The 144,179-nt window shown below is 30.0% G+C and overlaps 2 protein-coding genes and 4 long non-coding RNA genes across 9 annotated transcripts; 4 read left to right on the top strand and 2 right to left on the bottom strand.

Annotated features, from left to right (window-relative positions):
• Positions 1–9,880: 9,880 nt before the first annotated feature.
• LOC147806640 (uncharacterized) lies at positions 9,881–27,439 on the top strand. 2 transcript variants are annotated; one of them, XR_015436064.1, is made up of 4 exons: positions 9,881–9,953; positions 21,671–21,832; positions 25,160–25,274; positions 25,393–25,570. It is a non-coding gene; the product is annotated as an uncharacterized LOC147806640 (long non-coding RNA). The 2 variants fall into 2 exon arrangements; XR_015436065.1 differs by lacking the exon at positions 9,881–9,953 and adding an exon at positions 27,345–27,439 and having other exon boundaries at positions 21,580–21,832; positions 25,393–25,739.
• On the bottom strand, positions 21,181–26,397 carry LOC147806641 (uncharacterized). 3 transcript variants are annotated; one of them, XM_087169599.1, is made up of 4 exons: positions 26,275–26,397; positions 23,101–23,260; positions 21,681–21,785; positions 21,181–21,284 (listed from the first exon to the last, which is right to left on the bottom strand). In XM_087169599.1, exons 1-4 carry the CDS (start codon positions 26,346–26,348, stop codon positions 21,264–21,266), a joined length of 360 nt encoding a protein of 119 aa, XP_087025725.1. In that variant the 5' UTR covers positions 26,349–26,397; the 3' UTR covers positions 21,181–21,263. The 3 variants fall into 3 exon arrangements, with proteins under 3 accessions (XP_087025725.1, XP_087025723.1, XP_087025724.1); XM_087169597.1 differs by lacking the exons at positions 21,181–21,284; positions 26,275–26,397 and adding exons at positions 23,893–23,986; positions 24,899–24,955 and having other exon boundaries at positions 21,580–21,785; XM_087169598.1 differs by lacking the exon at positions 21,181–21,284 and having other exon boundaries at positions 21,580–21,785.
• Positions 27,440–27,451: 12 nt separating the features above from the next.
• LOC147806639 (uncharacterized) lies at positions 27,452–39,658 on the top strand. Its single transcript, XR_015436066.1, has 2 exons — positions 27,452–27,515; positions 39,258–39,658. It is a non-coding gene; the product is annotated as an uncharacterized LOC147806639 (long non-coding RNA).
• A 42,051-nt stretch (positions 39,659–81,709) lies between these two features.
• LOC147806638 (uncharacterized) lies at positions 81,710–86,996 on the bottom strand. Its single transcript, XR_015436063.1, has 3 exons — positions 86,818–86,996; positions 84,089–84,175; positions 81,710–82,386 (listed from the first exon to the last, which is right to left on the bottom strand). It is a non-coding gene; the product is annotated as an uncharacterized LOC147806638 (long non-coding RNA).
• Positions 86,997–87,057: 61 nt separating this feature from the next.
• On the top strand, positions 87,058–109,520 carry LOC147806637 (selenoprotein K-like). The gene is made up of 6 exons (XM_087169596.1): positions 87,058–87,232; positions 91,533–91,608; positions 94,571–94,589; positions 96,072–96,130; positions 100,604–100,653; positions 109,299–109,520. Exons 1-6 carry the CDS (start codon positions 87,214–87,216, stop codon positions 109,340–109,342), a joined length of 267 nt encoding a protein of 88 aa, XP_087025722.1. The 5' UTR covers positions 87,058–87,213; the 3' UTR covers positions 109,343–109,520.
• Positions 109,521–126,658: 17,138 nt separating this feature from the next.
• LOC147806636 (uncharacterized) lies at positions 126,659–138,776 on the top strand. Its single transcript, XR_015436062.1, has 2 exons — positions 126,659–127,139; positions 129,686–138,776. It is a non-coding gene; the product is annotated as an uncharacterized LOC147806636 (long non-coding RNA).
• The last annotated feature ends 5,403 nt before the right edge of the window (positions 138,777–144,179 follow it).

Raw genomic sequence — 144,179 nt, 5'->3', positions numbered from 1 at the left:
TCATAAAAGAAAGAAATTATTTTATAAAAGAAATACTAGGTTACTATCAGTAACCTAGTATTTCTTTTATTACTGTATAATGTAATCCTTGCAACAACTAATTAATTGTGCAATTTATATAAATGTTTGTAATAAATAAGAGAAAATTATGTTTTTATTTATTTAGAAGCTACGGGTTAGTTTCAAAGGAGGACGGGTTCATTGTTGGACAAGCCGTCCTCGGGGACGGGTAAAATTTCTGAGTTTTTTCGAGCCCTGGATTTTGTTTAAATTGCATATTTTTGACTAAACGAATTTTTTAAAATTTCGCTTTTTTGAGCGCACGACTTTGCAAGTTATTTTTTAACGTATTGTCATCCAACAACAAAAATATTTAAATACACTTTCTTGAAGTGATTTTTCTCAAATTTTAAGAAAATCAACATCAAAATATAAAATTTTTGGTTTTTGACATAAAAAAATTCATTTTTTGAAAAAAACTATTTTTTTTTTTTTTTTTTTTTGCAATTTGGACATCTTTGATTTTTTTTATATTTCGACAATGTGAAGTATAATCAATAATGATAATAATTCCAAATTTTTGGAATGGTAAGACACTTTATTCGAAAGATATAAACGAAACAGCGCGCACGCCTCGCTCTAGTTTAGTAGGTAGCGGATGAGTTCGAGAATAGTCGAGCCATATTCTAAATGCATACGAATCATTTCACCTCATTTTGAGCCACCACGGCTCTAAAATAATGGCGATCCCGTGGTGGGCTCGAATAACCAAACTTTCGGTTAAAATTGCTCTATATTCAATCAACATAATATACTTCTCATGTATTTTTTGACTCTAAGTTTTATTGCACTTAAGTTGAATATTACAGAGCGCCCCACCTTCAGGTGACCCCCGGTAAGATTGGCAAATGAATGAAAAAAAAGTGCGTAGGAAGTTACGCCGTAGGATAGCCTGGTTGGTAGGGCACTGGGCCCATGTTCAAGAGGTTGTGGATTCGATCCCCGCGGGCGAAGACTCCCTGTGTAGTAAATGGTGACTGGTGCACGTTAAATATGTCGAGTCACAAAGTCCCCCCTGCTCACAAAACAAAGCATACCTTTGGGGTACTGATCCAAGAATTTCCTTGTCTTTAATATAATATCAGGTCAAGTTTGGAAATTATAGTTAAATATTGAAGGGAGATATGGGGCCATTTATATGTACAGTATATGAGCAAGAATTTATCCATTTTACTGCTATTGTATGTGATTAAAAATAATAATTTTTAAAAAAATGTTTTATTTAAGTTACAAGATTTAAAAATAAGTAAAAAAAAGCACATTTATTTTTATTAAATATAATTTTTAAATATTGAACACGACCGAAGCTCGAGTCCCGAACCCTCGGGACTACAAATTACTTGTTTCCTAACACTCAACCCATAGATGCAGACGGGGAAGATGAATCAGTTCACCTGAAGGGCGTCAGGGTAAACTTGAACATTGCAGTCCTTACTCTATATTCGCGCCATCTAATGATCATTTATATAACAATTTGTTCTCAAACATTTTTAAAGAATTATCGAAGAGCTTGGTTTTGAACATAACAATATAATGTAAATAATTTTTAAAAATTGAATCTTCAACGATATCATTGTTCAAAATGATATTTATTTATAAGGAACGACGGTGCGAAATAATCTTTTTTTTTATTGAACATTTTGTATTTTTACATTTTCCACAATTTCCAAATAAAATTATCAAATATCATGAAGTATTTTTCGTAATTTTTTTTTATTTGTTTGCAGATTTCAAAGAAAATTCTTTTCGTTCAAAAATAAAAAGGTCAAAATTAAGTCAAAGCAAATCAGTTAATTCATGAATTAAGGAATACATAAAACGTTTTTAAATTAAATAATCATCTATATGAAAAATAAAATGAAACAAAAAAATAAATATGTTTACAATAGTTTTAAAAAAATTTCTTTAGAGCTGACATTTTTGTAATTATACCTTATGATTTTATTTAAAAGAAATTAAAGGCTAATAAGAATACTAAGTTTTCTTGCAAGAAATTTACACAACTGGCATATTTGGAATTGCTTTACAATATAAGTTTGGATTGCTTTATTATTTCAGTTTTAATGGTACTTTTATTCAATTGTTAATTCCTTTACTCTAACAATGTATTTTTGATGTATTTTTATTAAAACTAAAGCGTATTTAAGTTTTTTTATTTAAAAAATTAAAGAGAAAACCTTATTTTGACTTAACATCAAGAAAAATAAATTAATGCCCAATTATTATTAATCATAATTAAGTTCCTTTAAAAAGTTGTTAAAAATCGTTTCTCACAATATATCATACCTCACAATAAAAAAAAACTTATATTTATTGCCATAGAGTATTAGTGTAACTAACACAATTTCAAACTCTACGCATACTATAAATAATAATAATAATGTATGGATACCATTACTCATTCTTAGGAAGGATAATATTTTTCCTCACATCATAAAAACTTTTCATATAATATAAATTTTCTAAACTTTTAGTCACTTGTTACATTTAAGGCCTATTTTAAAACTTTCAGGACAAATTTTTAAGGTCATACAAATTATGCTGTTATCTCTGTCTATTTGTTTAATTGACTTAATCATATGATTTTGAAAAATAGCAAAAGGTTGCATGGTCCTGCATACAAGGTTAAAAAATCAAAAATTAATAATATAAAATTTCTACTAAAAACTAACTAAAACTTAATAATTTTGTTAAATATATTATGATTATTGTATACATACCTAGATTTAAAATCAGGAAAGAAAATAATTTCTAACCTTCTATAGCAACCTTTTCCATAAAACTCTACTTATAAAACTCATTCAGCTAGGATATAGTATATACTCAGATTACAATTAAACCAGGCAATAGCTCTTGCTTCACTGTCCACCATTTGGTCAAGAAGTAATCCAACTAAATATTTAAACTATATTGGATCTTTGGCAATATCACTGAAACCCTAATATAGTTCACCATTTAGTTCACGTTTGGATATGTTGAAAATCTGAAAATATAGCTTAAATCTACTGGGATTTTATAAAATAATTTTCAAGCAGAAACTAAAAAATAAATAAAAGAGTGTAGTTTCAGATAAAAAAAATATACTATGCAAAAATATAATAACATATAGGACTATAAAAAAATATAATACTATGTGAAAATATAATAAAATGTAGGACAAAATCAATTTTAAAAAAACTAGTAGTTTTGAAAAAAAATTAATAAAAATCTTGCAATTTATTCAATCATCAAAGAATTCATTTTAAAAATAAACTATTGTAAGGACGCAAGACGATGGCAGAAAAACACCATCATAAAGAGCTCAGTATTTTTAATCATACTTTCACATCAAACATTTAACAATAAAGGGTAATAACATAACATTAACTAACATAAAAAAAAAGAACTTGAAAGTTTTACTCAAATGAGTGGGAAAAAGGGAACCATGATGGTTCGCAGAGCTCGTCTTGCGTCATCTCCAATTAAGTTAGAATGAAGATTATTGTTACTGTTTTTGCGGATAGAGGGGTAGCGCCATCTGGTGCTACGAATTAACTATCCGTTACACTATGAATATTGTTAAATACATACCAAAGTAAAACATCATACAGGAAAGTAATTTTCACCACATTCTAGAAATTATGGCAAACAATAATAATAACAACAGTTTATAATTAATAATATCAAAGTTCCAGCATAAAAATCAAAGTACAGCTTTCTCAATGCATGCTAATAAAAGCATGCATTGAGAAAGAAAATATGTATTATAAAATTCTTAAAAATAAATAAATAACAAAACTGTATTTAAACCTATAACTTTCCCAGCTTCAGCCTGATGCAAAAATCACACGCAACATAAAATTAATTATTATTATATTTATATATAATAAAATCTTGATGAAAAATTTCAAACATTAATAAAAGCATGCACTGAAAAAGAAAATATTATAAAAGTAAAAATAAAAAAAGAAAAGAGAGTAGTTATAAATCTCTGTACAAAGTTTCCAGGCTCCAGCCAGATGTAAAAATGATATGCAACATAAAATTAATTATTATTATATTTATATATAATAAAATCAATGATGAAAAATTTCAATCATTAATAAAAGCATGCACTGAAAAAGAAAATATTATAAAAGTAATTCTTAAAAGAAAAAAAAAGAAAAGAAAAGAAAAAACAGTAGGTACAAATCTCTGTACAAAGTTTCCAGGCAGTAAAAATGATATGCAACATATAATTAATTATTATTATATTTATATATAATAAAATCTTGATGAAAAATTTCAAACATTAATAAAAGCATGCATTGAAAAAGAAAATATTATAAAAGTTATTCTTAAAAGAAAAAAAAAGAAAAGAAAAAGCAGTAGGTATAAATTTCTGTAAAAAGTTTCCAGGAAAATGTTTTGTTTATAAATCACATACACAAGCAATTCCAGACATGAACACGTATATCTTATAAATTATAATTTAACATACAGAGTTAATCCCAATATACAAAGGTTAACATAAAAGTTAATACAGTGTCCGCCGCTAATAAAATCACCGGATAATAAAATCAGCCGCTTTATAAAATCAAATCGGCAAGAACCGAATCGTTACAATATTAATACAATGCTAAAAACATCCTTTAATAAAATCAATGCCGCCGCTTTTTAAAATCAAAATTTTGACTACTTAATAAATCAAAGGTGCAATATTTCAGCTTTTTTTGTTCTTATTTATAAAATTTTATTTTTTCGAAGTTTAAAGATTTTTTTAGAAGAAGCAACAGTTACTCACAAACCTGTGAAACAGGTGTGGTTAGCACTTTCCAGCGATATACATAGTGTGAGAGTTAAGGAAAAATGTGAGTGGTAAGCGGCGAGTTCTTAAACCCTCACCTTAAACATTAATTACATAATAAAAAATATGAGTTAAGAAAATAGTTTTAATTCGACAGAATAGATACAAAAAATTAAGTTTTTCTTAAAATACACAGTGAGATGGCAGATAAATGCTTTCAGAAATCTCGATTACTAAATTGTAGTTTATAAGAAAAAGTTGAATTTTGTTTATTATGATTTGTTTTTATACGCTAAAATTCAATACATAAGAACCTCAATCGATCCTTCTCGGGGAACTATTCTTCACAAACCACAGATGCAGGAAAACGACGACTGAGGGTTAACTTTTAAGAATTTGTTAGAAAAGAAAAATTTAAAGTATGGAAATAATTAGCAATTCAAAATTATCACAAAAATTAAAAACCATGTAAGCAATAAAAATTTAAAATGACAGCTTTTTCCATGTTCAAAAAAATACTAGTACATAAAAATAAGGATTGCAAGCCAAAAATAAAATAGTGCAAAATTTTTAGCAAATATATAACATCTACTATCATTTTTACTAAATTAAAGTCCTGTATAAAATAAAATTATCCAAAAATAACGAACGATGAATACCAAAATCACATAGTTTCATACAAGTCATAATTAACAAATTCAAGCAATGTTATTTTTTATTTTATTTTTAATAACGTGCTGCATTTTTTATTACTGAAAATATTTCAAATTTTTACAAAATTAGTTGGCAAGCAAAAATTTATTACATATGATTTACTTTTTACCTTTAACATTCTCAATCAATGTAACTTTTTATCTGACCAACTAATTAGAAAAATTTGTTCAAAACTTTTACTTTAAGCAATTTCTAAATTGAATGAATGATACGCAAGACTGAACAGAGGTTTTATGTGCCTCTGGTCAAGATCTACTACAGACCCATTCCTCAAAATACAAAAATCCTATTTTCATATTTGTAGAATGTTTTGCAAAATTTATAGAATATTTGTAAAATACGTAGAATATTTGCAGAATATTTGACTCTTAATACAAAATTGCAGTTTTTACTTAGATATAAAAAACTTTCTTTAAAAAAACTATAATTAATAAAAACTAAATTTTTTAAAAAATATTTTTGATAGAGACCTAAGCAGACCCAACCCCAGAACTTCCTTCTTCATCACCCCTTGAATACCGCCATAAACAAGAGGACTGAGTGAGGCAACAAGTAAAGTACTAAAGTAAAAATTAAGTAAATTTCATACAAAACAATTTATTATATGCTCGTTATTCATGTAAAAAAAATTCATAGCCAACTTTAAAGTTTTACAAAAAAAATTTGGAAACATAGATATAAATTTAATACATAAATAATCAAGTTAGTTCATTAAAAAAATATCAGTCTCCAAGTTCAAAAAGAACTATTAAAATTAGAGGACTTTAAAAAATATCAAGAAATTAAAGTTTAGAAATTATATTAAAAATATAATTTTCTAATAAATAAGTTTCAACTATTAAGCTTTTTTTTTTTAAAAAATTTATCTACCACCTAATAGTTGAAACTAAAATCTGCCAAAATCATGATAAATGTAGCTGCTTACTTTCATATTATAATAAATTTAAGTGTTAATAATTTTTATACCAGAATAATTGACTTTGATAATTGTTTCAAGCAGTTTCATTTTTCAATTCATTGTAATAATCACTTCAATTTTCCTACATTTATCTACTGACATATCCTGCTTGCAGATACGACAAAAATACAGATAAATGTTGACCTATAGAGTCGTATTTCATGTAATGGTATATGCTAGGTTATAGGTTCAATACTATGTTTTAACATGACCAGTTTAATCTTGTTATTATAATACAGATGCAGACCAGGCTCTGATAATCAAGATTCACAGATACATACTTCAGAATAATATCAAGCAAAGGACGGAAACAACTAATCTAAGTTCATTTCGATTGCGTAAGTAATTTCAGCAACTAACTTATCTATTTTTTTTTCTTTTTTAAAAATATTACTTATAAATAATAATAATTAAAAAAAACTGTCTAATTTATTTGCACTAAGTAAGTTTGCATTGATGACTTTATCGCCTACCCTGGCAAAATGGAAATATACCTAAATTTATTTAAAAACTGTTAAGAACTAATTGAAATCTAAAAACCAATAACATGAAAAATATATTCCAATACTCCATGAAATTAAGAAAGAAGTAAAAAATTAAAAACAGGAGAAGTAAATAGCTACGAGAGAAAATTACACAATACATGCTCAGCTTAAACATCTATGAGAGTTTGTCAAGCACGAGCCCTTTTGTAGGACATCTGGGGCAAAAGGCTGAATACAATACAAAATTCGAACATAATCGCTTGAATAGTTTTTGAGAAATCAAATTTTGAATATACGATCGAAGATATAATATTAAGAAGAGATTTTGAAGAGTATTTCGGTGACTAAATGTAAAACCAATATGAAAGTTTGATGATACGTTTCTACCTAAACTTTCTAGAAAAAAAATAGCGATAAAGCAGGAAATCTATTAATTTATGAATGAAGCTGATTAACAGGGCCATTGGTATATATATAATAAACACTAACTTACTTAATATATTCACAAGAAATTTCAATGCATAGAATGAAAAATTTGAAATTTCAACATTAGTTGCTGTTATCATTAAGATAATTTCAACAGCAAAATAATGAACAACGACACTATTTAATTGCATTTATTTTTGATTTACCAATGCCCATATTTAAAATTGATTTGTCATAAAGGCTTGATGGAGTGAAATTTTTGAACCTAATCCAAACATTAAAATCCCAACATGCATGGAGTAATTCCAAGGATAAATAAAAATATTTTCAGAAGAGATTGCAATTAGCATCAAATTATTTTAAAAATTATGTAATATTTTTAATTTCAAAAAATATTTATATTTGTATTATATTAAATTTTCAAACACAATTTTAATAAATATATTTTAACAAAAAATTTAAAAAAAATGTTTTCAAATCCACTAAACCAAAGGTTTTTTCAGTACGAAGTTTTTTTCATATTTTTTCAACTTAATAGTAAAAAATTAACAAAAATTATAATACTTTTAACTGAATATGGCATGCGCAATTGTAAAAAAAATTGTTTTACTGTTGTATTAATATTTTAAGAAATGTATAGTTGTAACAAATTTTAACATATCTGACGGATGTAAACAAATCGGGTAACACTCAATGCATTTATATAAATGTTTAGAAAAGATTACGTAGTCATTCTTACTTTTCAGGATAAAATAAAAATCCAAATTTTTCTTTTTTAAATTTTCAAACTGTAACGATATTAACTACATGCATCATTAAACATACATCTCACATCTGTTTTTATTTTCCAGAAAAGAATGGGGTGTATTCAATCTTAAATTGTTTGATGGCTTTAAAATAGTTGTCAAACAATAGACGTCTCCTTAGTATTCATTATAAGGATTCCTCATCTTGGCCCTCTGTGGATGTATTTTTTCTTTGTTCTCGCCAATTTACAAAGGGGAGTAGTGGTGGCTCTGGGGATAAAGTGTTGTGTTCGAACACTAGCGATGGCTGATCAATACGAATTTCGCATCCGTCTCGCACAGATCACAGTGCCGACGTAAAATATCCTCAGTGGTAGATGGATCATGGATTAGACCCTTGCCGACAGTCTAACCGTGGGAGGTTTTCGTGTTTTCCTCTCTATGAAACGAAAATGTGGGTTAGTTAAATCAAAAAATACTTCACGAAGGCAAATTTCTCCCAATACTTGATCCAGCAATTCCCTTGTCTTCTGGATTGAGTTCAAAATGACAAGGCTACGGAGTTGAACATTAGTAGTCGTAAATCCCTAAAATTGGGTCGAATGTCCAACGACGGTTGCAAAATAAAATTTACAAAGGGGTAGGAGTTAAATCAATTCTACAGATTCGGAAAAAGCTTTTTCAAAGAGATTTTCACAACTGATCAAATGGTAGTTATTTAAGCATATCCCTTGTTGTTTGATGGGCATTGGACAGGGGGACATTTAATGACCAGCGTGTAAAAATACATACTTTTTACTTTTGTTAAATGTAAGAAAATTGCCATGCATGCATAAAAGCGAAAAATTTTCTTGATGGTATTTTTCCACTAACTATTTGGATAAAAAAAAGCTCTTTTTAAATTAAGGAAAATGAAAAAGATTGTGTACATCAAAATTCAAGTTTATTGGAATCAAAGTTTAAGAAAATATTCCTCGTGTTCTGAAATCTGTTGTTTTGAGCGGAGAAAGAAAGCTAGAGCAAAAAGAACTAGCAAAGTTATTAAGGGTTTTATATAATATAAATAGTATTACTGTAACTAGAAAAAAAAAACTAAAAGTGTTTTTAAATCTTAATTGAGAAGTTAAAATTGAATTTTTTATGGAAACAGGTTTAGATCTTAAAATTTATGGAACATGAGAATAAAATTCTTACCTGAATTATGGAGTATCACATTATCAGAAAAGAAGGCCGCAACTTGTTCTGTAAAAATTGCAAATAAAATAATGTATAAATATGGTCATAGGCATTTCAAACCATAAAATTCAATAAAAAAAATCATTAAAAAATTAATGATACTTATATTTTACAAAATGTAAGTGTGCACGGTGCAAAAGATCATAAGAGCAGGGAAAAACGAGACAGTAACTTATAGTTTGTCTATGTAAAGAACTCCCCTTAGGACAAAGTCTAAAACCGTCTACTGTTATGGAAATCAGAAAACAGCAGAAATAATTAATCACAAGAGGGTACTTTTATTAACGTCAATGTTTCATTAAATTTGGTAATAAGCACTGCTGCTATTATGGTAATTGGTGTAGTTTTAATAGGTAGCAAAAATACTAATGGTACAGTGTATTTTATTAGTCTATTTGGTAAAACTGCATCAATTCTGCGCAGTTTTATAATAGATATTGTTATTATAGATTTGTATTACTAATGTGAATTATTTTTATACCCTCCAAAGACTCAATTTTAAGAACTGATTGGATGGAAATTATAAGTAAATCAATCAAGAAATTTATTTCTCATTATTATTCGTAAGTACTTTTACAATCTTTTAACTAATGTACTTTATTGTACATACATATACCTATAAATTAATTATATGTTTTGTACTCAAATAATCATCTCATTTTCAAGAAAGTTGAATCTTAGTGAAAATAAATTTTAATTTAGAAAATTTTATGTTTGATTGTCTGCATTTTTATCATTTTAAGATAGTAGTTTAAAAAAAATCTTAGTAAAATTTAATGAAAGTTGTTGAAAAATTCACTGAAAATTTGAAAAAAGTTCAGAGGGAATGTATTGTCTCCGATTCTATAACATAATTTAATAATATATATTAATTAGTCAATTGTTAGCATTAATTAGTTAGCTCTTGAGTTCACCCTTTTGAGCTGTTAAGATCGACACTTATTAGTTTTCATAAATCCGATCATTAGAACAAAAGCTATGCAGAGTTATCTCACTTTCTCTCTTTTTTTTTAAGTGGTCCATTTGAGCTGCTAAATTTGAATGAAATCAGAATGGGATGTTATTCATGCAAATTCATTGTTTCTACAGCAAAATTTATTCTTTTAGTTGCATTTGTTTTTGCTATTATTGTATGAAAGGTTAATACTTTACGAACTTGATATCAAAACAATTTAAAAAGATGGTACAATCGTGTCGATTTATTTATTTTTACAAATGATTTTTTTTAAATAATAAATTTTTTTTGTTTCTTTTTGGTAATTTAGTATATTTAATGTCACATTCATCATGATGCACTTTTTCTGGATCTTGGTCCAATCGATGCGACTTTTTATATAGTAATTTTGCCAAACGTATTTCATTTTTTTTTTGTTTTAATATTTATTTTCAGCCAGATTCATCAGAAAAAAAAAGAGCCAGAATGTTAATTTTTATCGAGATGATTTATAGAATACTTACTTCTCTTATTTACGAAGGAAACATGATATATACTTATTACTAAATTATATAAATAATTGATAGATTAAGATATTATTTAATATTAGAAATTAATATTCAATTTTATTAATCAATTAACAGAATAATTGATAAATCTATTTTATTAATATGAAGAGATTGAGTCGAAGAAAAATAGAACTATAGTCATGAATATTAAAAAATTCTTAAAATCTGAAACAAGTCTTATAGTTGGAGGTTTTAAGGCAATTGTTTCGCTTTCAAACTTCAAACTTCTCCAGACTAAACTTTCAAACTTACTCAAGTGGAAATTGGAATTTAGTTAATTTTTATATCTGAGTGACAAAACTACCCATCGAATTTTTGGGGGCTATTTCTATATCATGACGCCCGGTGGCTGAGTGGAGCCACAGGTCCTTGGTTCGATCCTTGGGCCGGGCAAGGTTGACTCAGCCTTTCATCCCTTCAGCAGGATCGATGAATGAGTACCATGGGAACTAAACACTGGGGGTTTCGCGCTCGGCTGACCCCCTAACCGGAACATCCGCTCCTGCACTCCAGAGCCCAAGGTCAAGAAAACTAAGATGGGCACAGTAGGCCTTGGCCCTCAATGGGCTGTCGCGCCGCTGAGTTCAGTTATTTCTATATCATCAGTCCAGAATCTTATTTTCAATCAAGATTAATAATAATGTTCTTTGTAGTCTTGGAAGTAAAGGAAATGTCTTTTAGCTGTCACCGACGTTTGTGATGCTGTTAGTATGTCTACCAATACATAAATACAATTCTAATTCACTAGTATATAAGATATGCTAACTCGCTTCAATGTTGGGGTACCTTTTCATAGATGAATTGTCGATATGACTCTCCCCACAATGCAATTGATATTAAACAACTTTGCAAATTTTATTTTTAAAGTTTTTCTGTTTAATAAAATTTATTTTCACTTTTGTTTTACTTTAAGTCTCATGTATTTCGTTTTAGAAGATTAAGTTATAAATAATTTTGTGCTCATCTTGTAGCTCACTCGAGAATAAAAAAAAATTTTTGTGGCATCTGAATTTTTTTTTACTACTAGTTATATTTCTATAATGAATTTTGTTAGGTCTGAAAGTGAAAAAAACTGTAAGCAAAATTTAATTATTCACGCATCTGCCTTGCAAAATTGTTTTTGTGAATGACCTAAAAAGAATGATCCTAAAATAAAATTTTCTTTCAAGCCTGCGCAATTTTAACAAGTTTTTATATTAACTATAAAAAATGTAATAATCAAACAAAGAAAAACTATTTAGTTTCAAAAGATTAATTTAGTTTCAAAGATTGATAAAGACAAAAAAAAATTCAAGTTGAGATATGTTTGGCATCTTTCTATTATAAACTACATATCGAAAATAAATGTTTTTCAAAAATGAAATTTGTTTTATCAGTTCTAGAAAAATCTATTTCAACGTTTATAGCATTAGCAATAGACAGAAAACAGTTGCGAAGCCACTTTTTATTGAAATCAGTAGCGAAGAACTTGCATTGTTTTTCATATTGCACGACAAAACTGGAGCCAAGGTAAAATTGTTGCTAGGGTATTGTTTTTGGTTATTATTTTTTATTGGCGAGGCAGCTAACCAAAGATTTTGGTGCGATAATGGTTTTTTTTATTATTATTTTTTTACACAAAAAACTGGCGCTTTCGGTAAAATTTAAATACTGCAGTTTGAGAAAAATTACATGAACTTGAAATTAATTAACTTTACATAAACTTTAGATAAATTAGATTTTGTTTGGGTGAACGGGAGGACAAAATTTTTTAATGGGCTAACAATTTGCTAAAATGGGAGATAAAGTCCTAACTGGTGTTTTTTGATCGGAATTAAGATGAAATTCGTTTTCTTTGAAAAAGAATCGCAATATTTTGTCAAGGCCATATTGTAAGAGAAGTTTAAGTTAAACGAAACGTTTTAGTGGGATAAGGATTGCCTACTATGGATTTTGTTTAAAAGCAAAATTCAAGCCTCGGGTTTTTTTAAGTTAAAAACTTGTATTGACCATTAATCACTTTAATTTACAAGTGGGTTTCCCTTATATATCTTAAATTTTAAGGCAAAAATTCAAACTTTCAGGTTGTAGATCAAAAATCGTCGCTTTGAAACTAAACCGTGGTAACTCAAAAAAGCAAGTTTTTCAGGAGAGTGATTTCAAACTTTCCGCGCTAATGCTAATCGCGGGAATGCGATGACGATTTATATGCTCTCTAAATTAACTTTATGGAACTATAAAGATAACAGGTTGTTTTTCTAAAAGGGTGACTTTTTTTACACAAAATGACCCAAAAATCTCATTTTTCGACTTTTTTGAGTTACAACGGTTTAGTTTCAAAGCGACGAAATGATCTAAAACGTTTCTTCGTAAATACTATAATAGACTAAAAATATTTTTCGGGGGGTAATGGTTTGCTTAACGATTTTCTATAATGGACTTGCTATTAGGTTAAAAAAATAACAAAACTTATTTCCTTATATACTTGATGACTTTGGAGAAGATAATGATAATTTTTTTGGTAGGATAACGATTTACAATGAGTACGCTAACGGCAAAATTACTTTAGTTTAAGCGACGAGTTAACGAAAATGTTTGGAGGGCGGACGTGAACTAAATGCTTCTTACAATGCGTTAAATTTTAAGACAAAATTCAATTTTATATTTGCCCACTTTACAATTTAGGCTGAATTTGCTTTTTACCGAAAATTGTTTGGAGGGATAACGGTTTCCTACAGTAAACTCTAATTTCAGGCAGACAATGGTGTTGGTCAAATGGCTTATGGTGTTTCAGATAATAACTTAACTATATCTTAATTTGAGCCGTGGTAGTTCAGGGGATAGAGCCTTCAAATGAGGTGAACGGGGTTTGATTCCCAGCGAAGGCTAGTCGATACGGATTCCACACCTGGCTCGCACCGACCGCAGTGCTAACATAAAATATTCTCAGTGGTAGACCGATCATGGGTTAGAGTCTCCTTGCCATCAGGCTACCGTGAAAGGTTTTCAAAAAGTCCTCTTGGAAGGCAAATTTCTCCCAATACGTTACACAGAAGTTCCCTTGTCTTCTGGATTAGGTTCAAATTTACAAGGTTATGGAGTTGAACATTAGCAGTCGTAAACCCAAAAAAGTGGATCGGCTGTTCAACGACCGTTATAAAATTATAAAATATTTCTTAATTTGATAACTGTTTTTGGATGGAAGGCTTAACATTTATCTACAAGAAATTAATGTTAAATTGCAAAATTCAAATTATTTTTTTTAACCCAGTTAGGACCTCTTTTTGCTGTAGTTTTTTAAATTTTTGATCGACGGCTTAGTGGAAATTTTGACGAAATAACGCAAAATAGTAATTTCTCCCAATAAGCTAAGAGTTATGAAGAATTTTGGTTCAAAAATTAGCTTAATCAATCATAAACTGCTTTGGCTAAAAAACACTTTTGGGTAGGTTAAAATAAAACATTCCTGCAACAATAGAACAGTGGCTCATAGATATCAAAGATCTACAATTTCATGACCAATGCAATGATGTTTAGCATTTACTTTGCTTTCTGGGCAAGTTGGCAAAAAATAATTTGGAGTTGGTGTGCTTCGAGTAAACATCTAAGCCAATCCATCCCAATATTATCGCAGTGAGACTTTTTTTAAAATCTTTTTGTTTTAAAGAGAAATTTTTTTAAGTTGGTTGGCTAATGAAAGTTTTTGATGCCAAACAGAGGCTTACGATATACTGTTAGGGTCCAACTGAGTTGTTAAATTTGAATCTTCTAAAATCGTGAATTTTTACTTAACAAGAAAGTTAACAAGAAACTGCTTTCGTCATTATTTTCAGTTGGGTTAATGTTTTTTTTTAAAACTATTTATAGGTGGAGTGGGTAACAAAGTTTTGGTTGACAAATGTCTGATAATTATTTCCTACAATGGACCAAATTTTGAACTCAAAGTCCGATTTCTTTTTATTTTTTATTTTATATCATAACCGTCGTTAAACAGCAGTTTCGCTGCAGTTGCCACAGAATTAAAGAAGCAGTAACCCCTGTAATATTAAAGAATGTTGGTGTAAAAATTTAATCTTAGTTTATAGAGAAGTTTCAATCTGCTTTAATAATATAGAAATATATTAAAAATTTTGAAGGGCAGTGTAAATGAAAATGTCTTATTTACTATTATTTATTTATTTTTTAAAAATGCTATAACTAGGCTATAGCTTTTTTAAAAATACTTTAGCTTTGGGAAAGAAAATATTAAAACAATTTCCTCAAATATATCCCAGACAGTTTTGAGTATATTTAAATTTAGTAAAACATTGAAAATAGATTGATAAACTAATTAAAATATTGTAATACATTTTTAAACTTTTTATGAGGGCATTAATCACTTTTGCTAAATTTAAAAATTATTTCTGTAGTTACACACTGGATAAAAAAAGTGCATGAACCAAAACATAATGAACTCTCAAAACTATTTACAAAGTAAAGTATTTCAAGATTAATATAAGCTATTTTTAAAAAGTCCACCAGTATCTAGAATTTGTTGACAATTACTATATTTTTAGTTGAAGTCATAGTCTTGTATGAAATTGCCTTTCTTTTATTTCCTAGAAAGTTTGAGAAACATTTCTGCAAAAAATTCTTTTCATGAAACAATCCCACTGTTTTTCCTGTCTTGAATAGAAGACTCCATGTGAAAATGAGAATTGCTCTCTAATCCCCCTAATTAATTTATTCCCACTTAAATTCAAATTAAATTCCCTTTATAATTTTAATTTATGAATTATCCCTTTATTTTAATAGCATTTTTTTTACGTTAGAGACCAAACTCTTGATTTTTCATGCATGGCATAACTTTTTTTTTATCACTCTGATACTTTTCTCTCTCTCTGGTACTCTTTCTGATACTTTCATGAATTTAAGACAATAATTTTAAAATAATTATAAATATTAAAGGTTATTTTATTGTATAGAAAATATGTACCACGATAAATTATCTTTGTTAGTGTGATGACTGTAATATTGCAACAGGTTAATTAGATATCTGCATATAAATGCATAATGCAATTGATTTTGGTTAAAGATAAATTCAATTTATTTCTGTTAAAATATATTTTTATTGTGATTTATCTATTGTTACATTTTTTATATATTTATATATTTATGTTTTATATATTTTTATATGTTTTATATGTTTTTATATATTTTATGTATTTATATATTTATACATTATTATTATACGATATGCATATATATCTCAATAAAAAGCATTCAAGGAAAAACTTACATTGCTTGTTGATTTTCCGCATGATGTCCAGGAGGACAGACGATAGCAAAACCATTCTACAAATAAATAAGATATTTTATTGAAAAAAAGTAGACTATTTGTAGATTTATGTACAAATCGTGTAAAAAAGACTAAACAAAAAATATACTTGGAAAAACATCAATTGATCTTCGAAGCTTCTTATATAAATTATTTTAAAATATCAAAATAAGTATTTCATTTAAAAAGTGCTGTTACCGTTAAATCTGCTACTCTTCTTCCCCAAACTGTTTTAACCAACGGTTTGGTGCTTTTTCCCCTTAGTTAAAATATGTAATGATGAAATTATTTGTGCTACTGCATTTTATTGCTAAAGTCTTCAACTCCACAGCCCCGTGGCAGAAACACGGCGACACAGCGACATTGTCGCAGAAAGGGACTGAGTTCTTGCAGAAAGATTTTCTTATTTGGGAAACAAAATTTTTGGGTTTGGCAAAAACAAAAGTTCTCAAAAAAGATTCTGCAGAAACAGAAACTGTTTTACAAAAAAATAATTTCGACAGAAACAGAAATTTCTGCAGAAGCAATAATGGTTCTGCAAAATTATTTTCTTACAGAATTGTTTTTAAATAATTGTTTTTCTAGCGTACCGTGGAAGGGGAAAGCACTCGTGATCCTCCGTTAATCTCCCTAGTCCGTGTCCAACACAAACAGTAACTGGATATAAAAGGGGAGAAATTTTTTCCCCTTTATTAAGCTATTTTTGGGACATTTGCCAACTTCGGCCTTTATCGCTAGCGCAGTAATTTGCTTTTTGTGTTTTCTTGCGAGAATAGAGCGTTTTATATTTTTTGCACTTATGTGGAAAATTTCATGCCTAAAAAGATTTTTTCTTTTTTAAAAAAATAATGTCTAGCGAAAAGGTTATTTGTTGCTCTTGTGAAGCAACAATAATTATAAAAAAAAAAATTTGAACTTATTTTTCAAGGCCCATTTCGAAGAAGAAATAAGATGGAAAATGACAATATCTAGCGATGTCAGAGATTTTTTTTTCTGCAAAGCGACAGGAAAAGAGGAAAGAAACTTTCCACGCTACTAATATTGAAAAAAAAAACGTTCTAGATTCAAACCAAATATTCTTACTAGTAGCGATGTTGATAGCAAGGATGAAACGGATGATAAAATGCCTATATCTTTTGAATTAAGCCGTCGATATAAAAAAAAACACTTGCAATATAACGATAAATGAAATAAAGCCTAAGATATCTCACTATCTACGATTTTTTGGCATGCGAATGAAAACCAGATTGGTGGAAAATATTTATTGGCGAAACACTTTCAAATAGGTTTCCATACGCATGTGAAAAAAATCGTATCCAATGAGTATGGCTCTAATACCGATGTTTCAGCACTGATGAAGACGATTTCGTTTCGAGATGTTGAATAGTCTTGAGCGTATTGAGTCGGAAACCGCGTCTGCGTACTTCGTGTGGAATCAATGCTATATATTTACACAATGCAGTGAGACTTCTGTTACAAATCGCAAGCACTGTGTATTTTTTTCTTTCTGAACTTAATCTGATCACGAAAAAAGTTTTATTTACCTTCTTTTTTTTTTATAAAATTTTTTCAATAAGTCAGCACAAAATTAATCGAATCTAATTGTTTTCAAGAAATAGATTGCTTTAATTTTTTTGCTTTTAGAATTCGGTTATAGTCAATATTATTTTATTATTTTGATTTTGATTACTCAACCTCAATATTAATTTTTTCATCTGATTTGTTTCTGTACCTGATACAATTACTATAATGAAACATTAAATCATACTGTTTTAAGCATATACTTCAAATTCAGTTATGTTGTTTTATAAATTTAATCTTTTTGTCCATTCTTAGCTATTTTTATAAGTTCTATCTTATTACAGGTTCTGGGTTATCTTTATTTATGCTCTAGTAAGCATTTTTGTCTGCAGATCTATACATTTACAATTTTTCTTTATTATCGAAGATTATGCACATTTAAACTTATTAAGAAATTTAAACTTATATTATGACATGAAGAAAAAAAAATCTACATAGTTTTATTCTATGCATGTAGGCTTTTTTATAAACATGAAGTGCATCTATTATTATAAATTCATTACACATATATTTATAACGATAAAAATATCTTGCAGAAAGATATTGGTTCTAGTTAGGTTTGTCGCAGAAAGCCAGAAAAAATTCTGCCACAGGGCTCCACAGTAAGCTTTGTCCTTTAGTGACTTAAAGTATCCCTAAAAACTTTAGTCTTGGAAAAAAGTAATGTTTGAAGGAAAACAAAATTAAATATGCAAAGAATCAATGTAAGAAAAGCAAAATTATTCTTATAGAAGTCATGAACAAATTAATTAGTTGATTTAAAAGATGTAGAAAAGCAAAAAAATTTCAAGGTTATTTATATAGTAACATTTTTCTGTATGATGATTGATAATAAGCTTATCATTGTATTGCATAACTATCAAGCATTAAAATATAGATATTAATAATACCTCTATTTCATCTGTTGCTAATTTCATGGCCAATTCAACAACACATTCATCAGCCATTCTTGCAGCACTTGCTGTGTGTAGATCATCCCAGGCTGTGTCAGAATCTACACCAATGCCACCACAAGGGAACATCACAAAATTCTTCATAGGAAGATCAGCTGCAATTGTTTAAATATTAAACTTTTATTTTTAATTACTATTATCATTAAATTATAAACTTATAAAAGTTATTTGAAGTTAAAGAAAAGTTTCAAATTACATTAAAATTAGATTTTAAACATTTTTTTAAAATTTCCATTTTAAATTAAAAGGGTTACAAACAATAATTTCAATTAAATAAAATAATTATATTAGTCAGTTTCTTAAATTTAAAATCTTTAATTTTATACCTATTTAAACTGAGAAATGTATTTCAATGCAGTTAGAGGTTAAGTAGTTCTTTATTAAAAAAAGAAAAGATTTATATTTCAAACTCATATAGTTTGCCGATACAGAATGTTATTAGAGAAGTAAAACAGTGCTTAAATAATTAAGCATCTTTCATTCAATTTTTTATCTTGTTAAGTTAATTAAAGTTAAATATGAACAAGAAATTGCTTGAAACAGACAAAAGAATTGGATGATTTGGTTCCTTTTTATTTTAAAATTTAAACTTAATGTATATCTCGGTGAAATTTAAAAACTGTTAAAAAAAAGTATTTACAACAATAAACTGTTTAGTTTCACCATATATTGTAATCTAGTTTTCATGTAACGTAAAAAAAAATTTCAACCTTTGTATGAAGGAATAATCATAAAACTTATCAAAACAAAAACCATTTTAATACCTAATTTGCTGGCATCAAGTTTCGGTCGATTCAAAGTATTGGCCCCAAATAAGAGAGTATATGATTCACTAAACAAGCAAATAAAAATAAAATTTAATAAATTGTATATTTAGGATTTAATATAAGTTATAAAAATGCACATTAAAAGTTTTTTCAAAGCATACCTATGACAAGACTGGATTTCTTCTAGGTGTTGCTTTCCTGGATCTGAATCTCTGGAAAGAATAAAACAAAGTTATCATTTAAAAGTTTTTAAGCATTGAGAATGAATATGAATTTATTTTATAACATAAAATATTTCCAATTAGAATATATGTCATTAAGTATTACAGAAATTTAATTACATGTAATTGCCTATATTTTGCCTACTTTCATAAATTTACAATGTGATTGAATTCTTTTAATATAAGCTTGTTAAACTTATAACCTCTGTAGTTCTAATGATCTTTCATTCCAGTCTTCTTTAAATCATAATAACATCCTTTTTTGAAATAATTAAAAATTTATATGATTACATACCTCAACAATTCCATTTCATTTAGGCAAAGGAAAATGTTATTTATAAAATGACTGGTCATTGCAGTAATTTAATAATTAGCTTATAATTAAAAGAAATTAACATTACAGTTTATGTATCATATAGCGAGATATAAGATTTTAGAGATATAAAAATAACATATTTTAAAATATAGCTATCAAATTTCGTTCAAGAATGCTTTAGTATATTTTTCATCGAAGTTGCTAAAAAAGCTCAAGCTCTTCAGCATCTTGGAAAAGTGAAACTGTTTTCGGAAGCATTAAAAATAAAATATATATATATATATATATATATATATATATATATATATATATATATATATATATATATATATATATATATATATATATATATATATATATATATATATATATATATATATATATATATTAAAAAAAATGAATAATTGCATTTCCCCCTCCCAAAAATGGCATACGTTTGTTAATATTTTTCTATTTATTAAGTTAATACTTTTCTATTTATCTCTATATACTAAGTTAAAAGGATACTTTTGAGGAATTAAAATGTGGTTAACTGTAATAATTAGAATGCAATACAAAATATCCAAATACAAAACTCTTCAATAAAGGCAATTTTTTAAATATGACCAGTATTTTGTTCATAGGAGTCTATTTTTTATGACACTCAGTCTATTTGAGTTCTATAACAGAACATTTTGTCTTTCTTAATATATTACCTCCTAATATTTGTGGATTCTCCTTAGGTAAGACTTTTCTTATATTTTTATCTACACTAGAATTTTCTCTTGAGCTAATTTGATTGATTAGATATCCAATGAGTTTACTTTTGTATTTTTGGCAATGATAAGATTTGTTTAGTATAAGCAAAGGCTATTAAAAACACCAAATGAAAATAAATGCAAATATTGTGAACATGACAAAAAATTAAGTTGAGATCTTTTGACTATTTTGAGCCTTGGGATTTGGTTATCTGTCTTTGTTGCACCATTTAATTTTACATCGAATCATTAAATAATTGCATAATTACGAAAATGTGGCATTGTAAGATTATGAAAATGTTAATGGACAAAAATAAAAATTATGTATTTATTTGTTTTATATAAATGAGATTTCTTTAATATTTGAAATTGCCTCTTACCTCGCATCTATTAAGAAGACTGGTTTCCTGTAACCTTGCCCATATACTTTGTAGGCGACCACCATGTACCAAAGCAGGATGATGAGCACTGCTACCACAAACACATTGATGTTTTAACATTAAACTGTCGTACACAACACCTGTTAAAAAGTTAAATTTGGTATTTTTAAAAAAAAAACAGAGCTCAAACTATTAAACAATAAGGCGTCGCAAATAAATACTTAAATGATTAAAAACAAATTTGTAATCAAATCATTTACAAAGTCAATCAGAATGAAGGAGGGATTAAAATCATCAAAAGCCAGTTTAAATAGAGTTACTGGAATGTACTTGCCCTTCATTAATAACCAGCTTTCAGCTTCAATCTTAAATAACCAAGGTTTTTTATAATTTTAATCCATCCTTGATCTAATTTGTTAATAATTCATCTGATTTCAATAGCTTGTTTTTCTTTCTTTTAAGTATTGCTCTGCAGTAGCCAGAATGTTTTTATTATAATTTTTATAAAGTTATTCTTTGACGAAAGAGGTTTGCACCTGATGAGGAGAAGGAGCTTGCGTTTCCTGACGACTTCCAATTGGACTAAGAGCAACAAGAGGTTCGAGACAGAGGCCTTCCCAAATGATGCCTGATGTAGATACCTATAAATGATCAACTAAAGTCAGTTTTTTTACACACATATATTGAAGTATGTATTTCTTTAATTATAATTTTTTTTTATTTGTTTTCAATTCATGAAGTTAAATAATAGAAACATTGGAGTCATCTAGTTGTGAAACCGGAAAAATTATGAATTAAACATATCAATTAGCTTCAATAGGAATATGCTCTCATTACTAAGCTTTTTACAAAATTTTTTAATACAGCAGATACATTCTTCATGCTTTGTATTAAAAGCAGCAGGTTTTGCATCTAGAGTATTTATCAATAATTTTTTGGGAAAGATTTCTGTATCGTGATTAATGGAAGAAAACTCGCTAAGTCTTGACAATTTTCAACAAGTAGTGGCCCACAAGAAACTGAAAAAAAAGCAGAAAGGGGGACCAACTCAAAGGGTATCGCTCGTAACCAATCTCTGCATGTTTTTTGAAAAAAATTTGCAAGTTTAAAATCATTTGGCCTCTTGGAAATTGTAATTGAGGTGACAGATTACATACAAAATATTCCCATTCTTTATATACCAATGTGTTCTGTAAGGAGAATAATTTTAAATCATTATAACATTTTTACCTAGATATATATTACATAAAGACAAATGTTATCGACAATGTCAACTTTCATCCATGAAAAGGTGTCCCAACATAGAATTGAGTTAACATGTCTTATATACTAGTGAACTGGAATTAAATAATTGTAGTGGTAGACACACTACATTACCCCTTCAGAATTTTATCTGTGATAGAATCGATGAACAATGCCACTAGTTGATTCATTGCTGTTTTGTGTATAGACTAAAGAGCTGTATTAAGTTAACTGGATTTTGATCGCTGGCCATGACAGTTACATTAAGATCATGCATAGCTCCTGCGTTGTCATTAGCAGTTGAGTGTATACAGAGAAATATTGTGTAATTGAGACTGAATAGCAACAGCGTGATGAGGACGGATGACTAATCTAAGTTTGGAACAGAAATAATTTAGAAGTGATTTCTTTATTTAGAGAGGGATAACGACATAAAAACTACACTCTTAAAAATTTAACTATTTTGAAGAAAAGAAAAGCATCAAAAGCATTTTTTTTCTTTCTTGATATTCCATAACCTGTTAATATTAGTATATATTTTATAAATTCAAGTTAGATCCTACTTAGAAAAAGAAGAACAATTTTAAAAAGTTCCAAAAGTATTTATTTTGGAACTAAAAATAAAAAAAACTGATAAGGAATGTACAAAAGTTTTAGACAAAAAATATTTTAACTCTTGAAGTTGCAAATTAAATCAGTCAGAAGACCTCTTACTTGTTTGAGTAGATTATGTTGCTGCTGCTCACAGAGTCTCTTTTCTCGAGCATATTGTTCATTTTGTTGAGGTGATAAAAGTATGGCTTGTGATTGTAGCATTGGATGATCAAGAGGTAGTGGAGCTGACTGTGTTCTCCCAAGAGGTCTTTGAATGGTTCTAGAATTGAAATAGAGGTAAATTGTTTAATAAACTTATGAAACTAACAGATTGAAATACATTCCAGTTCATTAAAATAACTCAACATAAAATAAGCACCTTTAAAGTACTTTTTAAGCAGTCAAAAAAAGTTTAAGCACTATTGCATTAACAAAATGCAAAATAAATTTCAAAGATGATCATGATAAAATAACTAGTTACTGACAAAGAACTCTTTCCTTGATTATATTAGCCACCATGAAAAGATAGAGAGATTTTTTGGTTCGATTTCAAAGGGTGTAAAATGAAGCCTGAAATTGAGAATATCTTGCAGCTGAGTTGCATTTGGGAGTGCAAGAATCTCATCAAACCCAACTCAGTAGTCAGTCCCAAGTATTTCATCAAACATGTTTGGCGCTATTATACGTTACGGGAAATGGATGGTGGTTGAATTAATTGTGAAAACACTGAATAGAACAACGTGAAAACCACACTTTTGCATAATACACAGCGAAACTCGACAAGGTAAAAAACATCTCATTTTCGAAAAGTGAAAATTAAGTAAGGGCTTTTAAAAAAACGAAAATAAGCACTTTTAAGGTCTTTTTAAAAACGCTATGAACCATGAACTAAGTTATATTTAATCCAGTGACCTATGTAATCTGGCTTGTGCATCAGTGATTGTGGTAGCATACTTGTGATGCCAGTCCAGTATTTTAGTAGGTTGGATATAACCTGGAGGTGTGACTGTAAAAGACATTTTTATTCATCAAAATAAATATCTTAAAAAAATTGGAAAATACATAAATTTTTCATATAAATTCATTCATTTATATGCTTGAATATATCTATTTTTATTTCTATAAACAAAAATTTTAGAATAATATATATTATAAAGTTTATACAGAGTAACTAAAAACTCAACTAACCAATTCAGAGGGATAATAAAAGACACTAATAGAATAAAAACTGATTGTAGAACATGGTGCAGCAAACGATATTCAGAGGGTTGAAATCGTGAATGGGGCAAGCGTGACCTGTTTCTCAGTCCATGCGATTTTTTCCTATGAAGTCAAATTCAATCACTAGTTTAAGCAAGACTTGTGGACGGTTTGTCATTGATTTGGCAGACTTCAAAAGCATAGGTGTCATCTCCATGTGCATTCGAGAATCGTTTTTATGTCGTTGTAGACTGTAAAATCCCATTTCCCTCTTAACGTGGTTAGTAATCCCTTGTTCTGCGTTGCGTTTTTATCCTTTTCGTATCTAATATCACCCCTATGAATTTGTGAGTCAAATTTTGTAACATGCTGTATATTAAAGCATTTATAAATAATAAATTAAATTTATTAATGTATTTTTATTTATGCAAGAATTATAAACAGATTAAATTTAACAAAAAAAAATTAAAAGAAATATAGAAATTTTCACGTGCATTAATATATTTATTATAATTTAAACATATACTATATATCGATTTCAACGAAGTATTTTTGCATTTAAGTTAACAAAGAATCAAAGTTATTGTAAAACAAAACAATAGTTTGAAGCTGATATCTTTTCAATTTGACATAAAATTAAAAATTTATTGCGTTTAAAAAAAATTGCATGATTAATTGCTACTTGGACAACTAGATTTTTAAGAATTAGAGAGTATACCCGGTAATGCTGGGTAATATGTTAAAGACTGTAAGACATTTGATGCAAGAGGCATTCAAAGTCTTATGGTGGAAATATCTCGTTCCTGTACTTCAGAACCAGCTGGTACAGCACTTTTACCAATTTCCTGTAGAGTGGATAAAAATATTCAAGATTCAGTATAGAATATAATAAAAATAGAAGTTGCTTTAAAATAAAATTGAAAGAAAGCTCATTATTTAAATTAACTTAAAATTTAATTCACCATTGTATTGCCCTTAGCAGAAGAGGCATATGCCTAAAGTGAGAGTTTTACAGAAGTGAACAAGAACTGTGTACTGTTGACCTCTTTAAGTAATGAGGGTGTTTACAACTTAGCGCCTAAGGAACTTGGAGGGTATGTTATAAGTATTGGTGTATATTATTTTTCTGTTCATTTTTCGATGCATTAAAAATGACATTTCTATATAAAAGTCAATCAAAGAAATTTAAGATTTAGATCATTTCTTTTTTAGGAGAAGTTGCTTCACTTGCTCAGAATTTCCAAGATTAAAAGAAGAATAAGGATTGCAACATAAATTCTAATAAGAATCATTTATTATTTCATTTCATTTCTAAACGCTTAAACAACAAGATATCATTTTGACATAATAAATGTAACCTGTACTAGAATGCACGTTACAGATATTTGAAGGAAGCTTTACATTAAAAATATGAGCCCCAATTTATTTAAGAGGCATAATTATTTATGCCTACAAATGAAAAGGATGTTGCAAAAATTGAAATCATCGGATCACTACTGAAGAAAGCAGGACGAAAAACTTTTTTTTCAAATCCACTGTTTCCTCTGGCAATCAAACAGGTTTCAATGCTCTCAATAGTGATTTGTTACATAGTGTTTTTATTTCTAGTTTATATATTAATTAGCACCCGGTAATGTATGCAATTTTTTGAACTTCATTTTAGGAAAGCAATTCTAAAAATGCTTATTAAGAGGATCATGGAAAACTTCGTATATTGAGAATTTTTAAATATCAAAAGCTTGAAATTCCTTCACTTAAAAGTTGTGTATTCAAGCATTCAAAAAGTAAAATTTGTGCCAAAGTAAAACTTGGTAATATATAATAATTCAATGTTAAAAAAATGTTTCATAATTTTAATTATCGATTTATTCTTCTAAAACACAAGAACTTTCAAAATTGTGACTGAAGCTAGATTTCATAAGATATTTATAAAAGCATTGAGTTTAAAATGTCAAACAAAAAGGAAAATTTTTTTTCCGGCAGCATTTTTAACATAGGAGAAATAAATAATTCACAAGCAAGAGAAAGATAAAATTCTAAGTATTTTTTTAGAACAAAATATATTTTCCTATAACAGTTCCAAAATAAACTTACAGCAGATGTAGGTACAGGAGGTGTCCCCAATGATATATTTGGCAAAGATGGTGATGAATACAATGTGAAATCATTGATACTACCTGGACTGCTGACTGAATTATATAATGATGTAGGACTCTCCTAAAAAAAGTAATGATAAGTTGAAGATTGTTTTACAATTTCAAATGCTAATTTGGTATGCTAAACAGTTTTAAGTGTTAAATGAAATTAACATTCTGTTAAAATATAATATTTAATTAATTTTAAGTAATATGCAAGGTACTTACTGAAGCAGAAGTGATATCTATGTATTGTAAAGTGACTATACATAACAAAGAGGTAATGTGCAAAGCTCTATATCTAAATGCTGAAAAAACTTGGAGTTGCCATTTCTATCTCAAAAACGATATGAGATATTGGAGATAAAATTGAATTAAAAAGTCTTAGATTGATTTAACACAAATACATACCTTGTTGAATTTAATGCTAACAAAGAACTTTTAAAACAATGAACAACATTTTCCATATTATTATTTAACAGATTTGTTACATTATAATTATTTTCAAACATAAAAATAAATGTGCCATTATTTTTAAAAGCGGAATAAGTCCATTTTTTCAAATTATTTTTTTCTCTCCATTTTCTAAGGGTTAGTCTTTGATAAAGATTAATCTATTTGGATGATGTTTTTAAAACTATAATTTGATGAAACATCAAAATGCAGCTGTGATTATTAAAATCGTAAGAGAATAAATAAACAACAGGTTCTTTAGCTTCAAATGGACCTACCACTTTCAAAAATAAACGCTCAATTTTGCGACAAACCTTTATTTTCGATGTCTAAACTTCTCTTAGCGTTATTCATTAGAAATAAATGCGTCTGTTAGTTAACTAGACATTTTCCCCTAGATCGTCTCATTACGTCCCATTGTTTAAAGTCTGAAACATAAATATGCATTTTCCTTTTTTAATGCGTTGATGTTTACAAAGCGTATATTCTTTTAAAATCAATACACTTTATAGATTATTTCCTCCGTTATTGTAACGCTTTCGTGATAGGAATGCTAACACTGCAATATTTTTCCAGGTGGTGCTGTTGTAAGCAATCGCATCTTTCAGCGCACAGCCACTTTATTATACATAGGCACCATTTGTATAACTATAGCTGCAACCGTTCGGAAGTTTGGCTGCAATGGATATGTGATACCAATATAAAATTCAATACCAAAAATACATATTCATCACATTCTTAGACAGGGTGAGTAGCCAAATTATTCAACAAAAAATAAGCACCTTTTAAGCACTTTTCGAGCTCTGAAAAAATATTTTTAAGCATTTTAAAAAAATATCATAATCAGGCAGAGCTGGAAAGTTTTTGACAATAGGCGGTTTTATCTTGTTTTAACCGTCATGTCAAAAAAAAAAAAAACTTTTGGCTTTGTTTTTGACAATTGTCCAAAATCATAAAATTTTGAATCATGTAAAACGAATAGCGTTTTCATTCGCTACGGACTGACAATACCCCAAAATAGATAGGGGTTGAATTGTGAAAACGTTGTATAGAACAATGTGAACTGTGTCTTTTTGTACAATTCGAAATGAAAATCAACATAGTAAAGGAAAAAAACTAATTTTGAAAAAGGGGAAAAATTAAGCACTTTAAAAATACCCCATGAAAAAAGTACCTTTAAGGGCTTTTAAAAAACGAAAATCGAAAAAGAGCTTTTTTTAAAAAAGCTAAGCACCCTGTTATATACATAGTTTTTACTATACTAGTTATTCTGATAAGCAGTTAAGAGCTAATTCTATTCTGCTAACTTTTAAAACAATATATATTTGCATTTTAGGCAATATATTTCATATTGAAGATCTATGTGGCAATATATTTTAAAGATCTATTTCAGCGATCTCTAAACAAAAGTCATGCATTTAGAATACAGTAAGAAAAATAATAATTAAAATAGAGGGTGATGCTAGGATTTTTCTAATGGAAGGCAGGACAAAGGGGCATCTTTAGAGCTCAATATAATTTTTTTTTAAATATTTGCAGTGACTCAACTAAATCGTAAAAAGAAATAAAATATTTTAAAAATTATTTAAAGGAGCATACACACCTAGGAAGGTCGGAAAAATCGATTCCCCCCCTCTCATCTAATTATGTTCTTGACTGTCTCAAGAATCATAATCCAAAAGATTAAAACGAAATTCGTCATAGTTATGTATTGTTCATTATGAAAAAATAAATGAGAAGACTAGTATTAAAAACCATAGTTTATTTTTTCAAAAATAATATTTTTAAAAAATAAGTCTGGGGGATCTGAGGAATCTGAGTCTATGACCCCCCTCCCAGGAAAAATTTCTGGATCCGCCCCTGTCCTGAACCCAACCAACCACCACATATTTAAATGAATTTGTTTTATTTTTCTATTAAAAAATTTAATAAATGTCCTTAATAGAAGAGGATATCTGATGCTGCCTGAGGGGATGATTAACGCAAAAAAATAACGATTTTCTCCTGTCTTGAAATTGTAATTCTATTAGAGACAATCCTTTACCCATTTCTTTTCTTCTTTATTATTCTAACCAACAGAAATTATTGGAAACGTGTTTGAAATAAGCCGGATTTTAAAAAATTTTATTGCCAATGGCACGTTATAGATTCGATGTGCGTAAATTACATCATTTTTGGCAAGGTTTCAAAATTTTTATGTTAAGAGTGGTGATTGCAGAACAATGTGTATTTTAATTGGAATGCTTGAAAAACTTGTATGCATAATTATAGATCAATATTTAGGAACTATATCTAGACTTTTAAATTAAATAAACTCTTTTCATATTTTTATTAAATTAATAGATTTCTTTACGACTTTAATGTAAGAAGGAAAAAAAATTATATTTTCTTACTATACATGTTAATTTTAATAGTAGTTTTAAATTATTACTTCAGCTTTTATTTTTATTAACTAATGCTGGTTTAAAAAAAAGCATTCCCGCAACATAGATGCTAAAGCTTCACAATTTCGTTACCAACGGCATGATTATGGCTATGTGGTTTGGATTGGGCATAGGCCACCTTTACTTCGTAGACAAACTGGTACTCATCCATCTGAAGCTGGGTATGCCACTAGGGATTGAATCCCGGTTCTTCACTTTGACAGCCTTAACCACTGAACCATTGCGGTTTTACTAGTTTTGATTAGTGCTAAATTTACACCCATTATGCATTTTTTTATTATTTGATAATAAATAAAAACATTAAATAATAAAGATTTGAAAATTATTAAGATTTAGAAATTATTTTAAAGATTTTACGAAAACTATGACATATTCGAAACATTCACATACTTGTTTACCGTTGTCACGGATTTAAATGATCAAAATAGTGTGATACTGCCCTTAATTTATACTTCTAAACTCCTTGTTAAAAACGAGGGCAATAAGCATACACATTAGCGGCCTCAAATTAGTATTTATGCATGTAAAAAACAAAATCGGAAAAATACTCTCTAATCTACTGACAAATCTAATATCGAGGAACGGAAAATTCAAAACAACAAAATTTGTTTGAAAAACAGATTAAATTTTATGGATAAGCCGCTTTTCAATTTTTTCAGCAATCAAACAAGTTTTCATGTCAATAGTCTCTATTTCCTAGTTAATGATTTTCCAGGTTTCGATACCATTTCTATTTTTTTTCTCGCTTTTCTATTTTTAATTGACGTCCCTAAATTTGTATGTTTTTTCTAACTTCATTTTTGACAAGACGTCAAAAATGTATACACCCTTTATTATTACACGAAAGTTCAACAATTTGTTAAAGATTAAAAAATAATATACGCATTAGAAATTACGTCAACAGTAATTTTATAATAAAAATAATATTTTAACTCTAAAGCAATTATTATTAAGAAAACAAATTTTTCTTAGTCATTCTCACCGAGTTCTGTTATGCTAACCTCACTAAAACGGGTTCATATGCAATTACGATGTACAGTAGAAAGTTGAGCAAGTTTATTTCAGAAAAAAACTTTTGGTTGAACGAATCATTATTGTACAATATGGATAAAAATAACATTTTAATAAGAGGGCGTATTTTTTATGAATTATATTTTGCGATACTTTAATTTGTCATGATATTAACCCTGAATATCGTAATTCATATGATATTAGTTACACATTGTTCATAAAAAGAAACATGAGTAACTAATTGCTAAACGTGTTATAGAAAGCTAACAGGTCGCTTGATTGGACCTTGATTTATCGATACGCAATTTTTATTACCCTAACAGTAAACACCAAATGTTGGCAACTAATTACCAAATGTTGACTCATACGCGATCTTGAAAATTAAAAGGTCGTTTTATTAGCCTTTGATTTAATGATTCATCTTATTACTTTTTCAAAGCAAAAACATATTAGCATGAAATTAAGCAGTTTATTATTTCTTTAAATTGCCCTAGAATATATAGGGTGTTTGGTAACGACCGATCTTAATATAAATCTTTAAGCCATCTTCATCTCACCTTCCTCCCTAGTGATTCGTCTTTGATAAGTATTTTATTAGTATGTATTTCAGGCTGTAATTATTGAACCCCAAAAAGTTATAAGCACATAAAGTACGAAAATGTGCTGTTAATTTCATGCATCGCTGCAGATTACTTAACGAGAAGAAGAGTTATTAAAGAGTTATTAACTTTTTGATGGGTTAAGGATTTTTAACAAAGGGCGTACTACTTTTAATCTATAATAATAATCTTAATTTAGGAACGACGCTTAGGTGTGAGCAGTTTATATTAGACGAATTCTGGTTGCTAGCACTCTTGAGAAAGAGCATTCCATTAACTATTATTAAAATAAAGTGTAAGAGCTTAACAATAATCAAGCGATCTGAAATGAACTGCAAAAGCATTTAATTCTGGGGTTTAGCAAGCGATAGCTAGCTGGGGTATATTTTGCCGAAAAAGAAGTCTGAAATTTGCTTAAATTTCTAATGAATTTCGGATCATCTATTTTGTAGCTGATGAATCTCCTTATTTTTGAGCAAGATTTTTTTTTGTATCTAGAGTATTAACAAAATGTCTACTTTAATATTTTCTCATAATTTAACAAAATTAATTTTTTCCACCATTGCTTACAAATAATTGAAAAATATATTAAAATACTAACTGTTTGCGGAGATAACATAATTTTGTTACCGCTACAAAGAATCTTAATCAGTAGAGAGGCAGACGTTTGGTTTTGTATTTACATCTGAATTCGAAACATTTAACTAATGTTTTACCCAGATAAAATTAGTAAGTATAAGCTGTAAAAATGATTAATTAAAAAAGGTAAAAGAATTTTGCAAAAAAAAAAAAATATATATATATATATATATATAAAAGTATATATAAATATATATATAAAAGTATATATATATATATATATATATATATATATATATATATATATATATATATATATATATATATATATATATATATATATATAAATATATATATATATATATATATATATATATATAAAAGTATATATATATAAAAGTATATATATATATATATATATATATAAAAGTATATATATATATATATATAAGTTCAAATTGAAGAATAAAACAAAGAAAAATTATAGACATATGAAAAAAAGGGGGTGGGAAATAATAAGTAAAAAAAACAACAAACAAAATTTTATTTAAAAAAAAAAAAAAAAAAAAAAGTGAAATGATAATTAAAAAACCGGAAAAAAAGCCGGAAAAAAAAAGATATAATCTTTTCTTCAGCCCACACGATTATATCCGCAAAACAGAGTGCTTACTGATATTGTATCAATAAAGCCAAAGCAAAATATATTAATACAATAGTGTGAGGAGCACTCAAAAAAATTTTTTTTATAAAATAACTACATAAAAATAGATCATAAAAAGTAAATATAACATGAAAAAACAGATAATAAAATAAAATAAAAATAAAAAATAAAATAAAAATAAAAAACATTAAAAAGGGGGGACTATAAAGCGAGTAGCAAAATCATAACAACTTACATGGACAGTTATTTTTCAAGAATGATTTAAAAATGTTTTCGCAGAAAGATTGCCAGATTACAAAATATGAAAACAAAAGCGCAAATTGAGTGTAACAAAAGGGTTCTAAAGTGTCGTTCTTACTGCACTGCTGAAGTGATTTGTTATTCTGAGTTTTGATTTGTTAGTTACCAAGGATGGGCCCGAAATGGATGTGCACAAGGTAATATTATACTGGATAATTTTAAAAATTGATCATAAATAGTTTTAGAAGATAGATGTTTATTTAAGAAAAAATATAAAATAGAGAAGAGAAACATAAATTGCCTGCTTTGCAAATAATTTTAGCCGCGGATTTGCACGATATGGATTAGTACATAGAAAAATTATTTAAATTATCAAAGAAAAAATTTTAATAGATAATTTTTAACACGGATTTGCCCGAAATGGATTTGCACATGCAAAATTAACAAAGAAAAATTTTTTTAGCAGATAATTTTAACCACGGATTTGCCCGAAATGGATTTGCACATGGAATTGTATAAATTAATAAAGAAATTTTTAGCAAACAATTTATCCACGGATTTTCCCGAAATGGATTTGCACATGGAAAAACTGTATAGATTAACAAGGGAAATTATTTAGCAAAGGAATTTTTAGTAAATAATTCTAACCACGGATTTGCCCGAAATGGATTTGCACATGGAAAGATTAACAAAGAAAAAATTTTTAGTACATAATTATAGCCACGGATTTGCCCGAAATGGATTTGCACATGGAAAAATAACATAAATTAACAAAGAAATTATTTAGTAAATAATTTTGGCAATGAATTTTGGCCTGAAATGGATTTGCACATGGGAAAATCATAAAAATTAACAAAAAAAAAAAAAATGTTTAGAAAATATATCCACCAAAATATACGATTAATTCAATGATTTTATATAAAATTTTATTACATTAGTTGGGTATCCATTGTTTTTCATCAGATTTTGAAAGAGTTTATCGATTTGTATTTTGGATAAATAAATATTACTACATATTCTTTTAATTCTGTTCATTTCATTAAAAGTGGTATTTAAATAGATGCTCCTAGAAACATTAGAATTCCAAGTAACTAGTTTATTAATATTAAAATTAAAATCATTTCTTTTATCGTATAAATCAACAAAGCAGATATTTTCAACTTTCATAATACCCAAATCCAAAAAATTGAAATTAATATTATCATCATGATTACGAAGTAAGATTAATTCCTCAGGGTATATATCACTCAATAAAACAGTAAAATCTTGGAAATTAAAGATAATTAAGTCAGCGCAATAAATGTTAAATGTTAATAATTGCAGCTTAAGCGCAATAAATGTTACTTATTGTTTTTCTTAACTTTCTTAGTGTTTTCTTGTATTTATTTATTTATATATATATATATATATATATATATATATATATATATATATATATATATATATATATATATATATATATATATATATATATATGTTTCATTACAAGACATTAATGCTATTATAACATTTAAATAAATATTTTTTCTGTAATCTTAAAATAAAAATATTCGATTTACATTAAAAAAATGCAACATTTAAAAAAAAAAATGGAGGGCAAAAAAGAGAAAAATTTGTAAAAGGATTTTTCTTTACGAGTGTTAAAATCCAAATTTTAAATGAAACAAACGATCTTGTTTTGAAAGAGCAAACTTACGGATGAGTACATTCCAGAAAATGGTAGAGTCACCGAAGTCTTAATTAGTAATCAACAACCCCTTTTACCCTTTTAAAAAAATAGACCGATATTGACCTCACCTGCTCTTTCCAACACCTGCTTTTACTACCACCCACTACATAGTACATAGAACAAAAAACCTAAATAGCTTCTGAAAGCAGACGATTATTTATGAAATCTAATTTAAAATCTTCAATAAAGCGGAAAAAGATAAATAAGAAAAAATACAATACTGGATGTAATAATATTAATTTTTGTTCACCTATTAAAAAAAAAATTTAACTAAGCAATCAACTGTTAAAAAATTTGTATTCCGACGCCAAGAAAATGGTTAATTCGATTATATATTTTAATTATTTAGGTTTGTTTTCTTAGCATTTTAGAGAAGTACAAAAGTCAAAGTCACAAACAAAACAAATATCATATTACAAATGACACATTAATTATTCTAGTGCTATTGCTAATTCAAACATCATTGAAAATTTCCTAGTAAATAAAAGAATACAAGAAATTTCTGAATTGTAAATAGATACAAGATTCGGCTCAACAATTGCTGCTACTAAATTAGAGATGCAACATACAAATATTTGGTATTTAGCTTATACTGCTTCAAAGCAGAATATTCATTTCGGACGAATAATGGAAACAGAATAACTCACATTTTTAATAATTTCAATTTGCATATTTTAAATATTACAACTTAGTTATGTATCACTTTTAATGTGTTACGCATTAAGTAAACTTAAACAATTCTTAAGTTTATAATATTTTAATTTAAAAAATTGCCAGAAATTAATTTTCATTTGCATAATATTCTATTAATTAATTTTGTGAATAAATATAAATTGATCAATTATTTATTTAAAAAAAAATATCATTTAATATGAATGTGCACACAATGTTTGTAAATATAGAATTATTTTCTTAGGATAATACATTTGGAATTTAAACTTAGGGAAACTTGGAAAACTTAGTTTGTTTCGAAGGTAAGTAGCAAAACAATAATGAAGATAAACAAATTTATGAAGGGGCCGATTAAAAGATACATTATTTTGTCCGTTTTTATGAAAAGATATTTTCTGAAAGGTCTGTTAACGGACAACAAATTTCTTCTATACAGACCCCTGTTATTAAATAAAAAAATTTCATCAAGTTTCGAAAACTTTGAGAGATTGTTCTAAGGTAGATCGCATTGCACGCAAACTACGTTTATAGTTGTCAGGTAGTTTCAATTTATTCATAAAATTGAGGTATTTTTAAAATACTACGTTAAACCGAAGCTAAGTTAGTAAATAATACTATTGAAAATTTAAGTAAGTCAAATGAAATATTAATTGGTTATAAAGTCCCCCAAATAGCATTTGTTCCCCCTTCATAGCAAAGTTATATATTAATTACTTAACATCCGCGAATAATCATCTCAGATTTCTCTTCGAAATTTTCTTTGAAATTTAATTTAAAAAAATCTAAAAATAAAAGCACGTTTTTATTTATGTAATCGCGTAATCTTTAGAACTATATTTTCTAAAATACTTCTTCTGTAGAAACTTTTTTAAACGTTTTGCATAAATGTTTTAATACCCTTCTGGGTACCCGGAACCAGCCGAGTTATAAATCCAAACTTTACCAGTTAACGCAGAACCAGCGCGAAGAAAATTCAATTTTCACCGTGTACGTAAACCAGGCAAAATTTTATTACTAGGTACATACATCTCTACCTTAAATGTCACAAAAATGTTTTAAACGTGAAAATGCTAAATATTTGCTTAAGTTTATGATGATAATTTAATTTCAGCAAGAAAAATTGGTTTAGAACTTATTTTTAAATCACGTGACTGCGAATCAAGATTTGTGGATTTTAAATATTGTCAATACAAATCGCGATATTTGATTTTAATATCGCTCGAATACGAAACAAATTGCTGGATAAATTTCTTAAGTAATTAAAAATCCGATAAATATTACTTACATAACTATTTAATTTTAATTAGCAATTTATTAAATTTTAAACAGGAGTGATACAGAAAAATCATTAAACCGTGAATCATTCAAATTCTCTCACTTAATAGTAGATAATAAGATAATTAAACAAATTTAAACAACTAACCTTCCTAAAATAACTTTAAAACGTTCACTATTTGTAAACCATTCAACACATATTCTTGTATAGTACATTTCTATTGCAATTTAATTTCTAATGATTTAATATGAATTTTAAAAATACGAAATTCATTGTTATTGAATTAAGAACTTTGTTATTGTTATAAGAACTGAAAAAAAAAATATTAATAAAAAACAATCATACTAAAATAAATGAAAAAAAATAAATAGAAATATATACATAAACATCTTTAATAAATGTATCAACAAAAACGGAAACTTACATTATAGATTGCAAGTCCTATCTAAAATGAAATACTAACTCTTGTAATTACGATTTTTTTTAAATTTACTTTCACTCTACTAGACGATAGCGAAGACTGAAAAAGTTTTCTAGGGTTGTTGTAATCTAATATTGTTTCTGTCTACTAGTTGGAATTTGCCGAACTAAACTCGCCAATTCAAAAGTCGCCAATTCGAAATTCACCAATTAAAAAAGTGTGAACTAAAATGCTACATAGAATTTTTTAACATCTTGAATTTCTGGGAGTGTATTAAAGTAAGTTGCGAAATACTTTATCATTTTAAAAGATACTAACATTAATCAGAACTAGATGCGAGAACAGGGGCCCCCATCAGGGGGGAAGGTGGGCGCACGATGCGCCCACTTAAACCTTGGGGGGGGGGATTTTTACACTAAATAAAACGAATAGTTTGGGGGGAATTTAGAATTTGTGAAAGAATGCGCCCAAGAGCTTGGGGGGGGGGGGCACTGTACGAGAACGAAATACTTTACTATGCATTTAAATCGTGTAGTTGAAAACTTCGATTCACGAAATCACGTTTGAAAAGTTTTTCCCAATTATTTGTTATTGAATAACCTTGTTATTGAATTAAATATAACGTGTTCAAATTTCTTCCGAAGTATTTCTTTTAGTTCTAGCTTTTTAATTTACTACTTTTCTCATCAGAATCACAAAAAACTCTTTCTCGTTAATGGAGTTTTTTCTTAAAAATTTTGATATTTCAATGTTAGAGGGTGTTATCTAAAGATGGCTAAACTTGAGTAAGCAAGAGAAAAACCATTTAAATCAGATTTCCATTTAAAGGATTTATTACATACAATACACCAGTAATTGGTGACCCAGGGAATAGAGCGCTTGCCTCCTAATGAGTTGACCCGGGTTCGAATCTCAGCGATGGTTGGTAGATACAAGTTCTGCAGTCGCCGCACAGTGACCACAGTGCTAACGTGAAATATCCTCAGTAGTAGACGGATAGTGGGATAGAATCTTTTCGCCATCAGACTAACCATGGGGTATTTTCATGTTTTTCCTCTCCGTGTAGCGCAAATTGGATTTAGTTCCATCAAAAAGTTAAATTTCAAGGTAAACTTCTTTCGGTAATTGATCCAGGAGTTCCTATGTCTTCTGACTAGGGTTCAAATTTACAAAGCTATGAAGTTGAACATTGGTAGTCTTAGACTCAAAAAAATTGTGCCGGCTGTTCAACGACAGTTATGTAATAAAAAATGCATCAATAAAGTGAGGCGTAATTGAGTTCTTGAAATAAAAGAGTTCTTTCTCATTATAAAATACATCAATAAGGAGCCGCAGTGATTCAGCGGATAGAGAGTTCACTTCCCAATGCGGTGTCCCAAGTTCAAATACCAGCGGCGGCTGGTTGATACGAATTCTTCTAGGAACGATCACAGTTCTGACGTAATATATCATCAGTGGTTGACGGAACGTGGATTATAATCCCCTCGCCATATCAGGTTTTCCTGTTCAGGTAACACAAATGTGGGTTACTTCCATCAAAAAATCCTCCACGAAGGCTAGTTTCTCCCTATGCATGATCCAGGAGTTTTTTCGTCTTCTGGGTTGGGATCAAAACTACAAGACTACGGAATCGAACATTGATTGCTGCTAACTTAGAATTGGGTCAGCTGTTCATCACCGTTTATAATATTCAAATATACATTTTATTTTATTTTTTAACCGTCGTGGAACAACCGATCCAATTTTTTGAGTTTACAAGTACAATGTTCAAGTTTTGTAATTTTGAACTCAATCCAGAAAACAAGGGAACTCTTGGATCAAGTTTTGGAAGAAATTGCCTTCGTGGAAGACTTTTAGATGGAACTAACTCGCGTTCGTGTTACATGAAGAGGAAAAATGCGAAAACCTCCCACGACAAGCCTCGCGACAAGGAACTCTAAGTCATGACCAGTCTACCACTGAGAATATTTAACGTCAGCACTGTATTTGGGGCAAGCCGTATGCTGAATTCGTATCGACCAGTCATCGTAGGGATTCGAACCCAGTCCACCTCATTGAAAGGCGAACTCTCTATCCCCTGAGCCATCACGGCTCTTATATTATACATTAACAAGGTTTTCCTTAGTCTGAACAAGAGAGGATTTATTAAAACTGTAGTGTATCTACCACTACAAAAATACAATTCCAATTCTCTAGTATATAAGACATGTTAACTCGATTCCATGATGGGATACCTTTTCATAGACGAAGATTGATATGGTCTGTAACTTCCCTCCATACAAAAACAAATTTATCAGTAAGAAAGTTTCTTTTTTTATACACATAACACTCATTTCTACATATTTTTTATGCATATTTCCTTTTTATATACATTTACGCTGCATGAAGAAAGTTTTTCCTAGTATGAATAGTTGTTCAGCATTTTATACTATACAAAAACCTTTTTTGCGAATGAAAGTACTGTTTTTAAATTTAGAACACCTTATTCACGCTAAATTAACGAAAATATTGAAAAAGAAGTTTAAAAAATAATATAAAATAAAATAAATAAATTATCCAGAATTTTTCCTTTTTTTACCCTTTATACGCGATTTCCCGAAGGAAAAAAGCATTTTTTATAATTAGGTCCCTTCAAATATCGAAAAACACATTAAAAATATAATATAAAATAAAATGAAAACCAAAAAAAAAAGGAAATTTAAAGGGAGTTACATGGTTTTGACATGACATGACAGTAATTAAAATATCACTTGCTTTGATCGATCCTTCTATGTTTTAAAAAATAAGGATTCAAATTTTGTTTCTTCTGTACATTTTATTTGCATAAATTATAATATTTTTAATCTTCTTTCATTAGCACAAAGGCACCAACAACTTCAATGCTTTTAATCAAGAAGGAGACTTAGGAAAAAATATTTCTATAACCAGTGTCGAACCTATTGATAAAAATATTTATTCTGCCGAAATTACCAGAATTCCAGAAGGTTATAAACAGTTTTTTCACCCTTGAAAAGTACTAGTTCCAAGAACAGCTTACAAACAAGGAATGTGTATAGTTTCAAGTTTTGAGAATGAAGAACCTGTGTTCGGAAAAAAAATTATTATTTTGTGAATAGGCTCCAAAGTTTTATTTGTGTGTAATTTTTTAAAATCTTGTTGTGTTTTTTACAATCAACTGAAAAATGTGATATAGTTAAAGTAATAGCACCAGAAAGTGTATAATAATGAATATGTAATAAAAATATTGGTTTTTCTCTACTCACTATCATTTACTAATTTGTAAAAAAAAAAATACAGTATTTTTTTCTTAACTGTATAAAATTTTAATCTTTTAATCAAGTGGTAAATTATGTTTGTAAAAAAGTAATTTAGTTAAATTGTAAATTTTAATTCAGATGAGGTAGAATATCAAGAAGTTTAGAATCTAGTATCTTGTTAAAATATTGAAAATTATATTCAGATAACCAAAATTTCAAAACTGTAAACATTGAGGCATAACATAATTTTTGTCCTAAATTACTGTAAATAAAAAATAAGTTTGAGTTCAATGCACTCTATTAGTAACAAAAACATACTATCGTTCATATTTTTGAGTGAATATTTTGAATTTTTTTAATGAATGCTGTGATATGTATAAAAATATAATATATTTAAATTTTAAAATTTTGCATAAAAATTATTACATTCTGTCTATGTATACGAACATTAAAGTGATTGTGAATGGATAAATTTTGTTTGAATATTGATCTGAATTTGTATATTTTTTGTTAATATTTCCAAGTTGCGTTATTATTTTTACACTTCTTAATTTACTTCAAATTTATTATTTTCATACGCTAATGTAATTAATATTAGACTGTTTCCTTAATTAGAGATTGGGGGTGGACCAATCCAATATTTGCATCTACTACTACTACTGTATCTACTCTTTTATATACATTTTTATTTATGAAAGTAATATTTTCATTTTTAAATAATAAAATAATTTTAAAATACAGAGTAATAAGAATTTGTTTCGGGTTAAAATGAAAATTCTTTTTTATTTTCTCTTTAAAACATTAGTGGCGCTAACTCTATAGCATCTGTTAATGCTTTAACGAATAAAATGTAAAAAGGAGTTTTAATTTTACATATATCAAATTAAAGAAAGACAAATTATTGATATGAAAGAAAATATTTTTTAAAGTTTTTATAAATTTAAATAATTAAATTATAATTTGATTTATATAAATTTGATTTATTATCCTCTCTTTTTTTATAAATATTTAATAATGATGCTAACATTCTCTGCTTTTTAGAGCTTTGAAAATGCTTAATAATGTGACAACTGTATCCTGCTTTCTAGCACTTGAAAAGTACCTGATAATGGTTCAACCTTAGTCGCTTTTAGTTTCCTTCAAAACACTTATTCTTGGTGTAACCTTTCCCTGCTTTTAGATCTTTTCAGAATACCTATTTTTGTTGCAACCTTCTCTCGTTATTTGGAACTAGAAAAAGCACCAATATCTAGTAAATCTTAGCACAATTTTATGTAGCCAGCAAATGAATACCAAAGTTTGGTGCAACATAGCTCGAAATTTTTTACAGTGGCGTGGTTTTAACGTGTGCGTGCCGACCCGCCCCATTTCTGTCCCTCTTTCGGCCATTATTCGCTCTTTAACAAAGAACGATGCTTATTTTTATATATAGAACACCTTATTTACGCTAAAATATCGAAAATATTGAAAAAGAAGTGAAAAAATAATATAAAATAAAATAAATAAATAAATGATCCGGAATTTTTGCCCTTTTAACCCATTACTCGCTATTTCCCGAAAGAAAAAAATATTTTATGCATAGAACCCTTTAAAATATCGAAAAATACATTAAAAAATAATGTAAAGCAAAATAAACAAAAAACAAATTTAAAAAACTGTCCACCTCCGGGATTTAGACACACGTCATCCAGCTCAATGAATCTTACTCGCGCACAGCCCTAACACTTGGCCACGCCATACACGGAGTTTCCCACGAACATTTTAACTTTATTTTATAATATTTTTAATGTGTTTTTCGATATTTCAAAAGATTCCATACATAAAAAATAAATTTCCTTCTGGAAATAGAGAGTAATACGTTAAAAAAAAAAAAGGAAAAACGGGATAATTTATTTATGTTCTTTTATTTTAACTTCTTTTTCAATACTTTCGATATTGGAGCGTGAATAAAATGCACAAACAAAAACAAGTATCCTCGCTAAAGATGTGAATACTATATTTTTATAGATCTATTGGGGGGATCGCTTTAACCCCTTAAATCTTTGTTCAGCTAGCCGGAAGAGGGTACTTGAATCTATGTAGAAGCAAGATCCCCGTATAAGCGTGGTCCAACGGCTAAGACCATGTGCTACTGACTTACGCCTGTAGCGAGGGGGCAAGGGTTCAAACCCCTGCTGCGGGCAATTTTTAAAATTTTAACTTTTTTTTCTTCTTTCGTTTATTTTACATTATATTATTTATTTAATGTGTTCTTCGATAAATTAAAGTATCCTATATATAAAAAAAATAATTTTCTTTCATTCGAGGAATTTCAAATAACGCTTAAAAACTGGAAAAATTCTGGAAAATTAGTTTATTTGTATTACATTATTTTTTTTGACTTGTATTACAATATTTTTACGATAGTTCAGCATACCGAAGGTGTTCTATGCATAAAATCAATTGTCATTCTTTGTGAAAGAAGGCATAATGGAATCTAAAATAAAATAAAATAAAATAGCGGGAAAAAGCCTGAGATTTAAAAACCTAATAATTCCCTTTAATATTAAGCTATAATTGTCAAACTCGGGTCGAAATTATGTCTTCATGAGCCGAGCTACCCTACTAAAGGAAATTCTTACAGATAAATTAGGGGGCCGTAGTGGCCTCTTAAGTCTTTTGTTTAGCTAACCGCTAACGGGGGTGCTTGAAACTATGTTGTAGCACGATCCCAGGTATGAGCGTGCTCCAACGGCTAAGACTATGTGCTAGTGACTTACGCCTGGAGCAAAGGGTGGCGAGTTCGAACCCCGTCTGTGGTCAATTCTTAAAATTTTTTTTCCTTTCACTTATTTTACATTATATTATTTATTTAATGTGTACTTGAAGCTATGTATTAGCACAATCGCCGTATAAGCGTAGTCCAACCGGTAAGACCATTTGCTAGTGACTTATGCCTGGAGCGAGAGGGGACGGGTTCGAACCCCAAATGTGGTCAATTTTTAAAAGTTCTTACTTTTTTTGTTTTGCTTATTTTACATTATATTTTTATTTAATGAGTTGTTTGATAAGTTAAAAGATCCTATATATAAAAAAATATTTTTTTTTCCTTTGGGAAATTTCAAATCATGCTTAAAAACTTGAAGAATACCGAAAAATTAGTTTATTTTTATTATATTATTTTTTTAAACTTGTTTTACAATTATTTTCACGATAGTTTTTGTATACCAAAATGTGATCTATGTATTAAAAAAAAATTGTCCTTTCTTTGAGAAAGAAGGCATAATGGAATAAAAAATAAAATAAAAAAAATGGCTGAAAAAGTTTCAAATTTCAAGACCACCTATCTTCCTTTAATATTAAGCTATAATTTTCAAACTTAGACCCAAGGTAGGCCTCAACGAGCTGAAACAACCCTCCAAAGTATACTTTTACAGATCTATTAGGGGGGGTCGCTATGACCCCTAAATCTTTTGTTTAGCTGGCCGGGAGAGGGTACTTGAATCTATGTAGTAGCACCGACGCCGTATAAGCGTGGTTCAACGGCTAAGACCATGTGCTTGTAAATTACGCTTGAAGGGAGAGGGTAAGGGTTCAAACCCAGGCAGTGGTCAATTTTTTAAAAATTTTCTTTTTATTCTCTTTTGTTTATTTTACATTATATTATTTATTTAATGTGCTCTTCGGTAAATTAGAGGATCCTATGTATTAAAAATAATTTTCTTTTATTCGCGAAATTTCAATTAACTCTTAAAAACTGGAAAAATCCCGGAAAATTGATTTATTTGTAATACATTATTTTTTAAACCTTTTTCACAATATTTTCAGGATACTTTAACATACCAAAGGTGTCCTATGTATAAAATCAATTGATTTTTCTTTGTGAAAGAACATATAATGGAGTAAAAAATAAAATAAAATAAAATAGCGGGAAGAAGGTTGAGATTTAAAATCCGACTAACTCCCTTTAAACATTAAGTTATAATTTTAAGACTCTTACCGAAGGTGGGTCTGTACAAGCCGAAACACCTCTCCCAAGTATATTTTTTATAGACCAGATTGGGGGTCGCTATTGCTCCTTAAATATTTTGTTTAGCTAGCCGGGAGAAGGTACTTGAAGCTATGTTGTAGCACGATCGCCGTATAAGCGTGGTCCAATGGCTAAGACCATGTCCTAGTGACTAACGCTAGCAGAGAAGGAGCCGGGCTCGATCCCCGGCTGTGGGTACCTTTTAAAAGTTTTTTTTTCTTTTGCCTATTTTATATTATATTATTTATTTAATGTGTTTTTCGATAAATTAAAGGATCATATATAAAAAAAAATAAATTTTTTTTGTTCGGTAAATTTCAAATAATCCTTAAAAATTTGAAAAATCCCGGAAAATTAGTTTATTTATAATATATTATTTTTAAAACTTGTTTTACAATATTTTCACGATAGTTTAGCATACGAAAGGGGTTTGCATGCATGATATCAATTGTCTTTTTTGTGAAAGAACGGATAGTGGAATAAAAAATAAAATAATATAAAATAGCGGGATACAGTTAGAAATTTTCAAGACCGAGTAACTTCCTTCAATATTAAGTTATAAATTTAAAACTCGGACCGAAGGGTGAGGTCTCTACAAGATAAAACACCCCTTCAAAGTATATTTTTATAGACCAGATGGGGGGTGTTCGCTATAGCTCCTTAATACTTTTGTTTAGCTAGCCGGGAGACGGTACTTGAAGCTATGTATTAGCACAATCGCCGTATAAGCGTAGTCCAACCGGTAAGACCATTTGCTAGTGATTTATGCCTGGAGCGAGAGGGGACGGGTTCGAACCCCCAAATGTGGTCAATTTTTAAAAGTTCTTCCTTTTTTTGTTTTGCTTATTTTACATTATATTTTTATTTAATGAGTTGTTTGATAAGTTAAGAGATCCCTATATATAAAAAATAATTTTTTTTCGTTCGGGAAATTTCAAATAATGCTTAAAAATTTGAAAAATACCGGAAAACTAGTTTATTTTTATTATATTATTTTTAAAACATGTTTTTACAATATTTTCATGATAGTTTTGCATACGAAAGGTGTCCCTATGTATAAAATAAATTGTCTTTCTTTATGAAAGAAGGCATAATGGAATAAAAAATAAAATGGCTGGAAAAAGTTTCACATTTCAAGACCGCCTATCTCCCTTTAACATTAAGCTATAATTTGCAAACTTTGACCGAAGGTATGCCTCAACGAGCTGAAACAACCCTCCAAAGTATATTTTCATAGATCTATTAGGGGGGGTCCGCTATGGCCCCTAAATCTTTTGTTTTAGCTAGCCGGGAGAGGGTACTTGAATCTATGTAGTAGCACGATCGCGGTATAAGCGTGGTCCAACGGCTAAGACCATGTGCTTGTGAGTTACGCCTGAAGCGAGAGGGGAAGGGCTCGAACCCCGGCTGTGGTTAATTTTTAAAAATTTTTCTTTTTATTCTCTTTTGTTTATTTTACATTATATTATTTATTTAATGTGTTCTTCGATAAATTAAAGGATCCTATGTATTAAAAAATTTTATTTTATTCGGAAAATTTCAAATAACGCTTAAAAACTGGTAAAATTTCGGAAAATTGATTTATTTGCATTATATTATTTTTAAACCTTTTTTTACAATACTTTCAGGATAGTTTAGCATACCAAAGGTGTCCTATGTATAAAATCAATTGATTTTCTTCTTAATCGATGATGAGGAGTTAGTGAGGTGAATGGAGATGGGGGGAAGAGGGGGTGCTTAGCACCAAAAATCGAGAGTGTATTTCGTGTGCTAGGGCAACATCATGTTCCTAAGGAAAAAGGTGGCATTGTTTTCAAAGCATAGTCCAGTATTTATACTAAAGGGTTACCACACTAAATATGACAAAAGGTCGCCATATGTTGGCGCTATTGGCATAAAAAATATATATATAATATTACTGCATGCGACATAAAATATCAAAGAAAGCATCCGATGTGATGTCTCAGTGGCTTGGCAAAGATTGGCGCCTGCTGTGATTGTGGTCGCATGATTGTGGACCAGCTGCAGGCTTTTTCCACTGGAGAATCATTACGTAATAAGTTTCTCGATGATTTTCGTTATTTTATTTATTTACGATTATTTCTTTCAATTTTAAAATAAAACTTTCAGTGCACTTAAATTGCACATTCTAAATCCAATAAATTTATTACATCATAAATGCTATCACTAACAGCTTGATTTGAATTTGTAAATATACATGTATTGTCCTTAGAAAATTTAAAAAGTGGTGTTAATGAAATAATCAAAAACTTAGAAATTTTAATTTTATTATCTGTCATTCTAAAATTGAAATTTAAAAAGTGCAGATTTTCACAGTTATGTATGTTTCTATTTTAATCTTTATTGTGGTGTAAATGCATCTTATTTAATTACTTTCGTTACTTCTATTCAAAATATTATAGGACAGTGCAAAGCCTGAAATATTTCTTCACCAGAAAAATGTTGTCCCCTAGTGTTTACTTATCACTCTCAACAAAATAAAGATGCCCACAAAAAAAAGTGATACAGTATTTGATCTCAATCATTTGCATTCATCCCTTCATTTTTCATACAACGGATAAAAATTATATTTCATTTTCATGCAACAATTGAATCATTGAGTACGAAACCCCGTCATAACTAACTTTAAAGGAAAGACAAAAAACTTCAATATAATCCTGATATTTGAATTTGTTTTATATCCTAGCTATGTATTTAAGTTAGCTAAACTTAATGCGTGAATGAGAATGTCAATTTTGAAAAAAAAATTGAGATAACTGGTTTTTGGACTCAATAGCTCAATTAATGATTTTTGCAACAAAATCAGATAAACCAGAATAATATTTCCTGAGTTATCACTACTGTTTCCATTCCTATATATCATATTATCAATAAAATAATAGAAAAAAAATCGATAAAATTCTTTATGTATTGCATAATTCTATGGTTCGATTGTTAGGCACATTGAACCCTATTTTCAGGCCGAGATTGAAAATTATAGCTTAATATCAAAGGAAGTTACGTGGTTTTGACGTGAGCGTGTCGACCGTCTCTGTCATTATTCACTTTTTAACATAGAAAGATATTTGTTTTTATTAATAAAACACCTCTTTCACGCAAAACATTTTTGAAAAGAAGTTGGTTAAAAGAAGAAAGGTATTGAAAAAGAAGTAAAAACAAAATAAATTATCATGGTTTTTTCCCCTTTTCATTTTTTATTCTTTTTTATTATTATTCCATTACGCTTTCTTTGCTGGATTTTACACATAGAACACCCCATGCATGCTAGAATAGCCAAAATGTTGGAAAAGGAGTCAAAAAAGATTTAATGAACTGATTTTCCTGGATTTATCCAGTTTTTTTCCTATTTTCTCTATTAAAAAAACTTATTTTCTACATGCAGGACCCTCCAGAATATCGAAAAACACATTAAAAAAATAATATAATGTAAAGTAAACAAAAAAAAAATTTTTTTTTAAAAAGTGTCCGTCCCTGGGATTTAAATTCAGGACCCCTTCCTCCAGCAGTGAACTTGCTTGTCCGGTGTCCTACCATCCCGTCCACGGTTATACGTGAAGCCTGCCACAGTTTTGCTTCAAAAGCTCAGCTTCGCAATATACCGTTAGGAGCCCACTGAGTTGCACTAATTGGCCTATAAATATTTCCCCCTTCAGCCATAATTGGACCATAGACCCCTACTGTAATATTTTAAAAATAATTTAAAACAATGTAAATAAACCAATTTTCCTGGATTTCTCGAGTTTCTACCCATTATTCGCCATTTTTCCATTTAAAAAAATTATTTTCTATACGTAGGATCCTCTAAATACAGAAAAACACTTGGAAAAAATAATATAATGCAAAATAAATGGAAGAAAAAAAAAGAAATATTTTGGAAAAGTTGCGGAAGCAGGGATTCGAACCTGGGCCCCCTCAGAACAGCCGTGAGCTACTAGTCCGGTGTCTTGACCAACATGCCACTAGAACACGAGATGCCCGCCACAATTTCGCTTCAAGAGTCCTCTCACGGACAGCTATGCAATAGAACTTTGAGGGCCCCCCTGCACCCCCTAATTCACCTATAAAAATTTCCTTCAGCCAACATGTTAGGACCATTGATCCCTACTTAGGGTCCGCGTTTGAAAATTATAACTTGATATGAAAGGGAGTTAGACGGCATCGAAATTCGAATCCCACCCCGCCCTTTTATACCATTTTTAATTTTTATTTTTTCATTATTATTCCATTATGCGTTCTTTAACAAAAAAAATGCACGATTCTACTTGTAGGAGATCTTATGCATGATAAACTGTCGAATATATAGTGAAAATAATGTAAAGCAATGGAAATAAATCAATTTCCGGGATTTTTCCAGTTTTTACCCATTATTCGATATTTTCAAGATTTAAAAAAATTATTTTCTATATTTAAGACCCTCAAAAATATAGAAACGCTCAATAAAAAAATAATATAAAGCAATATAAACGGAAGAAAAAAAGGAATCTTTTTGAAAAGTTCCTGAAGCTGGGATTCGAACCTGGGCCCCTCGCCCCAGCCGTCAGTTTCTAGTCCGGTATCTTGACCACCATGCCACTAGAACACGAGAAGCCCGCCACAATTTCGCTTCAAAGTCCTCTCACGGACAGCTATACAATAGACCTTTCAGTGCCCCCCTGCACCCTTATTCACCTATAAAAATTTCCTTCAGCTAACATGTAAGGACCATTGACCCCTACTTAGGGTCCGAGTTTGAAAATTATGACTTGATATTAAAGGGAGTTAGAAGACTTCGAAATTCGAACCCCTCCCCGCCATTTTTTTTTCTTATTTTTTTTTCATTACTATTCCATTATGCGTTCTTTAACAAAGAAAGATGCACGATTCTACTTGTAGGAGAGCTTATGCATGATAAACTGTCGAATATATTGTAAAATAATTTAAAACAATAGAAATAAATCAATTTTCAGGGATTTTCCAGTTTTTACCCATTATTCGATATTTTCCCTATTTAAAAAAAAATTATTTTCTATATTTAAGACCCTCTAAAATAAAGAAAAGCTCGTTTAAAAAATAATATAAAGCAAAATAAGCAAAAGAAGAAAAAAAAGAAATATTTTTGAAAAGTTGCGGAAGCTGGGTTTCGAACCTGGACCCCGTCGCCCCAGCCGTCAGTTACTAGTCCGTTATCTTGAGCACCATGCCACTCGAATACGAGTAGCCTGCCACAATTTAGCTTCAAAAGTCCTCCCTATGCAATAGATCTTTGAGGGCCCACCTGCACCCCCTAATTCACCTATAAAAATTTCCTTCAGCTAACATGTTAAAACCATTGATCCTTACTTAGGGTCCGAGTTTGAAAATTATAACTTGTTATTAAAGGGAGTTAGACGGCTTCGAAATTCGAATCCCACCCCGCCATTTTATATTATTTTTAATTTTTCTTTTTTCATTATTATTCCATTATGCGTTCTTTAACAAAAAAAAAATGCACGATTCTACTTGTAGGAGAGCTTATGCATGATAAACTGTCGAATTTATTGTAAAAATAATTTAAAACAATAGAAATAAATCAATTTTCAGGGATTTTTCCAGTTTTTACCCATTATTCGATATTTTCCCAATTTAAAAAAATTATTCTCTATATTTAAGACACTCTAAAATATAGAAAAGCTCAATAAAAAAGTAATATAAAGCAAAATAAGCGGAAGAAAAAAAAAAGAAATCCTTTCGAAAAGTTGCTGAAGCTGGGATTCGAACCTGGGCCCCCTCGCCTCAGCCGTCAGCTACTAGTCCGGTATCTTGACCACCATGCCACTCGAACACGAGAAGCCTGCCACAATTTTGCTTCAAAAGTACTCCCACGGACAGCTATGAAATAGAATTTTGAGGGCCCCCCTGCATCCCCTAATTCACCTATAAAAATTTCCTTCACTAACATGTTAGGACCATTGACCCCACTTAGGGTCCGAGTTTGAAAATTATAACTTGATATTAAAGGGAGTTAGACGACTTCGAAATATGAACCCCTCCCGCCGTTTTTTTTTATTTATTTTTTTTTCATTATTATTCCATTATGCGTTCTTGAACAAAAAAAATGCACGATTCTACTTGTAGGAGACCTTATGCATGATAAACTGTCGAATTTATTGTAAAAATAATTTAAAACAATAGAAGTAAATCAATTTTCAGGGATTTTTATCAATTTTTGCCCATTGTTCGATATTTTACCAATTCAAAAAAATTATTTTCTATATTTAAGACCCTCTAAAATATAGAAAAGATCATTTAAAAAATAATATAAAGCAAAATAAGCGGAAGAAAAGAAAAGAAATTTTTTTGAACAGTTGGTGAAGCTGGGATTCGAACCTGGGGCCCCTCGCTCCAGCCGTCAGCTACTAGTCGGTATCTTGAACACCATGCCAGTCGAACACAAGAAGCCTGCCACAATTTCGCTTCAAAAGTACTCCACGGACAGCTATGCAATGGACCTTTAAGGGCCCCCCTGCACCCCCTAATTCACCTATAAAAAATTCCTTCAGCTAACATGTTAAAACCATTGATCCCTACTTAGGGTCCGAGTTTGAAAATTATAACTTGATATTAAAGGGAGTTAGACGGCTTCGAAATTCGAATCCACCCCGCCATTTTTATACTATTTTTTATTTTTATTTTTTCAATATTATTCCATTATGCGTTCTTTAACCAAAAAAAAATGCACGATTCTACTTGAGATCTTATGCATGATAACTGTCGAATATATTGTAAAAATAATTTAAAGCAATGGAAATTAAATCACATTACCGGGATTTTTCCAGTTTTTACCCATTACGGGATATTTTCCCGATTAAAAATAATTATTTTCTATATTTAAGAACCTCAAAAATATAGAAAAGCTCATTTAAAAAATAATATAAAGCAAATTAGCGGAAGAAAAAAAAAGAAATTTTTTTGAAAAGTTGCTGAAGCTGGGATTCGAACCTGGGCCCCCTCGCTCAGCCGCCAGCTACTAGTCCGGTATCTTGACCACCATGCCAGTCGAGCACGAGAAGCCTACCACAATTTCACTTCGAAAGTACTCCCACGGACAGCTATGCAATAGACCTTTGAGGGCCCCCCTGCACTTCCTAATTCACCTATAAAAATTTCCTTCAACTAACATGTTAAGACCATTGACCCCTACTTCAGGTCCGAGTTTGAAAATTATAACTTGATATTAAAGGGAGTTAGACAACTTCGAAACTCAAACCCCTCCCCGTCATTTTTTTTTTTTTTTTTTTATTTTTTTTTTTTCATTATTAATCCATTATGCGTTCTTTAACAAAAAAAGATGAACGATTCTACTTGTAGGAGATCTTATGCATGATAAACTGTCGAATATATTGTAAAAATAATTTAAAGCAATGGAAATAAATAAATTTTCCGGGATTTTTCCAGTTTTTACCCATTATTCGATATTTTCCCGATTTAAGAAAAATTATTCTCTATATTTAAGACCTCAAAAACATAGAAAAGCTCATTTAAAAATAATATAAAGCAAAATAAGCGAAGAAAAAAATTTTTTTGAAAAGTTGCTGTAGCTGGGATTCGAACCTGGGTCCCTTGCGCCAGTTTTCAGCAACTAGTCCGGTGTCTTGACCACCATGCCACTCGAACACGAGAAGCCTGACACAATTTAGCTTCAAAAGTCCTCCCACGGACAACTATGCAATAGACCTTTGAGGGCCCCCCTGCACCCCTAATTCACCTATAAAAATTTCCTGCAGCTAGCATGTTAAAACCATTGATCCCTACTTAAGGTCCGAGTTTGAAAATTATAACTTGATATTAAAGGGAGTTAGACGGCTTCGAAATTCGAATCCCACCCCGCCATTTTATACTATTTTTTATTTTTATTTTTTCAATATTATTCCATTATGCGTTCTTTAACCAAAAAAAAATGCACGATTCTACTTGTAGGAGATCTTATGCATGATAAACTGTCGAATATATTGTAAAAATAATTTAAAGCAATGGAAATAAATCACATTACCGGGATTTTTCCAGTTTTTACCCATTACGCGATATTTTCCCGATTAAAAATATTTATTTTCTATATTTAAGAACCTCAAAAATATAGAAAAGCTCATTTAAAAAATAATATAAAACAAATTAGCGGAAGAAAAAAAAAAGAAATTTTTTTGAAAAGTTGCTGAAGCTGGGTTTCGAACCTGGGCCCCCTCGCCTCAGCTGCCAGCTACTAGTCCGGTATCTTGACCACCATGCCAGTCGAACACGAGAAGCCTACCACAATTTCGCTTCGAAAGTACTCCCACGGACAGCTATGCAATAGACCTTTGAGGGCCCCCCTGCACCCCCTAATTCACCTATAAAAATTTCCTTCAACTAACATGTTAAGACCATTGACCCCTACTTAAGGTCCGAGTTTGAAAATTATAACTTGATATTAAAGGGAGTTAGACAACTTCGAATCTCAAACCCCTCCCCGTCATTTTTTTTTTTTTTTTATTTTTTTTTTTTTTCATTATTAATCCATTATGCGTTCTTTAACAAAAAAGGATGCACGATTCTACTTGTAGGAGACCTTATGCATGATAAACTATCGAATATATTGTAAAAATAATTTAAAACAATAGAAATAAATCAATTTTCAGGGATTTTTCCAGTTTTTACCCATTATTCGATATTTTCCCAATTTAAAAAAAATTATTTTCTATATTTAAGACCCTCTAAAATATAGAAAAGCTCATTTAAAAAATAATATAAGGCAAAATAAGCGGAAGAAAAAAAAGAAATATTTTAAAAAAGTTGCTGAAGCTGGGATTCGAAACTGGGGCCCCACGCCCCAGCCCTCAGTTACTAGTCCGGTATCTTGACCACCATGCCACTCGAACACGAGAAGCCTGACACAATTTAGCTTCAAAAGTCCTCCCACGGACAACTATGCAATAGACCTTTGAGGGCCCCCCTGCACCCCCTAATTCACCTATAAAAATTTCCTGCAGCTAGCATGTTAAAACCATTGATCCCTACTTAAGGTCCGAGTTTGAAAATTATAACTTGATATTAAAGGGAGTTAGACGGCTTCGAAATTCGAATCCCACCCCGCCATTTTATACTATTTTTTATTTTTATTTTTTCAATATTATTCCATTATGCGTTCTTTAACCAAAAAAAAATGCACGATTCTACTTGCAGGAGATCTTATGCATGATAAACTGTCGAATATATTGTAAAAATAATTTAAAGCAATGGAAATAAATCAATTTTCCGGGATTTTTAAAGTTTTCACCCATTATTCGATATTTTCCCGATTTAAAAAAATTATTCTCTATATTTAAGACCCTCAAAAACATAGAAAAGCTCATTTAAAAAATAATATAAAGCAAAATAAGCGGAAGAAAAAAATTTTTTTTGAAAAGTTGCTTTAGCTGGGATTCGAACCTGGGTCCCTTGACCCAGTATTCAGCAACTAGTCCGGTGTCTTGACCACCATGCCACTCGAACACGAGAAGCCTGACACAATTTAGCTTCAAAAGTCCTCCCACGGACAGCTATGCAATAGACCTTTGAGGGCCCCACTGCACCCCCTAATTCACCTATAAAAATTTCCTTCAACTGACATGTTAAGACCATTGACCCCTACTTAAGGTCCGAGTTTGAAAATTATAACTTGATATTAAAGGGAGTTAGACAACTTCGAAACTCAAACCCCTCCCCGTCATTTTATTTATTTATTTATTTATTTTTTTTTTTTTCATTATTAATCCATTATGCGTTCTTTAACAAAAAAAGATGCACGATTCTACTTGTAGGAGACCTTATGCATGATAAACTATCGAATATATTGTAAAAATAATTTAAAACAATAGAAATAAATCAATTTTCAGGGATTTTTCCAGTTTTTACCCATTATTCGATATTTTCCCAATTTAAAAAAAATTATTTTCTATATTTAAGACCCTCTAAAATATAGAAAAGCTCATTTAAAAAATAATATAAAGCAAAATAAGCGGAAGAAAAAAAAGAAATATTTTTGAAAAGTTGCTGAAGCTGGGATTCGAAACTGGGGCCCCTCGCCCCAGCCGTCAGTTACTAGTCTGGTATCTTGACCACCATGCCACTCGAACACGAGAAGCCTGACACAATTTAGCTTCAAAAGTCCTCCCACGGACAACTATGCAATAGACCTTTGAGGGCCCCCCTGCACCCCCTAATTCACCTATAAAAATTTCCTGCAGCTAGCATGTTAAAACCATTGATCCCTACTTAAGGTCCGAGTTTGAAAATTATAACTTGATATTAAAGGGAGTTAGACGGCTTCGAAATTCGAATCCCACCCCGCCATTTTATACTATTTTTTATTTTTATTTTTTCAATATTATTCCATTATGCGTTCTTTAACCAAAAAAAAATGCACGATTCTACTTGCAGGAGATCTTATGCATGATAAACTGTCGAATATATTGTAAAAATAATTTAAAGCAATGGAAATAAATCACATTACCGGGATTTTTCCAGTTTTTACCCATTACGCGATATTTTCCCGATTTAAAATAATTATTTTCTATATTTAAGAACCTCAAAAATATAGAAAAGCTCATTTAAAAAATAATATAAAGCAAATTAGCGGAAGAAAAAAAAAAGAAATTTTTTTGAAAAGTTGCTGAAGCTGGGATTCGAACCTGGGTCCCCTCGCCTCAGCCGCCAGCTACTAGTCCGGTATCTTGACCACCATGCCAGTCGAACAGGAGAAGCCTACCACAATTTCGCTTCGAAAGTACTCCCAGGGACAGCTATGCAATAGACCTTTGAGGGCCCCACTGCACCCCCTAATTCACCTATAAAAATTTCCTTCAACTGACATGTTAAGACCATTGACCCCTACTTAAGGTCCGAGTTTGAAAATTATAACTTGATATTAAAGGGAGTTAGACAACTTCGAAACACGAACCCCTCCCCGTCATTTTATTTTTTTTTTTTTATTTTTTTTTTTCATTATTAATCCATTATGCGTTCTTTAACAAAAAAGATGCACGATTCTACTTGTAGGAGACCTTATGCATGATAAACTATCGAATATATTGTAAAAATAATTTAAAACAATAGAAATAAATCAATTTTCAGGGATTTTTCCAGTTTTTACCCATTATTCGATATTTTCCCAATTAAAAAAAAATTATTTTCTATATTTAAGACCCTCTAAAATATAGAAAAGCTCATTTAAAAAATAATATAAAGCAAAATAAGCGGAAGAAAAAAAAAGAAATATTTTTGAAAAGTTGCTGAAGCTGGGATTCGAACCTGGGGCCCCTCGCCCCAGCCGTCAGTTACTAGTCCGGTATCTTGACCACCATGCCACTCGAACACGAGAAGCCTGACACAATTTAGCTTCAAAAGTCCTCCCACGGACAACTATGCAATAGACCTTTGAGGGCCCCCCTGCACCCCCTAATTCACCTATAAAAATTTCCTGCAGCTAACATGTTAAAACCATTGATCCCTACTTAGGGTCCGAGTTTGAAAATTATAACTTGATATTAAAGGGAGTTAGACGGCTTCGAAATTCGAATCCCATCCCGCCATTTTATACTATTTTTTATTTTTATTTTTTCAATATTATTCCATTATGCGTTCTTTAACCAAAAAAAAAATGCACGATTCTACTTGTAGGAGATCTTATGCATGATAAACTGTCGAATATATTGTAAAAATAATTTAGAGCAATGGAAATAAATCACATTACCGGGATTTTTCCAGTTTTTACCCATTACGCGATATTTTCCCGATTTAAAATAATTATTTTCTATATTTGAGAACCTCAAAAATATAGAAAAGCTCATTTAAAAAATAATATAAAGCAAATTAGCGGAAGAAAAAAAAAAGAAATTTTTTTGAAAAGTTGCTGAAGCTGGGATTCGAACCTGGGCCCCCTCGCCTCAGCCGCCAGCTACTAGTCCGGTATCTTGACCACCATGCCAGTCGAACACGAGAAGCCTACCACAATTTCGCTTCGAAAGTACTCCCACGGACAGCTATGCAATAGACCTTTGAGGGCCCCACTGCACCCCCTAATTCACCTATAAAAATTTCCTTCAACTAACATGTTAAGACCATTGACCCCTACTTAAGGTCCGAGTTTGAAAATTATAACTTGATATTAAAGGGAGTTAGACAACTTCGAAACTCGAACCCCTGCCACAATTTAGCTTCAAAAGTCCTCCCTATGCAATAGACCTTTGTGGGCCCCCCTGCTCCCCCTAATTCACCTATAAAAATTTCCTTCAGCTAACATGTTAAAACCATTGATCCCTACTTAGGGTCAGAGTTTGAAAATTATAACTTGATATTAAAGGGAGTTAGACGGCATCGAAATTCGAATCCCTCCCCGCCATTTTAAACTATTTTTAATTTTTCTTTTTTCATTATTATTCCATTATGCGTTCTTTAACAAAACAAATGCACGATTCTACTTGTAGGAGAGCTTATGCATGATAAACTGTCGAATTTATTGTAAAAATAATTTAAAACAATAGAAATAAATCAATTTTCCGGGATTTTTCCAGTTTTTACCCATTATTCGATATTTTCCCGATTTAAAAAAATTATTTTCTATATTTAAGACCCTCAAAAACATAGAAAAGCTCATTTAAAAAATAATATAAAGCAAAATAAGCGGAAGAAAAAAATTTTTTTTGAAAAGTTGCTGTAGCTGGGATTCGAACCTGGGTCCCTTGCCCCAGTTTTCAGCAACTAGTCCGGTGTCTTGTCCACCATGCCACTCGAACACGAGAAGCCTGACACAATTTAGCTTCAAAAGTCCTCCCACGGACAACTATGCAATAGACCTTTGACGGCCCCCCTGCACCCCCTAATTCACCTATAAAAATTTCCTGCAGCTAGCATGTTAAAACCATTGATCCCTACTTAAGGTCCGAGTTTGAAAATTATAACTTGATATTAAAGGGAGTTAGACGGCTTCGAAATTCGAATCCCACCCCGCCATTTTATACTATTTTTTATTTTTATTTTTTCAATATTATTCCATTATGCGTTCTTTAACCAAAAAAAAATGCACGATTCTACTTGTAGGAGATCTTATGCATGATAAACTGTCGAATATATTGTAAAAATAATTTAAAGCAATGGAAATAAATCACATTACCGGGATTTTTCCAGTTTTTACCCACTACGCGATATTTTCCCGATTAAAAATAATTATTTTCTATATTTAAGAACCTCAAAAATATAGAAAAGCTCATTTAAAAAATAATATAAAGCAAATTAGCGGAAGAAAAAAAAAAGAAATTTTTTTGAAAAGTTGCTGAAGCTGGGATTCGAACCTGGGCCCCCTCGCCTAAGCTGCCAGCTACTAGTCCGGTATCTTGACCACCATGCCAGTCGAACACGAGAAGCCTACCACAATTTCGCTTCGAAAGTACTCCCACGGACAGCTATGCAATAGACCTTTGAGAGCCCCCCTGCACCCCCTAATTCACCTATAAAAATTTCCTTCAACTAACATGTTAAGACCATTGACCCCTACTTAAGGTCCGAGTTTGAAAATTATAACTTGATATTAAAGGGAGTTAGACAACTTCGAATCTCAAACCCCTCCCCGTCATTTTTTTTTTTTTTATTTTTTTTTTTCATTATTAATCCATTATGCGTTCTTTAACAAAAAAAGATGCACGATTCTACTTGTAGGAGATCTTATGCATGATAAACTGTCGACTATATTGCAAAAATAATTTAAAACAATAGAAATAAATCAATTTTCAGGGATTTTTCCAGTTTTTACCCATTATTCGATATTTTCCCAATTTAAAAAAAATTATTTTCTATATTTAAGACCCTCTAAAATATAGAAAAGCTCATTTAAAAAATAATATAAAGCAAAATAAGCGGAAGAAAAAAAAAAAATATTTTTGAAAAGTTGCTGAAGCTGGGATTCGAACCTGGGGCCCCTCGCCCGAGCCGTCAGTTACTAGTCCGGTATCTTGACCACCATGCCACTCGAACACGAGAAGCCTGACACAATTTCGCTTCGAAAGTCCTCCCACGGACAACTATGCAATAGACCTTTGAGGGCCCCCCTGCACCCCCTAATTCACCTATAAAAATTTCCTGCAGCTAACATGTTAAAACCATTGATCCCTACTTAGGGTCCGAGTTTGAAAATTATAACTTGATATTAAAGGGAGTTAGACGGCTTCGAAATTCGAATCCCATCCCGCCATTTTATACTATTTTTTATTTTTATTTTTTCAATATAATTCCATTATGCGTTCTTTAACCAAAAAAAAAATGCACGATTCTACTTGTAGGAGATCTTATGCATGATAAACTGTCGAATATATTGTAAAAATAATTTAGAGCAATGGAAATAAATCACATTACCGGGATTTTTCCAGTTTTTACCCATTACGCGATATTTTCCCGATTTAAAATAATTATTTTCTATATTTAAGAACCTCAAAAATATAGAAAAGCTCATTTAAAAAATAATATAAAGCAAATTAGCGGAAGAAAAAAAAAAGAAATTTTTTTGAAAAGTAGCTGAAGCTGGGATTCGAACCTGGGCCCCCTCGCCTCAGCCGCCAGCTACTGGTCCGGTATCTTGACCACCATGCCAGTCGAACACGAGAAGCCTACCACAATTTCGCTTCGAAAGTACTCCCACGGACAGCTATGCAATAGACCTTTGAGGGCCCCACTGCACCCCCTAATTCACCTATAAAAATTTCCTTCAACTAACATGTTAAGACCATTGACCCCTACTTAAGGTCCGAGTTTGAAAATTATAACTTGATATTAAAGGGAGTTAGACAACTTCGAAACTCGAACCCCTCCCCGTCATTTTATTTTATTTTTTTATTTTTTATTTTTTCATTATTAATCCATTATGCGTTCTTTAACAAAAAAAGATGCACGATTCTACTTGTAGGAGACCTTATACATGATAAACTATCGAATATATTGTAAAAATAATTTAAAACAATAGAAATAAATCAATTTTCAGGGATTTTTCCAGTTTTTACCCATTATTCGATATTTTCCCAATTTAAAAAAAATTATTTTCTATATTTAAGACCCTCTAAAATATAGAAAAGCTCATTTAAAAAATAATATAAAGCAAAATAAGCGGAAGAAAAAAAAAGAAATATTTTTGAAAAGTTGCTGAAGCTGGGATTCGAACCTGGGGCCCCTCGCCCCAGCCGTCAGTTACTAGTCCGGTATCTTGACCACCATGCCACTCGAACACGAGAAGCCTGACACAATTTAGCATCAAAAGTCCTCCCACGGACAACTATGCAATAGACCTTTGAGGGCCCCCCTGCACCCCCTAATTCACCTATAAAAATTTCCTGCAGCTAACATGTTAAAACCATTGATCCCTACTTAGGGTCCGAGTTTGAAAATTATAACTTGATATTAAAGGGAGTTAGACGGCTTCGAAATTCGAATCCCATCCCGCCATTTTATACTATTTTTTATTTTTTTTTTTTTCAATATTATTCCATTATGCGTTCTTTAACCAAAAAAAAAATGCACGATTCTACTTGTAGGAGATCTTATGCATGATAAACTGTCGAATATATTGTAAAAATAATTTAGAGCAATGGAAATAAATCACATTACCGGGATTTTTCCAGTTTTTACCCATTACACGATATTTTCCCGATTTAAAATAATTATTTTCTATATTTAAGAACCTCAAAAATATAGAAAAGCTCATTTAAAAAATAATATAAAGCAAATTAGCGGAAGAAAAAAAAAAGAAATTTTTTTGAAAAGTTGCTGAAGCTGGGATTCGAACCTGGGCCCCCTCGCCTCAGCTGCCAGCTACTAGTCCGGTATCTTGACCACCATGCCAGTCGAACACGAGAAGCCTACCACAATTTCGCGTCGAAAGTACTCCCACGGACAGCTATGCAATAGACCTTTGAGGGCCCCCCTGCACCCCCTAATTCACCTATAAAAAATTCCTTCAGTTAACATGTTAGGACCATTGACCTCTACTTAGGGTCGGAGTTTGAAAATTTTAACTTGAGATTAAAGGGAGTTAGAAGACTTCGAAATTCGAACCCCTCCCCGCCATTTTATATTATTTTTTTTTTCATTATTATTCCATTATGCGTTCTTTAACAAAAAAAGATGAACGATTCTACTTGTAGGAGATCTTATGCATGATAAACTGTCGAATATATTGTAAAAATAATTTAAAACAATGGAAATAAATAAATTTTCCGGGATTTTTCCAGTTTTTACCCATTATTCGATAATTTCCCGATTTAAAAAAATTATTTTCTATATTTATGACCCTCAAAAATATAGAAAAGCACATTTAAAAAATAAAATAAAACAAAATAAGCGGAAGAAAAATAAAAGAAATCTTTTTGAAAAGTTGCTGAAGCAGGGATTCAAACCTGGGCCACCTCGCCTTAGCCGTCAGCTACTAGTCCGGTATCTTGACCACCATGCCAATCGAACACGAAAAGCCTGCCACAATTTCGCTTCAAAAGTCCTCCCACGGACAGCCATGCAATAGATCTTTGAGGGCCCCCCAGCACCCCCTAATTCACCTATAAAAATTTCCTTCAGCTAACATGTTAGGACCATTGACCAGTACTTAGGGTCCGAGTTTGAAAATTATAACTTGATATTAAAGGGAGTTAGACGGCTTCGAAATTCGAATCCCACCCCGCCATTTTATACTATTTTTTATTTTTATTTTTTCATTATTATTCCATTATGCGTTCTTTAACAAAAAAAAATGCACGATTCTACTTGTAGGAGATCTTATGCATGATAAACTGTCGACTATATTGCAAAAATAATTTAAAACAATAGAAATAAATCAATTTTCAGGGATTTTTCAAGTTTTTACCCATTATTCGATATTTTCCAAATTGAAAAAAAATTATTTTCTATATTTAAGACCCTCTAAAATATAGAAAAACTAATTTAAAAATTAATATAAAACAAAATAAGCGGAAGAAGAAAAAAAAGAAATCTTTTTGAAAAGTTGCTGAAGCTGGAATTCGAACCTGGGGCACCTCGCCTCAGCCGTCAATTACTAGTCCGGTATCTTGACCACCATGCCACTCGAACACGAGAAGCCTGCCACAATTTCGCTTCAAAAGTCCTCCCACGGACAGCTATGCAATAGACCTTTAAGGGCCCCCCCCTGCACCCCCTAATTCACCTATAAAAAATTCCTTCAGCTAACATGTTAGGACCATTGACCCCTACTTAGGGTCAGAGTTTGAAAATTATAACTTGATATTAAAGAGAGTTAGACGACTTTGAAATTCGAACCCCTCCCCGCCATTTTATATTATTTTTTTTTTCTTTATTATTCCATTATGCGTTCTTTAACAAAAAAAGATGCACGATTCAACTTTTAGGAGACCTTATGCATGATAAACTGTCGAATATATTGTAAAAATAATTAAAAACAATAGAAATAAATCAATTTTCAGGGATTTTTCCAGTTTTTACCCATTATTCGATATTTTCAAAATTTAAAAAAAATTATTTTCTACATTTAAGTCCCTCTAAAATATAGAAAAGCTCATTTAGAAAATAATATAAAGCAAAATAAGCGGAAGAAAAAAAAGAAATATTTTTGAAGAGTTGCTGAAGCTGGGATTCGAACCTGAGTCCCCTCGCCCCAGCCGTCAGTTACTAGTCCGGTATCTTGACCGCAATGCCACTCGAACACGAGAAGCCTGCCACAATTTAGCTTTAAAAGTCCTCCCACGGACAGCTATGTAATAGATCTTTCAGGGCCCCCCTGCACCCCCTAATTCACCTATAAAAATTTCCTTCAGCTTACATGTTAGGACCATTGACCCCTACTTAGGGTCCGAGATTGAAAATTATAACATGATATTAAAGGGAGTTAGAAGACTTCGAAATTCGATCCCCTCCCCGAAATTTTATTTTATTTTTTTTTTTTTTTTTTTCATTATTATTCCATAATGCGTTCTTTAAAAAAAAAGATGCACGATTCTACTTGTAGGAGATCTTATGCATGATAAACTGTCGAATATATTGTAAAAATAATTTAAAGCAATGGAAATAAATCAATTTTGCGGGATTTTTCCAGTTTTTACAAATTATTCGATATTTTCCAGATATAAAAAACTATTTTCTATATTTAAGACCCTCAAATATATAGAAAAGCTCATTTAAAAAATAATATAAAGCAAAATAAGCGGAAGAAAAAAAAGAAATATTTTTGAAAAGTTGCTGAAGCTGGGATTCGACCCTGGGACCCTCGCCCTAGCCGTCAACTACACGTCCGGTATCTTGACCACCATGCCACTCGAACACGAAAAGCCTGCCACAATTTCGCTTCAAAAGTCCTCTCACGGACAGCTTCGCAATAGACCTTTGAGGGCCCCCCTGCACCGCCTAATTCACCTATAAAAATTTCCTTCGGCTAACATGTAAGGACCATTGACCCCTACTTAGGGTCCGAGTTTGAAAATTATAACTTGATATTAATGTGAGTTAGACGACTTCTAAATTCGATCTCCAACCCGCCATTTTATTTTTTTTATTTATTATTATTCCATTATGCGTTCTTTAACAAAGAAAGATGCACGATTCTACTTGTAGGAGATCTTATGCATGATAAACTGTCGAATATATTGTAAAAATAGTTTAAAACAATGGAAATAAATCAATTTTCAGGGATTTTTCCAGTTTTTTCCAATTATTCGATATTTTCCCAATTTAAAAAAATTATTTTCTATATTTAAGACACTCTAAAATATAGAAAAGCTCATTTAAAAAATAATCTAAAGCAAAATAAGCGGAAGAAAAAAAAAAGAAATTTTTTTGAAAAGTTGCTGAAGCTGGGATTCGTACCTGGGCCCCTCGCCCCTGCCGTCAGTTACTAGTCCGGTATCTTGACCACCATGCCACTCGAACACGAGAAGCCTGACACAATTTAGCTTCAAAAGTCCTCCCACGGACAACTATGCAATAGACCTTTGAGGGCCCCACTGCACCCCCTAATTCACCTATAAAAATTTCCTTCAACTAACATGTTAAGACCATTGACCCCTACTTAAGGTCCGAGTTTGAAAATTATAACTTGATATTAAAGGGAGTTAGACAACTTCGAAACTCGAACCCCTCCCCGTCATTTTATTTTATTTTTTTATTTTTTATTTTTTCATTATTAATCCATTATGCGTTCTTTAACAAAAAAAGATGCACGATTCTACTTGTAGGAGACCTTATGCATGATAAACTATCGAATATATTGTAAAAATAATTTAAAACAATAGAAATAAATCAATTTTCAGGGATTTTTCCAGTTTTTACCCATTAATCGATATTTTCACAATTAAAAAAAAATTATTTTCTATATTTAAGCCCCTCTAAAATAAAGAAAAGCTCATTTAAAAAATAATATAAAGCAAAATAAGCGGAAGAAAAAAAAAAGAAATATTTTTGAAAAGTTGCTGAAGCTGGAATTCGAACCTGGGGCACCTCGCCTCAGCCGTCAATTACTAGTCCGGTATCTTGACCACCATGCCACTCGAACACGAGAAGCCTGCCACAATTTCGCTTCAAAAGTCCTCCCACGGACAGCTATGCAGTAGACCTTTGAGGGCCCCCCTGCACCCCCTAATTCACCTATAAAAAATTCCTTCAGTTAACATGTTAGGACCATTGACCTCTACTTAGGGTCGGAGTTTGAAAATTTTAACTTGATATTAAAGGGAGTTAGAAGACTTCGAAATTCGAACCCCTCCCCGCCATTTTATATTATTTTTTTTTCATTATTATTCCATTATGCGTTCTTTAACAAAAAAAGATGAACGATTCTACTTGTAGGAGATCTTATGCATGATAAACTGTCGAATATATTGTAAAAATAATTTAAAACAATGGAAATAAATAAATTTTCCGGGATTTTTCCAGGTTTTACCCATTATTCGATATTTTCCCGATTTAAAAAAATTATTTTCTATATTTAAGACCCTCAAAAATATAGAAAAGCGCATTAAAAAAATAATATAAAACAAAATAAGCGGAGAAAAAAAAAGAAATCTTTTTGAAAAGATGCTGTAGCTGGGATTCGAACCTAAGCCACCTCGCCGCAGCCGTCAGCTTCTAGTCCGGTATTTTCACCACCATGCCACTCGAACACGAGAAGCCTGCCACAATTTCGCTTCAAAAGTCCTCCCACGGACAGCTATGCAATGGACCTTTAAGGGCCCCCCCTGCACCCCCTAATTCACCTATAAAAAATTCCTTCAGCTAACATGTTAGGACCATTGACCCCTACTTAGGGTCAGAGTTTGAAAATTATAACTTGATATTAAAGGGAGTTAGACGACTTTGAAATTCGAACACCTCCCCGCCATTTTATATTATTTTTTTTTTTCATTATTATTCCATTATGCGTTCTTTAACAAAAAAAGATGCACGATTCAACTTTTAGGAGACCTTATACATGATAAACTGTCGAATATATTGTAAAAATAATTAAAAACAATAGAAATAAATCAATTTTCAGGGATTTTTCCAGTTTTTACCCATTATTCGATATTTTCAAAATTTAAAAAAAGTTATTTTCTACATTTAAGTCCCTCTAAAATATAGAAAAGCTCATTTAGAAAATAATATAAAGCAAAATAAGCAGAAGAAAAAAAAAGAAATATTTTTGAAAAGTTGCTGAAGCTGGGATTCGAACCTGCGCTCCCTCGCCCCAGCCTTCAGTTACTAGTCCGGTATCTTGACCACCATGCCACTCAAACACGAGAAGCCTGCCAAAATTTAGCTTCAAAAGTCCTCCGCGGACAGCTATGTAATAGACCTCTGAGGGCCCCCCTGAACCCCCTAATTCACCTTTAAAAATTTCCTTCAGCTAACATGTTAAAACCATTAATCCCAACTTAGGGTCCGAGTTTGAAAATTGTAACTTGATATTAAAGGGTGTTAGAAGACTTCGAAATTCGAACCCCTCCCTGCCATTTTATTTTTTTTTTTTTCATTATTATTCCATTATGCGTTCTTTAAAAAAAAAGATGAACGATTCTACTTGTAGGAGATCTTATGCATGATAAACAGTCGGATATATTGTAAAAATAATTTATAACAATGGAAATAAATAAATTTTCCGGGATTTTTCCAGTTTTGACCCATTAGTCGATATTTTCCCGATTTAAAAAAATTATTTTCTATATTTAAGACCCTCAAAAATATAGAAAAGCATATTTAAAAAATAATATAAAGCAAAATAAGCGGAAGAAAAAAAAGAAATATTTTTGAAGAGTTGCTGAAGCTGGGATTCGAACCTGAGCCCCCTCACCCCAGCCGTCAGCTACTAGTCCGGTATCTTGACCTCCATGCCACTCGAACACGAGAAGCCTGTCACAATTTCGCTTCAAAAGTCCTCTCACGGACAGCTATGCAATAGATCTTTCAGGGCCCCCCTGCACCCCCTAATTCACCTATAAAAATTTCCTTCAGCTTACATGTTAGGACCATTGACCCCTACTTAGGGTCCGAGTTTGAAAATTATAACATGATATTAAAGGGAGTTAGAAGACTTCGAAATTCGATCCCCTCCCCGCCATTTTATTTTATTTTTTATTTTATTTTTCATTATTATTCCATAATGCGTTCTTTAAAAAAAAAGATGCACGATTCTACTTGTAGGAGATCTTAAGCATGATAAACTGTCGAATATATTGTAAAAATAATTTAAAGCAATGGAAATAAATCAATTTTGCGGGATTTTTCCAGTTTTTACCCATTATTCGATATTTTCGAGATATAAAAAACTATTTTCTATATTTAAGACCCTCAAATATATAGAAAAGCTCATTTAAAAAATAATATAAAGCAAAATAAGCGGAAGAAAAAAAAGAAATATTTTTGAAAAGTTGCTGAAGCTGGGATTCGACCCTGGGACCCTCGCCCTAGCCGTCAACTACACGTCCGGTATCTTGACCACCATGCCACTCGAACACGAAAAGCCTGCCACAATTTCGCTTCAAAAGTCCTCTCACGGACAGCTTCGCAATAGACCTTTGAGGGCCCCCCTGCACCGCCTAATTCACCTATAAAAATTTCCTTCTGCTAACATGTTAGGACCATTGACCCCTTCTTAGGGTCCGAGTTTGAAAATTATAACTTGATATTAAAGTGAGTTAGACGACTTCTAAATTCGATCTCCACCCCGCCATTTTATTTTTTTTATTTATTATTATTCCATTATGCGTTCTTTAACAAAGAAAGATGCACGATTCTACTTGTAGGAGATCTTATGCATGATAAACTGTCGAATATATTGTAAAAATAGTTTAAAACAATGGAAATAAATCAATTTTCAGGGATTTTTCCAGTTTTTTCCAATTATTCGATATTTTCCCAATTTAAAAAAAATTATTTTCTATATTTAAGACACTCTAAAATATAGAAAAGCTCATTTAAAAAATAATCTAAAGCAAAATAAGCGGAAGAAAAAATAAAAAAATTTTTTTTAAAGTTGCTGAATCTGGGATTCGAACCTGGTTCCCCTCGCCCCTGCCGTCAGCTACTAGTCCGGTATCTTGACCACCATGCCACTCGAACCCGAAACGGCCGCCACAATTTTGCTTTAAAAGTCCTCTAACGGTCAGCTATGCAATAGATCTTTGAGGGCCCCTCTGCACCCCCTAATTCACCGATTAAAATTTCCTTCAGCTTACATGTTAGGACTATTGATCCCTACGTAGAGTCCGAGTTTGAAAATTATAACTTGATATTAATGGCAGTTAGACGACATCGAAATTCGAACCCCACTCCGTCATTTTATTTATTTTTTTTTTCATTATTATTCTTTATGCGTTCTTCAACAAAGAAAGATGCGCGATTTTACTTGTAGGAGATCTTTTGCATGATAAACTGTCGAATATATTGTAAAAATAATTTAAAACAATGAAAATAAATTAGTTTTCCGGGATTTTTCCAGTTTTTTCCAATTATTCGATATTTTCCCAATTTAAAAAAATTATTTTCTATATTTAAGACACTCTAAAATATAGAAAAGCTCATTTAAAAAATAATATAAATCAAAATAAGCGGAAGAAGAAAAAAAAGAAATTTTTTTGAAAAGTTGCTGAAGCTGGGATTCGTACCTGGGCCCCCTCTCCCCAGCCGTCAGCTACTAGTCCGGTATCTTGACCATCATGCCACTCGAACCCGAAACGGCCGCCACAATTTTGCTTTAAAAGTCCTCTCACGGTCAGCTTTGCAATAGACCTTTGAGGGCCCCCCTGCTCCTTCTAATTCACCTATAAAAATTTTCTTCGGCAAACATGTTTGGACCATAAGCCCCTACTTAGGGGCCGAGTGCGGAAATTATTACTTGATATTAAAGGGAGTTAGACGACTTTGAAATTCGAACCCCACCCTGCCATTTTATTTTATTTTTTATTTTTTTATTATTATTCCATTATGCGTTCTTTAACAAAAAAAGATGGTCCCGCTGTGGACTGATAGTTAAGACACGGTTCCCAGCAGATCACCGAAGTCAAGCATCACTGGCTACGGTCAGCGTGCGGGTGGGTGACCACGTGGATCAGTCTGCGTAGGGACCGAGGGTGTGCGGTATAGGTCCTCGTTAAACTGTGCTACCGTAAAGTGCTCGACTTCGCGTGCAGGTCGTCGGGCTACCGAAGCGGGGATGCCATCCCCTCTGCAGAGGATCAAAATTGTGATGGCATGTCTTCGGATCATCCTCAGAGATGTCTCCCAGACCGTCGCCAATAGCCCATTGTGCAGCTCTAGTGCGACTTACATGGACAACAACAACAACAACTAACTCTACTCCTAGAATTATATTATTTATTTTAATTTTTGCTCTTTCTTTAAGGCTGTTGCTTGGCTGACCGCCTTTTTAATAAATAGAGGCATTTAATTGGTCGTTTACATCATCGTTTTCATCGTTATCGCTTAATCGTTTTGTCAGGTTTACTAGAATGGCGTGTTTAGCATTTTTGTTTGGCGCAATCTTAATAACGCGCATGCTCAGTTTGATAATTTATTCAAACTAATCGAAGTACTTCGTAGACAATGAATATAGAAGCTTGTATCCCCTCCTTAGCTTGTGTATACTCAAACAAAGACATAAAGATGGAAAGATCAATCACTGTACCAAACAGATGTCAGGGTGAACTTTGACACTGGACACATCACCGGTCTCTATTTTTTTTATTTGATTTTCATAAATTGTTATGATAAATAATAACATTCTGTCTCTGTACCAGAAAAATCTGAACACATTTTTTTTAAAGATTTATAATTTGTAAATTTTAAATGAAAAAATTAATGTATTTTAAAAAATTGATTTTTATATTGTTCTGAAATTCAAATACTTGAAATAAATATTAAAAAAACAATTTAAGTGCTTATTAAAATTATTTAAAAAATATAAAAATAACTAAAAAATAAATAAAATAATTAAAATAAAATGAAGAACAGTTCTATAAGCAATCTAAGCTGCCCAAAGCATTTAATTTCATGAAGAACAATAAATTGGAAAATGTTAATAATTGCTGAGATAGAGTCTCATAATTGCCTGTTAGCGTTCAGTTAGTTAGTTATTAAAACTTTTTCATGGTTTTCATTTGTGCGTAATGTAAATTCTAATTATTTTCATTCAAAAAGTCTTTCAAAATATAATTTCATTCCTGTATTTAAATTACAAGTAACTTTGATATCTGGGTTGCCTACAAAAATTCAAAAAAGTACAAAAAAAAATTTAGAGCATTTCACAGCATTTACTATTTATCAAAGATGATAAAAAATAATTATTGATTATTAAAAAATAATTTTATTGCGATAATCAACATTAAGCTTGAAACCTATTACTATTAAGCAATTTAAAAGACTTTTTCGTGGTTTTCCTTCGCATGTAACACAAATTTGATTACTTTAATTTAATCTTCATTAAAATAAATTATTCTTATAACTTTCATGAATATGATTGTATTCTGATACTTAAATTGTTAATTACTTTGATCTCTGAATTGAATTAAGCATAATAAGGGTGTTTCATTATATTCACAAAATAAAAAAGCTCACACTTTGATTTCTGGGTTGAGTTAATACGAAGAGCTTTTCGTTCTGTTCAGAAGGATGGTACCCTATCTATTAAGGATAATAATAATGAAAAAATGTCTATTTATAATTTTACTCCGATACTTAAATTGCAAATTATTTTATTTTATATACCAATAACAGCAATCTGAAAAACATTTTTGTCTGTTTTTCATAGCGTGTAACGCGAAATTTGATAACTTTAATTTCAATTTAATCTTGATTATAATTAATTATTTTTATAACTTTCGTAAATATGGTTTTATTCCGATACTAAAATAGCGAGTTACTTTGATTTTCGGTTAAAAACTACAAAAAATTGAAGAACATCTCGTTATAGTCACAAAGAAGTCTCTCAAAGATGCTGAAAAATGATTCATTATAAAAAAAAAAATTCATTGCGATTACTGAACTTTTAAATGGAATCAAGCCATCTGAAAGATATTTTCGTGGTTTCCCTTCACGTATAATGCAAAATATGATTGTTTTCTCAAATTTTTATTCAAGCAAGGAAGAAAAATATTTATACCATTATTAACCACTCCAAAAATCAGAGTAAATGCTTTATTATAAAGCTGATACGCCAAGAATTTGGAATTATGATGAACTTGCCTGTATATTTTGATTCAATAGACTGATTTATTTTCTGCTTCCCTTCTTACCATTATTTTTTTTTAAGTGAGAAATGACTCTTCTACATTACTGTTAGAAAATTTGACGGTTCATCAGGTTGTCATCTAAATAAAATTCGAGCAAATAGTATTGTATTTGTAATGGCGAAAATATCCAAATGATAAAATAAACATGAACTTTTTTTACAGTGTTAAAATTAAAAAGCTTAAGTACTCGGGTTCCTATGATTTTATTATTTTACTAATAACTTATTCTAGTATGTTATACTGAAATATCTGATATATGTTATCTTGAAATATCTGATATATGTATTTTGAAATATCTGATATATGTATATTGAAATATCTGATATATCTGGAGAAAAAAAAATTTCTAACCAAATGTTCTTTGAGTCAGGAAGAGACAAAAAATACCTGTTGATTTTTTTGAAATATACTTTCTATCACAAACGCTTTAAAACTTTGTTCTCGATAAAAATAATTTCAGATGATTTTAATCCTTCATCTCTTATTAACCTCGTTATATCATGCTTTTGATCAAAGTTCAGCAGCGTGTGCGTTCTTTCTCTCCTAAATATTAATTTGATCCCTACACACGTTTTTTATTCCATTACTTATAAGGATTCGTAAAATATATATTAACGGCCCGGATTAGAGAACAACTGAATTATCTTCTTCAAAAATGGCAGTTATTTAATTTAAATTTGATACTTTTGTGTGTGATCATATCTCAGAGTCAACCATATCGGTGTCACGTATCAATGACATCCAATAAAAATCTAACTGTCAATGAACTTATTAACTGAGGTGAAGGGATTAATTGAATGCTTAATAAAATAAGAGCTTTCTTTGATGATATGTTTTTTAAATTAGTGGTGAAATCGTCTAATAATTATTTTTAAAAACCGTTGCAAGAAAGGTTTGCAAGGGTATTTTTTTTTCAGACTCATGCGAGTTAATTCAAATCAAATAAATATACTATATGTACTCTCTTTTTCTTTCTTCCGGATTCTAACGAATTAAAGAGTTATGTAATTCTGTTGCGATCGTAATTTTTCTTAGAAAATTATTATTTAGATGATTAGTTGAATATTCATAAAGTACGTTAAGAAGAGGTTTGAAAAAAAAAGTAATCAATATCACGCGTAAATGCTTTGGTTTTTTTCCTTCTTTTTTTAATAATGTGTTACGTTTTCTTTTTTTAAATCATTCATTGCCACTTATTTAATTTAATTACATATAATTTCAAGATAAAAACATATCTCAGTTTTTACATAAGCATGTGAAAATCTAATATTTCATGCAGTCTTTCTGGTGGTTTGTGTTAGAGTGATAAATATTTGTTTCAAAACTATAATGTATGTTTCCGCAACTCTATCTCAGTACTATGACCCTTAGCAGTGAGTTCATTAACTAACATTATATTCAAATGTTCTGTAAATGAAATGAATATAATAATTTTAAAATCTAATATTTCATGCAGTCTTTCTGGTGGTTTGTGTCAGAGTGATAAATATTTGTTTCAAAACTATAATGTATGTTTCCGCAACTTTATCTCAGTACTATGACACTTAACAGTGAGTTCATTAACTAATATTATATTCAAATGATCTGTAAATGAAATGAATATACGTATATTGATTATCACTAAATGTCAAGTTTACTACTATGGATTGCAAATTCATTCAATTTCTTCTATTCTTTATGTAAGTCAATTTCATGAAATTTTGAGAAATTTTTTGTACTATTTAGAGATAAAAGAATTCTTTGCATGCATTCTGAGATGTATAAAGCAAGATTTTAGAAATGTTTAATTAATTTTTTTTAAGTACTTTGAAAACTCTGGTATTTGATAACTCCTTTAATATTTACGCGATTTCGTTATAAATTTGTTATATAGATAACTATTAATCTAACTAAGTAATAACTATTGTTATTTTAATTAAGTAAAGTTAATAAACTGTATACGATTGGAACAATCATTTGAGCAAAGCACAAAACGGGAATAAATTTAACTATTATAGGTTATATTCTCTAAAGAATAACTACCTCGTTTTTTTCCCACAAAAAATTTACTAAATTTTAAAAAAAAAATTTTTTTTTAAGAAAATAAGATCAATGCAGAAAAGATTATATAGACAATATATAATTGATTTTATTTTGAACTAATATTTATCTAACAGATAAATTTTATTTAGATATAAAAAAAAAGTTATAAGGATAGAATATCTCTTTCTAAAATTAGATATTCATGTAAATAAACTATTTCAGCTTAAAAATTGGCGTTTAACTTCTAAATTGAGTTAATATAAATGAACACATTAAGTTATATTTTTTAATCAAAGTAAAATAATATGTTTCTTAAAATTCAAGCAAATCTTTTTCGTGTATTATATGACCAAGTTTAATCATAATGCAAAACTGAAAATGTGTTTCTCTCATTATAAATATGTAAAGTCACACTTTAGGGCCAAATTAAATACTAAATAAAGAAATTAAAATCATTTTTTCTTTTTTAATTGTGTTGTTACGTCTTTCTGTTTTGTGCATATTCCATATAAATAAGAAAAGTTTGGTTGCAGATAAGACATTAATGTATAATTTATTCAAAATAATTCATAAAGTAATCAAGAAGGATAAAATAAAATTATCAAGATCTCTGGAGAAGTTTAATTTTTATTACAGCATTGATTGTTATACCATGTGTTCATTTATTAGTTCAATAATGGATCAGTAAAAACTTATTGCAACATTTCACATATTTCAATAACGGTTTTGCCAACTGTAGAGATTTCTTTCCTCAACTATGTTAAACATAAGTTTAATCTGTAATTTAATCTACACAAATAATCAAATGAAGGATATTAAATCAATTAACCAGTATCTTTTGAAAAGCTAATTATATTGTTTTAAATTCTGATGTTAATTATAAAATCAGAATGTGAGAGATATAACTTGCAACATTTTAATATTTCAACAGATTTTTTCTGACAAAATTGTTATAAGTCGGAACAAATTAGATTTGACCTGTATTATCTTCTTTCATATCATATTTTGCTGGCATTTCACTATTTCTTTTTCTCTTTAAAACATTGAAAAAGTTTAAGTTACATTAGAAATAAGATAATTTTAAATTTTTTATAGGCTCAAAGTATATTAAAAACAAAAAATAGGTAATGGTTGTAAACAAGTTTTTGTTAATTTGGTAGGCTATAATAATGGAGATAAACTATCCTGTTCAGTTCTTGCTAAATAGCCATCTATATCCATTCATTACAACCAACAGCTAAAATAAAAATATATTCTATTATTCTACTTTTAAAAAGTGAGTCTACAATATCAGTACATTTATTAACATCAAGAGTGTCTATATATAAAGAGAGAAAAAGTTTAAAAAATTTTCTATTTGGAATTTGACAATTTATTTTAGAAAATTACTCGCATTAAAGCTAAACCTATTGTTTTTCCTGCACACAAATAATATTAGTTATGATGTGATGATGTGCTGCAAAATGATACTCAAGTGTATAAACAATTTAAATTATCTTATTTTTTATTTATGAGTTAATTTTCAGTTTTTCCAACTTAATTACTAATGGTTAAAAAAAAATAGAACTTAATCATTTTCAAGAGTGTAAAAAATATATGTCAGCTTAAAACTTTCAACAATTTAGCATTTTTAGTTGAAACAGTGGCTAATTTCTACCATTGTGGAGAAAACTGCCCTTGAAAAAATTAACTAAGTCACCTTTTTTTTAAATTTAAAACTGCATGTGTTTATTTCTATTTGTGATCATTTCTTTTTTTTTATATAAATCTAACCAAAGAATTATATTTTAATTAAGATTATTACATGTCGTATCCTCTATATTCTATACTTGATTTATTAATAATATTTATTAATTCGTACAAAAATGTTGCATTGAAATTTTCTGCAAGTAATATAAAGAGGTTGCTAATGATTCAAATGCAGTCAATAAAATATGACTAAAAATAAACTTTATCTCCCTTATTTTTTTATGCATATAAACATTAATGAATAATATTTTATTTAATAATAATGTAAATATAGCACAAATACATTACATAATAACATAAATATAGCACAATAAAGATAAAAATGATAAAAAGAAAAGAGAGGAAACGTGTTAAATAATATAATAAAGATTAGCGAAAAGAGTCAAAGAAAAATTATTAAAATAAAATATTTTTAGAAATATTAAAAAGCCGGAAAACAAAATAATAAAAAGTTGATGATAATATTTTTTCATTATTTTGTTTTCCAGCTCTAAATTTTTTTAATATTTAATATTATTTTCCATGTTTTCTCTCTCTCTCTCTCTCTCTCTCTCTCTCTCTCTCTCTCTCTATAATTATTAAATATATTAATTATATATATTTTATATTAATATTATATATTATTTTTATATTAATTATATATTAATATTATTTTATTTTTATATTAATATTATTTTATATTATTTTATATTTTTTTTATTAATATTATATATTATTTTTATATTAATATTATATAATATTTATATTATTTTATATTATATATATTTTATTTAATTAATTATATTTTATATTAAATTTAATGCTTAAATGGCTTTTCATTATTAAAAGTAAAATTAAAAATGCCGAATATAACCTTAATAAACATTTTTCGGGCGAACATGTTGTCCCCTTTTTTTTGGAAGATCAGACAACCCTTCAGATTTTCTTCAAATTCAGTGTTTACCCATATCTAAAGAAAAAAGATACGGAGTGATGGTAGTTTTTCTCTGTTTGTGGAAAAAATCACAAATAGATAAAATTTTTATAAATAAGATAAGTATTTATTTGAAAGTAGGATCTTACAGGAAAGTAGGAAAGTACAGCCCCTTATAAAGCAAAAATGCCTTCAATACTGAAGTCTTAAACTTCAAAATAACAACCACTGTGTCGCTTTTTTCTTTTTTTTTCTTTCAATTAAAGTATACAATACTGAAGTCAAGTTTCAGATTGAAATTTTTTTTAACAAGAAGTGTCAACTTGTCTTTTCATATCTCATATCACTTGTATTTTCATATTTTTACAGTTCATGATTTTGAATGTTTGCATTTTTAAAATGTTTATAAAATTTTCTCATCTTGATTGAAGAGTTTATTTAAATTGTGTGATTATGAGGACTAATACTTCTTGGTGAATAACTTTTGTTGTGATCTTCGAACAAAATATTTTGAGTTGAATTATCTGTAAGTCATAAAACCTGTTGAAAATGAAAATCAAAATCTGCTGGTTACGCTACTGCAGATTTTTAATTGTGTTAAAATTTTTACCATGTGTACAAATGTGTATTTTTTATAATTCCTTTTTCTTTTATATATTGTTAAAATTACAAATTTTATTCTTTACAGTTTAATTGTGCTTCGATCAAAGGGAAGTTTTTGCAAATATTAAGTATTTTAAATATTAAAATTATAAAAATTTAATTACGCATTGCAAATAAACTTTTAAAAAGAGAAAATATTGTTGCTTATTTTACATATTAATACATTATATTATAAATGTCACATTATATATTAAAATAACCAATTTTGTTCCTAGACCTCCCACTTTCTTATAACAGATCCTAATACTTGTATCGCTACCCCCTACCCCTACCCGGACAATTTGAATTTTCTGAGGAATGAACCGTTTCTCTAAAAAAAAGAAGGAAGGGGGAATGATTCGCCTAGGATGCTTATAGATATCTGAGATGAAAGGATGTTCTCTGTAGTCAAGAAAATTTAGCTTTCTATTTCAACCCAGATGTTGGTGACAATCACGGCGGTCCTTTTCCAGAGCCTTTCCAGGCAATATATACAGCTTTTGTTGTTTCTCAGCGGGATTTTTTGCTGCACACCGAAACCAAAATCAGGTTAAATTGAACAACGTTCTCGGGTAATCTTGTGCTTATAATAAAATAACACCATCAACAACATTTTTCCACTCGTTTATGAAGAATGACCAATTTTTATTAAAAAAAGAAAAATATAAATGGACGATGGAAATACCTTATTTAATTATTTATTCATTTCAATCTCATGTATACACAAGCTACTAGTAAATAAAGCACAACTATCAAATTGATTTTTAGTGACAGAACTAAAATTACTATTTTTAAAATTTTTACATGTTCAAACTATCATTTTAATAAAAATTGATGAAATTTCAGAAATTATAGGCAAAATATTCATAATATACTTATCAAGTATCTAATCCTAAAAATATTTAAAAATGCTTATATATATAATGTCAATAATAATTTTGATTGGCTCAAACTTTAATCATTATCATTAGGTTATTAAGGATTAGTTATTAAAAATATTCTTGTATTCATTTAGTAAAAATATCTTTCCTAAATTCACTATTAATTTTTAATTTGAAATTTTCAATGCTTTTCTTATTTCCTAATTATAATTTTAACAAAGTTCGTTATCAGATGTACAAAATATACTCAATTCTATGATTGAAAATTTGATTTTATCGCTACTTATTTCTTGCATTTGATTTTAAAATTAAATTAATTTTAATGGGTGCTCTTTTTAACGTATTTTTCACCGTCGACGAACATCCGGTTCATAGTGTGAATTTATACATCTTTTGTGCTCAACTTTTATAACATTTGTATTTTTACATTTTTGCAAGACTCTAAGGACTATGGGACTTGTTATTCTTTTCTTCATTAAAAAACTAGCTTGCATTCATACTACAAAGTATACATTTTAAATCTTAAAATCCAATTTCAATATTTGATATATATAGATAAAAAAAAATCGTATTTGTGTGGTCATATTGTGCAAATTATAATTCACAAAAAAATTTCGAAAAATGATTCTTAAACACAGCTCCCTTTTATTCCTTTAGTTAATGAAAAAAAAATTTAACGTAAAATTTTGAAATCAATGGGCGCCAACACAACCTTTACGTAATTTACCGATTACTTTTTCCAGTTGCAATGAGAATATTAATTAAAAATACAGTATAAGCAAATATTTTTATAAAAATGTCCAACACATAAAAACATAAAAAAAAGTGTAAAAACTGCAAAAAAGTATAAAAACTGCAAACATGCATAACACAGTTTTTTTTTTTTTCGTTTCACATCAAAAATCATATTTTTTACATCATCAAATTATTGCATTGAAATTTTTTAAACATTTTTTTCAAATCAAATTTTTTTACCAAAAAAAATCAAATTGCTGAAGTATTGACTTTGCTACAACTGCGGAAAATATTCTGTAAACATAAATCGTAGCAGTATGCTATAAAATCACTATAATCGATAAGTAGATAGAGATATTATCGCATAGGAATTCACTACCTAATTTCATTATAAGAACAAGAATTTTTTATATATAACATCCTTCGTTTTTTTTTCTTTTGTTGTGAAAAAATTCGCACTTAGAAATGCTTGTTAACTAGAAAAATGATTGAAACCCTACTCTTAAAATGGAAGCTCAAAATAATAAATTTATAAGCAATGTTTCGAAAAAAAATTGTGTATTGCGAACATTTAGTTAAGCTTTGTGGTGCCCTACGCACATGCTTAGTTTGTATAATGGTTAATCCGGCCTTGGACTGATCGTAAAGACACGGTTCCCAGTAGAACTCAGAAGTCAAGCATCATTGGCTGTGGTCAGTAAGCGGGTGGGTGACCACCTGACTTCCTCAGGGATGTTTTCCAGACCGTTGCCAATAGTCCATTGTGCAGCTCTAGTGCGACGTAAATAAAGTACCTACCACTAAGCTCTTTGATTGCGATCAGTTACTTATTTATTACCAAATATCGCAGCTAAAGTTTCTTTGTTTTATTCTTTTATTTACAAACTTATTATTTACAAGCTTACCATCACCACCGACATCCGATACGATAACCTCATTTTAAGTAGAGTTCATAAGGTCCTTAAGAAGTTAAAAATATGGCAGCAAAACTAAGAAGATGTATTTTATTATGTTTATATTCACCACAGCATTCAATATTTAATTTCAAACGCTTGTAAATTCGTGGTAACGAAATGTGTGGTTTTTCAAAATTTTAAATTTAATGATAACTTTATAATTACGACACAAATGCCACAGTTTTCTGACTTTATTAAGGACATTATAAGTCCTGTCAAAATATTAAAATACAGATGTTTGCTGCAAGCATAAAAACTTAATTTTTCTAAATGAAAGTTCAGATTTTAAAAAAACAAAAGAGTTTCACATCTTTGAAGAAATTAAAATTCGCCAAAAATTGACGTCTACGCTCTGAGGGCTCTAGTAAATTGCAGAGTAAATTTTACTTGGAGTTTTTCTTTGAATTTTGCAGTTGTAGATTGATTAAAGATTTGCTAATTTTAATTAGAGTTTAACTAATTTTAATTGTTACAGTAGAGAAAATAATGTTCCACTGCTCCGACATTCTAAAAGGAAAATTAGTGGCACTTTATGAAAATGGAAAAATCTATCAGAAATTAGTTAGGTGTTGAATGTATCTTATTATACAGCAAGAAAATGGTATATGAGGTTAATAAATTGTGTTTTTAAGTTGAAAGTTCATGATTGAGAGGCGTATAATTCAATATAAATTCCTTATTACATAAGTGTATAAAGTTGTAATCAGCATCTGATTTTATTTTTAAATTTTTTTATACATTGTTGTAAAAAAAAAATTAGTTTCTCAAAACTATTTGCATTATTAACTGTTTAAAAGATCCTTCTTTTTTCAGTAATTTTATGTTAAACTATATTTGAGATTTACTTGTAAAATAAAAGTTCATGGAGCCTAAATCTAATTTGATTTTTAAAACCTTTGATGGATTGTAAAATTTTACTTGTAGTAAAGAATTGATTATTCTGCGCTTATAAATAACCGGATTTATAAATTCTGTTTGTAACTAGAGAATAAACTTAATTAAAAGTAATGAATTGAAGGAGCACTTTACGCACTAGACAAAATATTTCCCCGGATTTGGCCTCCATTCTTGCCAGCCTACCACTACCCTTAACTACTTCCAGCATTTATGTAAACAAATCCCTTTGGTTTTTTTTCTTTTCTGAAATTATTAGAAGATAGCCCCAGAAATAATCAGTGAATAAATAGCTTATCAAAAATATTTAAAAATTAATGCTGTTGGTAGGAAATATTCTTCCTACCGACTTATATAAGATAAAAATGCTTAATAAAATAAATTATCTGAAACTAAATGCGTATGTGGTAGATAACTCTTTTAAGTTTTACTGAGTTGAATTAATAATTTAACTTTTCGATCAATTAGTCAGTGATCCCTCTTAAGCATTTTGAACTAAACAAATATTGTATAACATAAATGAGCTAAATACCACAAAACTTCACATTTTCAAAATTAAAAATTAAAAAAAAAATTCTGCGAAACACGCGTGGACAGTAACTAATTTATTCTGAGATTAAGACGATATATGAGATGTTGAGAAATTTTAAGATATTTAAAAATGTTGACTACATATTAGCATTAATAATTATAAAATATATAGTGAAGAAATCGATACACATATTATTCCAAATCTATGCCTACCTTTGTATATTATTAAAATTGTATCAATTATTGAAAGAACAAACTAAAAAATAAAATTAAAAAGAGCTGATGTATAATTACATTCTATCAGAAACATGCTTTTATAAAACTCAACATTTGTTGAAAAAAATGCTTTTTTTCAATAAAATGTTTTATTCAAATCTCTTTATTAAATTACGAATAAATTTTTAGACGACTGAAAAGGAAACACCCTATTTTATAATTAAAAAAGAAAAGGAATAGCAATCGGTTATTCGCGAAAAAAATGTGAATGAAATTTTGCTCTTTGCGCGCGTAAGTCAAGTTTCTAAGTTAACCACTTTTAAATATTAATCGTCCCATTTAAATACGTCTTCATTGTCACCAAATTATTTTTTTAAAAATAATTAATTAAAATTTTTCTGGGCTGCTACCATATAAAAACTCTTGGAACTTTACATTTTGAAATAGAAAAATAAGTAGATTAATATGGTATTAAAAAAGTTATACCTCATAATTTAAGATTTTTTAACCCGCAATTAAATAAAATAATAAATATTCATTAAAAATTATTTTTTGCATTAAATAATCTTTGGGTAACTGGGTATAAGTGAGAGCAATTAGTTTTAAAAATATGACTAAAACTCAAAAAGTGAAATTCTGTCCAAACTATGGGGACCGTATTTTCCAGATTGCGGCTACCTCCTATGTTTTTAAACTATTACCTTAACGCTAGTTTCGTGTACAAAATGAATAAATTATGAAAATATGACCAAGATTACACTTAATCGTTCTCATTTATCTGCGAACTCGTTTTTCTGCTATATAACCAAAGTTTTTCTGGAAAGTTGGTATATCGCCAACGAAAGACGAAGCACAGCAGTAAGTTGTAATTCTGGGATGCAATAACCCAATACCTAGTTTTGTTAGGAGAGCAGTCCAAAGTTTTGAGCAATTAATGTTAATTCTACTTTTTGATTACTTCACCATATCCCTAAAACCTTTATAGGAATTTGAAATATTTTTGCGCTCAGTTATAAAATTCGTTTATCTAAAAAGAATTCTATGCAAAACATAACTTATAATAAATGGTAATTATTTTATTTAATAAGAGTCAAAAAATTGAATAGCAAGGTAGAACTTTCACTAATTGACCGATTTCACTGATTTTTTATTTAAAATTGTTATTTAAAATTGCATTCTCTTAAATGATTGTCATTGTATACAATGCAAAATTTTTCCGACTAATATTAAATAAAAAAACTAATGATTATTTATTAAACGATATATTTTGTGTGGATTTATATTTGAATAACCGAATTTGACAATTGTGAACAAAATTTTTTTTCAATTCGATTAAAAAGTATTCCAGGCTTAGTAAAATACACAAAAAGTAAAATTAATATTAAGGGATTCAAGTTTTGGAACTCTCTTCTGTTCAAACTATTAGAACCATATTTCCTTCGTTCCGGCTATCCATAATATCTTGGGGGTCAGAAATCCACACGCGTAAAAAAGTAGATTCACTCAGAGAAAGTGAATTTTTGTGTCTGATTTCGTAAAATATTATTACTGTAAGACTATGTCTTTTTTGTGTTAAAAGGGCATTTATATTCTATTTCTTTACGTTTTGATTAAAAGCATTTAGAGGCCAAATACTGTTTTAGGGGATTCTGGACCTCATTTTAAATCAACTTAAATAGAGTTAAACCGTTTAATTCTCATTATATGAATTATTTGTATTTGCTTAATATTACATGGTTACTGCTACTTTATAACCTGAATTAATAGTGCTTTGTTTTTTTAATCAAGTGGAAAACTGTATTCTTTCTTCTAAGATGTAATTTATCTGCGCTTTTAGCATGACGCTGATCCACCTTAATAGGACCAACAGAACAGAAATTAACAATAATGCCTGCTACGTGCCATGAGGACATATGTTGCCCGAAGTGGTGGGCATTGAAAAAATATTTCCGAGAAGTATTAATCTTCGGAATGTCTCGCACATCATTAAAAGTCATCTTAAGAACTAACAGTTAAAATTAAGTCAGTCACTTTCAAAAAAAAATCTTATTATTTTTTTTCTTGTTTGTGTTTGAAATTTTATAAATTAGAATGTTTTTAAAGAATAACAGAATATTATATTTCAAGTTTATACGACTGTATAATATTTTTATGACTGAATTAAATAATAAATTTTATATTATGCCTTTTGAGCTAACAGTTTTAATAACTTTTTAAATCTGTTCTGGCTCTTTCTTATAGTATATTTTGCTTTTTTTGATGTCTCATGTTAATGCATTCTTTTATATATATTTAACGTCGTTGCCGTGAGGAAGGATAAATACTAATACAGGTCTTAGACAGGGAAAGAGGGCACAATATTTAATTTTTAGAGACAGAACAATCATCAAAGTTATACAAAATCCTTGAGCTCCTTAATTAAAATTTTCCCGTAACTCCGGCTTTTCTTCAAGTCAAGTGCTAGCTTCTATTGGTCAATGCTTTCTACTAACATACTTTAGGACGTATTTTCTAAATTTAAGAAGTTTTTAATTAAATGTAGTAGCATTAAATTCTAACTTGAGAATCATTTAAACTGAAACAGTTGTAGTGATATAGTAGAAATGATAAATAAATGAATAGCTTGTATATAAAGTTAATTAAATACCTAGAATAGATATTCTATAAAATAGTGTATTTCTCTTAATATGTATCTTCAAGAAATGATAAATAAATGAGTTACTTTTTCTTTTGATAATCTTTATTTTAACCTTTTTATTTATTTATTTTCTAAGCATAGCTGCCAACACTGATAGGAAAAAATCCAGTAGATGTTTACTCAGAATTTTGAATAGTAATAGGCATTTAATTCATCAAAGATAGTTAAAATATTTTTTTAATTAAATTAAAAAGAGAGTTCTGAATAAAAATAACCTGAACATTTTTGAACAAAAAAGAAGTGTTGAACTATTTTTTATAAATGAGGCTTGCATCATTATGAATTATTAATACTTATTTAAATATTCAAGCAATAATCTGCACAAAAATTCTATTTCAATAAGGATTTTTTTTAGGAAATTTCCTCAATATTAAGGAATTTTCTAAAATGTACAAAAACCAGGAGAAATTTTAATGAAACCAGTAAACCAGGAGAAACTGGCCTAATCCAGTAGAGTTGGCAGCTATGTTTAAGTGGTAATTAAGAGATAAGCATATGTATAAAGTACAAAATAGGAAGAAAAAAAATTTATAAATTTGGATCTGAGTATTGGTAGCCAGAGTATTTGGACAAGAGTATTGGTAGCCAGCTTGACTCTATGAAGGTGCTTGCTGGTGCCATCATATAAGGTCTATGCCCACTACTAGTGGCAACATCCTGAGGAAAGGAGCAGCTAAAAGTCTTCTTTATAACTATCGTCTGGTTAACCAGCTGTAAAATAGAAGCATTTTTCTTGATAAAAAAAAAATAGAAATCATGTTACCTTAAAATTCTGCAGTGGGTCAGAATTTAATCTAAGACTTCAATTATATTAATATCTGAAAACCATGCCAAACAATAAAGAGCATAATTATTTTTTATGAATTTAAAAAATATACAATTATATTTATTACATATTGCAAAATCAATGACTGAAATGTTATCATGTTATGGCACAAAGATATTCTTCAAAGTAAATGAAAATCTGCATAAACCATTGTAGAAACATGGTCCTGGTAAACATATCTCACAGAAAAGCTTTAAGCAGACAATGCTGTGAGACTATTCCCCGGGACAAATATGGATCATCAGTAGAAGAACAAGCTGCAATCTGAATACTAATTAAATTTTTAGATTAAAAACAAACTATATTAAATAAGTAAAGAATAATTCCATATATAATCCAGGCAAAAGCTAGAAGAGAACAAGTTGCTTCTAATAAGTATTGCAATTAAGATACCTTGTAAAGATTTCAATCAATGGTTAAGTATATAACTAAAAGCACAGCTTTTTAAAATGTAAATCTATAAAGGATTGCATACATTACCTTGAATCAACTTGAGTAACAGAGTGACATTCAACACAAAAGTATACATTTTAAGATATTTTTAATTACTGGAAAAGTGTTAAGCATGCACACATGCAATTACATATATATATATAAAAAAAAAAAAAACATTCACAGGCTCACTCATGTTGACGCAGTCAACGGAACATTGGAGCACACATCTACAATTAGACAATCTCTCTAGTGCTTTGCTAGTTGACCAAGCCCCCATTATTAACAATAAAAAATTGGCCCACTTCCACCATATATGTCTAACTTGTCATGAGGTTGAACTAATTCTCTCAATTCAATCTTTTAGCATTCAGATGTATTACAGTTATTATGGGTTTTAGTCAATGAGAGTTAAATTGCTAAAATTAAATAAATTATTGTTATGACAGGTTTGTTGCTCGGTTTCAGACTTTCAATTCTTTTGCTGGTTTCCAATTTAGTCAGGTTACTTACGTCTAAAAGAGAGGGGTAGTGTCTGTTAAACCTTATTTCATATTTCTATTGCAGAACCCATCAGAGTTTAGACATAAATACTAACAGCATTAAGAAAAAGGCAACCATAGGACATAACATCACAACATTTAATAGTTACTCATAGCACAGATTTTTTAAAAAAAATTATTTTCTTTACATATGACATAAACGACCTTACAGCCAACTGCTTGGTTGGCGGGTGCACTGCCTACCAAAGAGACTAGTTGTAGAAATGTGGTGGGCAATAATTTTTTACAAAATAAGAGATTAACAGCAGAACAACAATTTTGCGCTTTGTATAAACAACTGAAGTTAATCTTTGCCTGGTCCTGTGAGTGTGCCATTTACATAGCAAATGTGAAATTGTATTGAATGAAATAGCTGTAACTTTATCATTAGTCATTATACAATTACTATGTCTGGAATTTTAGATTCAAGAGAAAGAAATAATGGTTTCTACATCTAAACTGCTAGTAATAAACTGTGCTACTGGATAACTATGCCCAAACTATGTAACTGTAGTTTATTTGAAAACATGATAAATATTTGTGTTATGAATTATGCTAATACTACTAAATCAGCAAGTAAAATTTAAATAGAATCAAATATTAAAAAACAAACCTCATATTTCTTTTAGACTGTCTCTTATACCACACAACTTGCAAACTTAATTCTGGTTTTTCCGATCAGACAGTAACAGACTGATGGCTGAAATAAGAAATTTTTAAAAAAATAACATAAACAACTAACTTTCTGATACAAGAACTATGTTAACCTTAAAGGGGAAAATACAAATCTTTAAAAAATAACCACAGCATCAAACCAATATTAACAAAAATATGGTTTAATAATAAAAGTTTATAAACTTTTCATTGCTTTTTTTTCTGTTTTCTTCTTTAGCCCATATGTCATTTAGGGAGAAAAAAGAGACCTTACATTACTTTGAAAGTTTTATAAGTAAAAATCAACCATGTTGAATACTTATGCATGATAATTCATTTATTAAGAGGTAAGATTTAAATACTTTTAAAATCTTTCACCATTTTTAGAGATTGAATGCTAAAATAATAAATTTCTAAAATTGATAAAGCAAATAGAATAAATAATTTTTAAAATAATTAAAATAAAAAATATATTAATAAATTTATTGTTTAATAATAATAGAGGAAGATAATAACCAGCAAAACATTGACTTTTTCTTAACCTACATTTGATTAAAGACAAATACTGATAAACATTAAAAGATATTTATTTTGACTTTTATTATTTTATTAAAATTTTAATTTGCAAACAGAATACTACAACAATATAGTTGAAGAAAAAAAACTAAAACACTTAAAATGCCACAGTTAATATACAATTAGTTGAATAATCAAAATAAAAAGCATTATACTAGTAGCAATAGTACTAACTACTGATACTAACTGAAATACTCGTATTGGCTCCTCTTAATCTGTCTGTCATTTAAGCTAAAAAAAGAATAAAATTAGATGAATCTCTGTGCAATAGACAAATTTTTATTACAGTAATCTCTCTACTTAGTTTTGTATAATGTTACTTTGTATATACCAAATATATTTAAAGTGAAAGAGTATTTATAATTCAGGGGCAATGTTCTTAGCGATCTTCCCTGTCCCTCAGGGGCAGAACCACAACCGTTGTGAGAATTAGTACTTAAATTAACTCATAACATTCTATTGCCTCTAAACATTTTTCTCCATTGTGTAAAGTAGTACAAAGAAGAATATCAGGGAAAAAAACACTTTCTACTGAATATTTTTCCTTACAGCATCAAAGTGCTAAGTCTGATGCAGTTCTTTGACTACTCTCTCTTGTTTGAATGGGCTGAGTTGTGGTGATCAGGCTTAAATGTCAAGACAAGAGTACAATGTTTTCATGAATCTAGTTAACATATATATAAGTAAACATAAAGTCGTGTATACATACACTTTCTTTTTAGCAACTTAGTCATGCATTCTTCACAGACTGAATATTGCCCCCTGTCAGTTTTAATGAATGCCATCTTTGCTAATACATTCATCTGCGACAACATCAATATCTCAATAAGGTTAAACATTTAAGAAAACAGTTAAATATGTCACCATGGAATCCCTTAGTAAAAAGAGTAAAGGGGACAGAAGTACAGAAGAAATAAGCAAGGTTTGGTTTACATAGTAGTTTTTGACTTAAACATTAACTGTAAAAAATCTTGGAATTTTGAGAAAATAAAAATTATAGATAGAAAAAAATATAAATAGTTTGTAGTAAATGAAAAATTTAATTTCAAATTAAAATCTAAATAAGTTAATTTAAATTGTTATTAATTTGTTAATATGAGTTATATTCTAAAGAAATATAATAATTTTAAATGCATTTGAAATAAAAATTAAATTATGTGTACAAATTGTTTTGCACATAAATGTGATACATATAGATTAAAATTTCTTGATTATAGTATGCATGCTCATAATTTATGTAATAGTTTAGACAATCTAAAAGAATAATAAGAGCAGTAATTGTGAACGAAAATGATAAATATTATCTAAAATTCAAAATAAGAATTTTTCTGTTTCTTTACAGATTCATATTTAGAATTTCTTTTTAACATAAGTTTATAATAAAATTGAAACAAAACTATTTTGAATATGATTTAAGAACTCTCCCCTGTTATGAAGAAAATTCAATACAAAAGCTTCCTATCAAAATAAAATTTAATTAATATATTTTCTAGAAAAAAAATCTCTTTGTATTATGTCTCTGAAATAAACGTAAATCAACTCATTTAAATTTAAGAAATTTCATTACTAAACTGCGTTGCTAATTTTAGACAATCTAACTAAAGATTTCTGGAAACATGGAAAAACTTTGATAAATGAAAATTTTTTCTTTTGGTTTATGATTTTCAAAAATACATAAATTTTACACATAAAGGAAAACAAACTATGTAATTTAAATTCTAAATCTTTGCATTTTCAGGAAATTTAGTATGATCTCTTAATATTAACAAAATCTCATGATTTTTTAAAATATAATGCTTTTAAAACATACACTTATATTATAAATCTTTAATTAATAAGAATTACCTGTAAATAAAATTTTCATGATGACAAAATATAAAATCCAGCTCAATCAAATCTAGAAAATGGCTTTGAAAAATAATTTTGTTTATGATATGACAGGAAACTATAGATGCAAAATAACTGATTTCAGTAGTGAGGTAGTTCAATATATGGGTAGCAAGTAAAAATATCCAAGGCATTTTGAATTAATTGAGCAAATGGTGCAGCTCTTAGCATTCGAAAGAACATTGGAGATAATATAGTAAATTTACAATTAAAAATATGACTTACCTAGCGAATTCGTTTCATTGCTTAATCATTCCGAGTACGTCCAGCTCAAACATTTTCGCCATTTTCAATCACGTTCAAAAAGCGGGCATCCAAGCAGTTGGCGATAGATTTCGTTTGGCAATCACCCATTTCAGCTGATCGCCAAAGTTTAGGGTTATAAGAGGGCGGTCAGCCAAGACAGTGCGTTATCTTCTGCATTATTTGATTGCAGCCTAGTTCACCTCACTTTAAATTTAGCAGAAATAAGCAAAATAAAGCGCTTTGCAACCCCAATTCCCAAACAAAACGTAAACTATGTAATCTGTGGTTTCGAAATTATTAATTAATTATTAGATTTCTCTTCCTTTGAGTTAATTACGCTGGTTGTTACAGCATTTGTGTTAAAATTTTACGAGAATGCCTCGAGTTTCTGACAGTGAGTTTTTCTTAAAAAGGTTCTTTACTGAACTCTTAAATTATCAAACACTTAACTTGAAGTATCTAACTTATTTCTACTCAATTTTTGTTTTAATACAGGACTTAATTAAAATTTTATTATTGGCTCTAAAATTTAAACTAAAGTTTACAAATTTAGTTGATAAAAGATTTTTCTTTAAAAGCTCAAATTTACAGTAAGGAACTAACACATTTTTTATGTTACGCAAGCAACTCTAACACTAATAGCAATGCATAAATTTCAAAAAAAAAAAAATTTCTGTATCTATAATATGTTCTGTAAACCTTAGTATTTAATTAAAATCATTGAAATGAAATAGAACTAAATATATTGTTCCTATTTTAAGCTTAAATAAAATAACAGATTCACAATTTGTCCTTAGCTTTTTGAGGAATATTTCCGGATCGTGATCTGTCTCGCCAACTACGATCGCCAAGATGCCAAATAGATTTTAAACTTGAAATATTTTTAAAAGAAACCAAGGAGATGTTTTCTCGGAGGTGGCTACCAGTTATTCCTTTCGAGTTGGTCCCTTTCTCTAATCTTTTATTAGTTTCTCGCAGGCCACTGCCCTGAAATTTCAAAGACTTTGCGATTATTCTGTCACAAATTACGATACGGAAATCTCCCCATTGGCATGGCAGATCATGATATGGAAATATCTCCAATATTTATTCAAATAAAAAATGAGGTTAAGATACTCAAAGATTAACAAATAACAGTTTAGTTTTCATTTTCAGGCGTTTGATTTTGTCTGTCAGATTACCAAAAAAAACTACTATGACGTCATTTCTAACAATCAGAGATGAAAAAGTGAAAGGGTTTTGGAAAGCTAATGAATTAAAATTCAAAAATGGATTTTTTTAAAAATTGAAATTACATATTTTTACATTGTTGGTTTCTTTAATATTTTTGTTTTTTAAGTTATCTGTTATTAATTTGTTTTGGTCTTGAGTGTTTGTCACATAATTTTTAAAACTTTTATTATTTCTTTTTTTATCTCAAGAATAAATAATTTCCATGAAAGGTTAACTTTTTTAGAGATTTGTGTATTTTGTCACCAATGTGACAAGTTTGATACTAACTAATATGATAATACGAGTTCGATATTTAATTAATATGATAATATTTGAAATTTAGTATAAAACTGAACTAAATGATGTAAAAGAAGTAAATATGAAAAATTTAACTTTTTTTTAATTTTTATTTTAAATTTAAGCTATTCTTAATTTATTTTTAAACAATTTATTTCTTAGCAATTTATTTCTTAACAATTTATTTCTTAACAATTTATTTATAACACTTATTAAACAATTTATTTATAACGCTTATTAAACAATTTATTTATAACACTTATTAAACAATTTATTTATAACGCTTATTAAACAATTTATTTATAACACTTATTAAACAATTTATTTATAACGCTTATTAAACAATTTATTTATAACGCTTATTAAACAATTTATTTATAACACTTATTTCTGAACAATGTTTTGGTTATTTTAGTTTGTTCCATTTCATCCTGATTTTTCCATTTTGGCTTGTTTCTTTCTTCTTTTTTTTCTTCTTCATTTTCTTCCAGAGTCTTGGAACAAATAGATTTATTTCAGATGAAATGCTAGCCCTGATTTAAATAACCATTTTGACATTAATGTAAAATTGATCATACAGTGATTCAGCTTCACTGAATACATATGTCTATATAAATTTATATATACTGTTGAACCTTTACATCTCAAAATTTTCAACATTTACTTTCTAGAACTCCCCATGGCGACATTGTCGCAGAAAGTTAGAGTTCTTGAAAAAAGATTTTCTTTTGGGAGGTGAAAGGTTTTTTTTTTTTTTTTTCTGTGGAAATTTTTGAAATATTTTAGCTTTTCTTCAGAATTATATTTAACCCACTGGCGGTTTAGCACATGGGTGAAATTATGAAAATGTTTCTCCCCCAATATACCACTTTTCTATCAAATAGCGTGGGAAAACCGGTTTTGATGTATGGAGAAGACTGCCGGTTAAAATATGACTTTTTAGGCGCAGAACAGTCAGTGGTCTGCACGCTGCTGAGAAAGATGCCTTTCTCCCGCAATAAGTGGGAAAATATGCTTTTTCTATTCTCATTTGAGAACAATAAAAAATAAAAATTTATGAAGTGAAAAATTTTATTTTATTTCGTTCTAATTTTTTTAATGCAATTATTACTATTGATTTCCTCAAAATTTTAAAATCCAATATTTTTAATATGAGAATATTTATTACAACGAATCTCGAAATGAAAACGCGCATTTAGTAACTCTTTTTTGAAGAGTTTGATTTACTGCTACAGATTTCGCGATGTTTTAGTTTTGTTTATTATTTTTTTCAATGAGATGATGATTCACAAAAAGGAAATAATTAGTGTGTTTTCTCCCTACAAAATACGAGAATATAGCCCATGATATTAGAATTAAAAAAGATATTACATATTTAATTAAGAAATTATTTTATTTGATCTGATAATAATTTATTAACATGTATATTTGTTATTATTAAAAGTATCTTGCAGAAAGATATTAGTATTAGAGAGGCTATATCGCAGAAAGCCCAAACTAATTTTGCAAAAGGGCTAAAATTAATGTATTTTCCATGTTTATGTCAAATTTGTTTTCTTTTCAAAACCTCAGTTTCTCGAATTTTTAATACTAGAGCACAAATGCCCAAACAACATAACTTTCTTCATCTTGCAGACAGAGCTGAATTTTGTGAACCCGTAGGAAGTAGGGATGAACAGGTTGGGGATGTTTCTTGGAACTTTGATCACTATCCCTGCACTTTCTTAACTAGAAAGTAATACAATGATTCTGGCAGTAAGTGAGGGGTTGATGAGTAGTACGGAGTGACTACCTGGGGTTATCTTCTCAACCCTAGACAGGGGTCTGTTTAGAAGAAATTTGGGTCCGTTAACGGACCCTTCACAAAGTATCTTTTCATAAAAACGGACCCTTCACAAAATTTTTTAACTTGAAAACGGACCCTTCACAAAACAAATTATCTTTTAATCGGACCCTTCACAAATTTGTTTATCTTCATTATTGTTTTGTTAATCGAATAAACCCTTCCCAGGAAGGGGGGGGGGAGCAAGACAGATGTAAACGAACTAAATTTTGTCCTCGGCAGACGCTTCTTCCTTTATTCGTCCGAAATGAATATTCTGCGTTCAGCAGTATAGGCTAAATACCAAATATTTATATGTTGAATCGCTAATTTAGTAGCTGCAATTGCTGTTTATTTTTTAAAATTTAATCTCTTTAACTATAATTTTACAGTGTTGAGCATAATCTTGTATGCCTTTTCAATTTAAAAACTCTTTGAAAAAGTTTTTTTGCAATAACAGACCCTATTTGCCCAAATTCACAAAAGCGGACCCTGGTTAAAAGAATGTGACTTAACGTTTATTTTATATTCGCAAATTACGAGCAATTTTTTCACAATTTTACAAAAACGGACCTTTCACAAAATGTCTGGACAGACCCCTGCTAGATAAGAAAGCTGGGAATAGAAATTCATTTTCATCTCAAAATTGCAACGAACGTGTCGAAGAATAATTAGGAGTTTGGTATGCCTTGAGAAATGTGTATCTAAAACCAATCCAAAATGGTTTCAAAGAATAGTTGTGAAGATGATGAACAAGAGATTGAAAGCATCAGAAAAGAAACTCTTGACGCTGGAAATGTTGTGCCAGATTTGTGAGAATTAAATGCAACAAAATTGGGATTTAATGCTGACATTAATTTTGAAGATTTTTTCAAGTGGACTGGCAACCTGCGGAACATTGACAGATGTGGAAGTCATAGTTAATGTTAAAGGAAGATCATATTGATGAACCAAAAGTGTGTGCAAAAGAGGAAGAAAAAGTTGTAGAATTTTTACAAGCTTTTCTTGAATCCCAGAAACATGCTGGCCATGAGGGATTTGTTGCTCTTTCTAATCTTTAAAGATTTATCGAAATTAAGAGGGTTAGATGTCAGAAATATTAGAAAAATTATTTTCAGTGTTAAATGTATGTTAAACATGTTTTTATGTGGTATAATTAATTTACAGAAATGCCTATATTTTTCTACTGAAAACAATTAAAGCAGTATTAGTAGAATTTCTTAGTTTAATCATTTAAAGTACCTGTATAATTTAAAACCCCTTTATGTCAAATTTCTCGTCTTTCGCGTGAGATTCGAGATAAACGGGGCCGACTGTACATTAAAATAAGAATTTATTTCTAAATTTGTGTTTTCTCTTCTAGGTGGATCATCTTTGAATAATAGCTTGGAGCGAGTTTCCAATCTGATATGGGGCTTCTTCAATCTTGTATACTTCTAGTAAGATATTCAATTCATTTTTAATCATCCAGAATCTATAGCTAAGTGAAACAACTAAAATGTTTAACCTAAATAATAAAAAAAAAGGTAATTAATATTACAAAGAATTTGTTAGTAAAGTCAATTCAGGCTAAAATAATGATTAACATTGTTAAAGTAATTAATTTATAAGGATTTTATCTTAGTTGCAAAGTTTTAACAAATTTGTAAAAAATTTTGCTCACATAGCCATTGTTTTAAGAAACATCACGTATATAACTTAAGCATAATATAAATAAAGGCACTATTAAATTTAAGGGGGGGGAAATATTTGATCTAATAAAAACACATAACTCAAGTTGACAATGTTCTCAGCTTGAAGGAAGGGGGTTGTTAAAGTTAAGGTGCTATAAAATTGGGGTTAAAGAGCCTATCAATCAAAATGAATAAATACTCTCATGAATGTAATACATATTAAATCACTGGCTATATTACACAGGAAGCGTATCGTTTTTAATAATCAAATCTCGTTTTGAGATTTGTTTTCCTTTTATATGTGTTTTAGTACACACAATATAACATAGCGCGTAGCGTTTTTAAAAAGTACTTAAAGATGCTTAATTTCGTTTTTTAAAAGCCCTTCAAGGGACTTTACTCATTGGGTGTTCTTAAAAAGTGCTCAATTTTCCCTTTTCAAATCTGAGATTTTTTTTCGTCACCATGTCAATTTTTGCCACGTATTATGCAAAAACTTGTTTTTCTCAATGTTCTATTCAAGGTTTTCACAATTCATTCAACCACAATCAATTTCAGTGTGCCCTCGGATACTGAAAGTATTGATTTGTTATGGTAGCGCATGAAAGCGCCAATAATTTTACATGTTTGATGAAATAATTGTGAGTCAGCTTGTGCGTCTACTGAGTTCAGTTCGATGAAATTATTGTACTCTCATGTGCAACTCTGCTACATTTTGCAAGATAATCTCAATCTCATGCTTCATTTTCCACCCTCTGATATCGAATCTCTTGATCATTTTGTAAAGACTAATGTAATCAAGAAAAGAGTTCTTTGTCAGAAACTATTTATTTTATGATGATCGTGTAATGTCTTTGAAAATTATTTTGCATTTTGTTAATTTTTATATTGCTCAAAAATATTTTTTTAGTGTTTAAAAAGTACTTATGATCAACAATTGACTGTATTACTTAATACATAACAGAGTGTGTACTATCCCACAAAATCTTCTAAAACTTATTAATCTTTATAGAATGGATTGTGACACATCTGAAAATCAACTTTAAAAAAATTTATAATTTAGAAGAAAACACTGATTAAAGAACTAACAATTCATGAAGGAAGTCTCGTGGCTAAAAACAGGGTGGTTTATTGTTACGTCACTCTACGCAAAATATTGCACTTCATTCGATTGTTCCACATTATTTTCATTACGGAAAAACATACATCCTTTAATGTCCTTTCAATTTTAAATCCTTATTTGTATTAAGACTTAATGAGTCAGATTTGGATAAAATAAAAAACTTTTCAAGTACAAAATCTCAATTGCAATTTATTAACTTTGGTAGTTTCAAACCTTTTGTCGGCACATAACTTTTTTTTAATTTTATATTTGTCATTAAGCAAACTACCCAATTAATGGGCTTACGACTTCTACTAATCTCCAACTCTGTAGCCTTGTAATTTTTGAACCAATCCAAAAGACAAGGAAACTACTGGATCAGTACCCCCGGAGGTATTGATTTGCAGCATGGAGGACTTTTCGACTCGACAGATTTAACATGCGTCAGTCACTATTTACTGCATAGGGAGTCTTCAGCTGGCAGAGATCGAACCCAAGAATTCTTGGACATGGGCCCAGTGCCCTACAAAACAGGCTATCCCGACCTGAACATAACTTTTCACAAAATTGTTGTGCTTTCATTCAGATGTTTTTGTTACAGATGCACTCGATAATTATTTCAAAAAGTTCTTTACTGCAAAAGCGGTATTTCTCTTTCTTAAACTCGGATAATAGTTCATCATTTAATTCGTTTTTAAGAAGCTGAACTGTGTAATGCACCACATTTTAACAAGACACACAAGGAATTAACGCTTAGAATTCTGTGCTATCACTTAACACTAAACTTACCATAACCGGTCAAATGAACGGTTATGGTAAAATGGTAAAACCCTATGGTAAATGCTAAAACTTGACCGGTCAGGTTTTGCATCCAAGAAAATATTTATTCATATACAAAAATAATTGTGTATGCTGCTCTTTTTTATTTCATTTTTTTGTATTTTGTGAATATAATTTAGCATGTGTGTATCAGAATTTTTCTCAAAGAAATTCTCCGATTTAACTTTTTGAACCGCTCATTTTGGACGAAAATATTTACACACACATTTGTAAATTTTAAATTTAAAATGTAAATATCTATTCTCTGGTGGTTGCAGCAGACAAACCTCAATTTTCTCATTGAACGTTTTGTGTGCTACTATGTAAGTTTTAATACCAACGTTATTAAAGTTTTATATCTTAACAATTAGATATCTGTTGCACATTAATTGTTTAATACATAGATGCACATTAAAGTTATTGTAGTCCGAATTTTATAGTATGCAATTAAATATTTTAGAAAAATCTACTTCTTATTTTAATTTGTAATTCAATACTTTTGTTTTGTACAACTTGGTAAAAATCTGACAGTAATATTTAATGTTCCTTCAAACATAAAAGAGTCCTACATAAAATTATGATAAAGTTGCGACCTGCCATTTGATTTGTGTTTTTAATTGTAGCCCCCAGCCTCATGTAAGTTGGAAACCCCTGCTCTAGATGTTCAGTATTATTTTCTTTTTATCATTTTTTTAATGTACAATAACAATGTATCAAGTGTCTCTGGCAAATAGCTTTGAGTTTATTTAGTGTTCAAGTGTTTTAAAAAAAATCATAATTTAATAAGTTTTTATGTTTATTTTTCAGCTTTTCAAGTTTACTTGATGTAAGTATGATTTATAGTTTACTTTGTTAATTATATCTTTACGAAGAACAACATTATTTGGTGGAAGGATTAAAAAAAAACAGTTCCCAGATTAAAAGAGAAAAGCATCATTTTTCTATACGTTCTTCCTAAAATTATATAATATATTTATGTAATATATCGTCTAATTTATCCAATTATGCCTGAGGCATCTCTAAAATGTATAAGTTTGTTATATTCCTCAATTATAGAAACAGAACTTTTCTTGCCTATATTATATAAAGCATAAACACTATTAAATAAGATGATCTCCAGGTTCAATTCATTACGAAACGCCTTCAACAGAAAATATATTTAATTTAAAAAAATTAATGATGTTTATGCTACAATGTCAGAAAGAATTCTGAACAACAATTCACTTATGCATTGCTGTTCTGGAAGCCATCTATGGGATTTTAAAAATATTATTAACAAATGTGTTTGTATAGTGTTAAATAACAGATAAAATGTCTTTTTTGTTGTTGTTGTTGTGACAGCCAACTAAAATGTCAAGTGATTAGGAAGTCATAAGCGTAAACCCTTAAGCAGTGGTTGGAAAAACTACATTATATTGTAGTTCACTTCAACTACTTTATTACAAAATGTGGTTAACTACAACTACTTTTGTTTAAATATAGTGCTCACAATCTACTATCAAAATGAAAGTAACGAGAAATAGTTATTCACGTTTACATGAGCCACTTTCTTGCATTAAACCATTTTGTTACAGATTTGTTCTTTCTTGACTTCAAACATTTAATTTAAGAAATGCAATGACAAATATTTGCAATTTTGTTAAGTATTTAATGCTGTTTTATTTCCTCTTAGAAAATAAGAAATCAAAAATTACTGAGAAAATATGTTCCTTCCATTGAAATAACGTCAGTGTTACATGAATGGCAGATACGTTGGAAGTGTGGCGGAAGTGATGAATTAGCTATTTATAATTGCTAGTTTAAATATTAGTAATACATTCTTCTTTTTAACGTTTCGCCTCAGGGGGCATTCTCAGTGTTTTCATTGAGGGACCCGGAAAGATTTGTTCCAATCAGATTCAACCAATTACTTGTCTTGAAATAGTGTTTCTTTACTAAACTGGCATTAAAAAAAAGTTCCCTAAAATCACTTCAAACAACTGTTTTTATTATTATTCTTACACTACTTACTACACTAATATTTTAAAAAATGCAGCACACTACGCTTCTAACTAGAGAAAAAGTAACAACTACAGTAGTTTTGGTCACAAAGCCGTTGTCTTTCAATATACAAGTTTACAAATGACTGGATAAAAAAAAGTGTGGATTATAAACTGGGTAAAAATGGGGGACAGAAAGCTAAAAATTCATGAAAACAAATGTGATTTGATTGATGTCTGAATCTGATTTTAATTGATCTATACTTAGTCTTGCTTATATTTTTACTTATATTACTTATTATGTATTAACATTTTTTTAAACGTTTCAGCCTTTTGTGAGTGTTGGTAGAAATTCAAATCTTAACAGCAGATCAAGAAATGACAGAGGGTATGTATGTTATGAATAATTTGTTTAAGATTCAAGTAATATAAATATTTTCACCTGAATAAATATCATTACAAATATGATGACTTAAAGCAAAATGCAAAAAAAAAAAAAAAAAAAAATGGATTCTCCCCATTTTTTTAATGCAAAAAAATAAAACGTATTTCCATATAATTAATTGAAAATGGAATCTTTTATCAAAAAATACAAAACTTTTACTCTATAAAACATTAATTAGGCCAATACTTACCTATGGCTCTGAGACCTGGAACCTAACTCAAGCTGGTGAAAATAAAATTGCCATTTTTGAGAGAAAAGTTTTGAGGGCCATCCTTGGTGGGATAAAAATAAATAATTCCTGGAGAAGACGATATAATACTGAACTGTATAAAATCTACAGGGAGCCAGATATTGTGAAATTCATTAAAATACATCGAATGAACTGGGCAGCTCACATTTTCAGAAGGAATGATGACTCAAATTTTAAAAAAATCCTGTTACACAAACCCCTAACGAACAGGAAAAGAGGTAGACCCAGGCTGAGATGGCTGGATTTAGTTGAGACTGATTTCCTTACTCTAAAGGAGAAAAACTGGCGAACAAGTGTCAAAAGTAGAGAGAAGGGGATTCAAATTCAAAGGAAGGCACTGGCCCACCCTGGGTTGTCTAGCCAGATATGATGATGATAATTGAAAGTGGAATTAAAATTTAAACTAGTTGATAATTTGAAACCTTAAATATTAACTGACATCTTTTAGCATCAAGTTTATCTAGAACATTTTTCTCTCTTTTTTATTTTTTCTATCCTTTCTAACACAAAAAAATTAACATTTCATTAGCAACTACAACTATAGAAGCCCATGGTAGAATCGCGACGACATTGTCACAGAACTTTACTGAGTTCTTGCAGAAAGATTTTTCTTTGGAAGGTAAATAATTTTGATTTGCTTTTCTGCAAAAATTTACATGAAAAATTCGAATCACGCATTTAAATAATCACTTTTTGAAGCGCTCAATTCATGCCGATATTGTAGACCCGATTTGATTGTATTTTCGGCAGTTACTTACATTGATTTTCACATGGCTTCTAAATATCCCAATCTATTTCAAACAATGTGGAAAATTCGAATGGTGCATTTGAGTATTTACTTTTTAAGGCAATGATTCTATCAATATTTTGGCTGTTATTTCTATTGATTTCACCATACTTTTTTAAATCCGATAATTTTTATACGATATTAATCTCGAGCGTAACATGCACTTGAGGAATCCGATTCCCATGATTTTATCTTTAATCTTTTTTTCGGCAATCACTACTAAGGAGTGATTGTGTTGGAGGAACCAAGAACATTTTGGAAATTTCTTTGTAAAATTCCTTCCATATAGCTAAGTAAATTTTCTATTTAACGAAGTTTTCTTTGATATCCACTTTCTCTATTTCTCAAAATATTTCAGAAAGTTTCAAACTTGTTAATGCATTTTAAGAGGGAAATGACCTTGAATTGATTTTCGAAGCCGCTTAACTTTTAGAAAAAGCAGTAAGACTAATAGTAACCGACCTACCCCCGAAGAAGTTTGCGGATAAGGGTTTCACCCGTTGTCACGTGAACTAAACACTGCAAAACTACAGAAAGGTAAAATCAAAACTAAAAAGATTGATACTCATAGAAAATATCCCAAAATCGAAAAGATGTTAAAAATAAAACGGAATAAAAATTAAAAGTGCTTAAAACATCTAAGTGAATAAAATTAACCAACAATAAAAGTGTCAAAAAATACAGGTAAAACCATATAAAAGTAAGGTCAGGTAAAACATCAAATGGTAAAAATATGAAAAATCACATTAAATACAAATAAGATAAATAGAATAATTAAAATAGTCGACTAAAAGTTAAAGTGTCCCCCTTCCACTTTAAGAGGCATTTAGCCTTTAATCTTAAAGGCTAAGTGCCTCTAAGATTAAAAATGTTCTAAGGTAAACATAAGTTTCTCTAAAAAAGTTAAACACTCAAAGATGACACCAGGTAAGACAGAGGGTACTGAAGTTCATCAAGATTTCATTTTGAATGTCCTATGTGTAATGAAGATGTCAGTTCAAGGGGAGAACAAAGTGAAGGAATTTTACTGCTATGGAGAAAGCAGTAAAATCCCTTTCCCTATTTGTTTGCAATTCAAACGAAAATGTCAGACGAAATTAAGGACTTTGTCAATAGCAGGGTTGGAGTTTTGAACGTCCTAAACTGGTTTTGGACAGGACATGTGGGTTTTACTGTCTTAAACTGGGTAAAACTGTCCTAAACTGGGTAAAACTGTCTTAAAGTGTCCAAAACCTTGAACTTTGGTAAAAGGTAAAAATTCTATAGGTGTAACCATTGTACACATAATAATTACATGTATCAATAAATATTTGATATTTTTTATGCAATTTACTATAACTTATTAAAAGAAAATAATATAATATAATTGGAAAAAGTTTATAATTTTTGAAGCTCCACAATTCATTGAACAACAAAAGTGAATACCTTAATCCTTTTAATATAAATATGCTTTTAATACTGATTAATAATATTTTTGCATAAGGATAAATATGGCAATATTAAAAAATAATAATTTTTCTTAAAAAAAATACTAAATTTGTTCAAAAATTAACCTTTTATTTTTCACAATATTTTTTTTAAAAAATGTTACAATTTCTGCATTACAGGATTATAAAAAAGACATCTATTTTTAAAAAAATTGTTTTTAAATATAAATATATTAGTTTAAATTTAAAATACAAAATAACTGAAAAATGTATTAACAGTTTTGAAGGGCATAATATCAGTTTCAGTTACTGACACTGGTGATGTATCACTACTATGCTAAAAGAATTAATTTGGACAGTTTTGGACAAAGAGGTTTTGGACAGGACGGTTTAAACCATGGATTAATCCATTCTGTTCTAAACCTTGCCAACCCTGGTAAATAGCAATTAAAAAGAATGCATGTGGTGATGTGTGTTTAAAATTACTTTAATTATAAATGTAACCATAATTTTACAGATAAATTTTTTGTGTAAAAATTTATGTGTAAACAGTTTTGCTTTTTTTTTTTTTTCATTGAAAATGTATGTAGCATGATAGTGTAACACTAAATAATGTTTTGCTCTCTTCTTGATTTCCATGCAGATTTCTCTCATGGTTATAATTTGTAAAATAAATAGTAGAAACTAGTTTACAAGATAAATGTGTATCAATTACTATTTTAATTATGTCTAGTGTTTATGAATTTAAAACCTGTTTTGTGTTAATTAGGTATTTCAAAAAGAGATTTCTATTTCGCAAACTTATTATCGGGATTTAGCGACTTCGTTAAATGGAGGTCCGACCGTATAAATATATGTTACACTTTGAAAGCATTAACATTGCAAATTCGTAACGTCACCGGTGTTTATTGAAAAATATGCAGGATATTGGTGAAATATTAGAATTTTATTAAAGTTAGGGCCGGAGGCCCAAAAATTGGAACATTAAATGCTGGTGTATGATAGAGAAGAGCACAATTGACCTTTGAAAGATAGTTTTTATATCTTTCTGGACAGTATATTTAAATATTAATGAGTCTTAGTAACGTGAGACTGATCAATTTCCCAACCTACTGAAGACATATCATCACATTTTCTGAGATAATTAGATCAATATTATTAATTTCTTTGTGGGAAAGGTTTTAAATTATTGCGCGTTAAATAAATGCTCAATTTATGGATTATATTAAATATATGTATAAACATGCATAAGAACTTTCAATAATAAAAGAAAAAATTTTCATTTGTGCGCATGAAATTTTTATTAGCATAGTTATATTTGGGGAGATTCCAGTATCATGATCTGTAGCAGAATAATTGCCAAGTCCAGGCAATTTCCGGACAGTGGCCCGCGAGAAACTAAAAAAAAAAATCATCATGAAAGGATCAACTTGAAATGTAGCTACCTTCGGGTAAACATTTACATGTTGTTTTTTTTAAATTTGCAAGCATAAAATCTATTTGGCACCTTGGCGATTGTAATTGGCACGACAGATCATGATACAGAAATATCCCCCTTTTATATATATATATAAAAAGTTTAAGAATATTTTATAATTGCTTAAGAGGTGCTTATTTTTTGTTCAAAAATAAGGCTACGCACCCTGTGACTGTTTAGGTTTTATCTTGCATTATTTTTCATTAATTATATACAAATGCTATAATTTAATATACCTTGTAGTCGATGAGAAGAAAGTTGGTGCATTATTGTTTGTTATCATGACCCAAACCTTAATCAAAAGAGCTTTAAACAAATTAAAATGCAAGCATTTTTTTTAAACCATTGATTTTGTAAAGTATTTCTAGATGGCATAAGCAAACATATTTATCTACATGTTTTAAGAAATGAATAATAAAGTTTGAAATTGTATATTTTCTTTACTCAAAATTATACTTTGTTTTAAAACTTTCAGACCTCCAAGGCCACCAGGCAGAGGAAACTTCAGATCTTTTTCAGATATAAGTAAGTTTATTTCAAGTAATTCAAATTGCATGTTTATAATTACAAAATTATTTTCTTTTATTTAAAAAAAAAAAAAAAAAAGATTTCTGAATTAAGTCACTAATCAATAGCATTGTTCTACATCATGATACTGAATTGTATATGCTTCAATTACTTTTTTAGCTTAAGAAATGTGACATCTTTGATTTTTCAGCTAAGCTCAACAAAATAATTATGGAAGAGCCCAGGGTTGGCAAGATTTTGCTGCAGGTGGAAAAATCCATCCTGGCAAAAACAGGTTTTTGCCAAGCAAATTGGCAAAAATCTATATTTTCCAAGATGAGAGGACAAAAACACATTTTTGGTACAAAATTATTCCTAAAATTGAAATATATACTATAAATATAAATAATTACAAAAAAAATTAACAAAATTATTATTCCATAATTAAATTATAATGTAATAATATATCATTTTAGTAGTTTAAAACATTTTTGATTGGAAAATTTGCGATTATTCTCTTTTTTCCAGTGAAATGAACTTATTTTAAATTAATATAACTATAATTTAAAGCATAAAATATCTATCAAGATGTGTAGTTAATTATTGTACAAATAATAATTTTTTATAATATAATAAAAATAATATTATACAAATAATAATATTTATTTATTTGTAAAAAAACATTTATTTAAGGATTCTAAAATGAAAAGAGGTCAAAAACTTTCTATGTTTTAATATTTATTGCCGTTATATTAATTATTAATGTGTAATTTTAATAGATTTAATTTTAACAAATAATTTTTTCATGTAATGTATCAAAATTATTATTCTTTATGATTGATTTAAATTTGTTTCAAGTATTTTGTAATAATATTTAATCAGCTATGTAGATAATTTGGTTTTTACCAGTTTTTGCCTGTTTTTACCAGGTTTTTGCTACTGTCCTGGCAAAAAACCCTTTTTGCCGGCAGAAACTCCAACCCTGGTGGTCACCCTTAAAATACAAATCAAAGTTAGAGATGTTACACATAGAAACCAGGGTTGCCACTCCACAGGGAAAACCTGGAAAATACAGGGAATTTAAAAATCACCTAAAATAACAGGGAAAATGCAGGGAATTCGGATTTTTTTCTTTACAAATTGGGAAAATACAGGAAGTTTTGTTTCTTATTTTCGTCTTTTGAAATATGGTGACCAACTCAAAGCGTTATCTATGGGATATTTAACCATGATATTTCAGCTATACTAAACTATTTCATTTACTATAGCATTATTTAAGTATGTTCAGCTGTTTTTCCAGCAATTAAAAACTAATGAATATAGTTAGCCCACTATAGCTCACACAAGAGCAAAGTAATTGCTGTTTTCTCTTAATATAGTGTGTATAATATGTTCAGGGAATTTTTTTTCTTCCAGATTTGGGTAGCAACCCTGAAACCTAAATTTCTAATTAGTTTCTTTAAAGAAGAATTTATTCTTTAGGGAATCTCCCATTGTCAGTCCCCCAAAACTGGGAATTGTCACTGTTCCCACTCTACTTGAAAGTCCTTGAATTTAGTTGGAAAAAAATCAGGGCCCAGGAAAGTCCTTGAATTCTGCCATAGGGTACTTGAAAAGTAATTGATTTTTTTAGGATTTAAAGTAATAGTAATCTTTCTTACAAAAAAGTAGTAAAAAAATAAATAAATTCAAATGAATATTATAGAAATTCTGTAGATGCAATTTTTAATGCTTGAAGTGAAAAGGGGTTAAAGAAGATGCAAAACTTTTCTCTCCTAGATTTTTCACATCAGATTATTGTTTATCTCTCTGATGTTTTGAAAGCAGAAATTTCTAGCAAATTGTAGGTTATGTAGTCATAGTTTTCGAATGATATATAATGTTTAATTGGTTTAGAAATATGTTCAATGTGTTAACTTCATTAATTACGTCAGGTTAATATTGTTATCCTAATTGTCCTTTTAATTTATGTACGAAGGATAATTAATTTTTTGTCATTTATAATCAAATCTTTGCATTTAGTTTTTACTGCTAATAAATAAAATTTAGTTCTACATATTTCTTTGATTATGAATAAGCGTCGTGATTCACATTAAACTGATTCTTGATTTACGGATTGGAATTCATATAAAATGTTCTACAAATTGTGATTTAGATGAAAGTGATTGATGAATCACATATCGAATATTACTTTATAGTGATTTGCAAATTACTCATCAGAATTCGATTAGGTATTTTATAAATCATACATCATGATTCATGTTAAAGTGATTAATCAATTACACATGGTGATTTCAATTTTTAAGTTATTTCTGAATCATATAATGTGATACGTATTTAAGTAATTTCGGAATCATGCTTCACAATTCCTATTCTAGTTGTTTAAAAATCAAGCATTGCCATTCACAAAAGAGAGATTTAAAAATTACCGCTCACAATTCTCATCAAAATGATTTAAGAATAACACATAGCTGTTCAGTATTAAGTGCCTTTTGAAGTGCAATTTGCGTCATAATGACCACTATTCATATGAAAACTATTAGCTAATCACACAACAGAGTTCACATTAAAGTGATTTATGTATCACACAATGTGATTTACGTCTTGTTAGTTTGTGGGTATTGCTATTCATATTGTTCTGATTTAAGAAACATACACAACAATTCAATTTTAATTTACAAATCACACATTGTGATACGTAATTTACGCAATCTTCGACGCTTACTTCACCTTTCTTAACATTTTGATTTGCATATAGTATATCTATAAATTAGATTCATATAAATGCGATTAAAAAATTATGCTTAGTGAAAATAACGCATATTCACAAAATTTTAAAAGTCATGCTTCATATTTTATGGATATATTTTAAAGAAAACAAAGCTCGGTAAGTCTTAGTTATCTGTAAAATATCGTTCTACAATAGGTTTTATAATGTTCAAAATACATTACTGATATTCTGAAGTAACAAAGTAGATAATTTGTTATTAAAATTGAAACAGATATGTTAAATGGATATATTTTGATATTTTATCTAATTACATACATTTCCTGTAACCTAAAATTTGATCTAACATATTAAAAAATAGTATTTATATTTTAATAACCGTACATTCACACAAATTTTATCAATTATTTACTATTCTTGTTTAATGTAATATGCATTATTCATTAATTCTTATTCATTTCATTAAATTTTTCATAAAGAGTTTCACTGAAGCTAGTTTTTAAATGGTGGCTAGTATTGTTCGTTTGTCAATTGGATCTTCTTTTTTTTCGTCAATAGGAACTTTTAAGTGATTTGAAACAATAATGTAACTATCAACCATTTGTATTAACTGATAAATTTAATAAATATTTTTTTTTGTGGTCAAATAAGCATTGTGCTTTAAAAATATAAAATTTCTGCTTCTACATGATTGTAAAATTTGGTTGACATGTACTTTAGCAAATAACTGTAATACTGAATAGATCCTTGAAAGTCATTGAATTTTTTTTTAAAATTGAGTGAAAATCCTGTCTTCTGTTTTCAACTAGTATCTGTGCTTGTGAAGAAAAAAAAAATAAATATGTTTTTTTAAAGATGACTTAGTTGTTGAAAATTTATTCTTTTATTTTATTGATTAAAAAATTCTGCTTTTATTTTTCATCTTCTTGCAGTTTTGTTTTATATTTTAGAAAAATTTATTTATTTTGTAACTAAAGATCAAGAAATATTACTGTTGCTTTGTCCTTAATATAAATATTTATTTGCTTGTCTGTTAATAAAATGCATTATATTTAGCTATTTGACTTAGCAGGGATTAACTAAATAATAATATTTCTTAGTTTCTTTTTTAAATGGTTTGATAATTGGTGTTAAAATTTTAATTATTTTCTTTTTAAAGTGGAAGTTTTGCAATCATATCTTTCCCCTAATTAATATTGTGTTTCAATACTTTATTTCGTTTTCAAAATGTTCTTTTGTTGGTTAAATATAACTTAACTTCAATTGACACAGATTATTAATATATTAAAGTTCTTAATTTACAAAACTCTTGTCCAAGCCAGTCTTAACATATGCTTCTGAAGCTTGGACAATGACAAAACTGGAAGAAAATTGTATCCTAATATTTGAGAGAAAGATTTTGCTTAATATAGTAGGAGATTTGACTTCAAACTGTTCAAGATTTATAAACAACCGGATTTTATTATATACATGAAAATAAACAGAATTAATTTTATGGTCCGCGTGATTCGAATGACAGGGATAAGATTTTTCCGCTTTTTTCACTTTTATCTCTTAAATTTCAGCTTTTTTATCAAAAATTCAGATTTTCTAAAAATTTAATTTTTTTTTATAAGTATTCCGCTTTTTCAGAAAATTCACCGATTTTCAAAGAGAAACAGAAAATTTAAACTACAGAGCTACCAATCCTTTCACATTTTTACTTATTTTAGCTATTTTCTCCCCTTTTACTCTCAGCAGATAAGATTTTCAGAATTTTTTACCCGCCCTCCAGATAGATCAGATTTTTGTAGTTCAAACGACGCTGCTTCTGACAAGCCTTTTAGAGGTCCCAAGCCTGGAATCTGCTATCTCGATTCTTATTCACACGATTTTAATATCAAACATAGCTTTTCATATTTACGTGTTGCGATTCTTATTCACACGATTTGAATATTGTACGTTGTGATTCTTATTTACGAGATTTAAAAATCCGATATTGTGATTCGTATTTACGCCTTTTTAAAAACCCATGTAGCGATTCGTATTCACGCAAGTTTAAAATTCAATGTCTTGATTTGCTCATGCGGTTTATAATATCAAACATTGATTTTCATATTTATACGTGATTTTAAAATAAGGCATTGGGATTCGCCTTCACGCATTCTAAAAATTATGCATCATAATTCTTATTTATGCAATCTAAAAATTATGCAACATGATTCGTATTTACGCGATCTAAAAATTATGAATCGTGATTTGTATTTACGCGTTTTAAAAATTCTATAACCCAGTTTGTATTTTCTCATTTTCAAAATCTTATATCTAGTTTAATATTCATGTGATTTCAAAATCAATAATTGTTATTCATATTCACGCAATTTTAAGATCAACTATCGCGATTCTTGTAAGAAGTAATAATTTTTTTAAATTAGTTACTATAAAGGTGACTGTTTTTCTAACAACGATTATTAATATATGTAAGTGTTACAACATCAGAGAAACCAGTAGGGAATATATTCAAAACTTACATTCTGTGCTTGCAAAGAAGAAAAAATAGGATTTGTCACAAGATGTTTGAAGATGGACTAACGACTAAATATAGCAAACATAAAAGATATGGCAAACAAAAGCAATCACTTAAAAAGGAATTTAATTAATATTTTTTTTTTTTTGGAAAAAGAGTTAATTAACTCATCATCAAAATTTTATTTATAATTGCTGTTATTTATGCTATAAAATGCAATATTCTTATCAAATAAAAAACAATTATCTAAACAGTTGCTGATTGTCATGGAATTTTTCAAACTAAAATAGCAATTTTTGTATGTTAAGGAGTTACTATATATTTCTACTTCACTGTTATTGATATGTTTCAAAGGGCTCTAGTTAGATTAGACTATAATATGAACATAATGATTTGGTCCATTGTTAAAGTTTTTTTTTCCAATATAATTTAAAAAGTAATATTACTGATATATTTGCTATAAATCACATAACAGTATTTATTAAAAGAAACGAAATATTAATGTATATTCTCAGTACTTTTAATTTGCTAAACCAGGTAGTTTTTCAAGTAATAATTGTCTCTTATGTGAACTGAGGAAAAATATAATTTTCAGCTTTTTTTTCTCCAATTGGTAATTTTTATTTTCCCTAAATGTTAAGTATCAATGTAATCATTTATATAATAATAGATTAGCACACAATTGTATTTCAACACATTATTTATTACCTTAAACTGTCTGGAATTTATTATAAAAGGGTTGCGCTTGCGTAAAATTTACTATCGTGGAAATTCAGCTTTTTTGCCTTTTGGCTAATCTCATCCCTGGAATGAGCTATGGCAATACAATCGAAAGGATATTGCTTTTCAAACCCACTGGAACAAAAAAGCGGGGAAGCCCGCGATTGAGAGGAGAAGATTCGGTGGAGTCCGAATCTTCTTAGTCCGAAAAGAATTAGAGATCAAAGGTAAATTGAAAGTCATGAAGGAGAAATCTGCAGAGAAAGGCATTGGCCAACATTGGACTGTCTGGCCAACTATGATGATGATTAATGTATGTATGTATATAAATATATATATATATATATATATATATATATATATATATATATATATATATATATATATATTTCTAAACTTTGTGCTAGTAAAAAGTTTTTTAAATACTGCCCAGTAAATTCTCTCAGTGTTATTTTATCTTTCAGTCATGTTTATAGTTCTGACAATTTATTATTTATGATCTAAGCTGACATTACATTTTTATTAAATATAAATTTTATTGAACTTTTAAAAAGAAATATTTTCGGAATTTTGTGTAAAGGGAACTAATTTCTTCTTCAGAGATGATTGTGCTCAGGAAAAAATACGGATTTCTGGATTTTTTGCTAATTGCTATCCAGAAATTTCCAGGTATTCAAGGTCCATAAGTTTCAAGAAATCATCGATCACATTTATGCATAAAAATTCTTGTATATTTTATGTAAAAATATTAGAACTAGAATTTATACTTGACATCTTTTTTATTTGTGAATATTTTTTTGGTAGACGAATAAATGTGATTAGAAATACAAGTAAACTTATACATAATTATTCATTTAAGTTATGCTGCATATAATTTATTTAGAATGTCATGTTTTGAAAATGTTAATGATTTAAATTTATAAGGATATTAGTTTTTTGAAATAGGTCATTCATGATTTTTTTCAAGAAATTTTCCAGATTTTTACATTGAGCTTACAGTCTTGAATATGAACCATGTACTAAATAATCAGGGGGAAAAAATCAACACATTTAGTTCCACAGCAACAAAATTGTATCACTTTTTCAGTAGTAAATAATTGTTATGATTATCATAAGTTGCAGTTAACTGTCAAACTTTACACTCGAGCAAGCGAATTGGGTTTCTTGAGTATTTGGTTCTCTTGCCTTCTGAGTTAGGTTCAATCAGGGTGCATAGCCTTTTTGAAAATTGCTTAAAGGCGCTTTTTTTTCGATTTTCGTTTTTTAAAAGCATTTAAAAGCAGTGCTTTTTTCATTGGGTGTTTTTAAAAGTGCTTAATTTCTCTCTTTTTCAAAATGAGATTTTTCCTTTATGTTGATTTTCGCTTCGAATCATGCAAAAAGACGCAGTTCACATTGTTCTATTCAACGTTTTCATAATTAATTCCACTCCAATCTATTTCGGCGTATTGTCAGTTCGTAGTGTATGAAAACGCCATTCGTTTTACACGATTCAAAATTTCATAATTTTTCACAATTGTGAAAAAGTTTTTTTTTTTTTTTTTTTTTTTTGACATGATGGTTAAAGCAAGATAAAAACGTCAATGGTCAAAAACTTTCCAACCCTACCTAATTATGATATTTTTTTAAAGTGCTTAAAAATATTTTTTGAGTACTTTAAAAGTGCTTAAAAGGTGCCTATTTTTTTGGTGAATGATTTGGCGGCTATGCACCCTGTCAATGTAAAGAAGGCAGTAAAAATAAACATTTAATAGTTGTTGCAAAAAACCAGTGCTTCAAATAAAAAGGTTCCTATGTTGAAGTTAATAAATCAAAGTGTCTACAAATAGCAGGGTTGCCATTGGCGACTAAAATTCAACTATTTTTGGCGTGAGGCGACTATGGCAACTTTTTTTGCCTGAAAAGGCTTAAAAAGCAACTATTTTCAGGAAACGGAGACTATTAGGAGACTTTTCTGTACTCCAAGCGGCGTTTATTTTTATTTTTTTTAAGCATAAATTGGGTGGAAAATCTGCTCCCCACAAGATAGTTTTTGAACACACTGAACTTATTTTAATAAAAAATAAAAGATTTTGAATTGCAAATTTGAGTCTTCACTTTTTAATTCGTTCAATCTGCACAGACTCCATTGCAAGTCTATTTCATTTCTCGATCACCTTTTCAATGATCATCGCTACGAAAATGATTTTAAAAAATACTATGATTTAAAAAAATTTTAATACAATATTACGATGCGTGAATTTCGAATTTGAGTAATCACTTTTCATATATATATATATATATATATATATATATATATATATATATATATATATATATATATATATATATATATATATACACGTTTATATAAAAATTATCATATTTGACACCAACTTGACTAAATGGCTCATGGTATATGACAATTGAGACATTAACAAAATTGTAGTTATTTTTTTGATGAATTTTTGTTCTTATTTAGGCAACTATTTTCCTAGTTTTTGGCTACTATTTTTATGCTTTAGGCTACTAAAAGCAACTATTTTGTTCATTTTTTTCTGTGGAAACCCTGGAATTGGAGTTCTTTACTTTGAGGGATTTCATAGCTTTCTTCAAAGTTGACTTATTGCATAAGAAAACTTGTATACTGGTTTTAATTTCAGATGTGATTGTGAGATGATGATAGTGGAAATTATTGGTTTAAAATTTTTTTTCTTTCCTTATTTTCAGGTGGGTCATCTAATTATGTTCCTCCCCCACCCCCTGGTGGATGAGGTCGATAAGGACTTCAAGCCTGGAGTCCGTGTGAAGTTCTCTCTCTGTGTATTGGAGAAAATTCTTATGAAATTGCTTTGGTAAAAGTTTACACCCCCCAAAGTGATGGATGTCATTTCTCTCCCTTTTCTTCATCTTGTGTATGTTATGACAAAATAAATAGTTATTTCTTTTTTTTTTTTTTTGAAGTTATACTTCTTATGCGACTTCCAACAAGGTCGCGTTAAACGTTTAACGCTACATTTTTATTAGCCGAGAAATCACGTGGTAGGATCCAGTTTTCCATATTGTTTTGGTTCTCACTAGCATAAAAGTCTTAAATGTATTGTTTTTCTATAAATATTTTTTTAGTTTGTTTTGATACACATATAATTTAATAGGGTAGTATTTTTGAAGTTATACTTCTTCTGTGACTTCCAACAAGGTCGCGTTAAACGTTTTTATTGGCCGGGAAATCACGTGGTAGGATCCAGTTTTCCATATTGTTTTGGTTCTCACTAGCATAAAAGTCTTAAAAGTATTGTTTTTCTATAAATATTTTTTTAGTTTGTTTTGATACACATATAATTTAATAGGGTAGTATTTTTTATTTTCAAATTTAGTGGATAACAATTGTAAAAAATGAGTGAAAACAATCCCACGGACAATGCGACGGATTTAAGGTTATGTCAAGGTACGTCTCTTGTGAATATCAATTGATTGTTAGGTTTTCTCTTCTGAAATTACATTATGACGCATTCACATACATTATTAATACAAATACATTTACAATACAGGCAACCACAAGCACTTCCACTGGCTCAAGAGGTCCACGAGGGAAAAATGCACAATATTACCGTGATTACAGAGCATGGAAGCGAGCGGAGCAGGAAAAAGAGTCGTTGAATAGAACTAGTGATCCTTCTACGACTGCTGATTCTTCTACTATTAACGTCGCAGGTTGCGAAGTTTAACTTCTGCACGGAGGGACTCCACGCACTATTTTTTTTTTTATTTGTCCTTCAAGAAGTATTATCTTCTGCACACCTGGAAAGTCATGGCTTTAGGTCTCATTTTTAAAACAGAATTCAACTCCCCAATTTTACAGTATTCCGAATGTCTGAATTTGTAACAACATGGTGCGTGGCGTTTTTAAAAAGTGCTTAAAGGTGCTTATTTTTGATTTTCGTTATTTAAAAGCCCTTAAAGCTGCTTTTTCACTAGGTGTTTTAAAAAAGTGCTTAATTTTCCCTTTTCAAAAATGAGATTTTTTTCGTTACCATGTCAATTTTCACCACGTATTATGCAAAAGCGTGCTTTTAACTGTTTTCTATTCAACGTTTTCACAATTCATTTTGGCGTACCGTCGGTCCATAGCGTATGAAAGTGCCAATCATTTTACACGTTTGATGAAATACTTGCGAGTCGGTATGTGCGTCTACTGAGCTGGGTTAGGTGAGATTATTGCCTTCTCACGTGCAACACTCTTCTGCGTTTCGCGAGATAGTTTCAATTTTTGACTTCATTTTCCACCCTCTGATATTGAAACGAAAAATCTCTCGATAATTTTATGTAATTAAGAAATATAATATAATCAAGAAAAAAGTTCCTCGGCTGAAACGAGTTATTTTCTCATGATCATTTGAAGTTTTTGAAAATTATTTTGAATTATGTTAATGCATATAGTGCTTAAAAATATTTTTTGAGTTCTTAAAAGGTGCTTATTTTTTGTTGAAATATTTGACTACTCACCCTGAACAAAATCCCTACTCACAGTCACATTTCATTAAAATATAAAATATCCTTAGGGTGTTCTTTCAAAAAATGAACGAAAGAAAAAAACATTTCTAGAGCGAATTATATTTTAAACTTCAGTGATTTCAGAATTTTTTTTATTTATTTTATTTTATCAATTTAATATTCGAGCTGAAACAAGCCCTTAATTGACGGAGTTTTTCTATTCTCAAACAAGAACAGAAAAATCAGGAGCGTTTCTTTCTTTATCAGGGTGCGTAACATTTTTAAAAAAAGGTGCTTATTTTTGTTTTTTAAAAGCCCTTAAGGGTGCTTTTTCATTGGGTGTTTTTAAAAAGTGCTTAATTTTTCCTTTTTCAAAATGAGATTTTTCCTTTACTATGTTGATTTTCTCTTCGAATTATGTAAAAAGTCACGGTTTACATTGTTCTATTCAACGTTTTCGCAATGATAATTCAACCCCAAACTGTTTCGGCGTATTGTCAATCTGTATCGTATGAAAACGCCATTCGTTTCACAGGATTTAAAATTTTATGATTTTTGACAATATGTCAAAAACATTGCCAAAGGTTGTTTGTTTTTAACATGACGATTAAAACAAGATAAAACTGGCAATTGTCAAAAACTTTCCAACCCTCCCTAATTATGATATTTTTTTTTAAATGCTTAAAAATATTTTTTTGAGTGCTTAAAAGGTGCTTATTTTTTGTTAAATAATTTGGCTTCGCACCCTGTTTACGGGTGAAAGCGAAAATTATCTTTAGAGTATAACTATGCTGAAAAAAAATTCTGCTGTAAAGAAACCCAAAACTTCCCAAAAGTGAAATCCTTTTGCCTTCAAGAACTCATTTGCGTTCTGCGACAATATCGCCATGTTACCCGCGATTTTGCCACAGGGCTTTGAGAGTGGCCATCAATGACATCCAGTGGGCTGCTTGAGCAGATGAGGGAGAATTATCAGATTTAGTGTTGAGTTTTTGTTGAAGAAAATAGTAACTTCGGTAAGTCGTGAAAAGTTCTTGGAATTAGTCGTGGATTTGAAAATCTAAAATGTAGCAGATACCCTTTCAGTGATTCTATAAGATTTCAGAAACTATGGGTCCTTAGCAGTGCCGGATTAAGCATGCGCGGGGCCCTAGGCCCTTAAGATTTTTGGGGCCCTTAGATTAAAAAATTTTTCTCGTATATTTTTTATTTATTCAAATATAAAAGTATTTATATATCTTTTCATTTAAGAAAGCATTTTTAAAATAAAAATAAATTACATTTTACTTTATTTTATTAAATTAGGACTAAAAAATAATCATAGCATTTTATAATCATAACATATATTTTTGAAATTGATTTTTTTTATTTAAAAAATTTTTGTTTTTCTTAATTTTTTAAAATTTATTTTCAAAAAATCCATTTTAAGGAGGCCATAGCCTAATGGGTAACCCCGCTCTTGTCCTTAGAATCCAGAACATCTGAATTTCGCGGTTCTTTTTATACTGAAAACAAAAAAATCGTCCCTATTTAAAATGATAAGACTCTTTTTTTTCTTAAGAACATATATAAAAAATAAATAATTTCATTATTAGTAAAAAATTGCAATTAAGAATTGATTTATGATTCAACTGAAAATTATTTTCATTTTCTTCTGGTCCCAGTAGAACACTGAAGTCAAGTATCACTGACTGCGATCAGTAAGCGGCTGGGTGACCACTTGGATCAGCCTGCTTAAGAACCGAGAATGCATTTAACTGTTATTCCGTTAGGTGCTCGACTTCGCTCACAGGTCGTCCACAGCAGGGGAGCCATCCCCTCTGCAGAGAATCAAAATGGCGATGGCATGTCCTCAAAGATGCTTCCCAGATAGTCGTCAGCAGCTCTAGTATGACCTAAATAAAATACCTACCTCAGTTTCTTCTGTCTTTAATTCAGATGTCAGAAGATTTTCTTTAAGTGTGTTTTAATTTTGCCTTTATAAATCTGCTTGCTCGTTTCCTGTTTCTCTTGAGGGAGAAGGGTAAGGACACGTTCGTAATTTATTTATTCATTGATTTCCACCCTATTTGTTGTTGTTTCTAATGCCACTTGCCGCACGGGCAATCCTGCTTGGTGAAACCGAGCAAATTTAAGGCAGAGTGTGCGTTTCTTGTTTTTTCAGAGGCGCCATCCTATGGCCAAGAATTCGTCTTCAGCCACACACACGTCGCAGCCCGTTTTATAGGGCGGACCCATTCATCCACAGATCGTACTTTTGACCTGAATCAGAGAACGATCTATATCCAATCCAGTAACCCCAAAGGTAATGATTTGTTATGGGATCATGGAGGACTTTGCGACTCGACAGATTTAACGTGCGTCAGTCACCATTTATTACACCGGCCGGCGGGGTTCGAACCTCCCTATTTGATATGCGCCTAATCACTTTCCTCAGGGCCTGATTATCGCCTAGGACCAATAGGCATGGGCCTAGGGCCCATAATTTCTGTAGGCCTCAAAAATTAATAAAAAGTCTAGGGGAAGGTGGGATAGCTTTGTGTTAGTTTACGTACTAAATAAAAAATAATGCAGTTAATCAGTGACTCTTAGCAAAAATCACTGATGATTTCAATTGCTTGTGGTCACCAAACTATTTTTATTTTGACATAACATTGTTTTGTTGTTTTAGATTTTGATTTATAGATACGTAAACTTCATCTTAGAAAAATAATCTTCAATTGTCTGCTTTCAAAATTTCTTGGAATGTTTCTCTTGCGGTTCAATAGATTCTTTTCTATTGTTAAGATTAATTACTCAAAATATTATGTAAACTTCAGTAATTTAATTTCAAAATATTTTGTATGGGTGGGCCTGAATTTGTCTTCATCGGTACCTGGCTGTATTCTTATTCAAGAAAAGCTTTTTTACTTTGGAAAAACTATAAATACCTTATATCTCAAGGCATATGTCGACTTCTCCAATATTTTATGACAGTCTAGGTGTCGACAAATGCGCGGGTAATAAAATTAAAGCATTCGTTGATTGTTATCAATTCAGCCCTATCAAAAACTATTTTTACTATCTAAATAATTTCACATTTTTTCTAATTTTTACATAAATGGTAATTTTCTTCACATAATAATTTTTTTTTTTTTTGTAGCGATACTTTAAATTACGTTCAGAAAAAATTTATTAAAAAAGTTAATTTATTCATGAGTACTTTCAGAAATTATAACACAATGAAAACTTTTAAAACTACAAATTAAAATATTCAAGACTATCATCCGAATCAGGGTGCATAGCCAGAATTTTTTAACAAAAAATAATCACTTTTTAATGACTCGAAAAATATTTTTAATCACTCCCCCCCCCCCAAATGTCATAATTACGATATGTGCAGTAATAAAAAGAAATTCTATCGTGTAAAGTTCTTAATTTATAAACATAAAATCAACTGAATGCAAGAACTTTTCATAATCGTGATAAAATAACTTGTTTCGGATAAATATTGCAGTGAAAATCATGCTTTTTTTTTTGTAGTTTATGATGACAATCGACACGCCAAAGTAAAAAGTGTCAGTTCAGGCTACTGCTTAGCGGTACCTTCGCAAATTCAACTTAAGAAAAAACTAGTTTCACAAAATACCTTTTCTTAAAACTTTTATTTTTGTATCCCAAGAAACGATAAATTCATATTTTTGTGTTGATTTTTAATATAATTTTTGATTTTCACCAACTATGTCAAACAATTTTTACAAAATGGGTACCTCTCAGCAAGGGCGCCGGCAGCGGGGTGCAAGGGGGTGCACTTGCACCCCCCTGGCTTTCTTTTAAACAATTAAAGAGATACAGAAAAAAATTTGGTTATAAAAATTTTTTATTAAAAATATTTTTATTCAAGAACAAATAATTAAGTAATTATTGATACATAACAATTAGAAAATTGCATAATCAAGCAAGAATTGCAATCGTCTTGTTAGCTGTCCAAATCTGCTTATTCAATGAATTCTGAGTCATCTTTTCTTATATGCACTGAGCATGCACAAACTACTTAATCTCTCGTGAGACATTGTAAACCGATTCCATGTTTTGATGCGTCGCATTGTACGAAAAGTGCGTTCAATAGTGCACGTAGAATCTGGAAGAGTTAGGTCGATTTTGACCGCCTCCGCTACAGCTGAATAAAACGGTGTGACCTGAATAACTGAATCGATGTATTCGAGGGATTCATAAGAATTTTCTCGATTAAAATAGATGAAAAAAATTAACAGATGAAAGTATATGTAATAACAAAACAAAATGTACCGGAATATTTTTACTTTTTTTAGGGGGGAGGGTAGTTTGTTAGAGGGTTGCACCCCCTTTTATATTATTCTGCCGGTGCCCTTGTTTCTACGAAAAATAAAACGTGATGCCTGAGCTTGGTAAGTTTTGTTTTCCAAATTGATTGGCTTAATCGTAATATTTTCGATTTGTGTTATCGTGCATTGCCCTAAATTTGTTTCGAAACATTTTTTTCTTTAAATAAAATTATTTTTATGTATCTTCTAGTGCAGGGATGGCGAACCAATGGCACGCGTGCCATTGATGGCACGTGACACAATATCTTGGGCACGCCACCAATCAAAAAGTTCACTATGAAGCATATTAACAGTTAAATTAAAATTCACAAAAACAAAAATAAAGAACAATTATTCATAAAAAATTAACAATTCATGCAAAAAAACAATTAATAACCATAAAAAACAAGCTAACAATAAATAACTAGCAAATAAAATTAACAGTAAATAACTAATAAAATACAAAACAAAAGAACAATTAAACTATGCGAGTAAAAGAAAGTGAAACAAAAACTTCACAAGAGATAATATGACACCTAAGCAAAGGCAAGGAGACTCGACTAGGAGCTGGTGACCAAATAAAACATAGCCAGGCGCTAATTTTTCGTCCTTGGAAACTAATTAATCGCCAAAGTAACATTCGCTTTCCTGAGAAGGTATTTATAAGTTAAGTACATTTAAACATGATAAAACTTGTAATACATGTTTGAAGATAAACTTTTGTTATTATACAACATTTATTTAAATTTAAAGGCATTTTTAAACTAATTAATTCCAAAATAGCGAAGAACTACTTTTCAAAGGTATAGAATTACATATCCTATTATTTCCTGCAGTGAAAGCTTGGGGTGAAACGAAATATAATGACGCATTATTTGTTTACGCAAAGCATAATAGTCAATTTCGTTGACACAGCTGTATTTTAAAGCTTATTTGTGTTAGATTTACAATTTTTAACTGCTATTTAATATGGCTAGTTCCGCAAGAAAAACAAAAATGCAAAATGGTATCAGAGAATTTCAAACTTGGTGGACTGAGAAATATAGCATGATTAGTAATGACGAAAAATTGGTGTGTGTTTGATGTTCTGGAATAGTGCTATGTAGAACATCGTTTGTAAAACGGCTTTTTGAAACAAATCACAAATTCGTTAGTCGAAAAAGGAGTTAATTGCAAGTGCAATGAAAGACAGAAAAAAGCAGTCACTTCTATGATTAAATATGTTGGGAAAAATTGTCAAACGAGTGCGGCAAGATACTCAGCTGCAAATGTCATTGCTTGGCATGGTAAACCTTTTCAAGAGGAATAGTTTTTGTAGGAAGCCTGGTTAGCATGCGCTCCCTCACTTTTTGATGATTTCGATAGTAAAGATAAGATAATTCAACTCGTCAATGATATTCCTCTATCTAGAAAAATAATAAAAGAAAGAATATTAAAACTGGCCGGAAATGTAACAAAGCAACAAAAATTTGACATTAGCTCCGCTCTTTTTATCTTGTCTTAAAGAAAGCATTTACGTCTCTAAATCTGCACGTATAGCTGTTTTTTCTCGAAACTGCGTAGGAAACGTCATTAAAAAATTAATTGCGATAACATCATTGCTAACAACGACAAAGAGTACAGATATTTGTACGGCTGTTAAAAATTCGCTTATTGAGAAAGACATTGATTTGAAAAAAATTGTTTCAGTAACAACTGACGGTGCTCTAAGTATGGTGGGCAAAAAAAATGGTTTCATAAGTTTATTTCAAACAGACGTAAGACATTCGATTCTTGAATTCCATTGCCTTATTCACCAACAAACCTTCTGTACTAAGAGTGGTTTAACATCTCTTGATAATGTAATGGTGGTAGTCACAAAAATAGAGCAGTACGGTTTTAGAAAAGGCCATAGTACGATTGACCAAATCTTATATTTCTGCCAGAGTGTAAGAGACGCTCAGAATCTGCGGCCCACTAATCATACTGTGGCTGCATTCTTGGATTTAACAAAGGCTTTTGACAGAGTGTGGCGAAATAAGCTAATAATCAAACTTTTTGATGACTTTAGAATTAGAGGTAACGCTCTCCCCTGGATTTCTGATTATTTAAGGGCCAGAACCATCAGAGTTAAATTCAATAAGACCCTCTCAAGAAATTTTAGACTCGGCCAGGGAGTCCCCCAGGGTTCCGTCTTGGGACCTCTGCTCTTCTGCCTATTTTTTCTGGCATCGAAAAGGTGATATCTAAGAGATGTAATGTTGGTATTTTTGCAGATGATGTCGTCCTCTGGCACTCTGGCGCTGACATTAAGACTATTGAAGACAATATCAACCTCACTCTAAAAGATGTGAGTGACTTTGCTCAAAAACACAAACTGGTTTTTAACTCATCTAAATCTGTTGTTAGTTTTTATACTACCAATAGGCACATATACAATTATAAACCTACTATTTGTTTTAACGGTCAAAATTTGCCTTATGAAAAGAATGCAAAATATTTGGGTTTTATTATGGACCAGGAGATTCTTGGCAATAAGCACATCGAACTGCTGGAATCGAGGTGTAGAAAGAGGTTAAATATCCTAAAATAGATTTCTGGGCAACACTGGGGAGCAAATGCTACATCTTTGAAATTAACTTATACTGCACCTATTAGACCCATACTGAAATATGGGGCACCTATTTATTCCTGTGCTTCAAAGACAAACCTGAATAGATTGGAAAAAGTTCAAATTAGTGCTGCAAAAATTATTACAGGTTTGAGGCGTAACTGTCCAGATAAAATTGTTCTGTTTGAATCTGACCTCCAGCCGTTATACATGAGAAGGAACTCCAGTCTCAAGAAATACTACAATAAGCTCATCAGTTTTGGTGACCAGAACTATCTCAAAAATTGGAAAAATAACCATAGATTGAAGAGAAACAGTCCCTTCTCTTTGGCTGTTTCAATTCACCTTGTAGACTTGCAATATCCCTTCCGAATTGATCCTCATTCCTTGAGGTCATGTTTTAGCCCTGTTACTGATTTTTCTGGTATCCATTTCCATACAGAGCTGTTGCACCCGGCCCATAAAAGTAAAGACAGTGTTTAGAATTATCTATAAAATATTTTTTAAAAATACTTTATTGATAATTCTAAACATATGTATATATTTTTCGAAATTTTGACACCTTTCCTTTGATTTGGTACTAGATTCAAAATTGTCATTTGAACCTAAAAGTTATAAAAAATTATTAAAGTGTCCACCAAATGATCCCCCTAAAACCAGCTATTAATAATAACTGGAAAGTAATGGAGATGAATGCCTATAAGCGAAGTAGACAATACTATACATTAATTGTAGGCCATACAGAAATTGTTTTCCGCGTCATATCGTATTTTACACCATCATCGATCTTAGCGACACCTGTGCTAACTATTATATAGAGAGAGATAAGGACAAAATAAAATATATTTTAAAAATACTTTATAGATAATTCTAAACATATGTATATGTTTTTCGAAATTTTGACACCTTTCCTTTGATTTGGTACTAGTATCAAAATTGTCATTTGAACCCAAAAGTTATAAAAAATTATTAAAGTGTCCACCAAATGATCCCCCAAAAACCAGCTATTAATAATAACTAGAAAGTAATGGAGATGAATGCCTGTAAGCGAAATAGACAATACTATACATTAATTGTAGGCCATACAGAAATTGTTTTCCGCGTCATATCGTATTTTACACCATCATCGATCTTAGCGAATTCAAAAGCAGGATTCTTGGCAGGATTTCAAAAATCCTGATATTTTTATTCCGGTATTAATACGACTTTCGAATCGGGCATTTTAATCATTAATTTAGACGTGCTTTGTTTTTGCCGATTTCATCTCGTCCATCCATGTTACTTAACAAGTTTTTCTTTCTCTTTCGCAATTGCTCGCAATGCGGCCCCAACTGCGATGTTAGAGGCATCCACCATTAAATATAATTTCGAATCCGGTGTGGGGTAAGAAAGGGTTGTAGCAGCGGCTAATGCAGATTTGCATTGAATAAAATAATGTTCGGCATCATTATTCTATTGAACAGGGCGCTTATCATTCTTTTTGCAGTTTGTAAGTAAACTATTTAAAGGAATTTGAATCATGGCTGCGTGAGGTAAGAACCGTCTATAGAAATTTAGCATGGCGAGAAAACGTCGAAGTTCTGATATAGTAACAGGTTTTGGAAAATTTTTAATGACCTCTACTTTATCCGCAAGCGGTTTTACACCTTCGGCAGTTATGAGACAACCTAGGAATTTGACCGAGGGTTTTACTAAATTACATTTGTCTGGGTTCAGCTAAAGGCCGCAATCTCTTAAGCGAGAAAAAACTTGGTTTAAATGATCAATGTGTTCGCTTTCCGAAGAGGATGATATTAAGATGTCGTCGAAATAGGGTATGCAGAAATCGAATTTTCCCAAGACCTGGTGAATATAACGCTGAAAAGTCTGCCCAACGTTGCGTAACCCGAAAGGCATTGCGGTGTATTCGAAAAGGCCAAAAGGGGTGGTCACAGCGGTTTTTGGTATATCAGGGGGGTTAATAGGGATCTGATGGTACGCCCTAGTTAGATATGAGGTAGAAAATATAGTTTTTCCGTGTAAATTTTGAGTGCAGTCCTGCATATGAGGGACGGGATAACGGTCGGGCACAGTTATTGAATTAAGACGACGGTAGTCTCCGCAAGGACGGCAATCACCATTTGATTTCTTTACAACGTGCAAGGGGCTTGCCCAAGGGCTTTTAGAGGGGCGAATGATGCCCTGAGAAAATAAATAATCAAATTCTTTTTTCACAGCCCTAAGAACATTTGAGTCAAGACGTCTTGGTTTCGAAAATACCGGAGGACCCTTAGTTTCGATATGGTGATAAACTTGATTTGATTTATTAGCATTAGTAGGTTGTGATGGATTTAATAATTCGGGGAATTCACTAAGGATTTTATCAAATACGCTATTGCCAATCAAAATTGTGATGCTTGAATCGTAAGAATTTTGCTTTGGGATACGACCATTTGAAGTAAGTTTAGTGTTAGCATCGATAACTCGATGATTTTTGGCATCAACCAGTAAGTTAAAGTGTTTAAGAAAATCTACTCCGATTATTGGTTGCTTTACATCAGCAACAACAAATGACCAAATGAATTGGCGGCGTAGATTCAAATCAAGTGCAATTCGTTTTGTCCCATAAGTTGCAATTTTTGTACCATTGGCCGCAAAGAAAGTTAAATCTTCCTGTAATTTAAGGTTTGGAGCATAAGTATTAGGAAGGACTGATATATCCGCACCGGTATAAATTAAAAAAGAAAGTTTCGACTCGGTCAATAATACCCGATTAATATGGCGGTCATCATTTTGACCGGAATGAGATCGCCTTAAATGTTTTCCGACTGGCGAAAAGAACACGGTAAGTTGCCTTTAGTGACTTTATCACCAAAGTTAGTATGGTAGAAACACATACCATTAGCTGGATCTTTATACTTTCGAAAACGATTACGTGAATTGCTTCGATATCTGGGATATCTATTATAAGTATTATCACTTCGAGTTGGTCGTTGTTGTATAATAGAAGTTAATTGTTCAACTTGTTTCGATTATTGGTCAATCTGGGTTTGATGTTGTTGTTGTTAATTTACGTAGCACTAGAGCTGCACAATGGGCTATTGGCGACGGTCTGGGAAACATCCCGGAGGATGATCCGAAGACATGCCATCACAATTTTGATCCTCTGCGGAGGGGGTGGCACCCCCGCTTCGGTAGCCCAACGACCTGCGAGCGAAGTCGAGCACTTTACGCTGGCACAGTTTAACGAGGACCCATACCGCACACCCTCGGTCCCTACGCAGACTGATCCAAGTGGTCACCCACCCGCACACTGACCGTAGCCAGTGATGCTTGACTTCGGTGTTCTGCTGGGAACCGTGGCGGGGCTTGAAGAACAGTATTCAGGGCTGCCGCCTTTACTTGAGCTACGTTAATCGAGGAATGAGGAGTTAAATCGTGAATTTTTATCCGCAATGGATGCGAGTTGATTTGAATTTTCGTTGAGTGCAGCTAAGATGGATTGAGTGCTATTTGGTAATCGTCCTAACCAAAGGGATTTTAGCAGAGTGACAGACTGAATCTCCACCAAGCGTACGCATCCGAATAAGCAATTGTGATGGGCGTTGATCGAGGCCTTGAAGTAATGTTCGAATGCGAGAAGATTCACTTTCGGAATGCAATTCCATCAGACGTGTTTTTAATTCTTCGTATTTATTAGTAAGCGGTGGTTTTTATATAATACCACTAACAGAACTCAAAATATCTGAATCAATAGCAGCCACGACATGATTAAATTTAGTTTCATCAGCGGAAATCTGTGCTAATGAAAATTGCGCCTCTAAACGAATGAACCAAAGAGACGGGTTTCGTTTCCAGAATGGCGGTGGTTTTACCGCAACGTGAGAAATGTGCGGATCTACAGTCACATTAGGATCAGTTGGAGGAGCCATATTTAAGTACACATAAATTGAATAATAAACACTTAAATTGAAAAAAAAAAATTTAGTGCAAAATTAATTTAAAGTTATAAGATATTAACATTGTGAACATAGTATATACATTTCGAAATTATCATGTGAATACACTAGAACAGGGGTGGCGAACCTTTATGTAACAACGTGCCATTTTTTCTAAAAATTTCTTTAATGAGGTCATAGACGTGCCATCAAATAATTTTGACTTCGTGATTATTGGGAAAATAATAATACTAAATAGTACTATCAACTCAAAACCCTTTATTTACTACGTACAAAATTTGCAATGTCTCAGTTTTATGCATAATTCAACTTTGAAGTGACATCAGTGTGACTTCTGTTGTTGCAGATTAGATGACAAATAACTTATAGTAGTATTGTCTACTTCGCTTATAGGCATTCATCTCCATTGCATTCAAATTATTATTAATAGCTGGTTATAAGGGGATCATTTGGTGGTCACTTTAGTAATTTTTTATAATTTTTGGGTTCAAATGACAAGTTTGATCCTAATACCAAATCAAAGGAAAGGTGTCAAAATTTCGAAAAATATATACACATGTTTTGAATTATCTATAAAGTATTTTTAACAAATATTTTATTTTGTCCTTATCTACATTATCGATGAAAGTGATGGCACAAATAAAGTGCACGTTCATAGTCGCGATTTAATGCATATTAAAAACATCTGTAGTTCTAATATTGTACATATTAAAGAGATCGGACAAGAAACATTTGGAAATCCGATTCGGGGGGGGGGGGGGACTTAGCTCTTGAAAAATTTTCTTCCGATAAAACGCGATCGAAAATAACTTGGATTAACTTTGAAATGGGCTCAAATAAAGAGGCTTTAAAAGTAATTTCCAAAATTCGAAATTTACGCATCATAATTCTGTCTTGTTAGAATTGTCGGGATTTTAAAAACTATGAAAATTCGTAGTCGTAAACATAAAAAAAGAGCGATCAAAAAACTACAATGATTCAGACTTGGCGCGTTCAAAGACTCGTGCGCAATTTAAAATTCCTAATTTTTTTTAAAATAATGTTCAAGAGCTACCGTAGGCTGTAGGATGCGTGCACACCCCTATATATGAAATTCATTTTTTATGGATCGTGCGCCTTCCCCCCTCCCCGCTCCGTTGTGGTTGAAGGGTGTGTTCCACTGTTTGTATGGTATAACCGATGAAGTGTTAAAGTTTGAATTATTATATTTACGGCAGTGCTAACGAAGAACTAAATTAACATTCAGATTCCCAGAACAATGAACTTATTTTATTTATGCCTTTATATCTTATTTATTATAATGACGGAAATTAGGTGTGGTTGGAGTTGGTTTGTTGTTGTTTCTAATGCCACTTGCCACGCTGACAAGCCTGCTTGGTGAAACCGAGCAAATTTAAGGCAGAGTGTGCGTTTCTTGTTTTTTTCAGTGGCGCCATCTATGGCCGAAAATTCGACTTCTGCCACACCAAACGTCACACCCGTTTTGTAGGGCGGATCCATTCATTCACCCACAGATCGTAATTTTGACCTGAATCAGAGAACGATCGATCTCCAATCCAGTACCCCCCCCCCCAGAGGTATTGATTTGTCATAGGAACATGGAGGACTTTTGCGACTCGACAGATTTAACGAGCATCAGTCACTTTACTACACTCAGTCACTTCTTCGGTAGGCGGGGTTCGAACTCTCGGACATGGGCCCAGCGCCCTACCGACCGGGCTATCCCGGCCCTGGTTTGTTGTAATGGACTAATAGGAGATTGTTATGAATAACAGCATAATGAAAAATGACAGTTGTAGATGAAAACTGGATCATAAATTATAATAAAGCTCCTATTTAGTAGTATTTGTAGAGCTGGAGATACAAATTATAATTTTATCCATAAGACTTTCTAAGTTAAATAAATTTCGGATAATAATATTAATAAGGACAGGCAATGGGGTATTGACCAGTCTAATCAGAATCCAAATTAAAAAAGTGATTGAATTGTTCCTAACGAACAGTTAGGAGTATGGAGGAGATCCAAGGTTGGTGATTTATCGAGAGATAACATAACCAAAAATAAAGCCTACGGTCAGTATTAGATTTGAAAATACTTTACGATCGCGAATCGCTTACAAGACTGTGAGAATTAGTTTAACCATGTAACATATTTGTGGTAATAATAGAGAGTTATAAATAGATTTTTGTTTTCGATTAGGCGCGACAGAAAATTTATGAGTCTACATTAGTATTGAAGTAAAAAGTTAGTAGTTATATTCATCGGTAAGAAAAGAATAAAATATTTTATGTTTGCTTTTCATAAATTTTTATAAAAATTAACTAATTAATTTAATTTAATTAAAATTCGGATAAGAAGGATTTAAAGAAAATAAGTTTAAGAAATTAAAGAAATTTTAAAAGCTAGGAAATATGTATATTAATGTAATGCCTATCGTGGCATCACATTTATTATTTTATATCTCATGATATTTTGCAATATTGCACTTTACGTGGTAACATAATTAGTATTTTAGATGTTGTTGTAGTTCATTTACGTCGCACTAGAGCTGCACAATGAGCTATTGGCGATGGTCTGGGAAACATCCCGGAGAATGATGCGAAGACATGCTATCACAATTTTGATCCTCTGCGGAGGGGATGGCACCCCCGCTTCGGTAGCCCGACGACCTGCGCGCGAGGTCGAGCACTTTACGGTAGCGCTGTTTAACGAGGACCCATAAAGCACACCCTCGGTCCCTACGCAGACTGATGCAAGTGGTCACCCACGCGCACAGACTGGTGCCAGTGATGCTTGACTTCGTTAATCTGCTGGGAACCGTGTCTTAACGATCAGTCCACTGCGGGACTTGACTTATTTGGGGTTCGGTAAAGATGAAGTCGTGCGAGACTCCAGTCCTTTTATGGAGTTTTTGGAAGTGTTCGGATTCATGGGAGTCATCTAGCGCTGCTAGACGATTCCGAGATTAGCAACAACATTTTATTTATTTTTCTTTTTTTTGTTTGAAGATTTGACAGCTGAAAAGAAAATGTCATTTAGAATGTTTTAGAAGTTCGAATCCCCACATCAAATATGGATGTATCCTTGCGATGTTTTCTACACTGCGCTTCAACTTGACAAGCTTATATAAGCCGTTCTTTATATTGGTAACACAAGCCCCTAATGAATTGACTTTCAAAATGCCAAATGTTTGAAACTTATTTTTTGAATCAACCATACAAATATGTAAGTTTGTGCACAGTTTATTCTTCTTTAGCTATCCTTTGCTCTGTACACTTTCATTTAAATATTTACGTATCAAAGGTAACAAAATGCATTATAAAAAAGTCCCGCAGTGGACTGATCGTTAAGACACGGTTCCCAGACGATCACCGAAGTCAAGCATCACTGGCTGCAGTCAGTGTGCTGGTGGGTGACCACTTGGATCACTCTGAGTAGGGACCGAGGGTGTGCGGTATGGCTGTTCTACCGTAAAGTGCTCGCCTTCGTTTGCAAGTCGTCGGGCTACCGAAGCGGGGGTGCCATCTCCTCGGCAAAGGATCGAAATTGTGATGGCATGTCTTCGTATCATTCTCAGGGATGTTTCCCAGACCGTCGGCAGTAGCCCATTGTGCAGCTCTAGTGCGATGTTAATGAACTACTACTACAATATATAAAAACGTTATATATATACTTTATGTTACTTAAAAGTGTAACTATAAATAAATTAAATTAATTCAGTAATTAGGTATTAACTGTTTTTGTAATTTTTGTTTGCAAAATGAAACGAAATGTTCCTCAAAGAATTATCATTATTTAAGAAATGTTGTTGTTGTTGTTGTTGTTGTTAATTTGCGTCGCACTAGAGCTGCACAATGGGCTATTGGCGACGATTTAAGAAATGAGAGTTGTTTGATTATTTTTAACGAAACTCGCAGAACATTTGTAATTATCAAAACTTCTGCTGCAGAACAATGAATAAAACAATACTGCTTGCTGCAATTTCCTTCACTAACCTTCTAGAACTCACGGCTATTTCGGTGTTGCTTTATTGATTGTTGTTGTTGGTTGTTGTTAATTTACGTCGCACTTGAGCTGCACAATGGGCTATTGGTGACCATATGGGAAACATCCCGGAGGATGATCCGAAGACATGCCATCACAATTTTGATCCTCCGCGGAAGGGATGGCACCCCCGCTTCGGTAGCCCGACGACCTGCGCGCGAAGTCGAGCACTTTACGGTAGCACAGTTTAACGAGGACCAATACCGCACACCCTCGGTCCCTACGCAGACTGATCCAAGTGGTCACCCACCCGCACACTGACCGTAGCCAGTGATGCTTGACTTCGGTGATCTGCTGGGAACCGTGTCTTAACGATCAGTCCACTGCGGGACGTTGCTTTATTGAACTTGCAAACATTTGAAGACTTGTGTGCTCAATTTAGGCTTATAAACCTTTATCAAGAAGAAGGACAGGTAGAACAGCTTAGTGAAGGACATCTCGATGTTGTAGTTCAATTGCGTCGCACTAGAGCTGCACAATGGGCAATTGGCGACGGTCTGGGAAGCATCCCTGAGGATGATCCGAGGACAATGCCATCACAATTTTGATACTCTGCAGAGGGGATGGTACCCACGTTTCGGTAGCCCGATGACCTGCACGCGACGTCGAGCACTTTACGGAAGAACAGTTTAACGAGGACCAATATCAAGGATCCAAGTGGTCACCCACCCGCACGCTGACCGTAGCCAATGATGCTTGAAGCACATCGCGAAGAATACATTCAGGGTTACGATCCTGAAATCTTCACGATTCTCACAGCCTATTGCGGGTGATATCACTCGGCTAGGGAGGCCCCTTTTCAAAATTAAATTTTTGTATAAAATAATCGTTATCGGCATTTTTATGGAGTATATATATGTCCGAAATCGAGAGTTTGTTCCTCTGTCCTAAGATTTAGCGACCAGGTTGTGACTGTCTTGAATTTTTACATCGAAATTGTTATTTTTTCTAATAAGTGGTTGTAGTTATATACGATAATTTTGACGTTTTTTCTTTATATTCAATGTATATGGTGTACGGATGTTTTAGATTAGTGGTTTTGATCGAACTTTATATAGTTTCAAAAATGAAAAGAAATCGGACAATTTATCCTAAATCGAATATTCCATTGCATCTTCCAGATCGCAGATGTAATTTAAAATTTGCCAGTGCGAATGCATATTTCAACAGCATCCTTTTCCGGTAAGTGATATATTCAATTAATTATTTTCAAAAAACTTTTCGCATTTTTGTTTAAATGATAATTTAAATAATTTACTGAATTGTTGTTTTCATTTATTTTTCTCACTGAGGCCGTTTTACTAACAGGCAACTTTAAAATGTCTGAATATTACAATAAAATTCTAATTTAGAAAAGACTATGATAAAAGACAATAGACGATAAAGCTCTACGTTGCTCTGTGGGACAGAAGATTATGATCTTTGGCCAAAAGAAAAAAATTAATTTTCAACCAGAATATGTGTAGGCAGTTTTAATGTAGCCCAAATTAAGTATTCATAATCTTTCCAAAGATTATAATTTACTTTTTGGACCGACGAGAGTACAATTTAATGAAAAATATGTTAACAAAAATTGTTTTAAATGTAACTTTAAGATTTTTATTTCAGAAACATATACAGGAATATTACCTTACTGTTACATTTTTATCAGAGTAATTAGTTAGTGTTAAATTATAAAAATTTTCAATTTGTTGGATAAGTTAATACTCTTGACAAACTTAAAGTTTATATCTTATCATTTGACGTTTTACAATGTTTGAATGACTTTCGAAAATTAGTTCCAAAAAGTTCCACGAGGTAATTGGCTAAACTTTTTTTTTTGTTTTCTTCTTTGATGTTTCTTTCGAAAAAACTTGCCCCATTTTGCCCGTATTGCAAAGGTGGACTAAATATACCGAAAAACAAAAGTTATGTTTTTTTCAGGGTTTTGCGTTATTTTCTAATTAGAGTTATTTTGTAACATTACTTCGGAAATATAATTTGCTTTTCATTTATAATAAAAAATTACGAAAATTATTTTAATTTCATTGCTATATTAATTATTTAAACGTACTGTATTATTTTTACTTTTGCTCGCCATATTTCAGCCGCCATTTTGTTTCACAATTGTATTTTTGAGTTCAACTTATATTGCTTTAATGTTGTCGTCTTGCATTGAATCCTGAATTTATCAAAAACTCTGTCATAAAAGCAAATTGTGATAAATTTTATTCAAAATATCGTTAAAAATTGAGTAGAAAGAAAATAAAATCGTCAGATTTAAATAAAATTATAGCCTTCATGCACAACATTTGTACGCTTAAAGGAGTGGCTTAATAAGACATATTTCAAAAATACTGCAAGAATGTAATACTCGACGTGGCTATTCTTTGAGTTTTTTAAACTAAGTTGTTTCTTGGATCTAGCACTGGTTTTTTCGGTTTTTATAGAACGAACAGGTTTCTTTAGAAATGAGGTTTTCACTCGAAAAATTAAACTTAAAGCAAACAAGTAAAAATTAAAAAAAGGTGTCTTTTTAACTATTCAATAAAAACCATGTGCTTATTAAATTATAATGTGCTTATAAAAGCTGTATACTTATAATTGCACATGTGCTTATTATACTTTGTACAATCTTCGTAAGAATCAATTATGAATATGATAATTAAACAATCAGGTAGCGAATTTAAACAAATTTATGCTCTTAGAATATACCTTTTTTATAGATTTGTAATCGAAATTTGGGTGGTACTCAATCTCAAGAATCTTTTTAATGCTTTGTTTTCTTTTCGGTACATTACCATAGGTAAAGTTAACTGAAAACTTTTTGTGCAGAATAGTTTTGAAAACTAGTGTATCAAAAGATAATCTTGCATAACCAGGGTCTGATTATCGCCTAGGCCCATTAGGCACGGGCTTACACTGGCCTCAAAAATTAGTAAGAAATCCACAATATTTTATTTAAAAAATACTGAAAGAAGCAGTTTATCTCAAAAAATGCATTTTCAAATTTTCTTTATAGTGTGATAAACCAAACTGGTGTAAAGATGGCACTAATCAATTTCGAAAGTGCAGCTGAATTTTAATTGGTGCAATCTTTACTCCAATGGCTTAAGCAAGTGCAACGAGAATGCATATTCGAAATTTCTCTTATAAATGATTAGTGTCAACAAGAACTTAAATATGTAAAGCTGTAGATGGAAGGCTGCACTCTTTAATATAATTCAGCTAATCGGTGACTTTAACAAAAATCACTGATTTCAATTGCTGGTGGTCACCAAACTATTTTTATTTTCCTACAACATTGTTTTGTTTTATATTTTGCTTTAATTACTTGTTTAAACTTTATCTTCGAAAATAATCTTCAATTACCCACTTTCAAAATTTTTTAGAGTGTTTCTCTTGAATCGTGCACTTCAGTTCAATGGATTCTTTTTATAGTTAGAACTACTCTCCAGAAATTTAATTTCAAAATATTTTGTTAGGGTCCCTGAAAATGTTGTGGACCTTGGGCCAGAATTTGTCTTGATCGATCCCTGATAACGAATAGCTTTGAATATGTTAGTGGTTGAAAAATTCGGTACAAAAACAAATTTTTTTTTTATTTTAAACTCAAGCTTTAAAATACAAAATTTAAACTAAATCGATGGAATAGTGATAAATTTTAAGAAAGTGTTTCAAATTAAGATTTTTAAGCTATACATGAATTAAGTTTTTCTTCGTGACTAATGAATGTCTTTTTCTTACAGCAGGAGCTTCACTACCATTTTCGTCAAGAGTGCAGTCATTAGTTCTTCTATCAGAATCAACAGAAGTCTGTGTACATCTAAATTCCCGTCAATAGACAGAGCAACGACAACAGAGCAATAGTTCATGGAAGTCTACTTGCAATAAAGTTTTGCCACACCCTACAATAAGTTAGTCTATATTTTTCTTCGAACTTAAAAATTATTTCGCAGCTGCACTTATAAATTTTTTACGAAACTTTGTTTTAGGGAATTGACAACTGTTTCAAAATACTTATTCAAAATATACTATTTCAGTTGATGTTTTTTGTACAGCATAAAGTTTGGTATAAAGTACGGAGGCAAATGTGTAACTCGAACTAATTGTTTCCTGTTTTGATGTACATATCAGTATGCCTTTTTATCAGTACAGAACTAGTTAAGAAATGAAAAGGAAGTCAAATAACTGACTGTTAAAGAATTTGTTAAACCTATGCATTCTTAATCTTGTAAATTAAGCCGTATCTATTCTAATGTTAAAATCTGTTTAAAAAAAAATTAACTATTTGAAACTTTAAATATGCTTTTTTTAAAAAAATTTTTAAATGTTTTTTAGTAATGAAATCTTTAATTTGCAAATAGTTTGACTGAAAATCATAAGTTGGACTTCTATTTGTTTCTTATGTTAGTGGTTTAAGTCTTTATTTAGTTAATTCTACGATAAATGCTGGAAGGAATAGTAATATGAATTGGCGCATTTAAACTGTCTATGTTAATTTCAACGTTAAAACCATTCAGTCTTCATAAACAGTTGAATAAGCAAAGTAATTTATAAGTTTAAATAAAAGTTTAAAAAAAATTGCAAATCTTACATTTTAATTTCTTTAAAAATATAACAAATCTAAATGTTTTCAAAGCTTGAAACGGGAGAGATAAAAATCTTAATATGTTTTGCATTTAAAGATGCAGGTTGGGTAAAAATAATTTCTAAAAATTAAATTTTTATGAAAAGTGAATTTAGATTTACTGGTTCTCTAACTTAAATCCAAAATTCCAACTCAATATGGCATTGTTTATTTTTATTTTAAATGTGGATACAGATTAATAAATTGCTGCATTAAACGGAAATTTACTATATTAGAGTAAGTTTAAAAATTGTGTTTTAATAGTAAAATATAATGATTATAAGTAATGGGGGGGGGGGAAAGCCAAAGGGGTAAAACTGAAATTGTAAAAGCAGAATAATATTGAATTGAAAAACTAGATACATTTTCTATTAAACGGTAAAATGATAGAGAAATAAATATAAATATGTTTATCGTAAGGGGTAGCAAAATTAAAATTTTCAAAGGGCTAGAAACCAATTTTAGTCATATATAGTATAATCGGCAATAGAATATAAAGTATTAACATTTATAAAACTACATAATGGCTATTTAATATTTTTAATATTAAAAATGATCATCAGTCCGACTAAACTAAATGATCCAAAACATTTAGATATTTATAATTTAAACAGAGCAGAAACATTCTATCATTTAGATTAGAAATCTGCTGTAATCTGGAAATTTCAAACATTATCTTCATATGTTTTCCTTGTTTCTGCGACTTCTCAAATAGTTGGCAGTAGTAAATTTCTTCGATTCGACGAAGTAATTTTAGTTTTAACAGACCCCTCCTTTTTTAACCCTTCGACACAGAATTTTCATTAAACCAATTTGCACTTTTTCATTTTGTATTTAGGCCAAAACAAGTGACAAACGTATTCAGCTTTTTAATAATTTATAGTTATAAAATACAGCACAAAACACCGGTGACTTTTTGGCGACTCACTGCTCAATAAGACTCACTTCTAGATCTAAAAAGGTTATTCATCATTAAAAGATCTTAAATACACTTTATAAAATACAAAAAGTTCTCAATGAAAAATTTATCAAGTATTTATGTAATTCCAATAATCTAACATATTTATTTAGTAACTAGTTTACTTTTTTATTAAGATATAGCAAAATGTTTTGCTTGTAATCAGTTTCAGAAAATAGATATGGGACGCAAGTAAATATCGGAAGAAGCTTAATAAAAACGATTACTAATTCGACATACTTAACAAAACACTAGAAATGTAAAACTAAACTCACGGATTTTTTGCAACCACTGATTAAATAACTAAGAGCTACAGTATCTTTACTTTCAATGTAATGTTTAAGGACGATTTTTCTAGTGTTCTGCACCACTAAAGTTTTCAATCTAAAATTGTAGCTTCGGAAAGGGCTAATAAAGTGTTTAAGAATATTCTAGATCATTAATTTTTAAATCACAATTCGATTTTTTTCTGTCTAAAAAAAGTTTAAAGAATTACCATGATTTACCCTAATTCTAAGCACCACAGTGACTTGGAGTTTTTGCTTTTTTTCCACTCCACGCATATTAAAAATTTATTTGCTCTCATTTTAAAGTTTTCTAAGATTTAATAGAACCTGAAAAGCTTTGCAAGTGGACAATTGTTTTAAGTTAGTAAATAAGGAAGTTTTTTAATATTTTTGTTAAACTTTAAATTTTTTGGTGGCGAAGGAAAATATTTGCAAATAAGGGAAAGTTTGAAGTGAAGACTGAAAAAGATGAAATAAAATTGCGTTTTATTTAAATATCTGAACAAGACCCCTTAATGTTTAGTTGGATTTTTTAAGTTTCTAAACATATTTAGTTTATCTGCGTAAAGTTTAATTTTTACGTCCCTTATGTTTCAGGTAAAAGTATTTAATAGGGGGGAAATCTTTATGAAAATTAAAATTCTTATAAAGTGGCTTCTGAATTCTTCAGAAGAGATTCAAATCTTATTTCGCTCTGAGTAAATTACTAACAAGTAACTCTATAACTTATCTTAACAGAAACCTAACACTAACTTATTTCAGAAGCAAAATAAGATTTGATTTGCGTGGAATATTTAACATAGGATTGGAATCCGGATTTCTTATTATAATGAAAATGAATTATAAAAATTGCTGAAATTTGTAAATTCTGAAGATTATGAATAACAGATTATCTGTTCCTTTCCAAACTATATAGTTACAATATCTAGTTTAAAGTAAATATTTTTAGAAATGACTAAAATATTGATTCTTTGAAAATGCTTAGGTCAAAATTAGATCACTAGCCTTTATAAATGGTGTTGGATAATCTCAAATTTTGAACCAGTATTAATTTGTAAGAATGTTAAATTATTCTGTAATTTTAGATCTTTATTTAAAGGTACTGAATTATCTAATGTATTTTACTGGTAGATTAACTTCATACCTTGAATTTCTTATTTTCCTCAATATGTTCAGATTGCTTTTTTGTTGCAAAAAATAAAAAGTGGAATTCTAGTCACTGTGGTCGTAGTAGATATGTTATTCTTAAATTGTTTCTTTAAAGTTCAAATTTCTTTAGGTCTTTTATTTATTTTCAACAAAGAAATGTTGTATATAATGAAACATTTCTACGTCGTTGCTCAAAAGATTAGGAATAATGAAACATTTAAAACCATAATATAGAGTTAAATAATATCGAGGAGTCTAAAATTTTTGAATAAACTCTGTAGTAGTAAAATAGTCTCAGAATATCATGTTTAAAACTTATAAGCATGATCTTAAGCTCACAATTTAAAGCAAGTAAAATTTGCTAAAAAAAGGTAAAGTAGTTAAGACAGTGTCTTTGATCAGAAATTTGCTTCCCCATCACCGAACTTAATTTTAAATGCCTGTTTTTGATAATTAAAATTTAAAGAGTCCATAACTTCAGTTTAATTCTAAAATTACTTATGACTTTTTCTCCTAAAAACCAGTAATCATATTGACTTCACAAAGATTAGTAAATATATAAAATTTTTATCTCCAGAAATGTATAGGTAGAATTTCAGGATTTCTAAAAATCCGGAATAAGCCTTTGTTAAAGAACGAATGCCAGTTTCACAGAACAATATTTATATACGATTCTCCTTTACATATTTCTGAGAGCGAGGTTTAAATGAGTTTTTTAATTTCTTTTTAATTCAAATTTGAAGTTTCTGCTAAAGTGACTGGTATCTTCGGAAAAGGTTGCAAAGTATAAGTATTTGGGTACTGCTATAAAAATTTTAAGTAGAATGAATAAAATTTTATTTTAAATCAAACATGAGCACGCACTGATTTTGCATGAAAAGCAGTGTTTTAATTTTCAGAAACTGGTGTGGGAAGTGTGCTGACTATTTTCCGAAGAACAAAAGCTTTACTGTCAAAGTATAAACTGTTATTTTAAACACGAACTTTCAATTAACTTTTACTTAAACAGAGCCTTGAAAAAGCAGAAATCATGGTAAAGTTTTCGTTCAGTTTGTGGCATTTAATAGGAGGAGAAGTTAACTAAATCTCATATTTAAAATCTATACTCAAATTTTAATTTCGATGGGCTTTTTGATGTTTTAATGTAATTATAGTTTGCATTAAATAAGAAGGGAATTTTTTTTTGAAAGAAACAAATTTATGAAGTTCAATTTATTAGATTCAGTCGCTGGTTTTACATATGTTGTTTCAAATCTCCAACAGGTAGAGGGTATTAGTAGTGTTTCTACAGATTATTTAAAATACTGTACGTATTTAACGTATTTAATTCGTATTTATCAAAATTTGCTTTATTTTAAACATTCTGTAATTTTTAAGTTCTTTTCTGCTATAGAAGAAATGTGGATTGTCAATAGATAGGGAATTAAATTGTTTAATACAAAGTAAATAAGTTTCAAACTCAATTTATATAACTTTCAGTGAATGTTCTATTTGTATTTTTAACATCTTGCTTGTTTTTGTTAATGTATGCTTATTAATGTGGACCAATAAATGTTGTGTTGAACTAAAAAGTCAGTAGAAAATGTATGAAGTATATTACTGTCTGGAGGAAGACTAATTTTGTATAAAAATGTATTTTATAATTTCATTAAATGTTGAGGAAAATGTTTATAGCAAATGGTATTAAATAATTGCTTCAAGTACGAAGTGTCTTTCTTTCAGTAGCATGAACTTAATTTTGTTTCAATTATCCCTTTGTTTTTTAAAAATGTTGAATCCTTGCTAAATGATAAATTAAAGAACTAAAATTTAAAGGGACTATTTTAAACTTTCGACTCTACAATCGTTCATGAAATTTAATCTTTATTTTTATAAACTTTATTTATATTCCAGATATTGTCTCTAAAATAGTAAAGGTCAATTTTTATTTTAGTTTAACAAGATGTTTCAGTAAGAGATAAAAACTGTTAATGCGATTAATTATGGAGAGTTGAATTTTTGACTTCTAGTCGAAATGGCCATTTCGTATTTCTTAAATGACCATTTAAATTTTCCAGTCCTGAAAACTGATTCTCCGTAATTTCCATAAAATAACGATAATTTCAGGGTCACTTATTCAATCACTCAGGGTCACTTTTTGACTTAATCAATGAGTAAATCTTCCGTCTTAGTTGTATATGTCAATCTCGTTTCTGTTACAGAAAATCTAATAGCGGTACATAAGTTGAATCTGAACAATTTAATACAAAGCCGCTCCACAATCTTAGAAATATTTTCTGAACTTATTATTTTAGTTTGAACTAAAGGTGAAAATTCCCGAAATAGTTTTTTTAGTGAGCAGCATTTGCAGTAGATGGAAAGGAAACGGCGAAACACTCCAATGGTTAGCCAAACTGTTATCAGATCCTAAATTTTTATTACTGAAGGCCACTTTTCTTCCGTTGAAAGAAAGCCTAAATTTAGTGAATTTCATACCGAAATGAGAATTGCTGAATTAATGCAACATAGGACAATATTAAATAAGAACTTGCAAGTGATGATCAGAAGTGACTGGGAGAATGTGATGCATGAAGTGGAAGTGGTAGACGGCCGTTCTTTTGCAAGTGGATAAATTGTTTTAAGTTAGTAAATAAAGAAATTTTTTAATTTTTGTTTAACTTTAAATCTTTTGGTGGCGAAAGAAAATATTGGCAAATAAGGGAAAGTTTGAGAAGACTGAGAAAGATTAAATAAAATATCTTTTTACTTAAATATCTGAACAAGACCCCTTAATGTTTAGTTGGATTTTCTACGTTTCTAAACATATTTAGTGTATCCGCGTAAAGTTTAGTTTTTGCGTCCCTTACGTTTCAGGTAAAAGTATTTAATAGGGGGAAATCTTTATAAAAATTAAAATTTTTATAAAGGGACTTCTGAATTCTTAAAGAGATTCAAATCTTATTTTGCTCTGAATAAATTACTAACATGTAACTCTATAACGTATCTTAACAGAAACCTAACACTAACTTAATTCAGAAGCAAAATAAAATTTGATTTGCAGGGAATATTTAACGTAGGATTGGAATCTGGATTTCTTATTATAGAGACTGTGAAAATGGGGTGCATGAAGTGGAAATGGTAGACGGCCGCTACCGCTTTAGCCTTGTGTTTCACACTTTCGGAACTTCACGATTCACTTACTCAAATTTATGTTTTTGCACAATTCGGCTTCGTGCTGTGTTAGTTTTCATGCTTCGTAGAAGTATGAAAACTAATGTTCAAGGGATAGAGCGCTTGCCTCTTAGGTGACTCTAATTCAAATCCCAGCGATGATGGTGACCTGGTCGATTTGAATTAGGCTTGCGGCTCTCCCATACTCCAGTTCCACTGTAAAATATCCTCAGTGATAAAAGGGATCATGAGCTTGAATCCCCTTATCAGGCTACCTATTGGAGATTTTCGTTGCTTTTTTGTCGATTTGCATATGCGGATAACTTTACTGTAACGTTAAAACTTAACAAAAATTCGGTTAAAAATCACCCAAGACTATTTCAGTGCTTGATAAACGTTTGTCTTTTGGGTATGATTTCAAATTTCGAAGCTACAAAGTTCAACACTGATAATTAAAACCCCGTAAATTTTATAAAATGAAATTACTAACTGAAATTAATAAATTAAGAAGTGATAGTTTATTTTAAATTTTAGTTGGGAAACAATCGAAATATCACTTTTCACTGAATTAAATAAATTTAGTCAATAAAAATCACTTTGTTTTAATGCATGGAAAGCTTGCAATTTATTTTTATTAATGTTTAATTCGAAAAAGTAGGAAATCCCCTAATGTAGTTCCCCTAATTCTGGTTTTTGAACGAACTTTAAATTTTAGTTCTTGTAAACTGTAAAGTTTTCTTTTTAAATCATCATTTATATGTAGTAGTGCTAAATTTCATCAAAATTGCAAGTATAACTAAATTTAGCACTTACATGTGAATTTTCATTTGAACTCTGTTTAGCAATAGAAATTTTTTTTCATTGGTTGTCCTGTATATTAGAATTTGTACTGTATGTATGATGGTATTTGTAAGCGGTTTATTTCGATGTTATAATTTGAAAATTTTTCTCAGTTTTGTTGTGCATTTTTAAAATGAGGAAATAATAAATTAGTCTTGTAAGTATTAATGTGTATTTAATGGTGTTTCTCAAAACAAAACTGTCAAATCAAACTGTCACTTTAAATACGAGCTTTCAATTAACTTTTATTAAAATTGAGCCATAAAAGCTAAAATTGCGGGAAAGTTTTATCTCAACTGTGGCATAAAATAAGAATAAAATGTATTCTAAATCTCACATTTAAAAAAAATCTTGAATGATCCTTTTAATGTAATGTAATTTACTTCTTTTAAATAAGAAAGGAATTTTTAAAAAACAAAAAACAAATTATGAAGTAAATTTATCAGATTCAGATCATTGATTTTGCATATGTTTCAATTCTTCAACTGAGGCACTTTACATATTGAACGTGTAACAGATTATAGGGTATTAGTAATGTTTCTACAGATTTTCTTTAAAATGCTGCTTTTATAAGAAAAGGCATGAATTTGATCTCTCAGATTCAGCGTAATTGCAACTTTTCAAATTTACCTTTTTTTTTTTAAACAGCCTGAAATTTATAAATTTCTATTAATGTTCTTTTCTGCTATAGAGAAAGATAATAGAACAAAAATGTGGATATTCAATAGAGATAAGGAATTAAGTTGTATAATCCTAAGTAAATAAGTTTCCAACTCAAATTATAACTTTCAGTCAATGTTCAATTTGTATTTTCAACATCTTGTTTGTTCTTTTTGTCGTGAATTGATGCATATTCATGTGCGACCTATAAATGTTGTGTTGAACCAAAAATTCAGTAGAAAGTAAATCACTGTCTGGAGGAAGACTTAAATTTGTATAAGATTATTTTATAATTTAATTAAATGTTGAGAAAATTGATTATAATAGCAAATGGAATTAATAAGAATAGCTTCCAGTACGAAGTCTTTTTCTTTCAGTAGCATGAGCTTTATTTTGTTTCAATTATCCATTTCATACTCTAGTTTTTAAAAAAATGATGAATCCTTGCTAAATGTAACGTTAAGGCTTAACAAAAGCTCGATTAGTTTTTCAAAGTTATCACCCAAGACTTTTTCAGAGTTTGAGAAACGTTTGTCTTTTGGGTATGATTCAAAATTACGAGGCTACAAAGTTTAACATTGATAATTAAAACCCCGAAAATTTTATAAAATGAAATTAGTAACTGAAATTAATAAATTAAGTGATAGTTTATTTTAAATTTTAGTTGGAAAACAATCGAAATATCACTTTTCACTGAATTAATAAATTTAGTCTCTTAATAAAAATCATTTTGTTATAATGAGCATAGAAAGTTTGCAATTGATTCTTACTAATCTAATATGTTTAATTAGAAAAAGTGCGAAAAGAAATTTATTTAAATAGAATTTTGTTTTTGTTCCCCGAATTCTAGTTTTTGAACGAACTTTAAATTTTAGTTCTTGTAAACTAGTGAACTGTAGTAAAGTTTCTCTTAAATTATTTATATGTAGTAGTGCTAAATTTCTTAAATTGCATGTATAACTAAATTAGTATTTACAAATGTGAATTTTTGTTTGATCTCTGCTTGGCAATAGAATTTTTTTTAGCATTGGTAGTCCAGTATGTTAGAACTTGTACTGAATGTATGCTGGAATTTGTGAGCGTTTTATTTCTGTTATAATTTGTGACTTTTTCTTAGTTTTGATGTACATTTAAAATGAGGAACAAATAAATTAGTCTTGTATGTATTAATGTGTATTTAATGGTTTTCCTTAAAACATTCAGAAATCTTCCGTGGGGGTCGTTTCAAATAGTATTTACTATTTTACTTTTACTCTTTATTTTAAACTTATGAACAAACCTATTTGAAACACTAGTAGCCATGTACACCGCGCAAAAATAAAATTTCTAATCCTAATACCAACTGCACAATGGATCTTAGCTCTTGTTTAGCCTCAAATTTTAGGATTGAAAAGGAAATATGGAAAGTATATATGGTAGTTCATAAATTTAGTTGATGCTAAATTCACTTTTGCTCATTTACCTTATATCCAACTTTTAAGACGATCAAAATTTTACCAAAGATTATAAAATTAAAGTTAATAACTGGTGTTACATGTAACTTCATTTAATATACGTGAAATTTTAATTTATCGTTCTTTCAATTGACAACTTTTCAGAAAAGTTGGTTCAATGTTGAACCAAAATATAGATTCCTGAACCACAATACTGTATACTAATTTGAACTATCAAAGGCTTAAATTTGATGCGTAAATTTTGAGCGTATTGAACAGTTCATAATGTGACAAAGCATAAAATATCACGCAAAAATCTTAAAATGATTATTCGCTGAGAATCAAGCATCTGCCTTTTTTTATTTTGCTGACAGGTTTAAATAAATCTGTTTCAGAGATTAATTTCTGAAATTGTATATACCTTAAAAATGTTCAGGAAAACATAGTTTGAGTTGAGTTTTATCCTCAAATTGAAAGATTTCTTCTTCTGTTTCAGAGATTAATTTCTGAAATTGTATATACCTTAAAAATGTTCAGGAAAACATACGTTTGAGTTGAGTTTTATCCTCAGATTGAAAGATTTCTTCTTTCAAAATGCATATTTCAATAAGTCATTGAGCTATCGTTTTGTAATTACTTTTGATAAAAATTTCTTCAAAATTAAATTCCTGGGATTTTGTGTCCTTTCAAAAATTACAATTTAGCAATCAAAATAAAGTGTAATTTTTTTGAGGGGAAAGTCACATTTCTAATTTACTTAAAGAAATCTGCGAAATTTGAAGCAATTAGAAACTTTCGATTCACACTTTTTACCTTTCTAATTCTTTAATTTTGCATGTTTAAGTGCTTTCTTTTAACATAATATCGACAAATTTCCTTTTACAACCTAAACATAAAATTTTTATTGAGTTTAAATTCCTTCTTATAGCTACCTACGTGAAGCTTAGTGTACGGCTCTGAATATCTTTAATATGCATAGAATTTAATCTCAGCATTCATTGCAATGTGCAAATGTTATTACTCGTTATTTTTTCAGATGCAGCTGAATTGGTATAGTTAAAATTCGATTATTTCCTGAGAAATAATTAAAATTGTGTTTTTGAAATTGCTAAATATTTAGAACTCTTTATAATCTGAAAAGATTATAAAGAGTTGGAAAATTAAACTAGATTGATCAACACTAGTAGCACAATTGAACTCCTAACGTATTGAACTCCTAAACAAAGAAAGTGAACTATAAATTTAAGGAACATTCAAAACGTTTAGAAACATCTCAATGTTAATTTCTACATCAAGGAATACTTTTACAGCAGTTGAACACTTGCGGCGCTTAGGAGTTCTATAAATGTTTTGTTACTGCCTTATAAAATGAGTTTGAAAGCGATTTAAACTATGTATTTACGTAACATCAAACATGTTTGTGGAAAACTGAAAGCGGTCCAACAGCTAAGCAACAAACTATGCTAATTCTTCTGATAAATGCTTTTTTTGTTAAACATACAACTGGTTTAGACAACTAATAAAAATCTAAGTGCAATTTTATTCTCTCAAACGATAAAATCTATGTACATTAGTATTATACTGAATCTGGCAATGACAGTTTTTAGTAATTCTAAAAGAATTAATCGCATTTGACATTCGCCAGGTCTTATTGTTTTGATGAGCAAAAAAACGGTAGCCCATGATTGAAGTCCTATTTTTCAATAACTTCGATTACCTCTTTTTTGCTATACCATTGTCACAAGTAAAACTACATTCGATATACATATACCCGAAATACAGAAACTTATTTATAGATCACATTACATTTTACTTTTAAAAAAAACAAAGTGTTATAAAATATAATTAGATCATAAAATTTGTACAATATTGCTTGAATTTAGATTAATATTTACAAGAAAAAGCGCAATTAAAAACTAGTAAATAAAATATTTATATAAAAGAGTGAAGTCTAACTTTATATTTTTTAAGGATGTAAGTTAAAATAAAACATTTTAAATTACTAGAATATACACTGAAGAGCCAAAAAAACTGGTATACCTGCCTAATATCGTGTAGGGCCCCCACGAGCACGCAGAAGTGCCGCAACACGACATGGCATGGATTCGATCAATACATTGAAGTAGTGCTGGAGATAATTGACACCATGAATCCTGCAGGGCTGTCCATAAATCAGTGGGAGTAAGAGGGGGTGGGGATATCTTCTGAACATCACGTTGCAAGGCATCCCAAATATGTTCAATAATGCTCGAGTCTGGGAGTGGATCCAAGAGCACTCTTCTGAATTTAGACAGTTCCGCTGACCACCAAAATCTCCAGACATGAACATTGTTGAACATATTTGGGATGTTTTGCAACGTGATGTTCAGAAGATATCTCCTCCCCCTCTTACTCCCACTGATTTATGGACAGCCCTGCAGGATGCATGGTGTCAATTATCTCCAGCACTACCTCACACATTGATCGCATCCATGCCACGTCGTGTTGCGGCACTTCTGCGTGCTCGAGGGGGCCCTACACGATATTAGGCAGGTATACCAGTTTTTTTTGGCTCTTCAGTGTATTTGAACTAAAATGCTTGATGTGGTACTTGTTACCTCTCCCTCGAAATTAATCTTCTCAAATCTTTGCATCTTTGTTGACGGCATCTTATTAATATTACTTTTAGTACAACCTTGTATAATTTTATCCAAATTTAAGAAGAAAAATCACTTAACAAATTATTTTAAACAAAACAAATTTATAAAGTACCTATTTTTTTGTTTGTAAAAAGCATATCTAATATTTGAAACTTTTTTGCTTTACTTGATATTTTGTATTTCAAATGTTTGTGATTTATAAGTCGAATATTTTTAAAGTTTTATTTATTTTTCTTAGCGAAATTAAAAATGTATAGCAATTTTTTACGCAGTAGCTTTGCTAAATAATTAAGTTTACTTTTTTTTTAACATGAGGATGTTTTATGGAACATTCATTATTCGAGCAATAAAAACCCAAAGTAAATATTTTTTGTTTCGAATAAATCAGTAGTTATTATATTTTGTGGTTTTTTAAGGCGAGTAAAAAAGATGAAATATTAAGCTTTTTAGTAGAAAAAAAGTAAAGGCTCATAAATTGGTCCTATATTCTATGCCATTTTATTATGATAGTATAATACAATCTTTAAAGAATAGTATCTTTTTATACGCATGCAAATAACATTTTACTCAATATTTTATAAAAGGTTTTCAGTGAGAAACAAGCTAGAACATTTTAAAATATTTAGACCCAAAGACCTTCGTAAATTTAACTTTGAATTCTGTAATTTAACTGAGAAAAAACTGAAATTTGAAAAAAATATATGCAATAAGTTATTTTACAACGTTTATATTAACTTGCCTTCATGTATGTCTGTTCGGGTGGAATTTTGTAATCGATTTTAAACTAACTTCCCGACTAGCTACAGACTCCAAATTTGGCACATAGTTCAGAATTGGATGACAATGCATGAAAATGAAGCGAAAAAAAAACATACAAAGTAAAATAAAATTAAAGAAAAATTAATATTTTCGAAATTGTCTTTTGTTGTCGATTCGATTATTTCAAATGAGTGTCACATGTCAGTTGAAAAGTTTTGTGCACAGTGAGTGAAAAAATTGAGATTTTCGAAGTGAGTACAAAAAAATAATATTTTTAAAAACCACATTTTTGTAGTGGAGAATTATAATTAAACAAAAATTTGAACAACGAAAAACGTGGGGTGCATGAAATACATAGCACTACATATACACATACCTATACACATTTTCTTACTCATAAACATGCACAACCACACACGCATCCACATTCAGATACAATTACAGATATACATACATATATTCTCATGAGCACACATACTGTATTTCATGCGCCTCACGCTTTTCGTTTTTCAAATTTTTGTTTTTTAATTATTTTTCTCCACTACAAAAAATTGATTTTTAAAAATATTATTTTTATATTTTCTTCTGTTTGAACCTAATTACCGTCTGAGGAAAAAACAACTCGCTCATTAAAACTGCTTTTGATTTTTTTTCTACATTGAAATTATAAAATGAAAACTTGTTTTAGTGTAACTATAGGAACAATAAAAGCACAAAAAAGTTTTATAATTGAATAAAAATTAATAATTTAAATGTCATTCAAAATAATTAAATTAGTTCTTTTACATTAATAAATGGGGATTATATTAAAGATATGCCATTCTGCTCATGATTTTTACTAACAAAGAAATAAAAATAGGGAGGTCTCGCAGTTACGTTCTTGAAGTGCGCAATCTGCGTGAACATAAGATTTTGCAATAACTCGCTAGTTAAAAATTTCAACCATTGAAAAGAAATCTCCAAATGAACGGTAATTTATTGCGACTTTATATCATTAGGGATATAAAAAAAACTAATTATTTCTAAATCTTTTGTAAAAAGATTCAAAATGTGATCAAGTTTGTTCAATACTTGGAGTTGTGGTTACGTCCTAATGTTATTTTTAATAACCTTAATAACCAAATATATCAAAAGAATTGCGGGCCATATGGATACTTTTAGGGCCGCATGGATGTTACATGAACTAAAATGAGACATCTATAAGCAGTTAGTGAAACAAAAAGTGATTTAACTTGCTGCTATGTTGCAGTAAATTTGACCCCACATTAAGGTTACCGTATTAGGGTTGAAATGATTTTCCTGATGTATATGCATAACATCTTTTACTTTACCTAGACCAGGGGTGGCGAACCTTTATGCACCAACGTGCCATTTTTTCTAAAAAATTGTTTAATGAGGTCATAGACGTGCCGACAAATAGTTTTGACTTCGTGATTATTGGGTAAATAATAATACTATCAACTCAAAACTCTTTATTTACTACGAAAAAAAAATACATTTTGCAATGTCTCAGTTACCAGCGTAATTCAACTTAAAGTAACATCAGTGTGACTTCTGTTGTTGCAGATTAAATGGCAAGTAACTTATCTTAGGGTTATAAGATGTTAGTTTAAGCAGAAACGGTTAATTTTTTTTGCTAGATATTTATTGTTAGCTTGTGAATTTTAATTTAATTGTTAATATAAAGTAACATCAGTGTGACTTCTGTTGTTGCAAATTAGATGACAAGTAACTTACA

The sequence above is a fragment of the Parasteatoda tepidariorum genome, chromosome 8 (assembly GCF_982258835.1).
Source record: "Parasteatoda tepidariorum strain Cologne lab strain chromosome 8, Ptep-v5.0, whole genome shotgun sequence".
NCBI classification, from domain to species: Eukaryota; Metazoa; Arthropoda; class Arachnida; order Araneae; family Theridiidae; genus Parasteatoda; species Parasteatoda tepidariorum.
This window is presented reverse-complemented; position numbering and strand designations above follow the sequence as displayed.

What these genes read in the sequence shown, in the direction of transcription:
- LOC147806641 (XM_087169597.1), bottom strand. Translation starts at nt 23,932, where the DNA reads ATGCTACCACAATCACTGATGCACAAGCCAGATTACATAG. An exon ending in GCACAAGCCAGATTACATAG is followed by an intron (nt 23,261 to 23,892) that starts GTCACTGGATTA and finishes TTTCAATTCTAG; the next exon opens with AACCATTCAAAGACCTCTTG. An exon ending in AACATAATCTACTCAAACAA is followed by an intron (nt 21,786 to 23,100) that starts GTAAGAGGTCTT and finishes GATCATTTATAG; the next exon opens with GTATCTACATCAGGCATCAT.
- LOC147806637 (XM_087169596.1), top strand. An exon ending in AGATCAAGAAATGACAGAGG is followed by an intron (nt 96,131 to 100,603) that starts GTATGTATGTTA and finishes TAAAACTTTCAG; the next exon opens with ACCTCCAAGGCCACCAGGCA. An exon ending in CAGATCTTTTTCAGATATAA is followed by an intron (nt 100,654 to 109,298) that starts GTAAGTTTATTT and finishes CCTTATTTTCAG; the next exon opens with GTGGGTCATCTAATTATGTT.